We start from the raw sequence: 134,088 nt of genomic DNA on the forward strand, positions 1-134,088 counted from the left end.
CAATTTCAGTTCGATCAATGTTTAAGTTAAAATACGTGAGCACTGGACCACAAGATATCGCACGGATCTATTGGCACTGCGGTGGAATCGACGTTTGTTGCGGCATCAATGCTGAGGACATTGCAGTGCGTTCCACAGTTCAATGAAGAACAAACTCATTGAGGAACTGGCTGCTCCGCAGAAAGTTTGACAATGACGTACTTCGTGCGGCCTTCTCGTTATAACTCGTCTCACGATCTAAAACAGAGTTAGCTGACGTGTAGAGTGACCAGACCTGGTGCTGGTTAAAGGGAATGTTTCACGTGTAAAGACATTGAAGCAAGCGTTCAGTATGATGAAGCAAGCTCACTTATAACTCTTGGTACACTTTTTAAGTGGAAACGACCGCTCTAGATAACACAGTTGGTCTACAAAATACGCTCTTCAATGAATTATGGTTTGACTATGTCATTGCACATTGCGTAATATTTATTGAGAGCCAGTTGACAGTTATGTCTGACAATAATGGTTCCGAACTTCAGATATGAACGGCTCGACATTTATATTTGTATTGGCCTTAATCACCGCATGGCTTATGGAATGGCATAATTTGAATGACGTTATCATGACATCATGAATGCCAAGATGACTTTGAAATACTCTCCCTGATATACCTTTCCCCATTTTTGCGGGTGTGAGGCTCCGAAATTATAGGGGATTAGATCTTAAGAACAGCATTGTGAACAGCACCGAAAGGTCTTTAAGATGGCTGTTCCACTTAAAAATCCCATATAAATGTAGAACACTGTACTTTAAAGTGAGTGTGTCTTGTCAAGTTGGGATTTTTAACTGTGCGCGTAGGCTGGCAGGAAATTTAGATTAAAAATCTTTGGTGCCATTGATTTCCACCAATTTGCCTCCACTGACGAGATATTTCCAGAGCCCCATATTTTCGCTGGTTTACATGGAAGAACAAAGTCATCGGGTAGCCCGCAAGCAATGCTCACTGTTAAGCACGTCAACATCATTGAGAAGATATCGTTAGCTCTAGCCAATGGCTTTTCGAGGATGTCGCTTGTCAGCGCTGACAGTAGCTTGCGAACGCAGCAATAGCGCTGACAGCGACTTGCGAGCGCAGCGGTCATCATGCTGATATTTTCTTACATTCAGTTGAGGGCTGCGAATGTACGGGTTTGGACGTATGGTAAGGCTGGCCAGTTGACACGCACCCCATCAATTCATGTTGGCCTACTTTATACTAAGATGAGGCCCAAGTATTGTGTCGTGTCAATGGGCTGGACTAGGCTCTAGGAAAATGTGATGGTTCTACGTTGTTTTGGTAGCGGCTATAGGCGGATAAGATTACTATACCCTGAAATTAATGACCTAATTCTGAATGCACGTGCACCGAACTCAGCGTTCGAAATAACAAGGCACATGCGCTAGAACTGTTGCTGCGATGTCGCTGGTACATCAGGTGTGTTCAGGGTATTATATTTTTCCGTCTCAAATTACGCAAGGGATCTTCAAGCGCGTGCTGCTCTATACCTCCCGCGCTCTCCCCATACGCACGAGACCGTGGCAACCAAGATGATGACCATGCCACCAGCGCGCAGTTACTCGCCACATATAAGCCAGTGCATTCGTCCTTTCCTGCCCGCTGATTGGTCCATTTTTAACACTGCATCCTTCACGCACGGCCATCGACGCGATTGATAGAAATAAATAACTAAAAACTGTTCAAGACCCAAACGCACATTCATGCACCAAAAGTAACCATAGATGATTGCAAAACTCCTCTTAGGCGTGTATTTGGAGACTCGAAAACACTAGGCACACTCGCTTGAACCCACGACATTACCTTTTTTAACTCATGTAAGCTCACACAAAAAACGTGTGGCAAAGTTCATAGAAAGAGACATCCTTGGTCTAGGGGCAATCAAAGCTATTTATAGCGAAGGTGTACCCCTCTAGCCTAACAGACGCGCAGCATGCTATGTGAACCACATCATTTCTTTTACTATCGTTCTTGTCTCATTGTAAGTCGTTGCATGCTCGGGGACAGTAAATGAACTTTGCATGTGTTGCTTCAAGCATTAATTTCACACAACAGTGATACAGCTTAGCCAGACGCACCACTGGGGATAAAAGAGACAACAAATTTCCTGATCCCTGGCTGCAGTGATTTAATGGCGCTGTAACCCCTGGTGAACTGGATGGTGAAGAGTGTTCCTCCCCGCTGAGCAGCCTTTTTGAGACCTGGAACAAACGATAGGAGGAGATGCCATACAATTTGACATGGGTAATGCCAGATACAATACGCATGGTTTGCAAAAATATTGGTTTGTGTAATGTAAGGTGATAAGATCCGTCCCAGGTAGACAGGTGCCTGGTTTCCAGCTTTGCTTCCTGGTTCCCGCGGATCTCTTCCTCAAAACGAAACCCTGGATCCCTGTTTCTACCGGTTCTTTTGATAAAACAGGATCCCGGATCTTAGTTCACACTGTTTTTTTTCGACAAAAACCTGGATCCTGGCTTGCGCCGCTTCATTTTACAGAAGAAAACCCTGGATCCTAGTTCCTGCCGGATCTTCCGACAAATTAAGATCCTGGATATTGGCTCTCACTGGTTCTTTCGACAAAATCTACAACATGATCCTGGTTCCCGCGGTTCCTTCAAAAAATACAACTCCTGAACCCTGGTTCCCTCTGATTCTTTGCGAGACCATGGGCCCGGTCTCTACTTCTCACTGGTTTTTCGAAACACTGGACCATGAACACTGGTTGTCACTGAATTTTCATCCGTGCAGTACTCTGACTCATGGCTCTCAGCCACAAAGTCACGCAAGTTGCACTGGACAATCCACATGGCTTTTATTTCGCATTCATTAAAAGTCTTACACCAAAGGCAAGTCAAACAATCAGCATGCCCTAATGCCACTAATTCAACTAGCAAGGCTTAAAGAGAATGCTCAACATTTGAAGATATGAAGCAAGCGTCAGATATGATGAAACAGGCTCACTCGTGACTATCCGTATAGTTTTCAAGTGAAAACGACTGCTCTAGACAGCGCAATTCTCTGTTTAGTAAACATGCTCCTCGATTCGACATGGTTTGATTGTGTCAGCATGCCTAGTACAACATTGACTGGGAGCCAATGGACGGCAGTTAAATCTGGGAATCATGCTTACGAACACCAGATATGAACGCTTCGAGACTTATATTTTGCTTGGCCTTGATCGCTGCATGGCTTATGGAATGGTAAGATTTGATTGACGCTATTATGACGTCATGAATGCCAAGACGACTTTGAAATACTCCCCCCGAAATATGCTTCCAATTTTCGTGGGCGTGTAGATCAGAAACTAGAGGGGCTTAGGTCTTAAGAATGACGGGGTTGTGAACAACACCGACAGGTCTTCATGATAGTTATTTCTGTTCATAACCCCACATAATATACAGGTTTATTCATATATATATATATATATATATATATATATATATATATATATACATATATATATATATATTTATTTATTCTGGCTGGATATATTTCAGCCAGAGCTGAAATATATCCAGCATCAGAATCTCTTAGCACTGTTTGACGTGTCTTGCAGCTGAAAAGTGTGTGTTGAGGTCAAGCACGGCAAACCATGAAGAGGCAACAGACCACCTGCATGGATTTCAAGTAAAGGCCGGGTTTGAAAATGCCTTGAAGTTGAGCATTACAAGGCAAGGCGTTCAGGCTGGTCTGATCTATGCGGAAATGGCAATCAAGAAAATACATCAAGACACGTGTCACTATTTGACCCGATGACAGATGGTCAGCTGAAGGCCAACAGGGTGTTGGGCTCGAATACTTCCCCAATAGTTATATCATTAGAACCTCACGGAGGGGACCAGTGGCAAGAACGGCTGAAATCCAAATGCACTCGGTTCAACTGGGTGACGACATTTTCAAAAGCGGATGATTTTGCCCACGATCTTAGCTATCACTTAATGTGAAACAGGACAATGAAACTGGCATTGCCGTGCCATCTAAGTTGGGCAGATGGCCCAACTTGCCATTACCATTGCCATTGTAATCGCCAACAATCCATTGCAAAAAGATACCGACAGATTCCGAAACAATATGCAGATCTGAACTCGCCGAATTCCAAGTTTTCGGACGGTGTCGTCGCGTGAGATGTACATCCGACCGTTCCCTGCGAGCTGTGTGCGTTCGAAACAGGCCTCGAAACAAATCTGAAGCGAATGCTGGGGTGCCGCAGCTGAAATCGAATGCGGCACGCTGCCAATGGGTTCCCGCTGATGATGATAAATGCATAATTCAAGATATTCTCCCAGCAAGTATTCCGTCATACCCGTGGTTATTTGATTGTAATGCTATTTCCCAACTGTCATTCACCGAGTGAAATTCCATTTGGGCTTAAGCTCAGACCTATTTGCGTATGAATGCTGAACTGAGCAGCGTGGTTAATGCGAGGAAAGGAAAGGAAAGGCCGGATCTGTGCTTTGACAGGGAATGCAAAACAGAAATTTGTCATACATTCAGACGCAGGAGCAGTGGGCTGAATGTGACGAATTTAAAGCAACAGCCATTCAAAGATTCAGTGCTGATTTCTTTGCTTTACTTATACCTTCCCTTTAGGCTGTGACGCTGGAAAATGCAGATTTGTACTCGAGGAATATATTGAACATAACTCTCCTTCATTCCGTTTTTGTTGCTTGCGTGGTACATTTCTTATCGAGCTTTAAATTACAATGACATAGATATAGGACATCCTACGTGTTGGGGAAACCAAAGATTTAGACGATCGGTCGTGGCTCTCATGACGGCGTCTTCATCAGAACGCTTTTCGCCAATACAAAATAATTCTGAAAAGTGCCTCCGCCATGGGTTCAAAAAGCTCGCTTAAAACCTTTTTCGTAGCCCCTTGCGCGTTCCATACATATTTTAGTTTGGTCTTATACACAATTATATTTTTCTAAGGAGCAGCTAACATCCTCAACCATTCAATGAACGAAAACGTGGTGGATGATAGTGAGCCTTAGTTTCCTACGCGAAGCACACAAACCCCTGACACCGGATGCCAGCTATTGACCGCCGTCTGACTGCCGTAGGGCACGTAACTGTAAGACGGCCCGTTAGCTGTAGCCGTTCGATCGCAGCTGTCTGCCGCCACGCCGGCTAGGCCGATTTTAGCCCAGCTCGGAGACGGGGCTGCAGGCCAGAGGCGGGGGTCCGGAGCCCACCGGCCGGAGTGTGCTATCTGACCGAGGCCGCTGGCTGCACAGGCCCCGCCTCCAGCAGTCTGGCTCCATCAGATTATCACCATCCGGATTGTGCAGCTAATGGGGGCCGTTTTGCCGGCGTTGCGCACTTAATGTGACCGTGCCGCTGCGGTGTAATGGCTGGGATCGGTCATCGCAGGGACTGGACCGGGCACGCCGCCCCGTCCGCAGCTCCTGCTGCGAGAGGCCGCCCATACCGTGCGCAGCTCCGGCTAAGAGAAGCGGCCCCTCCCGTGCGCAGCTTCTGCTGAGAGACGCCGCTCCCTCCCGTGCGCAGCTCCTGCTGAGAGACGCCGCTCTCTCCCGTGCGCAGCTCCCGCTGAGAGACGCCGCTCTCTCCCGTCCGCAGCTCCTGCTGAGGGGGCTGTCCGCCTGTACGCCGGCCGCGCCCAGCTTACCTCTGGCCGCCGACGGTCTGTACTGGGGGCAGACCAGGCCATCGGTGGCGTGGCGAGCCTGAATTGAGAAAGCGCACACGCGGGGATCTCTCGCACGCCAGCCTGTGTCACCTGCAGCCGCTCTTGACCTGCCCTGGCAGCAGCGCAGGCCATTAATGCCGCGACGTGACTGGCGGGAGCATGCACCTGCCGGCGGGCTGGCTGTGACGTCCAGTTGGCGCATGGGTTGGTGTTCCAAGTACACAAGGCCAAGTACACAAGGTTCCAAGGCCACGACCGCAATGCCCTTTAGCAGCGATAAGAGCTGGATATAATATGAAGCTTGCGGTGGTTCATAACTCCATGCTGATGAGTTTCATACTCACCTACGTTGCATGTTGTGGGTATTTTACGACATAAAAAACTTCAGCCTGAAGTCGCCATGGGCGTCTTTAAAAAGCCTGCAAGTCACACGAATCCCTTGCAGAATTCATTGGATGGAATCTAAATTACGAACTTAATGAGCTAGCAATTTAAGCCATGCCAGTGTAATTTGATAAGTGTAACCAGGGCGCGACCAATCCCGGCTCTTTCGATGGCCTCTGCGAACCGTTCTGCTGATCGCAATAAATTTTGGGCTAGCTTAGTTTGGACCCTCTTACACTGGACATGGGTGCTCTATTTCTCATCTTGAGAACCGGTCGGTTTTTTACGTAGATTTCTACATCATTTTCTTGATTATTTTTCACAGAATGCTTGTTTCTGTTTTTCTCCGAACGCTTACGCACAACAGCAGAAGCGCGGAACACTTTTTTGAATACGGTTGATATCTTGCTTATATATGCATACAGAGATAACTTTTTTTTGTAAATTATTGGGTGGGCCAAACTGATGGCCCGACAACCTATCGCCCCACCCATTTTTTCTCACTGGATTTAGCCCCTTTATTTTGATTAAAGCACCCACCTAACGGCGCCGATGGCGCTTTTCTATGGCGATCATGGGAGGCGGCACGCATTTTGGTTGTGGAGGACTGGGACGGGGAGGACTGACCATGAAGGACTTAGGTCACCCCCATTCTCCAGAGTTTCCCACATTAACCTCACAAATCCTTGCGTGTCTTATGGTGTTAGGTATGTGGAGTTTACTGCAACGTTTATCCGCTCATCTGTCACCATTTGTATATTGTGATGAGAGCAAGCATGACGTTTTGTTATGAGAGTGGCGCGAGACACCAGTACGCAGAAAGACCAAAGAAGATAGTCTTTGCGTTACAATCATCTTTTTCTCGCGTTCTTTTGTAGTATTCCAGCCAAAAACATTGAGGGGGTCCAAGCGAACATGGAGGGTCAAACTCAACATTGGTGGGGCCAGGGTCTTCAAAAAAAGAATACAAATAAACACCCATATATATATATGTGTATATATATATATATATATATATATATATATATATATATATATATATATATATATATATTATACGCATATATATATATATATATGCGTATAATATATTTTTATATTATATTTTTATATTATGCGTATAATATATTTTTTCTCGCGTTCTTTTGTAGTATTCCAGCCAAAAACATTGAGGGGGTCCAAGCGAACATGGAGGGTCAAACTCAACATTGGTGGGGCCAGGGTCTTCAAAAAAAGGATACAAATAAACACCCATATATATATATATATGTATATATATATATATATATATATTATACGCATATATATATATATATATATATATATATATATATATATATATATATATATATATATGCATATGATGTAAAATAAAATAGCCCATATCAGATAATCATGTCAGCATTGTTAGCTTTTGTCATTGTCTACGCCAGCATTGACAGCTTTGTCGCCATGTCAGCAATGTCATCCTTGTCGCATGTTAGCATTGTCAGTTTTGTCGTCATTTCAGCATTGTCAGATTTGTCGCCATGTCAGCGTTGTCAGCTTTGTCGCCAAATCAGCACTGTCGTCCTTGTCACTATGTCAACATTGTCAGCTTCGTCGCCATGTCAGCATTGTCAGCATTGTCAGCTTTGTCCCCATGTCAGCATTGTCCGCTTTGTCCACATGCCAGCATTGTCAGTTTTGTCGCCATCTTAGCATTGGCACCTTTGTTGCCGTGTCAGCACTGTCAGTATTGTCAGCTTTGTTTCCTTGTTAACACTGTCAGTTTTGTCGCCATGTCAGGCACTTCGTGGTGCGTTAACATCATTTGGTTGCAGAAGCTGGTTGAAATGAGTGGCCAAATGAAATGATCTGGTAAAGTGGTAGAGCATGTGGCTTTGAACAAGCTGGGCGTGGCGAGGACACAGATTCCAGAAGCAATGCCCCAAACGTCCGGGCAAATTAAAAGAACCGCGTCGAGGCAGTGAAATGGCAAATACCTCGCGGACAACGTTGTTATGACGCTGTTATTTTGTTAGGTTCGTTTCTCCGTCCTTTACTTCGATTCTGTATTCATTTGCCGCACCAATATTTTGGAGATTGCATTGGTATGCTCACCATTGTAGGATTCTCTCTGTGCCTGGTATATTCTGACTCGGCTGGATTTTGACGCCGGTCACAACAGCCAGTGGCACCACATCGTTTGCAGCCAAACTGACCCCACAGCGACGTGGCTGACCCGCCGATGGGACAGCCGGAACTGCTGTCGACCAGCCCGACTTGGCTTCCATGCTCGGCCGGCCGACACGGTGACGCGGTGAATAATAAGAGGGAAACATTAGCTGATACGGCCGGGCACCGCGCCGAGTTTCACCACGCCGCGGCAGCCGCTGTTCGCAGAAATCCCCGGTGGTGCCGGCGCTGTCGCCGGAGCCGGAGACCCTGCCGGCGCTGCAGCGGCACTTAAGCCGCCGGCTTCTAATGGCTTATAAGACGAAAACAACATCCGTCGGGGGTAAAGCTTGTTTTTAAAATGGGGTAATACCGTATTTCACTTGACTCTGTCGGATTAGCTGGAAGGCGCAGCCATTTCGGCAGTAAGCAGCCGGATGCAGAGAGGCAGAGGGCAGCAGGTCCCCATAAACTATAGACATTTGTCTACTTACTAGAGATAGTCGCAGCATTTGGGTGTATTTATATAAACACGCTTAAGGTAGTTTGGTCTATCCAAAGGCATGTTTCTCGCTTAATTCTTTTTCGAGTTCGGAATCTTGTGCCTTTTTTACCCCAACAAATCCAGAACGGCTAAAATAATACTTTTCCGCTTTGCCTTTGGTCGTGACGCTCTAGGCTAGGATGTCGACGCAATCAAGTGTCACTATGTGACAGCGCGCCGCAATGATTCGTGAGAAGACCAAGACTGTACAGAATTATTACAGCGTGAAGAGAAAATCCTTACCAAAAAGAATAACACCAACTTAAACCTTGAGAATATGCTTAAACATTTTCGTTCCAGGCACACAATAACCACCCCTACCCGTTGTCTTTCCCCACGTGCACTGCCCTCTTCGGCTTCATCCACGCTCCAACTTCTTTTCAAGACGTTGCATTAGACCAAAAGAGCATAATAAATAAAACTGACAGTTTTTATTTACCGACGCTTCATAAAATGTGTCGTGACCGTTGGTTCCGCGCATTACGGAGTTCACGTATTTCCTTTAAATCGATCATGCGACCCTGAGTGGGCATGCACCTTTCAGCTTGTTTTCAACAGTTCTGCAACGTACAAGATGATATTGCCTTGGCAACCCAGGTTTCAAAGAATTTTGTTGCACTAGATGTTTTGAATGTTCAGCAGCACGTGCGACGGTTTTCCAGACGTTTTGACGGTTGACGGAGGACGTTTTGAAAACCACGCATAAAATCATCCGAACTGGTAGGTCGCGTAAACGATGCTGCTTGCATGTCAGACAACACAGCATTGGTTTTCCAGTTGAAGATGATAATAGAAATATGAATGTTTAAGTATTGTTTTACGATTTTACAGATTCGACCGTTGCGATTATCTGGCTTCATCACCGGCAAGCAATGAATGAGCAAGACTAAAGCTAGATGCGAATAAAAGTACTCGCTACATTTTTAGTTCTGCTTCAGACCCATTCTGCGAGTTGTTCGTGCGGGGACTGCTCCACCCAGACGGTGTTGTTGGCGGTGTTGACGGCTCTGCCTGGATTGATTAGTTGGCGGTCTTGACGGCTCTACCCGGATTGATTAGTTGGCGGTCTTGACGGCTCTACCCGGATTGATTAGTTTGCGGTGTTGACGGCTCTGCCCGGATCGATTAGTTGGCGGTATTAACGCAATGTGGCGTTTTCTCCCGGGGCGGCCGTTCGAACTTCGTTTTTAGGCGACGTCTGATTGAATATTGAGTACGTGCTGGGCAAGCAAACGTTCCGTTATTGGCAACGGTCTCAATAAGTGAACTGATATTGGGAAGAACTAGCCTGGTCAGTTGGGTTAAGAAAAGTTTTACAGATTAACGAAGTGTGTATTCGGATATCGCCGGTTAAGGTACTTTCATTCTGCCGTTGAGCAGTTTGTTTATTGCAGCAGCATCACGACGCTTTAAACGGCGTGAAATAAACGATCTGAAAACAGACGCGAGAATTCTGAATGATCAGCACGCAGTATGTTTTGGTTATACGCCTGCTTTAGTGATCTAGACCTCCTCGGTTTACGTCGCATCGTGCTGCCTTTGACTGGCAGCGCACCGCTTCCCGATCGGCTTCTGCAGCATCTTAGCGTTGGAAAGTGTCGGATCGCATAGTGACTTCCAGGTAATATATTCAATACTGTGCGGCCGGTTTCACGACGATTGCCCGCTTTCTCCTCCGTCCCAATGAGCGGTTCATGTGCCGCCTCTATTGGCGGTCGCGGCATCACGACCCGGTCTCAACCCGTGTGGTGCAGCTTTTTGGTATTACGGGATTTTACGTGCCTAATACTAATCGAACCGGGTATGCTAAACTAGTCTGACACCGCGATGTTGAGGGAAATCGCACCTGTTCGAACAATTTGCACGCCGATGTTAAACATTTTCATAAAGCCAACTGTTGAAAATAACTACGTTCCTCGTCGCTGAAAATTGTACGGAGCTGCAATCAGCGACTGCGAAGATATTGCCTTGTGGGAAGCATCACGGAAGGACGGGTCGGCTCAAGCTGGTTGCTCTTGTTCACTGTTCAAGTGGGACTCGCGTGATCGTGCGGCGTCATCCGCTATGAATGGAACTCGCTAAAACGACCAATGCTTCAGTTTTTTTTTTTAGATCAGTTCGGTCTGTGTTCTGGCTTTTGGAATACGATTGCTGCGCTTGTACCTCATTGTGAACCAAAACAAAAAAGCAGACCTTGTCTTGTCTAGCTTGGTTACAAAATTGTTTCTTTTGGAAATATGTCTCCATTGCCGGTGGGATCACTGGTAGCAAATCAATCTTAACGCTTTGCGTTCGATAGAACCACAAGAAGCTAAAATCATGTCACGGTGGACGCGCCTATCGTTATTGCGCAATGCCATCACGTGCACCCCATGTGAGCAAAAATAATAACTAATAACATGAGAAACGTACGGAAAAATGAAAACACCAACAAATCACCGGAATAAGCCGACGCTTCCCAATGATTGAACACAGCCTGTTGTTTTGATAAACTCAGGGTTTTTTTGCCAATGCGGCGTTCTCTTAGATCATCCAAAAGGCTGCCATGAGTTCTTAAAATTCAAGGGTGTGTATAACCTTTGGAACACATTTCAAAAATATGCTTTAGTGAACTTTCAGGACCTGTTCTTATTATTAACAGTGCTGGGGAGTGGTACTGTAACACCAAAAATATCTTATGACCAAGTTCTGCTCGTTTATGAGCCCCAATCATGCGTCAACATTGCAGTACAGCGATGGACTTTTTTCTTCTTTTGGTATGCCCATATGCGATGCTGTGCAAGACGGCGGCTACTACTGTAAAGTTCATGGTAATTTTGGATCATTAGAAATTGTGATTGCCTATTCATATATACAATTGGTGTCATCCAAGCAGTAAATGAATAAGATGTCTTGTTTTATGTGTCTTATATCTCACTGGTGCTGATAAGGTGTTCACTGCATATTTCTATTGTCTTTTTGTTTTTGCAGGTAAAATGAAGACATGTAAATGAAAGGTTGGAGGGCTTCAGCGCAAATAATTGAGAACATCAAGCGTTCTGCGACATGAGCGTTGTAATTCAAACCATTGTTATGTTGTGCTCTTGTCATTGTCGCACGCCTAAACATGGTTTAATGGATTGAGTAAATGTGCTCATTTCGTTGTACTGTTCATTTTGCTTTGCCGGTACGTCACGTCGCATGACTAATGATATTCAAAATTGTACTGGATTATAATCAATGCGTTTGAGCCACAGGTGGGGAGAACGAAAATCGCGTAGGATGTTTATCAAGATGTCCACAATATTACACGCGACATGCGATGCCTGGTTTTGCCAAAACATTGCATGATAATAGCAGAACAGCACTTGAACCCCACGTTAAAACAGCTGATCAAAGACAGTTGTAAGGGGTTTCATTTTGGAAACAAGAATCAACCAGTTACGGGGTTCAAGCAATAAATAAATACAGTGTTTGTAGGATGTGCCTATTGCTTTACTACTGTCATTCAAATGTTTGCTATCGTTTTTGTGCAACTCCGCCGGTGAAAACCGGAGAGGTTCCTTTGAAATAATTCAGCGATCGTTGTGCAACATGAATGTGGGAATGGCAAACATCATTATGCTCTGCTTTTGCCAGCATGACACCTTAGGTGATTTGTTCAACCGTTTTACTGCTTGGATGTCATGGATGGTTGATATTGACGTCAAATGACAACCTCGGATATAAATGTTGTCAAAATGACAACATTTGCGGGCTTTTACCAGTTGTTTCAACGTATGCAGAAGTTGTTATATAATTATTGTGCTTTAAAAAAGCGGCCATGGCATAGGTATTGGAACATTGAACATCTCGGTAAACATGTTATTCCATTGCCAGTCTCCGCATCTGTGACTCAAAACGAATAAAGTAGCAAACTAGGCACATTTACGCATTTGACCAGCTATTTCAAGGTGACATGCGGTTTTGATGTCAAGTTGTGCATATGCTGTTTTGTAACTCTTATGTAATATTTACGGAAAATCAGCCATTGCATCCTGAGTAAAAAGCATTTACATGTTGGCAAACATCTTAAACAATTTCCAGTCTCCACACATGTGGTTCAAATGCACTGATAATCGTCTAGCACAATTTGGAATGACACTGGCGTCGACTGTGGGCTTTTTGGCTCTTAACTGCACTGTTTGGCGCTGTATGAGGAAAAATGCCGCCGGGCGGAAGTCCGCCCTGATTGGCGCTGGTTTTGGCGCCGTACGGGGACCGAATCGTAAGGATATGTATAGCGTCCCAACGAACCACTGTTTCGAATGATAGCAACCGTCGTTAAAGTGCCATACTCAACAGCACCACTTGAACACGTACCTGTTGCTTTTGTCACATTCGTTTGGCTCAAGAGATAAAAAAGACATTTGTTGGCGCTTGTCTTGGACTTTTGCACCGTAAGCTTCCAGAATGCCTTTGTGCTAGCATTAAAAACAAAGCTGATTTTTCGCATTGGGTGAAGACATTAATGGGCATAAATTGGCATAAAGTATATTAAATATCCTGTCCTTATTATGAATTCTCTAGACTATTTCGACGCATTGATATGCTCTGATATTCTTGTAGCACAACTTTTCCATTTCAATTTCCAAGTTTTGCGTGAAGATCCATGGGGATAATACAACTCTGATTTCCTCTCGCAAAGCATCTTAAGTTTTTGGTTTCGGTACCAAATAGCGCGCGGACAACCACGAATCTTTCGATTAGTGAAAGAGGAGCTTGACAGCATATCAGTACAGGACAGTTAAGTTTACTTTGTGGTGAGAATACGCCAGAAATTGGTTGTCCATTTCATCAAAGACGTACCTCCGGTCCGGGCGCCATTACGGCACGTTATTTTTGTCCTCGTACGGCGCCATTGAGGTGGGCCATGGTACCAGCACGCCATGTCGGACTGATTGCCCACTAACAGCGCCTTCAAAGAGCTACGTTTGGCGCGGTATGTGGAAAACATCAGAATGTATGTTAGAGCAGATAAGTGCACCTAAGACAGCCCACGGACACCCATGAAACTTCTGGATGAAAAGGAGGAGGCTGACAGCGTGTTAATACAGCGCAGATTAGTCTTTCCATTGTCAGAATGCGTCAGAAACGGGTATTTTCTATTTCAAGAAATGTGCTAAGTCCAGTATAAACGCCAGTGCGGTGATTTACTTCATGTGTGCTACGGCGCCATTATGTAGGCCTGGGTGCATCCTGTTGCCTGCACACTTTCAGCAGGTTCAGAACCTAAATTTGGCATTGCACGGGAAACAGCTGCGAATGCTGCTCCCATATATCATATTTGGACATTCTAATTGCTGCAATAGTCTGTTGATCCTAGATTATTGCAATGAGAGCTTTCTTTCTATAAAAAGTCTAGGTGTAGCATCGCTTTAACGGCCCTTGTATTACGTTTCATGCTGAGATTTTAACTTATTTATATTTGTATATTATGTCTAAGCAGAGGCGTAGTTTCCTTTTCAGCTGGGAGAGACTTCAGCCCCTCAAGCTTTAGAAGAGAGTGTATGTGTGTGTGGGGGGGGGGGGGCAAAGCTGGGGCTCTCTTGAAGGTCCTGTCTAAAAAGAACCCTCGCTTACGTCCAAAGGGGCCCGGTTGGCGAAATTTTGGACCTAAAAACAGGGTCCTCGCAGGGTCTTGACCTTCAATGAGGATCCTCTTTAGCCCAAGGTCAATCCACGCCTCTTCAGAGGCGTGGCCAGGATCTGACCCAGGAGGGGGCCAAGTCGAGTCATAATGGGTCCTTCCAGTCAAGGGGCGCCTCCTCGTCGCTCTGTTCTTTGGCAAACAACGTTCTCCAAGAGCCTCGACATCCAAGCAATTCTCTCCTAAGGTCCAGGCGTTTTAAGACTACATCCAGGACAATAAATATCTAATAGAATTAGGGTTCTGATTTCTCTATTCGCGAGAGCTTTTTGGCGAAGAATTTCATTTTAATGACTCGAGGCTGTTTATGTTTAGAAGCCCTGTGCGCGTCTTTAACCGCCAAAATTTAGCGAAGGGCCCCGCGACCCCCAGGACGGGGGAGGAAAGCCTCTAGCAGCCCCCCCCCACCACACCCCCCCCCCCCGATTGGCTACCCCACTGTGCCTCTTCAAGTTTAGAGCGTAAAAATCCCCTGTAGACCCCGCCGAGATCAACACGAGCATGGGAGGCGGTGGAATGGGGGTGGTCGCAGGAACCCTTTCAGAAAAAGGGATGGCAAAATAGGGATGATTGCATGGAGCGCAGTCGTATGAGTTGGGGCTGTCGTGGACATTGGGCCCTCTCTGGAAGACTTTCGGGCTGTTCGCCCGCTCAGATCACAGAGAGCTCGATTTATTATCATTGCTAATTTTCCTATCTGTCAAGCATCTGAGAAACAATGCCAAAGGGTCGTTAGACCATCTAAGAAAAATTGGATTGGAGCAGATCCCATTACGAGAAGAAAGGCCTGCCCTTTGACATATAAACTCTCCAGAGCACGTTGAACTATGTTGTTACACACAGCGCCAAAGCCAGGTGCCAAAGCTTTCAATACCCCTTAACTGAATTTGAAAGCGCCATTGCACCGAATGAAGAATTTTCAGTTTCGGGGGATATCCACCTACGGCGCCAAAAGCATCCACCAGGTTTCTGGCGACGGGTTTTTCTTCGAAGCAACTTGCAGATTAAAGTGGTACCTAGATTTCAAGTAAATGGATACGGCAGTAATTCAGTATACGTGTCTCACCAAATTCATGCATATCGCTTGCACAAATCTCCAGATGCCTTGCCTATCTTATTAATTGATTGCCTTCATACAAAAAAACGCGAATTGCTGGTGCCAATACTACCGTCTCGGATGCCAAAGTCCAGTTCGTTATTTACGTCCAGTAGGTTCGTTATTTACGTCCAGTAGGTCCGTTATTTAAGTCCAGTTACGGGTGCCAAAGTTCAGTCCGTTACGTTCTTGTCATTCCGTTGATCTCTTTTGACGCCCGATGGTACAGTCAGTGCAATGAGATATCTTGCAACGAGTCTTTTGGCCCCGTTACTGGCGGTTAGTGCAATGAGACATTCTGATATTGTGCACTCACAAATAAAAATGGACGTAATAGCAAATCAGCACATCTACTCAATTCAATACACAGTTTTAAACTTAAGTTGTTCAGTGCATTTGCGAGGAACATTATCCACATAGATAAGGCAGTAGTAATAGCCTCTCATTAACCTCACTAACCATCATTAACCTCACTACACTTCTGCTGTTGTTTCGATAAAAGCACGTTGCCGAAATATCAACCAATCCATTCCCCTATTCTCCCGGTTTTTCTCCGAGGAATAAGACTATTACTGCTGTCTTATGTAAGTTTTTAATCTTACCGTAACGGAAAGAGTGGGTTAATGATATGAGTGATGATAATTAACTCTAGAGTTGAGAGGAAGTTGGTAAATGTGAGGTGAATCTGATATGCTTTATAGTGTCCCACACTGCGAACTCGCGACGGCCGGGCCGGCGCACGGGAGTTCTCGCTCTCATCGGATGAGATGTGTTTTTTTAAAGATATTCTGTTTATGAAAGCCAACTACTCAATGCACGAAAGGTAGGAGTAGGGCAAGATAGCCCCAGTTTTTACCGCTGGAAAAATGTGATAAAGTCTCCTTACTTTAAAAACAGCATCCACCCATTTTTGATAATCAAACTCTTGTAGCGACCAAAATGTACTGCAGGCGTACATTTAAGCCCCTCCCCCCATGATTGTCACATGTTTTTTAGCGCCTTCCATTAAAGAGCAGGCAGATACTTTCAAAAAATAATGCCTGGTTCATTCCATGACAAATCGACCGCGGATAGGAGCATTTCAACACTACATCCCTTCAAATTGGACGAGGACAGGTCTATAGAGTAATGTTTTAGCCAAAACAGGACTATGCAAGTTTCTGAACTGTGCGACGTGCCGGTAAGGAACTAGGAGCAAATGAAAATATTTGATGACACCGCTAACCCTTTTTGACTTGCTCTGGCGAAAACAGCTCGTGGAGTATGTTTTTTATAGAAACGTCGGAAATGTACATACCAAATTATTTCAAACATAGTTCAATATAATAGTCAAGTTAAACTAGGTCATAAAGTAACTTTGTTTGTGCTTTGACCTCAGATGCTGAGAGCTTGATTGTTTCGATTTGATTTACATTGTTATGCAATTGAGGATCAATTTATTGCCGTCCAGACTTAAAAATGGCACCGCTGGCTGCGGCCATCCATCATGTTACCAAAGCGTCGTTTACAGTGGTTCGAAGCAAGTTATGTTCTTGATAATTTGTTCATGCCAGTTGAACGCAGCTTTGATGTGTTTTCGCGTGGTTAATGATGACTGCAGTTGTGTGCAATTTTCAGCGTGCTTACGGTGTTTAACGTTTATCATAGCATTCTTGGCGTTGCTCCGTTTTGCGGATTTCCTCAGCTGCCACATACATGAGAAATACGCACTCGAGTGAAAATGAAGCGGAAGCTACATAAATTAGGAATAAATTGCGTGACTGTTCGTAGAAAGGTACTTTGTGAGCATATGCCTGACAGAAAAGCATTGATTGAAACGCATAAAGCTGCACCTCTCCGTGTTGTACCTCGTAGAGTATTTCACGAACTACGTCTTTAATGTACCTGTTCACTATCCAGTGATGCGGCCGGAGAAGCCGCGAAACATCATGTGACGCCAAGGTTTGATCGTATCGGGTGTTTATGGTGACGCATAGTCAGGAGCTGCCCTTGTTTTGTACTGGGTTAGACAACAATAGGTAAAGCAGTGAGTTTGTTTTGTCTTTAACGGAAACTTTGCAGCATGCGTAGTACCTTGCTGAACAGAAATGCCACCCTATCAAAGCTGCACCCTGTTAACACACAGTCATGTGGTAGAGCTCATCCACCTGTTGAGCATTTGCATGGACAAAGAAATAGAACTGTTCTCGCATGAAAAGCTACCGACTGCCCGAAAATCTTAACTAATCGACTGCTCGAAAATCTTAACTAATCGACTGCTCGAAAATTTTAGCTAATCAACTGCTAGTAAATTTTTCTAGCCTTAGACATTATTGTGCGCAATTACTCCAAGGCGTGCATTACCCCCCGGAATCCTGATCGCGAGAACCATGATCATGAATCAATCATGAATCTCGAGATCATGGTCTCGTGATCAGGGCTCACACTTTCGTGCCTGAGCTCGACCCTGCCGTTGATTCGGAGCATAGGTTATGATCGTATATTGATCGTCCATAGGTTATGGCTCATAGACTGCGGCTCCGACACATCCACTCGCTGACGGGATTGCATCAATGTTCGAAACGGCAGATGACTTTCCTCAGAAAGCCGTGCGCACCTTGAACCCAAAGGCAATCATGCAAACCACCCGGAGTAAATTGCTAAAATACGCATACAAGTGGGCAAGGATAAGCGAGCAGGCCATTTGCCATTTATAGGGCTAGTGAGAAAACACAGAGATTGTCTCACCTTTGAAGCGAGCAACAAAAGCATGGTATGTTGAACTACCAGGACTTCCCATCAATTTAGATAACATTCGGGCGTGAAACTACATCAATAACAGGATATAATGCGCAAATCAGTGGTGTTTATTTTCGAGTTCAAATTACGTGGTCAACGCTTTAGACTCGCACTCGGCTGCATGTTAATGGCCTTGCACAGTTCTGGCGCACCCTAGACGACGTTCATAATGACCTGCTGGGTGTTGCACGCCGTTTGTAAGTTGCGTATGAACGGTGTTAACATGTTAAAACAGCCCTAGTCAACATGTGATGACTTGTTTTTCCTAAGATATTGTCTAAGCACCATGGCAGAACGGCATTACAGCTCACGTCGGATCATCTGATCAAAGACAACGACCAGGAGCCGTGATTGTTTGTTAACATATGTCATTTGTGGCATGGCAACAGTGCAAAGACATCAAATACATTATCTTGACCCGTTATGTGTTATGTTACCAATAAAATGCTACATGCGTACTTCTACGCTGTGTTTTGTTGCACCTGAATGAGTGAACAGTGATGTGATGATGATGATGAGATGATGTGATGTGATGATGGAAATGTGATGACGTGATATGATGTGAACATATTTTCATCTGTGAATCATGACGATTTTTCAAAAATCCTCTTGTTGGCCATATTTACGCTTAGAGGCCACGGCGCAATGGGGATTGGAACCCAAGCCCCCCACCTGGAAGTCCCAAACGCTGTCCACTGGATTATTACGACCCATGGTTGTAGCGCAAGACTAGAATACGATGAATGTTAAAACAAAATTATGTTGCATGCCAAGATTGTTTTAGCAGACCATTTGGATCAGAATCACTTCCCACAATTACATGATGGCAACTAACCGTACATCAGCCATTGCAGCATTAACGCCCGAGGTGAGCCGGTTTGTTTTCCCGCCCTGATGGGTGAATGGAAAACGGTAAGGCGTGACATGGTATCTGAGTATGCTGCTCAAGTATGGTACACATTGTTTGGGTTGGCTTAATTGGATTCCGGTCGCCTGAACGTCGCCTCTTTCATTATCAGCATGTTTGGCCATCGGTGTGGTTTCATGTCACAGGACCGCATTCATGCATGAAATGCATGTGACAAGCAGGCACGACATGTTACAGGATCGCATAGCACCGGACCTAGATTCTGAACTAATGATAATGAGTCGCATCGCATTGCATTACATAGTCTTAGGAACTCCTGGTCGCGCTGCATAATTATAATGATTCGCGTTGATAATACAGAGTTACTTGAAGCGAAACAAAATTCGTCAATAACCTATGCATTGCTTCCAAAGGGTTGGTAAGCGGAAGGTTGTCACCATATAGCGATAGGACGGGACACATGGGCGGGCACGACTGACATGCAGTGGGTATAGGATGGACACAGGTATGACGTAAGACATGGATTTAAATGATAACTCTCCCGTGAATGACTCTACCAAGGCTTCTCACAGACCTTCTTACTTCAGCGAACCGAAAGGGCTCACTTCATGCTCACTTGAAGCGTTATTGTTCTCGGCTGGTCATCTTCCAACGCCCACTGGCGTCGGATCACGTGACGCTGTTTTTGGAGTCGAGCTTGTATTCTTTTGACGCTGTTTTTGGAGTTCTTGAAGTCGAGCCCGCACGCCCGCCACACGGCGGCTGGATGGTCGGTGCTCCACACTGACCCAGCTGCCGGGACCGTGCGGTCTCCCGTGCTGTTGGACGTGGCGTGGAACTGTCGGATGACCCGAATTATAACACAGTTACGCTCTTTGTACACTGTGAATAAGCTTGCGTACGTCGTACATAAGCACGACGTAACACTAGGATGTGGCATTAGGTGAAGGTGGGTGATGATATCCGGACACATGAATTACTCACCGGCAAACCTGCTTATCGAACTGTGCGCTTAATTTGCTGTGCATATCAGACGACATCAGCTCCATTTCGCTTGAGCTGATCATCCCGCTGCCATGCCCCATATTATTCACAGCAATCTGCCGTCCGAAGGTCAAATCCCATATGTTAATTTCTGGCCATCTTGCGTATTATATGCCATCTGATTCGCCTTCTTATATTGAATTCAGATATTTAAGCCAAAAGTTGAAATTTGCACAAGCTTTTAGTTACAAGAATGGGCTAAAAGCTGGTGAAGATATAAACTGATGGTTTTAATCACCAAATTCAGCATGAGTAGACGAATAAGACGACATAAAAAACGCAAAACGGCCAAAAATCAACATATGGGGTTTGATCTTTGGACGGCAGCAATATGCCCAGCACCAGCGTACGATCGCGTTGCATCCGTCTCAGAGGACTTGACTGTCTTTACTTGGCTTTGGGTTTGGGGACAATGAGGACTTGGCTTTTTAGTCTTTACTATTCGTGACGCGATGTTACGCGGCTTCAGACTCGCTGGATACCGTCGCAGTGCGAGGCAACACGGATATGACAGGCGAAAGAGTTAATAACAGCGCCAAGACTTTCAGATGATTTGAGCCGGATATTCCGTTAGCAGCTCCAGATGTCGCGGACAGTGAACATTTGAAACGTCCGAGTTCCTCCGAAATCAAGCGCGTTATCTCTGTCCAGCCATTTCCTCCAAGCAAAAATAACGCCGCGTTGTGCGGCCGAAAGCCTGGCGTGAAGAATGGCTTTCGATTTCCGCATCAGCCCCCATGTAAACAACGTAAACAAAGCAGAAAGTATTAAACTTTGGGCGTGCGGTGGTGGCGCGTGTCTGGCCGAGCGCACGACCAGGGTGATAAACAATCTGGACCGGGCGCAATATTGGGCGATCAAAGCCGGCTAGCCCACCGTGAAATATTCATCAGAGAAAGCCGCCGGCACGAGCGTGCAGTGGAATGGCATCATATCGCGTTGGACAGGGGCCGTGGGCCGTATGACGTCACGTATCTGGGACCGAAGTCACGAGCCGGATGGCTGGGTGACCTCCACCGATTCGGATTGGGACGGAAGCCACGGGTCGGCTGACGCCCCCGATGTCTGATAAGAGCACAGCGCACGGCCCCGCAGTTACCAATCTCGGATTGAGAGGTTGGGACCGAGGTCGGGCGCGTGATGTCACCAGTCTCGGATTGGGACTGACATAGTGGCATGGCATTGTTGTCGGCAGCTGACGCTCAGCTGAATTCATTACAGGCTTGTCTATAGGAGAGTTCGCTTTTGATCAATCGGATCGATTGTTTCTGCCACTTTTGTTTCCTTGTATCTTTCAGATAATTAGGATTGGAGCCCCCGTTCCGATAGAGCAAATTACTGAAATAGTTCAGAAATGAACATATATGTGCTACCTTTGCCATATCATATCACGCTTCATATTACAAGGTCATGATTAATAGCTCTGAATTCAACGGTAGCACGACTCGATAAATCGGATGTCGCCATTCTTTGTACAATTTTAGCAACAACAAAGTTCCCTTGCGCTCCAGAACGCCTTATTTCTCGAAGGTCAATACTGTAGCGCAGCATGCGGCTGCTGCTGTGCGGGACAGTCCTGATCCAGGCGCGTGCCCTCGGCAGCAGACAGGTCAGACTGGTGGAATGATTGAGAGCCGGCCCATTCGTTCGACGGTGTGGTAGTGAAGCCTGGCCAGAATCGAAACGATTTGAAGAGGCTGCTGTGTGGGCGGATCTCTTCGAATATCTGGCGAGTGGTTGATGCATCGCCACTTGGTCATCGGCATGCATCTCCATTTAGTCGTCGATATGCATCGCCATTTGGTCATCGGCATGCATCCCCATTTGGTCATCCGCATGCATCGCCATTTGGTGATCCGCATGCATCGCCATTTGGTCATCGGTATGTATCACCATTTGGTCATCGGCATGCATCGCCATTTGGTCATGAACGGAATGTTATACATTTGAAGATACTAAAGCACCAGATATGATAAAATAAACTAACTTATATCCACTGGTGCACTTTAAGTGGAAAAGACTGCTCTAGACAACACAATTCTTATATTTCGTAAATATGGCTATTCAATGCGTCCTTGTTTAATTGAGTCTTGGAACGTTTGTACGATGTTGAGATACAGCAAAACTAGCCGTGCGAGATTGCTGCTTATTTGCAGTACTTTTTAGCTCGAAAGCTCAGAAACTAGGGGACTTAAGTCATAAGAAGGGCATGAATGTCAAGTGCACCGAATTATCTTAGAAATGTATATTTAAGCTCCAAACCCCCATACAACTATCGAGCACTCCCTTAGAGTAGGATCAAACAGGCGGCTGTTTTGCATGGGTGCCTTTTGCAAGACTTCGGCGGATGAAAGGCGACAAATTTGGAAGCAACACTGCTTTTTTCTGCGATAAGTGACCCTTGAACTCGTTGGATGTTTACGAGCCTACGCAAATAGACAAAACTGGACAGTTGATTCAGCAGGGCAGGAAGGACTGGGTGCACCTTAGCGTGCACGTGGAGTTGGATCGCTTTCGTCCATGCTTGCTTCTTAAACATTGATCTAAAGCACTCTAGGATATTTCTTTAATTATGTGAGAATGTAACTATTATGAAGGATTTTAAATTTACCGCCGTTGAAAGGGATGAAATGGCCTCGTGAATAACTCGCCACTAAATTATTTAAACTCACTGGAGTTTTTTGCTCGCACGCAACTTTTTGAAACTTCAGTTAAGATATTGTTCGTCATTTGATCTTTACGACGCACGCAGCTGCTAAGGCGGTATGGCGTCACCTGTCTCTCACTATGGCAGGAAATGCGGGCACTGCGGAGAATCTAACCCGGTACCTGCGGTTTTCACAGAAGCGCTGTGGTGCACGCGGACGCGTTAAACGCTACGTGATAACTAATTAACGTAGCATGTCTTCTGAAAACACCACACGCATTTATGAAGGAATCTTGCAGAAAACTGACGCCAGAAGTTTGACGGGATATTTAGTTTTCATTATAAGCCGTGATTTCGTTGGCATGTCTTGTCATTCAATCCATAGGTGAGCTGCACAGACATAGCTTAAATCGGATGATAGAGGCGAGGATGGGTACGTCCCGTACTATTTGTCCGCCGTGCATTCTGATGATAATTGGTCAGCGCCAGCTGAAGTTTGCCCAGCCGGCCCAGAGCAGTCCGGTTCGGCGCCTTTACCTCCACTAACGCGCCCTTGTTGCGCTCCTATATATATATATATATATATATATATATATATATATATATATATATATATATATATATAGGAGGTTCATACATATATATATATATATATATATATATATATATATATATATATACATATGTATGAACGATATGACTATCAATTGCGTAGCATGCTCAACGCCGCTCTCCGCATTGTGGGATGACTTAGCATAACACCGTAAGAATTCGTTACGTTTTTTACTTACATGCGCTGTTTGCGCGAAGTGGGGCATCTGCCTACGAATGTTGAAGCTGCGCAGTTCACGCTAAAACAGTACTTAAATCCTCAAATTCTCCATTAAAACATCAAAATGTCCGCCCTAGTACAGTCTCATAAAAGGCTGAATGGGATCATATAATTGCAGCGATCTGCATGAAAGCAGCAAACTGAATGAGGGCAACGAATGCGAAGAGTGTCTGTGGCTTGATGATGTCAAGTCGTTGGCCGCAAGACCATTTTCGAACCAAGCAGGACGATCTTCATTCGCTTTACACGTGACATGGACACGCAAACATTTAACCATTTAACTATAACACCATTTAAATAACCGATTAAATTGCTGCTCATATCACAGAAATTTTCTTGATTCTACGATTAGTTAATCAGTATGAAAAAGTCATCCGTCGAATGCTGCGAAAATTTCATGTCACTTCATTTGGACCGAATGGGACAACTCCAATCGATTACATGTTTCCTCCTGGTTGTCATAGAGCAGAAAGTTCGAATAGCCTGGGTTTGATATGAGGGAGTACAGATGTGCACTAAAAGTGCCAGGCAAACATCTGCCAGGTTCCCAGTTTTGGCGTCTGGTTCCCACTTATTCTGTCAACAAAACAAAACCCTGAAACTTAGTTTCTCCTGGTTCTTTCGACAAGCCAGACCTGCTTATGCAATCGCTTTGAACCTAGGTACTTGCTCTAAGAAAAGGCCACTGATATTTATTTAAGTCAGTGGCCTTGTTTGATCTTTAGAACATCAAGGCGACCAAAACCTACTAGCTTACTCCTACTTTGCAATTGAAATAAGCGTTACGGGCTATGCTAGGTGGCAAGTTCTAATCAACTAAGTGTTAACCTGAGCCATTTAGGGTCAGTAACCTACCCTGACGTTTGAGAAGTCCATAAATCAAGTCTGCTGCGATCCCCGTCCTCAGGCACCAGAAGCCATCCGGAGAGCAAGCTCTCCAGTGAAAAAGCAGGTTAGTTTTGACCTCGGTCTGACCTCCTACCTGTCCTTAGGTCACAATTACGTAATCAAAGTTTGGCGCGGCTGCGCCGCGCAGTCTGGAAGCAATTTTTTTAGAAGCATTCGGGGTCAAAGTGACCCCCAACCGAGCGCAAGTTCATTACGCGTTTTAAACTTGCTATGTGCACTCCAGGGCGCGGAGTGTTTCTGTGACAACATATGTCAATGTCGTTAACGCTTCTATTGCAACACTACAATATCAGTTCGTCTAACTCCTAGGCAAGGCTGAACATCCTGCAGATATGTTTGCGCCGGTAAAGATGCATCATCTGCTTGGGCATGTAGAGATGGAGATGGAGAGCATTTGATGCAGCTGGAGTCACGTCTGAGAGAAGAGAAATGGGTGGTCTTGAATGACATTATTTACAGACAAAACTCCACGATGAAATATACGGTACCCAAAGCTAGCTGCATTCAAAATAACCTGGCCAGTGACCGGGGCCAGGTCCTCTTCTCCCGCCGCTTCCCATGCAGTGTATTCGTTCGTGCACGTACACAATGTGCGCGTACATTTATGACAACTTTAATCCAGCACAAGAGAAATGTTGATGCATGCAGGACACTTCAGTGATACCAGCGTTGTTATAGGGCCTTGATACCAGCCACTTGCTCCACATGTCATGCGTCTGCCTTTTCACTCATCACACGCTGTTCTGCGCGAGCTATATTGCTTCTTGGGACCGTCCTCGACCGAAAGTGTGGTTACGAATGGATGATTCGGACCAACTTGCGCCACTATTCGGCGAAGAGTCCACGGGACAGGCTACAGCAATTGGGCTATTGGTATGGTGCAAACTGAAAGACCCAGCATGAAGTTCTGCAGCTACTGGAAGCGTTCAACATCCGCACAGGCCTTATGCAAAATATTTTTCCTCGGGTGTAAGCCCGGTGGCCTCCCGGTGACCGTGAAGGAGGGGGGGGGGGGGGGGAGGCTTTGTGCGCTCTTAATACACATAGCATACTTTGGAGAGAAGTGAAAGTCTTAGTTACTCTCCTATGTACGCACCTAAAGCTGTTTCCTCCTGACGCACAGTCTAGCCTATTTGACCTATCTATACCATTTGCCAAACAAGACTGCCCAGATTTTCTAAAATCAAACATCCACCTGAACATTGTTTCCACTGGAGCGGTGAAGTTCCACTACGGTGAGGCATTTTGTGTCATTTGGAAGGCATGTACCTGGGTCATTTGGAGGCATCTAACTCCATAACCTACATGTCAAAATACCGTCTGGGCCCAGCCTGGCTAGAATTTTGTGTTATAGTAAAATTCCAATATGCCCCAACGTGGGTTTTTTCGCTTTCAGGCAGACACATGTTTTGTTTTTGCGCGGTTTGCTTTGCACATTTTTCCATGTGGCTCAAGTTCGGCCGCTGGCTATTTTTCCAGAGATGAGTCTTGTCGCAGTATTTTAGGCAGAAATAGATTTGAATCCTTAAAATATGAGGCGTGAAAAACAAGGTAACAAAAGCCATAAAACCGCGCTTTGTTCCCTAAAAAATAACCGGCATGACAAATCCATCTTGAACTTCACGAACCTGCTGAGGAGACTGTTGACAGGAAACCAAAGGAACCAAGGCGATAGTAAAGAAAAGCAGACTGTTGGCACTGAAGTGGCCTGGATTTAGCTCCCAAATATGTCTGTTCACCATCGTAATATGGTAGCATACGGTGCTGCCATCTACAACATGATACCATTTTCATCAGTACGGTTGTAGGAAGATGACCGGTGAACTAGGTAACTTGGGATGCGTGAAAGCAAGCCAAACGCAAATTAAACCGGAGAAAGTGGAGAGATTAGCATTGTTGCTCCATGCTGTCAAACGAAAAGTGGCGGGCAAGCCCTTTTCCCTCCCCTTATTCCTACGCCCATGATCATACGTGTTTAAACGTTAACGGCACGCATTGTTACGGAAGCCGCCATCAGCGAAGGTCAACCTGAGACCAAGATAGCCTAGACACTCACACGTGTCATCCCACGTGGGAAAAATTGATGAAAAGTACTTAGGTGACATGATGTGGCGGAAAGTCTACACAATGCATAGCAGACCTAACCTGACTAACTGAACAACGGTTTTACAGGACCCAGTTTCTGCAAAGAGCGCGTGGATTGGCCTGTTGGCGAGTGGAGAGGGCTTCTCTATAACAAGTCTTCATTTGAGCCGTCCCACCCACTAACCGTCCCATAAACTACCACAACGACTGGGCCTGTACCAAACATATTTCTGAGGTGTCAAAAGCCACACCACCGAACTTTCCTTACAAGTGGTGGTTGGGAGTAAGATATCCCACCAGGCCTTCGGCGGAGTGAACGTGATCCCAGAAAACACGCCAGGTAACGCTCCTTACAGGAAGCCGTCCCGGTGAAAGTCTGCCTTCTGGCTGTCAGCAGATCGTTCAGGGATAACTTTAGCTAACTGGAGCCGCGTTTGGTGGAAACGAGGTCGATGAACATCTTCAGGAAAGCTGGCGTCCACGCTCATTGCCCTGTCAAGTCGTGCAAATAGCGACAAAGGAAGCACTCATATTTCCAGCCAATGGAAGCATGGCTGGCGTTTGCCTGGAGCTACCCGATCGGGGAACTGTCGAATATTGTCCGGTAGGCTCCGGATGAGAATAAGCAGCCTACAAGTTCCCCGCGCCTCGAGAAGGTGCTCAAGAACGCGTCGTACAATGCCAAGGTACCTGTCATACATAATATTATCGTTAGCAAATCAAACCTTGTCCATACAGGATGGCGATTTGAGGAAAATATGCTGTCTTTGAAATTGATGTAACTGTAGCACTTTGCAGGAAAGAAAAGGAACTACCAAAGGCTTCAAAGCTTAGGCCGAACCCTTCACGAGGATGGCGTCTCTACCTGATGATTTGGGGATGGAAACCGCTTCAGCTTAATGCTTTTAATGCAAGCTACGAGGGTAATGTCAAATTTCGTCGACAGACGACTCCTCTCAAGAATTTCGCCCAGGGTTGCTTCCACATAGGTGTAAGCCCGCAACTCATCGACGTTTTTTGTCCAGATCGTGGTGCCCCCCCCCCCCCCCACCTTCCTTCATGGAGCCGCCATTCCAAGCAAACACGGTTGAGTAAACTTTAAAGCTCGACTTACTTGGGGGTCCCGCTCTTGGGTTTGTGCAGCCGTTTGCCTGGAAGCGATAGCAAGGCGCCCAGCTACAAGGTCACGACCTAGTTATGGGGTGGAGTGAGTCACGGTCAAACAGACAATGTTCAGCTTGGACGGTTCACACAGACTCGGCTCGGCTGTCACATCCTATGAAAGGGCATGCTTCACAGCCGCCAATTACGGCTTCATGCGGAAGCAGGGAGAACATTGTGCAGCTTGATGCTTCAGAATTACGAGTTGCAGCTCTTTGGAATTTAGCTTGCATAGTTTTCAAAACACTCGTGTACAAGCCGTTTAACCGGGCGTGCAATATTGCAACGTCCTTAAAGGATTGCCCCACCTTTACAATGGATAGAGGGAACAGAGTGTAGAATCATGAAAACGTCGCCCAATATGGGACGAAACCAGACTCGATCTTGATGACCCGGCAGCTTGCCGATACCAGACCAATGCCGTTTCATGCATAATAAAAAAAGAATCGCACCGGGAAAAATTGTGGTTGGATGAGTGCTGCCAGCCAGGCGTTCTCCAACGCGCGCCCGCTATCTGCCCGATTCGAGGCTCCTTAGGAGTTGATGCCAGATCTTTCGCAAACGGGGTAAATAAAGATTTCAAACTAAATGCATGGTGTGAGGGAATGTGCTACCTTCAAACATGACTCATACAAAATTACGTAGACACTGCTAGAGCCACGGCGACGCCGGTAATAGACAACGCAGGGTTTAATGCCACCCTTCTTAAAATCATTTTGGAAAGTCATTCGCTACGGTAATGACTAGGATATATTGGAGCGTGAAAACTTCACAAGTATTATCCCAGTTCACTAAGCCAAGATCAGTCCAAGCACTTGCTGTTTTCCTAAATGTTTAGTTGTTGCGTCACTCTAGCCCTTGTATCCCTTCAACCAAGTGCCGGAAAATGTAGCATTCACATTTCATAGCTTCGTTGAGTCTATGGAAGAGTTGCTCGCTCGTCGTGCGAACAGTACGTGGTGAGCCTTCATCGTCATTGGGGCTTAACATCACACTCGGCTGCTGAGGCTGGCGTCGCATGTCTCTCAACCTGGCAGGAAGGGCAGGTATCACGGAGAATTGAGCTCCGTACCTCTGGTACCAGACGCGTAGCATAACCTTATTGGTGACCGTTTTTACTTGCATTTTTCCGTAACATGTCTTATAGGCCCTCGTGCAATACAAACGTTCCAATGTACTGAAATGGCACGCTTTTCAGTGGGTTTTTAGAGGCTTCTGGTTTCTTTGGCTTGGATTTGGCATCCTATACGTGATAGTAACACTCACACGCTTCATCGCTGCCAGTCACCCAATGTCGCACAGCGCGTGTTTAAAGTAAGCAACCATCGGTAGGCAAATGCAGTAGCAGGCTCGACGCCTGTCATGGAAAGAAGAAGTATGAAGCGTTATCTGACACCTCACCTTGCCGGACACATTTCTCCGGTGAGCGTTTTTTGGCGTTATTAGTTATACATAGACGCGCAAAATGCCGCGCTCCTCCCCTTCCCCCACCCCACAACTCAGGCATCAAATCATCTGACAGCGACTTATCCCAACGTCACGCCCTCATTACGCGATGACCTCGTGGTTCGCGATGTGGAGGCTTCGATCCGCGTGCTCAACACGGGCCCGGTGACCGGCTAGTGCTCCCATTACGACTGAGGCGGGCAGACTGCAGCCGCCAAGCCCGGCATCGAGCCCGCTCGGCGCGCGGGAGACGGCGCGGCGTAGTGGCGCCGTTCTCGATTTGTTGAGGCGGGAGGTCGGGGCAGGTCTGCGGGACAGCCTCCGGGGCCGCCGGCACGTCTATCAGGGCGCAGTAAGCCGGCTGTGCTGGGTGGACGGCGCTGGTACCGGCGACTTGTCCCTGCACCGGCCGATAACGTCAGAACCAGCGGTCTCTTGCGACCGACCCTGTCCAGGCCTGAGCCAAGCAGCCCCCCGACGTACGTTGGTAGCACAATCGCTCCACGGCGTACCTTTCTTACTAGCTCATAGGGCTCACGTGTTAAAGGTCTGCTTTTCACAGAGCCGTGAACCGAATTGGATCGGGACAATGACGACGCAGTCAGCACCAAGCGAAAGATTGTTTCATTGTCTAGTGTCGATCCATCGACTTTTTTGGTCTAGGGAAGCCGAACTCTCACGGCGCACCGTGTCAAAGTTTTCGTGCACGGTACGTCGTGAGTTTTTTTACTTTCGCCATATGGCCAGCGGCTTCAGTTTCTCGATCGGTAACATACCGGATCTTTAATTAAAAGGTCGTGTGTTGGAAGTCGTCATGCATTTTTCTTCCAGTTCCCTTCGGAATATGCTGCATTTTTGCTATCAGCCAATGCATGCTGCTAGTGTAAGCTGGCGTGCAGCTCCTCGGGAGCCCACTATCCAGTGGCACGGCATCGTGTTAGCTTTTTAGGACAGAGGCCACCTAGCCGGAGTCAGCAATGGAATGATATGTACATCCTCCACCTGCGGCATGTCATGATGCAAATGTCCTAAGCCATGCTTGTCCAGCGTTATAAAACTTGGGGTTGTATGTCCTTGCAAGCTTAGAATGTGGGATGCTTGACTTTGACCAATCAGAGCACAGACGGATCCAATTACTCGATCAGAGCTACCCCTGTCCCTACGCGGCCCCCATCTGAGCGCTCCTCCACACATGTGGTCGTTTTACACTGCGGAGCGGTGCGCGGATTTGAATGATGAGTGGCTTTTTGAACGCCGAGGGAGAAGCTTTCCAATTGATTGCGGGTAATGACTCCCGTGGGGCAGGGGGCGGGACGTGGCAGGCGCCCGCTGTCGCTGGTTTATCGACGAAATGACCCGCTAGTCAGCCCGTGTTTGTGTCGTAGACGGCACACGAACCGCCAAACAGGACGATCCCAACCGGGCTCGACGCTCGCTGGGGTCATAAACTGACACACTAAAGGAGCCATAAAACAGATTGTTGAAAACTTTCCATGGAAAGGTCTCTGCTTTGGCCGTGGTGTGCTCATTGACAACGGGGACAGCGTTCAGTGACTGACTGCGGCAGGGACAGGCACTGTTTGTGACAGTGTTCAGTGACTGACTGCAGCGCGGACAGTGACTGTAACAGTGACTGCGTCATGATCAGCCCGTGATGTCGCTCTATCCACGCTATTGTTTTCATTTGGGTAAGTATGCTGTCTGCTCACACCACTCCAGATTTCGTTCATTGCAGACTTTTGCTATGTTCTCAGCTAGAATTCAATCAAGAATCACTTAAATTTGTTGTGAATTAAGCTTGATTCAAACCTCTGGCTTTTAATGTGAAGCGGGCTCAAATTTAATCAAATCATCAAATGTGTATTTTAAATCAGATTCAAATCCTGCATGTTTAAAGCAGTTGGACGAAATCGACTTAACTAGAGTCAGTATGAATTCAAGAGTGTCACCAAAGATTCTCAAAACAACGCCGTCAGTTCCGGATGACAATGAATCATAACATAAATCACAGTGCTGCAGCTATTAGAATATTCTTGTTCAATCTAAACAAGGGGAAAATAGCAAACAACTTAGTCAGAATTATGAAGATAAGATTGCGCGCACGCAAGTCATTGGGTGCGAGGCGTAAATAGCCAATGCGGTCGCCGCGTCCTTAAAACTCAGTAACTAACGAGAAGCAGATCCCAAACTGTTTCAGCTATTTACGTTACACCGCAGGTAATCTATTCTCTAAACTTCCGAGAACATAACGATTTCCTTAACGACCAGGGTATCAATAATGATGGATACAGCGGCTGGGGTGGGGTGGGGGAGGGCACGCTACCTCCTCGATCGCGACGACACAGCGTCCAGAAACGAGCGGTGTCCCTGTGGTCGTGGACGGGGATGGTAAAGAATACAGACGACTTCTAGCCATCAAGAGCGGTCCTACAAAATAAGCGGGTCAAAGGGACATCACAAGGATGCGGTGTGCCCCTTCATGGAGGCAATGGTGGATAGTGGAGTCCGTTTTATCATGTCCAAGTGGCATCGGGACGCGATTTGTCATAAACCAAGCGATGCATGACAGTCTTGAGTCAATGTTATACGGTACACTCTTGTCTGCAGTCTCAAAATCGAATGAAAGGCGATATATAAGCCGCAAGAATTCGCTAAATTCGGGAGACATACCATTTTTAGGTGGTGTTTCAAATTTGGTCATGGTGCATCGGAATTATGTGGTGAAGATGCATCTTAGAGAGGAACTGCTCTCAAAAAATGAAAAGCTTGAGCTCCTCAGCTGAAGCACAGCAGCACTCTCTGTCCCTCAGTGTGCCTCCGCTGCAAACATGCACATGTCTTGACTGAGCGGTTCGTCAATTTGGTATGCATTGCCAGACTAATCTGAATGTCACACTGAGAGCCGTGGAAGTTGCTGTGCCTCAAAGCGGGAAAACGTCTCGCATTCTGCATCTAAGCATTTTGGAGTAACACGAACTCTCAAGATGTCGGTCGGTGCATGTTAAGTCAGCTATGCATGGTGCATGTTAAGTCAGCTGTGCATGGTGCATGTAAAATCAGCTGGGCATGGCGCATGTTAAGTCAGCTGTGCATGGCGCATGCTAAGTCAGCTGTGCATGGTGCATGTTGAGTCAGCTGTGTATTGTGCATGTTGAGTCAGCTGTGCATGGTGCATCTTAAGTCAGATGTACATGGCGCATGTTAAGTCAGCTGTGCATGGTGTATGTTAAGTCAGCTGTGCATGGGGCATGTTATATCGGTTGCGCAACGAAACGACGATGATGCTGGGGACCGAGTTATAGTCAATGATTGGAAAACTTGATTGCCATGAATTTTTGTCTTCTAAAAATGATTCGACATTTACAATACACATTTACATACACCGTCCCGGAGTAAAACAAGCCAGGGTGACAACGGTCCTAACATAATGCTATTTGATTTACCAAATTAGTAATGTCGCAATGACGCCGAGTTTGAACAAAGAGACAGGGAGCATAATTTTGATGCTGCTACGGATTCAACTTACTTGTCATGCGATGCATACTCCATGCAAAAAAATGTATCTGCCCCAGCATGCCACACTATTTACCTCCGCGTGTGGCACGTTGTATGATTTAAAACGGGTCCATTACAAAGTCAGTTACAAAAAAGAAAGCGTACTGTCCAAAACTTTGCCACTTAAGACACGCCTGAGCGTTTTGGCTTTCGGCAGGTATTAGAATCTTGGTTTTATGTTTAGAAGTTATGGTATAAAAGAGTTTAGAATAAGAACGGATGCAACCACCCCCAGCTTTTTCTATCCCTGTGATACTGAGAGCAATTCGCGGGAAGAACATTTCATGTCTTTCATAAAAGGCACGTCCGCGATTACATGGATAATACTGATGAGATACACATGTCCTCTTTAATAAATGCAGGCCTCCGTACACTGATGAATAATGTGTGGTTATAAAACTCGGTGCTCCTTGATGCAAAGCGCGCCCTCGTGATATAGGCCAGACTCGTGATGGAAGCTTGGACTCGTTCCAGGAACGAAAGCCCTTCTACCGTCCCCTTTCATATGTATTTTGAATTGAATTGAATTGAATATATATATGTATATAATTTATCTAACTTTAAATGCGACACGATGGGTATGTGGGGTGTCTTCTTCACACAATCGGCATTCCCATGAAATGGGGCGTTTCTTGCTCGGGTACCTCGATGCTTACTTCTCAGAGAGGCGGCCCCACCCCCCGTCGTGTTCTTGAGCAGAAATCTCATTGGAAAACGACGTTCTTTGTCAATGGGTGACAGGCATCCCAGTAAACATGAAGAGAAGCATTGGTGAGAAACGAGCACTCTTTCCATATAAGGTGGTTCTCCTGGAGTGGAAACAATGGAATAAGATCAGTACCTCTTTCAAAAAAGACGCCCCTGCAACGGGCACTGGAACTAATCATTCAAAACCCAGGCGACCTTTTTAAGCGGGTGTCTCGTGTTGTTCAGCGTAGTTCTTCTCCGAAACTAGGCACCTCACACCATCCTTATAAATGGGCGTCGCTCTGACATGGAGCGGCCAGCGCGCACAACAAGGACGCTCCTTCATGTAATCGGCGTATAACTGTGACGTGACGCATGATTTGGGGCACAACATGGGATTCACTGAACGTGGCACTAATCTGATTGTTAGCAGACCGTGCGACGGAAATTCGGCGTCCTTCATAAATAGGCGCTTTCCGACGTAAAGTGGACAGCACGACACGAGAGCGTCATCTTTACCAACGCCGCGCCGCTGCGGTGTCAAGAGTAATTCCCTTCGAAAAATGGACGCACCTTCATGAATGTATGATTCGTGACCTGGTGCCGAGCCCATGATGGAAAATGAACTCTTTTTAGCTTCCAGAGTGCGCCCGTCTGTGAACCTGAGTGGTTAGCTGGACTGAACGTAGCAATATTTAACAAATGACGGCTGTCAAAACCTGGCCAAGGAAAATGAAGGTTTGTAAATGGCTGTCCCGTGATAAAGTGAGACGCTTTTAGTATCATTGTCACCTATAGACATTTTTTATCCAAATTTTTCGCCCGATTAATGCAGGTTTCTCTTCGGTTGTCCGCTTGTTAACATAAACCGCAACGTCATGCCACCATTGAGCCTGACTCCTTACATCATGTTTCGACGTGGCATTCTGGCAATCTACTGCATAGCGTGGCATGCGTCACCACGCCGTCACTGGGACTTAGCGACACACTCAGCTGCTGAGGCTATGTGGCGTCACCTTCCTCTCACCCTGGCAGAAAGGGCGGATACCGCGGGGAATCGATCTCCGTACCTGTGGTTTGCCAGACGCAGTGGCTAACGCAGACGCGTTAACCATAACACTATCGAAGCCCTGCGTGCGTGACCGTCCAATGCGACTGTCGAGAACAGGAGCAGCCGGCTCACTGCAGATGCTTCCCAAATAGGTGCACGGCTGCTCGCCTCCAGGTAGTTTCAAAGCACTTAATACAGCTGTGTGACCCTTCATGTAATGAATCGGACCGCAGTCGCCAACATGTCTGTTGGGACGGCCACGCGAAACTCCGGTCCGCCCGCTGAATTGCCCAGTCAGCGCCGGTACAGGCGCCATCTCGCATTTTTGTAAAGCTCTCAGTGACTCAGTTGCAGGTCGCCATACGGCGTCGCACTTGGCCGCGATCCCGCTACTACGCTGACGTACTATACACTTTTGTGCGGTGACTAACACGTCGAACGTGCGCCGAGTGTTTTGGGTTCACTTAGCGTTAGCTACCTGCACAACCAAATGCATTTTGTATAGTATTGTTCATACGAATAGTAGATGCCGCTTATTGGATAAGCAGCATGGTGATGTATTCAAGGAAAATAGAAATAAACTTGTACGCATCACAGAATAAATATGTCTAGAACAACGTTTGATGGTGCAACAACAACTGATTGTGCATCTGTGTTGCAAACACACAATTTAGAATAACTTTTATTTTGAAAGTCTGCCATTGGCCGCAACTTTGTCAGCGACCCGCGCCAAAAGCCCGCCGGCTTTTTAGGCCCGTATGTTGCGCGCCTGTCGCCGGCAGCTCTAATTCGTAACTTGACAACACGAGTCTGGCAACGGTAATGGACAGAAAGCGATATAACCCAACTTCAGCACATCAAAGTAGACGTTACAGCCTTGAACATCAGCTAACCGCATGGACCGTTTGGAGGAGAAGGTGTTGACCCGCCTTTGGCTTGAACACACAAATTTCGTTTAGTTATGTATAGTTGCAACAGTCTCATCGCTCTGTCAGACATGTGGTCGTCCTCTTACAGTCGAACATGTTATTCTTGAATGTGGTGAATACCAAGAGCTAGATATTCTGCGGACCTATTGCCACCGACATGACTTGGAATCTTCTTTGAAAAACCTTTTAGGTAATAATCATCCGCATCTGCTTGATATTTTGTTTTCGTTTCTTTTGAACGTACAAACATGCTTCCAGTGATATGAATAATCGTATGCAATGCCTATTTTAGTTTTCCTCGGCGTGAAATGGTCTGAATGGGCCGAAGCGCCTTAAACCGAAAACAAAGACAAAAGGCAACGTCGTGTCAATATACCCTACCCTGTCATGCTCTTTCCTGCCTTATCCTGAGCCCTGGCGACGCCCCGCTTGTCCGCGGTAGGCTGCGTTCTCTAGCCACGAGAGGGTCGAGGGCTTCCTGGAGGACAACCCTGGCCGGGCGCCCGGCGCACACTCCGCAGCGGGGTCCCTGCGCGTGCGAAGGCTCTTTGGTTGCCCCCTCCGGCAGTCGCATGTGGTCCTGCTTCACCGTTATCTAATCTTCTTCATTCCATAGCTCCGAAATTGTTATTACTGGTTGGAAGGGCTCTCTAACCCAAATAATTCATCATGTTAAAATCTTGCACAGCTTCCACAACGTTGCCTGGGAACCAATTGATGACCGTTTTATCTGGAAATCGGGTTCACGAGCGCCAGATATGAACGACTGGACAATTATGCTTTAATTGACCTTGAACGTCGCATGGCCAATAGAATGGAAGGATTTGAATGACGCTATTATGATGGGTGCATGGGTAACCTTGAAATAGTCAGTACGAAAAAGGCTGCACGTCTCCGCGGGCGTGCAGCTCAGAAACTGCAGGGCTTTAGGTCTTAAGCAGGTCAGGGCTGTGAACTGTACCGAATGATCTTTAAGGTAGCTATGCCAGTTCAACATCCAAAACAAATGTGTGACACTTCCTTTAAGTAAGGTGTAATTTGAATGCATTTTCGGTCACAGGCCTAGCTAAAAGATTTGAAAAGTACAAAGATAAAACGGACGCTCGGATATCAGCCACTGTTGAACACGTTTTTCCTCTAAGCGCACGTTATAAAATGTCACACATTGCCCACACTTAGAAAAAAACAAATTACAAGAAATCACAAGCGATAAAATACGCTAGTTTTGCAGAGATGAGTGCTGCAAGAGATGTGCTGCAAGAGTTTGCAGAGATGAGTGGCGCAAGAGTGTGCTGCAAGAGTTTGCAGAGATGAGTGCTTCATATTAAACAAGGGACTTCAGTTCGCGTATGTCAATTGGTTCCCATATTTTGCCGTAGGGATGGTCTGTTCTAAGTCATAACAGCCCAAAGGATCTATCACGCCACATATACATAATATTGAATATGACATTTCTCAAGGAAAGCCAGCCACCTGTCTTTAAAAAAACAGGGCCTGCGTGCCAGCTGACGTGATTACACATTTCATTATCACAATCATGCCGCAATGCGCATTGTCTAACATTCGGAGATAATCCGCTGTTCCATCCAACTATCTTACGTTAGAACAAAATATACCACCGACCTATCATTTCCTGACATGCCAGACAGCCAGGCAGCTGCTGTTAATAATATTAACCAGCTCTTACTAGGGATGGACAAAGCTTTATTCGCGCGTAATGGCGTCCCGTTACCTACAAGAGTCCCGGGATGTCTAAAGCGACCTTGGGAATCATTTGCTCTTCGGGTCGATGCTCCAGCATCTGTCTCTGAAGAGCAAAATTTTTTGCCGAATGGACTGTGTCGAACATCATTTACAAATGTTCCCTAGCTTTTAATAGCTGGCATATGGTTCGAGCAATTTTTGAAATTGCAGCACCTTCGTTGTGCTCCTGTACAGCAGATTTTCGATTGGGCTTCAATAATGGCTGATAACATTTCTCTCTATTCAAAATTAGGGTAAATCGTCTTGGTTTACTTGATGCAACGCGTGATTTGGACTGTTTTAGGAATGTGACTTAAATTAGATTTATGATTCGGCCTGCAGCAATTATTTACAATCAGAAGCTATATAATTCACATGGAGTTTAACCGAGCGAAAGTGTGCTTGGAAACGTCCGTCCAGTTCGGAGCCATTTTGACCGGACTTGGGCGCAAGGAAGCATCAGCAAATTTAACGTCACGCAGTGGTAATATAGTGCGCAGGAGTTCTCAGAGTAGCGGATCCACAATGTGACGTTCACAATATTTTTTGTCTTTCCCCGTTCTTTTTAAAAGTGCTCAGCCCCTCTTGGAGGCTCGAATTCGCCACTCAAAGTAACGCCTTTAGATCCGTCAGCATGAGAGTGCGTTTACTTTGATGCATGTCTGCGAACTATGAACACTGCGGTCTTGTTGTTATTGCATTACGAAAGAACAAATATGATTATGAACAATCTTAAAGGGTAACCCGTCTGCAGTGTGGTAGTCTCACCTGGGCTACGTTTTTGGTTACTGGGTGAGTTGTAGCAGTACCGTCTATCCCGGGTCGGTTTCGGCAGCAGCCAGCACAGATCAAATCCAATGCAAATCCGGCGGGGGGACGAGCATTAAGAGCCGACTGCTAACCCTTGCGGTTTGCGTGTAACACGGCCGAAGTCCTATCCGTGCGCGCCACAGCCGGCGCTCCATGCCAGTGGCTCCATCCCGCCAGTAGATCATTGACACGGCCGCCTCAGAAAAGCAAAACCAGTCGACAAACGTGACCGGCCGACCCGCTGCGGCGGCAGCTGAGCGGACGTCTCCCCCGAACGACTCCCCGGAGGGCTGCCGGACACGTCATCAGGACCGCCCGGGGGACGGGTGGCGGGGCGACCACGCACGCCGCGCTCGCTGCAGAGGGCCGGTTAATCAGGGGCCGATTTCGTGCGGCTCCCGCCGCGCCCGTCCCGCGGCGGCCATCGATTCGGCGACGCCGCCGCCGCCGCGCTGCCGGCGACCAGTCTCGCCGCCGCCGCCGCCGGGTGTCGCCGCCGCCGTCGACGCAGCGGCCGCCGTCATCGGCGGACGGGTCCTTTGCGCCGCGAACGGGCGCCGAGGCGGCGGTGCTCGGCGCGCGGGTGCGACTCGCCGCCTGACCCGCGCGCTTCCCGGGAAGTCGGCCGGCGCCTGCGACCGCCGCTCGCTCGGCCGCCAGCTGCGGTGTCGTGACTGTGACCGAGGACGTGACGGTGACCGCGACCGTGACCGTGACCCGAGCGCGTCTCCAGGGTTCCGGCTGTATGCGTGTGCGCGCGTGTGGAGGTGGTGAGGCCGATGGCCAGGACTAGCACGTCCCAGCCACAAATGGGGCTCTTGCGAGGCCTGTACCGCCTGCTGGTGACTCTGATGCTGGTTCACGACGGTGAGTAATGACCTCGCGCGGGGCCGGCCACCGGCAGCCAGCGACAACCATGTTCGGATGACCCGAGGCTTCTCTAGAAAGCTAGAATTGTCACCAGGTTTGCACGACGCTGTCAACAAGTCGCTAATGCATTCGGAATGTACTGCATCGGCAACAGTCAGTTGTCATAACAATGGATAAACTGAACGCTAGTTTTGGATGTGCCGAAACAAACCTAACGTTGTTGAAATCTGCATCAAAGATAAGTGCTACAACACACGATCCGTTTTTAATATGATTTCTGAACTTGAGCAAGCAGAAGGTTGAGGATATGCGTGGTGTCCACAACTTTCTCAATCATCAGCAATGCGTGCTCATTTTTACCAGGTGTGAATTGTATGTTTGCTGTCGTGGTCCTGGTTATTCACTAACTTTTTTGACTACTTTTAGCAGTATTACGGCAGTGTGTTTCAGGCTTTCTTTCATTTGAGTAGTTCAAGAAATGATTTCGTGACGTTTAATAAGTTTAAGATTATACTGCAAATTATAAGTGTGTAAAATACTATCACGAGTACGCAAATGATTGCCAGTGCGGCAGCCACGCATCAGACCACCGAGAGTTTTGATGCTGAGATGCCGATGTCGCCCGGACTCTCCGCACAAGCCGATAGCTGCTGGCAGTGGAAACAGCAGAACTTTGGCAGTCGCAAAATCGCCGCAGCTGGTAGCAGAATACCGGCGATAGGTGCCGGAAATCTCGCTCGGAGAACACTATGTCAAAGATCGACTTGCCGCCGGGGACAGGAGTTGGATCTGACCCGGCAACTTCAGTCTCTACATGTTCTCCGCACATCACGCTTGTTTGATAAATCCAAACTAAAACATCCCGCGCCTTTTTTAAAAGCTTTTCCATTAACGTCGCTCTTGAATCTTCGTATTTTATGTACATGTGTATCTCATCTCAGCACGTTAGAGTAGCTGGAAGGAGGGTGACGTAGCTTACGTCTGTCAAGAATATCGTTTCTCTGTTAATCACGGTTTTCCTGACTTTCCGCGGACGCCAGCATTGTCCAACGACCGGAGTTCTTTTCAATTTTCCCAGTCAAAACGTTATTAAATCGCATTCGGTGTTATGCACACAACCACGTAAAATGGGCTATTAACTCTAAGACACGTCTTCATGTCTACAGTTAAGTTTATTTTATGTTTGCATATCTGAAATCGTCCCAAACATGAACAATACAGAATGCATCGTGCCATAGATGTATCTGACCTCAATGTTCTCCTATTTTGAATGTCGAAAAAGGACCTAGAATATCCTAAGAGAAATGCCGATGGCTGCGAGACTGGAGCGATGCTGATGAGGAGTGATATGACATTTCTCGCAATGAGAGAGGGGGGGGGGGGGGTTGATGAGACCCTCTAAGGTTTTTTATGGTACCTCTTTGGAATATTGAGCGATGGCGTCCACATTTTAAGTAGGCAATGGGGCACTCATTTCGCGTGTTTTGTTTCCAATAACGTGTTCCTAGCTTTCTGGTTTCGGAGCAGCGGCGGTTTTTAGGAACCTTGCATGGCGATCTACGGCCGGCGCGGGCGGCGGGCGGCAGCCGATGATGCCGCAGAGCGTGCGCGACGGGCCGACATTGTTACATTAACGGAGCCCTACATCACAAATGATCAAACACAAAAATATGCATCATTATACTCAGAATTTTATAACGAACATGCCCTTCTCAGATTCAGTGTCACCACGAGGCACAGTCTCGTACTATGATGCTGTGAAGCTGAAAAAGTGCGATTTTCATAATGTTGATATTCATCTTGGAATAATGGGGTCAATTATCGACCTTACTCCTTAAAAGCTAGTACTAATCGCGAGGCCTCATTGAGACCAATCCATTGGTGCTTTTTCTCAGCTCTATCTGTACTAGTTAAGAAACGCCAGGGGAGGTCGCATCGACCCCCAACCATCAGTCCGCGTTACGAAATACGGCGAATCGGGTCGAGGTTAAAAAAATGCCTATAAATAATCCCGCCGTTGAGGGCTCAACATTACTCGGTAGCCAACAAATGAAATATCACTCCCTTTGGCACGTACATTTAGCTGGAGCAGCGCGATGTGACAGAAAAGCTATGCGTACCTAGCTATTTAGCGATGTTCTGCTTTCGTTCTAAAATGCATCGTTGATTTGAGCAAGTCAAATGGGTAAATAATAAAGGCATTTCAGATTCGCGCTTCTGGCTTATATTAGATGGGGACATAACTTGGGCACCGGTAGCTGATCAGAGCTATTTTATCGACCAGGGAGATAACTGTAATGACGTCAACAGCACCGCTTTGCTTAGAAAACTCACGAAAATATACTTTACTCAATCAGACGCACTTTCTTAAAATGTCCGGGGTCGCATGAGCTGGAGACCGAAAATATTTACTGCCTTTGAAGAGATTCGCCTTCCAAAAGGCTTCCGACTATATTTTGCTAGAACTAGCAGAACATTGGGATTTCAAGAGGCAGCATTTGCTCCAACGAATCATGATTATTAGAAAGTTGTCACGTTTGCGCTTTGTAAGGGGTCGCAACACCATGGACTAAAACCCCATGATAATGAAAGTGCTGCTGCCACGTATTTGCATTTCATAGTGCTCAGGCAGAGATGAAGTCTTTAGGATTATCGAAGGAGGATAAACGATTTTCCCGTAATAGAAAAGATCCCAACTGAATGGTCAAGAATACGAGATAGATTGAGAGGATAGGTATGCCTAGCCTTTTGCAGCCATTTAAGTCATGTAAGTCATGTAAGTCATGTGAGTCGTCTCAGTAAGTGACTTTTAGCACTTTTAAGTGACTTCCTGTCGGTGGAAGTGTTTGACGCCACTTCCCTGCCTGTATTTTGTCCTCTCAGTTATAAAAACTTTCTTCATGCATGACACTGTTTCTGTAAGATTTTCTGTCATCTGCCTGCGTTAGGTCATGCATCTCATGCAATGCCTGCCCAGTACCTGAATGTGTCTGTGTGAAGGCTATTTCTGGCAGCGTATGTTCTGCAAGGTACGACGTTTCCCCTGAGATCGCTTTCTCGCTGAAGGCCTGGTCTGCCATGGTTAGCTTACCTGCGACAAGCGGCACCATCTGCGCTGGCAAAGGGCATCGGCATCAGGCTCTCTTCCGCCGGACATGACCTTTGACAGGTCGTTTCTCCCTGGTGCCGACTCGCCAAGGTCAGGTGATCCGCAGCAGGTGCGCGTGCCAACGATCTGTCGTGCAAATACAGAGTAGCGCCACTACCCGCCATTACGCTGCCTCGTTAATCACACCCGCCCGGGGGAGGCGTGGTGCCGCTGGGGGGGGGGGGGGGGGAGAGGGGTAAAGGAGCGCGCTGTCGGCGGTCGTTCGGACGGACCGTTCAGGTGCCAGGCGCCGCGCGCCCCGCCGCCACCCTTCGGCGACCAGAGCCGACCAATGACGCCAATTACAGCCGGCAGTGGTCATTTCCGATTGTACCGAATGTTGGGCCAGCTGGTCGGGTGGCTCCAGGTCCGCTACCCTGTTCGCCTAATACACGCAATGAGGAAGGGTTCTTTGCGGGGCGATAACGGGGCAGCAGGTTTAATGTAGTCGCGAGCAAAGCCGGTGGTAAAACGATAGCATTTATGCAGATGGATGGCTTTATGGCCTGGGTTGTACACAGGGGAGACGGCGAAGCAGGAAAATATAGACACTGGTGCTGGGGAAAACCTGAAAAACAATATCGTAAAACAACGTAGTTGTGGCCTCGAAAGGCGGCTAATTAGCTGACAACTGGAAGACATATTGGACTGTGGCACGTGAAGCTCGTAAATGCTAACTAAGTCCAGGCCTGATCGACCTGAAAAGAAGTCGTCGTTTCTGCAAACACGGCCATGCTCGCGCCGTAGAATACGAGCGTAGTGCGTCGTTGGCACTGATAACAGAGGGCCCGAATGCGCAGGTCTTTCTTCGGCTCGACTGCAGGGCGAGCTGACGCGTCGGGTCAGACGCCGGAGCAGCGCGGCCCAGCCGAGATAGGCTGACCTTTCGCGGCGACGGCGAGTCACAGGCCTCGCACGGCTCGTGTCGCCGCCAATTGGCCTTTTGTAATGGTGAGAGGCGTGACGGAGAATGGCGCGGTCGAAGCGTTTCATATGCGGAACAATTCGCGCGATAAGGTAGCGCCGAGAGGCCATCAAGAGCCGAGCATGTTCGGTCGTTAGTGACTTCCGGTATTTGTACAATGTGTGACCATTTATGCAGCCGTTAGAACAATGAGTTCATCATGTTTTAAATTATAAGTATATTCACGGCAGCTTGGCATAATATTTTCAGCGCTACGCATGTACGCGCGATTCGTAAATGTTGCGTAGTAAAATGAGATAATCCAATAATTAAACACTGACTGTTTGCTTTTGTCATAAAGGTGTACAACAGCTAAGAAATTGTAACTGCACATATACATATAATCAATATGTATATATATATATATATATATTGGAATATTTTGGCAGAATTCTTTCTTTGATACACGTTTGATTAAAAATAACACATCCGACACATGCGACAGGAATACGTAATATATATAAATGCGACACATGGACCACATGCGACAGGAACACGACATGACATTGACACGACAGCAACTGACAGACAGCACTGACATTTTACGGACGTGCAGTGACAGACAAATTGCCTGTGTCATTCATGCCTTCAAATTTGGGAAAGCATATTCATTAACGAACTCTCTCCGGCCTTAAACAGACAGACAAATTCTTGCAGAACTCTTGAGCTACTAGGTGGTGGGCGGTGAGCACTTATGATGTGATTGTGACAATAGTGTTCCCATTGTGTCTTTGTGAAGTTCCCATTATAAGTGTTTCTTACATGTATGAAGATGAAAATAGCAATCCGTCTTACTTCAATTAGTTATGCTTCATTTATGTTCTCCGTACCAAAAGATGTTTTCCAACAGAAGTGCACAATTTTTCATCCTTTAAAACTCAAAACTTATTTCTTGTGCAATATAGTCTTCTCCGAAGATGAGATAAGATCTCGAAACGTTAGAATGGAAGGAGTGATGAATATTTGAGTAATTTTGTGCGAACCATCTTTAATCCAAGCGATGACGCAAAGTCAAAGGCCCGGAAACTAGAACGATGCATCAAAAAGCTCGTCAATGCTGAGTCAGCAGTTATTTTTAATCAAACACACACACACACACACATGCACATATACTATATATATATATATATATATATATATATATATATATATATACATATAGCTGCCTAATCAAAAGTCATGTTTACGGCTCATCTTTTGGCACGTGACACTTGAGACTGCGAACTTGTGCTTTAACCGTAGCGAACCTGAGCGTATTTCTGATCCATGCTGTATAAATGCATCTAATTTTGACAAAAATGAATTAGAATCCATTAACATTGGTTGGGCTCTCAGGCGTTCAAATAAAGTCGACGATATGTTTGCTTAAATGAACAATGAAATATTTGGAATACACTCCCGTCTTGTTACAATAAGAATGTTCTCCTTTTGGTCACGACGGTGAAGGTACGCGCTGAAATGAAAAAGGGTAAAAAATTACCTCAAAAATGGTGAAATGTGTTCGCTGTCCGTAATAGTCTGCGACTATCGACGTGTCATTCAGCGCGTTGAGACGACCTATCACTGAAGGTATCATTTAACGTTTCGTGTTCTTAGGCCATAAATTACCGACATTAAAGGTCGTTTTTCAGCAAAAGACATCGTTAAGCCGAAAACCACGACCTTTGAGTCCTCCCAATCTATTTATCCAGTTGAACGCCACATTTTTCCAACAAGTATACGTTCTCGCCAAGCCAAGCTGACTAAAAGCCGACTTGATCTTACTTTAGTGTTCATGAAACATTGTCCGAATCAAATCCAGTCTTTTAGGCTGAATCATTGTATATATTCCACACACATTGCTTGACGGTGATCACTCCCTAACATTATGTTGTCATGGATAGCCAGTCTCCTTTCTTAGCAGTCCCTTATCTGCGGTTGTTCTTGCTAGTTGCAACCCGCACGTGCACCGCATACAACTCCGAGAACCGGTTGCGTTTCATTCGGAAACGTATCAGCTGGGTCTATCGTGCTTTAATTGCGGCAGGCCTACATATGGCAGCAGTCATTTTTCGAAGGCGCATAAAGAATAAAGCATGCCAGGATTTTTCGTTTTAGTGATCAGTGTTTTTTAAAGTTTTCGTAATCAGCTCCGTTTAAGTGAGCATCTACTTGTGATTAGATTATTGCAAAGTGTCCGCTCAGCACATTACAGAGTTTTTGCGATGTGCCTCAAATGTGGCAGCGTCACTTTAGGAAACGTGAATAAGGCGAACTTGGTGGTTAACACGCGCCCGGGTGGCCGGCTCGATACCCTTCGCTCGGGTGGGGCGGCCAGTTTGGCTCCCCCTCCTGAGATGTCAGGAACTAAGAGCGCCAGAAACACAAAATTCACAGGGTGTGTTTACCTGTACATGAACTCGCTTAGGCCAAAGTTTGAGTTCTTTAGATCGTGCCTTTTGGGTCACTTAGGATCAAAAAGGTCAAATTTCAGGTTGGTCTTCATAGTGCCCCTAGAACCTAGATAAATGTTCTAAGGTAAAGGTCACATGCTCATCTAAGGCCAGTGGCCTAGGTCATGGTGACCAAAATTATAGGACTGCTTTGAGTTTTGCATTTGGGTAAGCGACAAAGATTACGCTAGACAGTACGTTCCTAAAAATGAAATCTTGACCTGGGTCATTCTAAGTCAGTAACTTATTCTGACCTTTAAAAAGCCAATGGAAGGTGCACAATGCGGTTCCTGTCGCCAACAAATTCAAAATGAGCACCAGATGCTACCTCATACAGCAAGTCTCAGAGTAATAAAACAGGTTGGTTTTGACCTTGGTCTGACCTTATACCTTACCCTAGGTCAATGTAATTTATTCATTCAATTGTTGTGTTGCCTAGGAAAGCATCTCAGAGATGTACGGTTTCGTCTAACACTCCGTTGTTGGGACAGATTGAACGATTCCCTAGAAATTGCCTTTGCTGAAACCATGACCTGACTTTCACCTGCCATAGGTCAGTGATCTTTTGAAGTACATCTAAACTTCTGATTCCAGACGACGCTTGATCTAATTGTCTACAGCTATGCAAAATTGGGCGCGGCTCTGCCTCGTCGTTTAGAAATCATTCCGGGAACACCTTCGGAGGGGGGTGTCAATTTGATCATCCCCCACCAGAGGACATGTTAAAGAGTTTTGAATCATTGGTTCATAACCATGCCTTAACTGCATCATAAACAATACGCTAGAAAGGAACAGGTCTGCAACGAGTGCAAATATTTGCATTAGCAGCGGTGGGCAGCTTAGCGATGCTGTACCGCAAACGGTCCGGCTGTTGTTTTACACATGCATGTTAATTTGGATGGCGCTTTTGCCAGGTAAGTTGTTTCCTGGATTGCTGATGTGATTGCTACAGTTGCATGTCTTTTAAGAGGAGTGGAGGTGGCGGGGGGGGGGGGGGGGCGGTCGTCGTCTTGCAATCCCCCAGTCCACGCTCAGTCGCCGAGGACCCCCTCAGTAAGAGGACCGAGGTCGGAAAGAGCGCTCTTGCGTTACGATGAGGATGGGCTTCCATAGGCACGACCTACTTTCCCGCAATCAAATGAATGCAAGAATGGCATGGAGTGGGAACACATGTCTGTAAGGCTGTTGCACTGTGTAGAGAGTGATGTGACATCGGCCAGCAGAGCGGTTGCATGCCTTCGATGGAGACCAGTACCATCCCATAGGCGCGATTCGCGTATGTCGTTGGAAAGTGCAGCGGCAGTGGCTTACGAACCTGCGTCGAACAGCCGTCCACATTCGCGTATGTCGTGGGAAAGTGCAGCAGTTTTATCCGGATTCGCCGCGGCACTGGCTTCCGAACCTAAGTCGAACAGCCGTCCACGAGAGCATTACAGATGACACGAGCCAGAAAGCCTCAGACAGGGGCATTTCGAGTGCATCAAGCGCCGTTACGTCGCTTGTCCTCAGCGACTTGGCTCACAGGTGCCTTCGTTAATAGATAAATTCTGCCTAAGGTATCAGGAAACAATACCGTTAGAATGGAGTGTTGATAGCGGAGGCGTTATAAGAAAATCGGGCATATACGACAAGACTGCACTAACGTGGTTCTTATAAGCTACTAGCCGAGTCGTGCGCCATCATCGCGGCACTAAACAAATTGATTTAGTGAACCACTCAGAGTCGCATCCTCCGACCAACGAAATCGACCAGTTGGCACGACCCACAAATCAGCGTGGCGCGCGGCGGTCCAACAGGGCCGTAAAATTTCAGCCGCGAAGTCGGCCTGCCGTCCGCATAGGCTGCTCGGATCCACACGCTCAGGCGGCAGCGACTGTTGCTCATGTCTGCTGGTCACTGCTCAGACCCGCGGATCTCCGACGACCATTCCAATAATGTCACCAGACCTACTTCGTTACAACCCTCCGCTTCGCCGCCCGAAAGGCTGTGTTTAGATACGCTACTCTGCAAATCGGCACCCACGAACCGTGGATTATCAAGGTTTAGCTTCTCTCACCTCGTGTGGAGAATGGTACGAACGGAGTGCAACACAGACTCGAATCTCATAAATCCCGATAGACACGGATGCAGCTTTGTTCATCGTCCATGCATTGAATGTGGGGCTGCACGCCACCAGAGGCAGGGTGGCGGAGTCCGCGTGCTTCTATTCCCCGGTCTGAGGCGGAGCTGCCGTCGAGCAGGCGCCACTCGACTATGCAGCTCGTCGATGATGATGCTCGATTGAACGCGGCGGCAAAGCCGCTCCCCGTCGAGGGCCGACGATCGGAGGCGAATGCCGGGCTTCAGGCTCGACCTCCGTGTTTAATCAGCGGCGGACTGGCGGACTGTGCACCTTCCGCTCGTGTTTAGTCAGCGGCGGACTGTGCACGTTCCGGTCGTGTTAAATCAGCGGCGGACTGTGCACCTTCCGCTCGTGTTTAGTCAGCGGCGGACTGTACACGTTCCGCTCGTGTTAAGTCAGAGACGGACTGTACACCTTCCGCTCGTGTTTAGTCAGCGTCGGACTGTGCACCTTCCGCTCGTGTTTAGTCAGCAGCGGACTGTGCACCTTCCGCTCGTGTTTAGTCAGCAGCGGACTGTGCACCTTCCGCTCGTGTTTAGTCAGCGTCGGACTGTGCACCTTCCGCTCGTGTTTAGTCAGCGTCGGACTGTGCACCTTCCGCTCGTGTTTAGTCAGCAGCGGACTGTGCACCTTCCGCTCACGTTCAGTCAGCAGCGGACTGTGCACCTTCCGCTCGTGTTTAGTCAGCGTCGGACTGTGCACCTTCCGCTCGTGTTTAGTCATCGGCGGACTGTGCACCTTCCGCTCGTGTTTAGTCAGCGTCGGACTGTGCACCTTCCACTCGTGCTTAGCCAGCGCCGGACTGTGCACCTTCCGCTCGTGTTTAGTCAGCGGCGAACTGTGCACCTTCCGCTCGGTTAGCCCCGCTGCGGCCGAGCGCAGCTGTGGCTTTGGCAGAAACCATTGTCAAATGGACCCATTTTACGGATTGAGATGACTTTCCGACGCCGTGGGACACTGTGAGATTAAGTGTCGGCAGGCGAGATTGCAGAGCCAGGCCTAGTTTGGTTGCCATCCCAAACAATAAACTAATGCTCGGTGTGCTTCCGAGCACCAGGCTAGCTGTGTTCCCGAACGTGCCTGAGAATCTGCGTCAGTATGAAGAGTGTGCTTGTCTGACGCATTTTAGTGCTCCGAGCGCGGTTGGTCTCATCCTCGAGTTTGTTTATTTTGTAAATGAACACTCGAGACATGATTTGCATTCTACGGAAACGCACGAAGCTGAAGTTTTTTGAATCAACAACGAGGTAGTTTGTGGTTTGTGGAAAGCTGGTCTAGCAAAGCTCAATGCTTTATTCAAAACGTATGTATACACGTTGTTATTCATTGGGGTTTAATGGTGCGTAGACTGCCCAGACCATTTTGGGTCCATATGTGCAATAAGTTCGTAAGGAAACGTTAAACACTCGTTTATATTATCCTTTCGCATGATTGGATTGGCATTTCGCCCGGAATGCCATAATTCAAAACAGTTTGTTTGTGAGGAATGTTTTGTGCACGCTCATTTTCTCGTTTCCTTCTGTTTTGTTTTGCTCCGACGTCTGTCTTTCCAAACGTTGGATGAGTGAACAAAAGTCAGCACCCGTATCACTGTGACCACAGCAAAGTGAATTGCTCCAAAATGTTTGCACACGCGCTGACTGGACTTGCCACTTGTTTAAAGTTATTCCGTTTGAGTAAGAACTTTAAGTCTTAGTTAAGTATAATTACACGGCACATTACAGACACACACACACACACACACACACACACACACACACACACACACACACACACACACACACACACACACACACACACACACACACACACACACACACACACACACACACACACACACACACACACACACACACACACACACACACACACACACACACACACACACACACACACACACACACACACACACACACACACACACACACACACACACACACACACACACACACACACACACACGCACACACACACACACACACACACACACACACACACACACACACACACACACACACACACACAGTCTGCGTTAACCACTGCACGTCTAAGAAACCAGAGGTACAGGGTTCGATTCTCCCGGTGCCCGCCCTTCCCGCCAGGGAGAGAGCAGGCGACGGTACATAGTTTCAGCAGCTGAGTGCATCTTAAAGCCCCAATGACGACATATACTCGGATACGCCTTTCTCCCATGCTATAGGAATGAAAACAGCAGGAGAGCGCGTTGGTCATTTCTTCCCAAAACTGTCAAGTCGTGAAACTTAGACCCCTACAGACCAAGCCCCAAGGTCTTCAATTTTAGGATATTATGTTTTCTTGCGACTGCTGCCGCCACGCCGTCACTGCTGCTCAGTTAGCGGAGAGCTGAACACCTGAACCCTAGGGCTACAGACAACATGGGCTGACATCACAGAGGCCGCGTTCGGAGATGTGGCCCGGCAGGGACGGCCACTGGCAACTGGCTACGTCCGGTGGTGGATCCAGAGGGGGGGGGGGGGAGGGGAGGGGGAGCATGGGGCCATGATCCCTCTGGGGCCAAAGTGTTACAATCTCGTGGTTTAGGGGCACCAAAATGCTGATTTCGGGTCCAACTAGCCATATTTTTACGACGCACCAAAGCTCAGGGGCACCTCAAACGCCCCCAGCTATTCAAGTTCAGTTAAATTGAATAAATTGACTTCTAGTAGTAAGGTGTACAAAATCCAGATTCATCCCGGCGGAGCATATTCTGCCGCTTGAAAACACGAATCTGAAAGCAAATTGACTGAAATCCGGGATGTTTTTGTGAGAAGGGGGCACCAAGTTCTAGGGTGCACAACAATAAAGCGTGACCAATCTCTTGGCGAAATCCTCAATCTACTGGCATGGAGTGGGCCTGCTATGCCATTTCGCGACACGTTAACAGCTTTTGGCCAAATTTACAGTGCACTGGAATGCTTCTACTGAAGTGAAGAGACCAAAATATTTCCAATGAGCTATGCTAAGCAGGACTCTGATCCCAAGGCCACCTTTACAAGAGGTTCCGTCCCAACCCGACCAAGTCATCCCTTCAAAAGTGGTCTGTCGATTTTGTCTTAAATGCAACTGAGTATATTATTAATATTAATTGCATCATTTATTATCATTAGTAGTAGTAGTATTACAGTACTACAACTGAGTATATTTATGAATGAACTGGAGGCCTCGAGCCACACAGCCAAATGCACATGTTGTCACTGACCTATTTTAGCATGTTGTTACTGTTCTAATTTAGCAGAGGTTGGGGTGCAACCTTACAACCACTTTCGCCAGTCGCGCACGGTATTCTGCCAAATGTGAACGCCATGATTATGTAATCGGAAAAACTCCGCTCCAAACTGTGAGCCACAAGGAAATTACAGTTTGAACTGTGTAACGACGCCGGAATCGCTCGGTCAACTACGCCTTGGTTGCTGACCTTGATATTGATTGTTACTTTAAGTAGATGATAGAAGTCATGTCACATTCACCGGTAGTATCTGTGATGCATCTCGGTGGGGTTTGCCTGTTTCGCATCTGTCTGCTGTGCCTGGTGAGGAAAATTATAGTTTCAACAAATATATACCTCGCCACTCAGCCACCCGGGCCTCCAACCTTGTAACCTTTGTAACAGCAGGGCCATTTATTTTTATTACAAACGTTTTCTTCGAACCGAACAATTTCATGAGCCCGGGAAGATCCCAGTCATATACTGTCATGCCCAGACCCACTCACCAGCCAAGAGAAGTCTGTCGAACTATTCCGGAATGTGTCTGTAGACGGAAGAAACGCGAACCAAGCTTGGTGGCACTGAAGACCGTGGCTGCATGTCAGCACCTGCTTCTTACAACCGAAACTCAACTGAGTATACTTATGAATAAACTTGGTGCTCACCATGAAACTGAAATGGTGGCTGATTTTACCGGTTTAGCCAGAGGGAAGTATTAAAAGATTACATGTTTATCCTGTTAAGTGTAATTTTACATCTGTGCTGTTCCTATTGTGACAGCCTTCAGCTTAAAAGATTCCTCTTGCGCTGAGAAGTGTGGCAAAGCGATGCAATTTACATAGTGCTTTCACCCCGGAAACTCCCGTAAAGCTATCGTTTAGACAGACAACACAGCAGATAACCCGAGCATGTCACTGTTTAGGTCGGTGCGTTAGTGACCATCAGTGCACTAGCTAGATTAGTGAATGGCTAGGTCAGCGGTTCAGGTCAGATTGTGTCAGGTCACCGCAGCTATCCGGCCTGTTATAGCCACGGTCGCATCTAGCACGGTTACATTTCACCCAGGCCGACAGCGTAAGGTCTGATGTCGAGTGCCTTAAGTCTTCGTGTCGAGGTCTGTCCGGGTCAGGTCGCTGCAGTGGCCGGATCGGGTCACAGCGGTGACCTGAGTTTAGCTCTGTGGCCGCAGTGATCGCCTCACAATAGGGCAGCCCCGTCCAGTGGCAAGGTCAGGTCGGTACTTTGTCACCATCGCGGCCGCCTCGCAGCCGCACTGACATCTGGAGTACACTCCAGCCGTCTGACTGGTACTTTGTCACCATCACGGCCGCCTCACAGCCGCGCTGACATCTGGAGTACAGTCACGCGCTCGATGCGTTGGCGATCCATTTGTTGGATATGCACAGTAATTGATAGGCGCTGATTTCATATGCTGCGCGCTGATTAAGCCTGATTGATTAGCGGCAGGGCGAGCAGGCCGCGCTGGAAATGTTGGCCGGTGTGGCCGAGGGACCATTGGCACCAGAGTGCTCATGCCGTCATGTCACGCCCACCGCTCATGGTGCCGCACGCAATGTGAAGTGGTCGCCTCTGTGGCGAGCGCATTTGCGCCCTTTATACAGGTTCACGTCACCTGGTAGTTGTTTTGTTGTGACGACGAAACCGTTCGCGTAGAAACAGAAACCCTAAATCGGCATGAGTTTTATGTCCTCGTGTTTGACGTTTTAAAATGTTCGTGGCACATTGAACAAGGGCTCGGATGCTCACTGCCTTTGCTGTATAGGCTAATGTTTTGGGATGTTTCCACGTGGCGTTATTTAAGTAGGCCTGCTCTAGCACCGGCGTCCGTCTTTACACGGTCCTCGCGAGGAAGTCACGCGTTATTTTATCGTCCGCCTCGGATGCATTAAACGACGCCTGCAGATAATAGCGCCAGAGGCCTGGGGGGGGGGGAGGGGCGTCTGGGCGCGGGACCCGGCGACACTTCTACGATGATGAGTGGCGCATTGCAGCGTGGCTGACGTCGCTGGGCGGCCCGGGTGTCGTGCTAAATATCCGGCCAAGCCGGAGGCCAGGTGCTCGGCGCCGGCCGCCGGGCGCCGTACATCTGCATATGGGCGGCGCGTCTGTTGTGAGCGCCAGCGTTGATTACCTGCTCAGCCGGCGGTTGTTTGACGTGCCTCTCCGTCTGCCATACGCCGCTGTCGAGGCGCGTGTCACGCATAATAAAGCTGATGGCCGAGACAAGTTGACGGCGTGTTTTGAAACAATCCAAGATCGCAGCACGTTGGATCAGCTCCGGGGACGAACGCGCGTGGAAATCAAAACCGGACACCGTTTCTCGGGGATTCTGAGGGGTAGCCGACTGAGGGGTAGCCGACTGCCGCGGTGTTTGCTCAGACGTCTGTGCGTGCCGAACGCTGTGGCAGTGGCAGTATGGCAGCACCAACTGTCGGAGTGTCTGTGCATGAGCGCCAACTGTCGGAGTGGGGAGGTGTGTGAGCACCAACTGTCGAAGTTGCGGTGCGTGAGCGCCAACTGTCGGAGCGGGGTGGTGCGTGAGCACCAACTGCCGAAGTCGCGGTGCGTGAGCACCATCTGCTGAGCCGGCGGTCTGTGTAACCCGGTCCGGAGCGGTGCCCTAGGCGACCTGATACGATAGTTCCGGTGCGTTGCTCTGGGTGACCTGATCTGGTGTGGCGCTCCGTGTTGCCTGGTCCAGCGCGGCGTTCTGTCTGACCCGGTCTGGTGCGGCGCTCTGGGTGACTTGGTCCGGTGCGGTGCCATGTGTTACCTGGTCCGGTGCGGCTTTCTGTGTGACCCGGTCCGGTGTGGTGCTCCGTGTGACCTGGTCCGGTGCGGTGCTCTGTGCGTGCCAGGCGCCAGGGTCCGCATGTCCGTGCCGCGTGTCCGGCAGGGGCCGGTTGGCTGCCGCGGCCGGCTGTCGGCCGCATCTGTCCCTGTGATGAATGAGGGCCCACCGCGGCAGTTCCGGCCCGCCGTATTAGCGCCGACACCGGCGCACTGCCACCAAGCATGTGTCCGCAAACCGGTGGGGAGTCGCTGGGGCAGCGGCCACACCACACATGCCACCCCGACACCGGCCCTAGTGCATTCGCCCGACACAGAGCCATCCATCGGAATCGACATTCCCAGAAGGCCTGAATTATTTGCAGCGCTTGCGCCCGTGCGCTCGATCGCGGATTGTTTAATGATTTTGGTCCCCATCAAACAGAGAGCACCGCCGCGCTGTCACTCACCCCGCCGGCGAACGAGCTTCGGCGCCTGGCAAAATGCGAAAAGCGTGTCGGCCGAATCGCATCGAACGACTGGCGTGCCCGCCGGCGGCGGCGTGCCGACGGCAGCGCCCGTTTTGCCGCCACTTCGTACCCTGCGGTGACCGGCCTGATTGACGGCCGAGTTTTACAGTTCCACGGATTATCGACCCGGGCCACAATTACATGGAGTGCAAGCAGCGGCCGGGCCGACCGCCGACAAGCGGCGGCAGAGTGGTGCGCCGCTTTGGACGCGAGGGCTGCCCTCGTTTTGGCAGCCTCTGAGGTGCCGTTCGGGCATGGACTGGCTCATTCCGGCCGGTGCGAGACGGCTGCATTGACTCGTTGATTCCTGATGGAACCCTGGTGTCGGCCTCCGACCGGAAGGCTGGTTCGGGGCGGTCATTTGACGCACTAATTGCGCTCCTGGGCGTCCGCAAGCGGAAATGGAGAGCATGTACACGTTTGTTGCTCTGCTTCTTCTGAAGAACTGAGTCGGTATAAGGTCAACTATTTATGGTGAATGCTGCGTGGAGGAAAGTATAGCGTTGCAGCGAGGAACGGACACTAGGGCCGTGGTACCCGTCGTTGTTGAATATCCCCAGGTACGGTTCGGGATTTCATAAGATGACTGTCTAACATGAGTCGCGTGCCATCTTGCTGGAGTCCACTCTCTGCATTCGGCATGTGCGACTGCCGTCAAACCAGTGATCGGGTCCAAACGAGCGAAGGCTTCGCGCGGTCCAAACTACCTGCTCAAGTTGGGACAAACTGATGGGTTTCAGTTTGCGGCGAATTTATCATATCAGTCGCGGGTGACATGGAACCTTGCCTTTCGACAGGATATTGGTGCCGGGTTACTATAGAGTCTGCTCACTGGTTTGGCTATTTGGCTGTATGAAACTGGAAGTTTTTTGCTCATTCCCGATCTTTCATTTAAAAAAGATGTGACACCGAGAGATGTTTGTTTAGTTATCCTGCGAATCGGTGCAGCCTATAAGCACGTTTAGAGGTGCTCCACCTTTCGGATATTCTGCAAAAATATACCCTAGTGAGACCTCCGGACTAGTTGCGTTTAATAATTGCACTTGTTAGTGTCACTGCAGCTAAGTCAATACATAATAAGGACGACAATTTTAATTATTTTCTAGTCCAAAAGACGTTGCCAACGCTTTGTAATAGACCCACGCTTCCTCCCTGCAGTCGCAACCACCGACAACGATTGCGCGCGCCCTAAATGACATTCCGTCCATAGGGTCAACTTTTTAAATAGCAGTCCTGAGTTATTCCGGAGGATTTTTAGAAAACTGGTATCATTGATTAAAAACTGCACGCGTCTGATGTCACAATAAGTGAAAGTACAAAAAAGTGGATACTCCGTTTAAAGTAACATACCGTCATCCTGTTCAAGTACGTACCTTTCTCATCGAGTACCTCTATCACATGCATGTAGCATATATTTGTCATATGCATGTCACATACATTCATCACACGCACATAACACATCTTTACCGCATACATATCACATACCTTCAGGATTTACCTATTGCATACCTCCGTCACATTCATTTCACATGCCTTTATCACACACACACACACACACATCGCAAACCTTTATATCATGCATTTAATTCACCTTCGTTAAGGATTTTTGTTTCCGTCATCGAATGTAATTCTGCAGAAAACCCGGCGGCAGGGGGATCGCAGGCACACCAACGCTCCATTCTCCTTCTGCACTGTCATCTTTACGATATCCTAAGTTTTCTGTAATATTTCGTAATTGTTTAAGCTTGTTTATTTCTCTCACCTAGTGCATTGTGGTATGCGCGCCGATTGCCTAGCGGGGTTTCACGTAACCACGCTGGGAGTTCCGGGGAATAGCTTGCAGGCTATAATGGGTACATTCAATAACTTAAGAACATCCGGCAAGTGACCGTTTCGACCAAAATTTCGGTCATTTCGATGACATAATTTATAAATGAGGCCAGGTAAGTGAAGTGTGACGCAACCAACCAAGGCTTGCATTGCCATCATGTGACGTCTTCCAAAAAGATTTCCATTGTGATTTTGGTCTCCGCTTCCATGAATTCGCGGTTCCCTTCCCTGATTTTCATCGCTTCGATGTAAGTGACCCACTGGTTTGGCTGTCTGCCAGTGAGGACCAGTCTCACTACACCAGATCACAACCGATCATCATCAGGAGCACATAGGCTCATCATCAGGGGCACGTGGGGTCATCATCCGGACCCACATAATCTCTGTCATCCGTTCGCGATAAATAAGTTGGCATGACTGGCTCATTTGTACACCATTGCCGTCCATACATAACAAGTGGAAAGGCAACAAATTGTATCTGATGAGGTGACCTTTTTGTGACCTCACATAATCTTTCTTTGACTTGACTTGGAATTTGGCCGCTTGCCATGACGGCATTATTGAAAGCGCAAGCACCGCGTGTGTGTCATCGCGTCAGAGCATCAAAAGTCGGTTAGTGTCATCGCGTCAGAGCATCACAAATCGGCTTGTGTCACCGCGTCAGAGCATCAAAAGTTGGTTTGTGTCACCGCGTCGGAGCATCAAAAGTCGGCCTGCGTCACCGCGTCAGAGCATCAAATGCCACGACGAGGTGCAGGCCAGCATGTTTTCCCGGTCAACGTTCGACGGCTTCGGCTGGCGGAACGAGGGCGTGGTGCTTTAACCCTGTCGTGTTTCGGGCGAGTGCGGTGACGAATTAAGAGTCTGGAATGTCTTTAATTATCAACGATGATTCGTACCAATGGCTGAACACAGGAGCGATGTTTCCAGTGCGACAGTCGGTGTAGGCGACAGGGAAACCACCAGCCATCGCCGGCAGGCGCCTCTACGCTGATAAGGGTAGTTCGTTACCGCGGCATTCAGCGCAGGCAGACGGCTGGGCGGCGGCCGAGATCAGGCTGCTGTGGCCTGGCCCGGCCCGAATCGATGGTGGAACGTGGGTCAGATGTCTTTCCCGAGCTGATCCTCAGGCACGTACGCGCGGGACGGAGCCGCGGCGGGTCAAGTCGTCTGATGGGGATGTGCTATGGCGCTCGGCTCGAAGGCATGGCGGAACTAGTCATCTGGCTGATATACAGCCTGCTGCACCTGCTGTTAGAGGCAGGGTCGGATCCTGCTGCCAGAGGTAGGGTTGGGGCCTGCTGCCAGATTGAGGGCCGGAGCCTGCTGCCAGAGTCAGGGCCAGAGCCTACTGCCAGGAGTAGCGCAGAAGTAGGACCGAAACCTGTCGCTAGGAAAGGTCCCGTGCTGACTCGCCAAGCCAAGCCTCCATTTCCCTTAAATGCTTAAGTAACGTACATGAAATAACGTATTAAAAAGCACCTTCCTGAGCAATAATTGCCCACCTTTTGGTTCGAAATTGCGATTCGAGATCGCAGATCATGGACCACGGATCATATTCATACGGTAGCCGTGTGTCACCACAAAGTCTGCACAAGCATCTCCGGCATGAACTCGTGTGGAGTTAGTGGGGAGTTAGTGGGGAAATGGCCAGGCCCGTAGTTCGTATCTATCACCAGAAAATGGCTGGCCGTTCCTCCGTGGAGGTCAGGACCGTATCTTCGTCACTGAGAAATGACTAGCCGCTTTGGGTCACTAAGGCACATTTTTTATTCAGAATTGCTCAGTCTGAAACAGCGCCTAGGAAGGACGGTAACATTATGGCGCTCGGCGGTCGGCTGAGCCCAGCCGGTCTCCGTTAAAGTCCATTAGCGTCACCTGCAGACACGACACCACCTACAAACATGCTCAATATGAAAGAGCGCGTCAGTGAGATGAGAATCGCCCGAACTATGAATATTTTCCGTTTGGGATAACAAATATTAACAGAGGGGAAAAGAAACAATCGTGCTAGCAAAATTATGATACAAAATATGGGGACATTCACGACCTGTCGTGCGCAAACCATGCATCCATTCTTTAAAAATTTGCATCAGATTTCCCCAGCCAGAACGGACGAAGACGGTGAACCATATGCAAGGTATGGGCGCATGTGTCTGCTCAAACTATTAACAGAGCTCTGCTAGTGAGCTGGAACAAAAGTGTGCACGTCGTAAGGACGCCAGTAGCCGATAGAAATGCGGCGAAAGCCGACTTTCTCGGAACTGATGTCTGATTTAAGATGCCGTGACCAAACCGAAGGAGATCGGGCTCTGAAAGCTCTACCAGCGTATAGACACGTCCATTAAGATCTATATCGATCAAAGCCTTTCCGTTTCTAAGGCTTCGGCCGCAGTTGCATAACCGGAAATAATGACAAATTCATCGATGTTATCGACTAGATTGCTCAACTGTACCAATCCAGAACCGTACCAATCCAATTTGAATGACATGTTATGTGTGAAGAAGCGCATAAGTGATGCGCTTGCGTGCGCTTGCTTGCTTGCGCTGGTGTGTTATCAGTTAACTCCGCTCGCCAGCTTATTGCGAAGGTTGTTTGCCAATGTTTGATCAGACATATCGATACAGTTTGCCACAAGTGTTTGGCCGCATTTTCTTCGCATTATCTGCATGAGTACATCTGATAGGGCTCATATATATTATTGTCTGGCTTGTCACGCGCCCAACAAGGGGCCTCACTGGATTCTGGTATTCGCAGGTCAAGGGTCGGAACGGATGTGACATTAATGATAACAATTTCCAGACTAGAGACGCAATGTTTCAAACCGCCAACCTGCAAGAGTTCGCGGGCTTTTGGTCGGGTTCACCTAGACTCCGCGTCTTGATGTGGGTCAAAATTCGAAAAGGTTAAATAATGCATTTTTGCTATTCCATAACTTTTAAAGCCATCCATTAACCAGTGTGTTGTCAAGCACTGCACACTTATGTAAAATATAATTGTGGCTTTTACAGCAACAGCACCAGTGACAGGAGGCCCGTAGCAGACATGACACATTAGTATACCAGGCTGCAGAAATGGATCAACTTTAGGCAAGCATGCCATTAAAAACCTTAACAATGACATCCAATATTTACAAGACTTGGCTTGATTTCATTAAGCAGCAGTTGGGCGTGTCATTAATATAAACGCAGCTACACACTGCTTTGACTATTATTGTGGAAGCAGGGTGCACCCAAACTTCATTTTGTCATACACGGACCATACCTCACAAGCTATAATTAATATCAATGATCAATGAAATGAACGTGAAACGATGTGCATCTCATTGTCCTGGCCCCACCCAATCGTTAAAAAGACCGCAGCGACTGGTTATTACATGTGCAACAGTTTACAAAACTGAAAAGTGGTATAGAGTTAGCATAGATCAAGTTAGCAAAAGTTAGCACAGATCTTGTTCATTCTGCCCTAAGAGCATACAATTCACGACCATGGTAAAATGAGTTGGCTCCTATGTTTGGTATGTTTCAACCACGCTATTATAGTCATTAGCTTAACATAAATGCTATCAAGAATTTTGCTCTGTTTGCTTTGTTGTGAGGTCTGTATGAAAATTATAGCTCAATATTTGGTGTCAATGAAACATTCGATACAGTTCAAAAATTCCAGTCACCAGGCTGTGTGCTGTGTGCTGTGTGCTGTGTGCTGTGTGCTGTGTGCTGTGTTGAAAGAGGCCCTGGACGTCATTTTCTTTCTTAAAATGCTGTCGCAGAAGTTATGCTGCAGCGTTTGACAATGTCTCATGTTTTTGTGGCATCGGTTCCTGTCAATGTCGTTTGAGTGATAGATGTTCGTTGACAACATGCTATTGCTATCTTTACTTACACGCAGTATTCCGCAAACGATGCGAGAATGGTTGTGGAATGGAGCATGGATGGTGGTGAGAGAAAGAAAGAAATGTGGATCATTTTAAGGCTGATATGTCGCATTAATTTTGTGTCGCTGCATGATGTGTTGACTTGAGAACAGGAAACATGATATAAGAGGTTGCGTCTGGTGTTTGAGGACGGGTTGGTTGGTAGTGCAGTGCGGCGATTTTGAGGCATTCGATGGTGTCTGTGCTTATGTGCAGTTTAATGAACCGAGAAGGCCTATTGCGATAAGGTACAAAGATGAAATTGCTGGTAAGTTTTGGTGATCCTAGGTCACTTTAAATGCCACCGTCTTTTTTCTCATTTCTTAACGGGAAACTGGCACCACAACGATTGAGATGTACTTGGTCACATAATAAATTTCACCGTCTACGTATGTTCTTTAATCACCGCCCTCTAAAAAAACATCAATGTTGTTAGCCCGGCAATGCTATGCATTAAAGCTACCGACATAACATTATTCCTTGTGTCGGTCCAAAAAGAATGAGTGAGGATCAAACGCGTGTTGTAATTAGCTTTGTGCGTATGGGTAAGTGCCGGATCTGCACTGCACCACAGCGGGATTTTGTGGGCTGTATCCCGAGCCGGCCTGTGCGGGTCAGCACTGCACCACGGCGGGATTTTGCGGGCTGTATCCCGAGCCGGCCGGTGCGGGTCAGCATTGCACCACAGCGGGATTTTGTGGGCTGTATCCCGAGCCGACCTGTGCGGGTCAGCACTGCACCACAGCGGGATTTTGCGGGCTGTATCCCGAGCCGGCCTGTGCGGGTCAGCATTGCACCACAGCGGGATTTTGCGGGCTGTATCCCGAGCCGGCCTGTGCGGGTCAGCACTGCACCACAGCGGGATTTTGCGGGCTGTATCCCGAGCCGACCTGTGCGGGTCAGCATTGCACCACAGCGGGATTTTGCGGGCTGTATCCCGAGCTGGCCGGTGCGGGTCAGCACTGCACCACAGCGGGATTTTGTGGGCTATATCGCGAGCTGGCCTGTGCGGGTCAGCACTGCACCACAGCGGGATTTTGCGGGCTGTATCCCGAGCCGGCCGGTGCGGGTCAGCATTGCACCACAGCGGGATTTTGTGGGCTGTATCCCGAGCTGGCCGGTGCGGGTCGGTTACGGGCTGACATTTTGGAACACGATGCGTCTATTCAGGCGGTTGCTATATGGCCGTCAAGTTTGTTTACAGTAAAATAAAAACACACAGGATTTGTGCTGCGAAGTTCGCGAATAAAGCTGGAGCAAACTGTATCGCTCACTACCACTAATGGCTTGCCATAGACGGATGCCTTGTGCCGTTTGTTACAAGAGAGGCGATAGCCGAATGGGAAGTTAGGACTTCTTATACAGCTAATGCCAAGCTAAGTTAGTGAAACCATGCATCTTCAGCAACATAGCTCCACAAGGTTTTTCATTGCCTTGGGAAGTCTACCTCTCATGAAAGCTAACGGACGTATGATAAAAAATAATAACTGTGGAGTCGGTCGTGGTGGACAATTGTAATCGACGTCAATAGATACGCAGTCATGGTTTTTGCAATGATCAATGAAGCATGGTGCATAGAACTAAGAATTTTGAGTGAATAGTGGTTGCAATAACCAGGACTTCACTCACGCGTGACAACTGTTTTCCAATCTTTTGTGGCTTGGTCACAACGTCTTCTATTCAAAATTCGAGATCGGATTAGGAAAAGGAGGCGCTGGCCGCTTCCTGGTCGGTTGTTAGCACACTATCAACCATACCTGCGAGCCGGACAGTTTCGAGATTCGGTGGTGCGTCGGACCGTGCTGAAACGGTGCTGCTGGCGCCAGTCTTCATGTGCTCCGGCTGCTGCGATTTTATGCAAGTCTTTGAAACGCCCCAAAACGGGCGGATCTTCCCGCTCGGTTCCCCTCCCCCCCCCCCCCCTCCCACAGCGGGCGATCCGTGGTTTACACACAAGAGCGCGGGCCGTCTGCCCGCACGGATTCTCACGTCTGCACACACCGACTCACACGTCTGCACACACCGACCCACATGTCTGTAAACACCGACTCATACGTCTGCAACATACCGACGCACACGTCTGCACACACCGATTCACACGTCTGCACACACCGATTCACACGTCTGCACACACCGACCCACACGTCTGCACACACCGACTCACACGTCTGCACACACCGACTCATACGTCTGCAACATACCGACGCACACGTCTGCACACACCGATTCACACGTCTGCACACACCGATTCACACGTCTGCACACACCGATTCACACGTCTGCACACACCGACCCACACGTCTGCACACACCGACTCACACGTCTGCACACACCGACTCATACGTCTGCAACATACCGACGCACACGTCTGCACACACCGATTCACACGTCTGCACACACCGATTTACACGTCTGCACACACCGATTCACACGTCTGCACACACCGAATCACACGTCTGTACACACCGACCCACACGTCTGTACACACCGACCCACACGTCTGTACACACCGACCCACACGTCTGTAAACACCGACTCATACGTCTGTACACACCGACCCACATGTCTGTAAACACCGACTCATGCGTCTGCACACACCGATTCACACGTCTGTACACACCGACCCCCATGTCTGTAAACACCGACTCATACGTCTGCACACACCGATTCACACGTCTGCACACACCGATTCACACGTCTGTACACACCGACCCACACGTCTGTAAACACCGACTCATACGTCTGCACACACCGACCCACACGTCTGTAAACACCGACTCATACGTCTGCAACATACCGACTCACACGTCTGCGCACACCGACTCGCACGTTTGTCTATGCCATTGTCCTTGTCCTCCTCCATACAGGTATGCTGGTGAGGCGTCCCTGGTCTTGTCATCGAAATGTGGACTCGGCTTTGACCAGCATTTTTTAAAAGAACCTGTTGTTTTTTGTGTTTTTTTTTACTTTTACGTGTTAATAACGTGTTACTTTAATGTGGGAAGGTAAAGCCGTGGTGATTTTCTTCCGATCAGACAGCCTGCATGTAAATGCTCAACAATTCTTCTACTTTTAAAGTGCTGAGCTTTTTAGTGATAAAACTCGCATGAACCTGCAAGCTGTAATCGCAAAAAAAATTAGTTTTTAGAAGCCGTGGCGTCTGGCTTGGCTGGGCCAGACTGCGAAAGTGAAAATTTTTATAGTTTAATGGTGACAGACCTGCGGCTTCGCCAATTACAAACCAATTGCAGTAGGTCAATAGAAAGCGACAGGTGCTAATGGCATTGCATGTGGTTCTGATCAACAATTTTCATGATTTATCGTGTCTATGTCATCCTAGATTCTATGGCCTTCCATGGATTGGACTAAACATTGTTGATCATGCATATAACATCCATACATCCAGGTACCATGCCGTATAAATTTCAAGTGTCTGTTGAGCCCAGCAGGTAAGACAGCAGTGGATCTGATCAGCTCCCTCGAGTGCGGAATTTTCTGAGGTTCTCTCCCGCTCGTGCTAATCAGCGGTGAATCAGCGACGCCAAATTGGACGAAGTTTCGGCGAGCGATCGGGAGTGGAAAATTACCTTTTCGCCGCTTGCGTCGACTGAATTCTGCGTGGAGCACTTCCCTGATTGGCCGACAGCCGTGCCCAACGGCTGCACGTGCGAGCGACTCGTGTCGCGTCTCCCGGTGTTGGTGTGAGAGGCGGTGCGATGCTCTCTGAGTCTCAGACGGCGTGGCAGCGGCCATACAAATGTAACCCCATCATGTAAATGTATCCGGCGGTGGTGACCGTGCAAATGTAATCTTATCTGGCAGCTAAAGAAAAGTGGAGTCCTTCATGCCAGACGTGTCTCAACAATGCCGCCTTGTCGGCTTAAAGGCCACATGTTGCAGACCGGCATTAAAAATGAGCAGGTAAGCGCGTTGTCGGGTGCTGAGCACCATGACGATTTGCCACTATTCAAGCACGACAATGTTGGACGTAATTCGTCGTGCGCTGCTGGTTTTAATTATGTTTTATATCACACCGGCTGGTCAACAACGAAAGCTGAAAGTAAGCAATGAGGTTTTTAAGTGGACGATTTTGCTGGCCCAGCTTGATTTGACCCTCGCCCAACCGGGATGGTCTAAGTCGACCTCACTCCAATTTTTCTGATGCAGCAAGTAAATGGACGTGAACGTGCTGCCACCTTATTGCGTTCCTCACATATTGAAACCAATTAGGACCTTGCGTCATGTCAGGTCACGGAGCTAAGGGCCATATTTGAAGCCTTGCATGAGGCTCCTGCCGTTTCCCAGCTGTTCTAGGTGTGTACTGCAGACCCAGAAATTGATCATGGACTTGAGCAAACGTCAGTCAACCGGCCGCACCAGGCACAATTAAGTGGCCTGTTGGTTCCTGACCTCTCAAATGTTAGGCTAGGTCAGCTGGCTCGTATCACGTCATCTGACGCAATGCAGCTACAGTTTGTATTTAACAATGCAGCCATGCTGAGAATCATAAAACGCATGCTATTTGGCCTTTTCGCCACTTTGACACAACATTGTCCTGGGTCATGTCAGGTTACGTGGGTGTAGCGAAAAACAGAGATAAGTGAGATCGGTATGATGACGACCTGCAGATGGGACATCATTTCCAGCATGCACATGTGGTCAGGTCAGCAAGTAAGTCAAATCCCGAGTTCTCGGTGTCAATTCAAGTTAGATGCGTCTGACGGCCTTTTCACCTTACAGTGGTTTTCCAATCATCTTTTTTCAAAAACATCATGTTTGCTCCAGTTTTTTTTCTGAAATGAGCTGAAATGAATTTTCTGAAAATTATTTCGAGTCAAACTTTTCATTGAAACAAATATTTGATTTTCGCCATGAAAACATTGACCTCACCCTGGAAGATCACGGGTTGACCTGACATGGTTTGCTGGCATATCAGTGTGTGTCCAAGACGTAGAGGAAGGCTGTGGTGCAGTTTTTGTGGTGTTGCGTTCCGTAGTTCCGGTGAGATTGCTAAAAAAAGTCCCGATTTGTCATGGTTTGGCCGGTCTTTAGGTCGTTTTCGCGGTCTGTAACATAATCCACTGAGCAAAACTAAAACTGATTACGGTGTACAGTTTTCAGGAAGAATATTACAGGAGTATCTGCTGCACCGTTTTATTTTGCGGGGTTATTATACGGACTGGGGGCAATTTAAGGGATGGTAGGGTAGTCAGGAAGCATCGGTAGAGCGCTGTTCGAAAAGGAAGCTTAATCGCATGCCTCGCCTTATACCTTGAGATTAGACTTTTGCCAAGTACCGGTTGATGTGAAGCCTCTGTGCAACCAAGTACAGAAATCCTAGGTCAGGGGACGGGTTTTGGTGACAGATTTGACTTCGTCACATAACGTCACGACGCTGCTGCCCGCACCAGCCTGATGGTTTGGAGTACTTGTCATCCAAGCACCACTAGGGAGTCTCATCAGTGCAACTCTGGGAACACACCGCTCAAACATATGTCACATATAGCACAAGGCAGGTGTCAGGCCGGATGTCAGGTGAGCCACAAGGACGAAGGACTGCAGCTGCACCAAGCTGCCATGAAGCTGCATGAAGGCTGCAGTAGAGAGCTGCAGCCCATCCACGGGACCGTTGCTCCGGTGTCTCCCCGGCTCCTGGTCCCGTCTCCGGCTCACTGGTCGCCCCCGCCCTCGGCTCTGATGGTCTTTGTCTCTCCCACGCCACATCCCTGAGGCGGTGACTCCAGGCCCGGCTGGGCGAAACTGACGGCGCTGCTGCTCCTCCCCCTGGCCCGTTTGTTTGCCTCTGGTCGTTTGTGGCCTGACGGGTCATTTGTACAGCGGTGAGCGCCGACCGCTGCGCGGTGGCACTGCCACTCGCTCAGCGCACCCGCTCCGAAATGCCCGACACGTGGCCGGCACAGCCCAAAAAAGCTTTTGTTAAGTGAGTACAACAATATTGCCGTGCGTGGCACCCTAGCTGAGGTCTGACAGCGTGGTATGAGGCATGTCGGTACTAAGAACATGCTGGCAGCCGCGAAGGTTCGACCTAAGACGTCCCGAGAGCTTCTCGGAAGAGGATGTGGTTCAATATCCTGTGACAGTGTCACCAGCATCTGGCCTGATTTCTCGTTACCTTCCCAGCTATGTTTGATCTGACTTCTGATCTCCCCGGTTGTTCGAAATGTCGCCGGAGTTTGCCAACGACGAATCTTGGAAAGACTGAGCCAAGCTCCCCTCCTCTTTTCCCTACGGTGAAAAGGCAGAATTTCATATCTATGATCTCTCAAGAGCCTGATTGGAGGGCCCAAGAGGCTGGCTTAAGTTGCATAAAGAGGCCCTGGATGGCAATGCTGGGTCCCAAGGGTCGAACAGAGGGCCTCGTGCGCAATTGGGGCCCCTGGGACAATGTGGGTCTATGCGCCGGTCAGGGACCCCCAACACCGAACAGTCAGCTCTGTGTCGTTCAGGACCCTGGATCCTATCTCCCAAGCAGCGACAAGACCTGGCCCGCGACAAACATTGGTTGGGGGCCTTTGACACAGTCAAGGGCGCTGTATTTGTCAGCGCACCCCGATGACTTACAGTGAGGCCCGCGTAGACCACTAACACCGAACAGTCGCTTCCGCGTCGGGCTGGGCCCTAGGGACCCATTTTCCAAGCAAGGATAAGGCCGGGGCCTGCGTTTCACCCACGAATGAAAGAGACGCAGGAAAGATGTGAGGTGGCCGAAATGCTGAAAAGAATGCGGAGTAGAAACGCAAATGTGCAACCCGCCTAACCCTCGACAACTAACCCGCAAGAGCCCGCGGGCTTTTGGGCAAACTGTGGGACACACCTGACGAACTGTTGCGGGTCGAAAATAATAACAAGAAAAATATAAGATAAGCAATATTCACGGCCACGATAAAAGAGCTCATGCATATGATGCGTCTTATCCTTACTGCAAAGGTCACCAGATTTCAACATATGCCTCATGAAGGCTTTTGTTCTGTTTGCTTTTTCCATCTCCTCCAATACTGGTATCTGTATACAGGCCCGCGTCAAAAACTTCATTTCAACACATGACGTCAATAAAACATTTGATACAAACCAAAAGCTGCAGTCAGGAGGCTATGTGGAACGTAGAAGAGATCATGTGCATCTCTCATGTACAGGATATATAATAAAAATATATTCATGTTTTTATTGTAGAAATCTTGCCCCAGCATTTAACATCACCTTGGATTTTTGTGGCATGGCTAGATTTCAGTTGTGACTTGAGCGGCAGATATTGGTGGAAGTATTTTCTTTTTGTCCTTGTTTGTACGCAGTATCACACAAACGGTGCAGCGATGATTGCGGGATTGAAAATGGATGGATATAAGAGGGAAATATTGATAATTTCATAGCTGCCGTGTAATTTTATTCCGTGTTGTTGCATGATGTATCCACGTTAAGACATCATACAACGTATCAGAACCTGGGTCCGGTTCCTGAATGCCGGCTGTAAGGTTGTGGCGATTGCAGTGCATTCGAATGGTGGCTGTGCCTATACACCATGTAATGAACTGAGGAGAATTCCCTTTGCTTGAAACATCCAGTATTTTCTACTTCATCAGTGCAAAGCCCTCAGTTGATGCACGCAATCTTGGAAGACATGGTCTGTACTCTACTGAGATGAGATAGAAGGGTCTGCGGGGGTCTGCACGATGGGGACTGCGATTCGGTTTCTTTCTTCTGCTGCGACTGCTCCTTCCGGGAGCAGTCGCTCTGCCGCGGCGGCCGAGCTGGACTCGGCGCTGGGCTGGCCGGCTGCCGCCCTTAAGCAGGACAAACGGCCGCCGGCCGGCTGCCGGCTTATTTCTCCGGTTGACGCCGCGCGTCTGCTCCATCAGCGCTCGGGAGCGGCCCCCGCCCGTGACGGGGCCACGCTTTATTGCGGGACGGCTCCTGAATGGGGGAGGGGCACCGAGGCTGGGCCACCTCCTCCGGACAGCTGGGCACGTCGGGTCTGACTACCGCCGGATGGGCCTCTGGTTATGACCGGCGGTGCCTCTGTAGCACTGTAAAAGGGTGCTTCTGGTCGCTGTGGGGCCGTGTTCCTTATCACTGTAAGCTGAGCCCTCTCTCCGTTGCAGGACGGTAATTACGGACACTGTAGGGCGATGACTCTAGCCGCTATGGCGTAGTTATTCTGATCGTGCTGTAGATTGGTATCGCTAGCACTTCCGAACGGTCCAGGATGGGTCTTGGTATTATATGTTTTTGTACGCAACACCTTGCATCGCCTTTTTCGCATAACATTTTTGCATGGAGGTCTCGTTAAGTGTATTTTTTGTGAACGCAGAAAATGCACGCACATATCTTTCCAATTAGAAACTTATGTTATGGTATCGTGCAATTTGCACAATTTGCACAAAATGCACAATTTCTTAGATAGCGTTTCCTTGCATAGCTATTGTTTGGTCTCACATTTCCACGTAACGCATATCTTCATTAAGTAAATTGCATGCATGCGTACTTTTTCTGAACGTATGTCTTCGTATGGACGTACACGCCGTATTTCGTATACATGTCGCATTTCTTTGTATGCGCGTACACAATGAAGGCACGCATAAACCGACGCTGACTAAATGTACAGGACCGGGAGCTACTGCGCTTGGCTAGATTGGAATCATGAACAGCTAAAAATATCTAGACTAATGAATATCTGCTGGATACTACTTTCTGCACCAACAAAAATCAAATCAAAATGAATGCAGAGACGTGGCTCATCGCTACCACGGTCGGGCTTTTTGAGGTCAGGTGGTTAAGATGGCCCCATATCACAGTCTTAACCCGCGGACAGCCCACCAGGAGACGCTGATGTTGCATCTTCGAATTGGTGAAGTTGACACTCAGGTCAGCCACCGGGCGCCTCTGAGGACGATGAACGGGGCCCGAGGTTATCTGCCGCTCACCGTCAGGCCTGACAGGCGTCCAGGGCGGCTCTGGCTCGCTGCCCGCGTGGGGCGCTGGAACCGTTTTGATACGCGTCACACTGATTCTGTCCCGAACTGTCACTGCAGCGCCATCGGGACGGGTCGGTCGTGGGTGACACCCATGCGGAGGCTACTCACTTTTCAAGGTTGCAAACAGTTTTAAGCAGTTAACACCAACCGGGCTATGTGTGTTGATCAATCAATCGGCACATCGGTACGTACCAATGCGGTCGATGTTGTGCCTCAGCTGCAGCTAACGGACAGCTGCAGTCTGTGTCTCAAAGCTGCCGTGTATTATCCCTCGATGTTGCGCCTCAGCTGCAGCTAAGGGACAGCTGCAGTCTGTGTCTCAAAGCTGCCGTGCATTATCACTCGATGTTGTGCCTCAGCTGCAGCTAAGGGACAGCTGCAGCCTGTGTCTCAAAGCTGTCGTGCATTATCACTCGATGTTGTGAGTATTGATGTATTTATGAAGGCTGATTATGTTGTCATGTTTTATTCCCTTTTATGTTTTGTTCCATCACTTTTTCGGTGCCATCCTTGATTCATTCAACTCTTAATCGTGAATTAGTTGTTACTTGATGATACGTATGATCACGAATAAATCATACAATTTTGGAGAACTTCCAATCACAGCATGAGCCCTGTGGAAGTACTTATAGCTTGGTAATACCTACCTTCCAGTTTTCAGGTGGTTAAACTCAGGCCGCACGATGTTTGGGTCGGACTTCAGGTGTTTTAGGACCATGAACGTCTTCGGCAGATTTCTCGTGTCAGCCTTGTAGAAGCAATGCAGAAGAACGTATTCCCTTCCTGTCGTCGTGCGACGCTTGCATCAAGAAACTTTCGAACAGGAATCCGGACACCGGCCGTTCAAACAATACTCTGGGTCGCCGCAGCTGGCTGCAGTCACTTCGTCACAGACCGCAATGACGTCATGTTTTGCAGAATGCCTCAGGTGACGTTTTGGTGCGTAATTTACATAGCCGTCCAAAGTGAGGTACAGTGCCAAAGCAAAAAGAAGTTCGTGATAGTATTTCTTGATAACGATGCAACGGTTAATTACGGTGTGACTGCAGCTGGAACCGCCGATCAGGTTTTGTTTTTTGTATTGGAGTCTTTTTCCAGAAATGATCATTTCAGGGCTATGAATTGAAGGAATATGGTTAACGGTGGGGCAGAATTGCGTGCGCTTGGAGGGCCAACCACCGAGCTCATGTGCGCTGGGTACCTGGTCGGGGTCCCCCTTCCCACTGGGCTTTCGGCCCACTCCTGGCTGACGCATGCAGCCCGAACCGGACAAGCGGGGTGTCGCGAGGATGCAGGATGAAGCAAGACGGAGAAGAAGAGGATCGGATCACCGATCAGGCTCATCCTCCACATTACATTTATTCGATTCTACGTTTTTAGTACTGCAATTCTTTACACACATTATTTTCTGTACTGTCTTGGTATCTGTGTTAATTGTTCGTATTTATGTTTGGTATGTTCAATTATTTGTATCGCATTTGCTCGGCGCGCCAAAATCCTAGCATCTATGAATTCGAATTAACACTTCTGGTGCACTTCAGGAAGAAAGTCCGGAAAGGTGCATAAGTCAGGTGGCGCATTACTTAGCGCGAATTATTGTATGATTTTAGAATTCACAGAGGCGATCGCATGATGTGCTGGGCGACACGCACGCATCTCGATCAATTCGAAAACTACACGAGACCTGCACGCGAACTTGTTCCCTGTATGACTTACCCACACTATTCACCTTTTTGCGCGCGCCGTTCGTGCTATTGCATTTGAAGATGTGCAAGCATTGGGCAAAGTTTCATGGTTTGCATTCCAATGAAGCCATCACATGGCAAGGAAAATTTATATCTGCTGGCTTGTCCGCTGATAAGATTGACTTCAAATCGAGATCACTGCATAGGTGACAGATGTCTTGTGGCAAAACCACAGCGTCTTAGGTGCGTCCAGCTTCATACTATACGTTTAAACACGATACAAATACGTCATCGTCATTACTTGGTCATTGCTTTTGACTCGAACGTTTCCAAAATTGTACTTCTTTTCACCCTTACATTATTAGACAAGAAACTAGTGTACTACCAAGCATAAAACGCGCGAAAAACAGAGTAAACAGGACCGAAAATCTCCGAATGTCGTCGGGTAGAGGCCGGACAAAAAGCCAAATAGAAAAACTCGAACGAATGCCGTACAGAAATCCCGTGAGGTCGATCCAAAAAACCGGTAAATTTTACTTCGGAAGCTTGCCTGTGCCGTCATCGGGAGCTTATTTGTATATGGGAACAAATTCGCCAATTACAAATGTCAAAAGGTGTAAAAGTGACGAAACAAAAATGGTTCTGCTGCGAATAGAACAGGCTTATTTGATAGACATGACGAAGAACGATATTTTGTGCCGGTATATTCGATTATGTTTTACTTGTTACCATATAAGGCCACGTCTAACGATCCCATGCATTGTGAAAAGAAGTTGTAGGTGCTGCATTGTGCCAAAATTTCATAGTTGCGCGTGTAATTACTGAACTGACACAACACTCAACTTTGCGGAGTGTTATTTTTTCCATTTTGGGACTCAAGGAGCTAGGGCAGATCGAGTGGAGCGGAGCAGGGGGCATGTCCCCCCCCCCCCCCCCTCCAGCCCAGGAAAGACCCTTCTGTGGGGAGCGTGGAGACCGGTCATGGTTTGTGTAAATCGGTACATGTCTTCCCTGGATATCCCAGGGAAGACGACAGCGTTCATGAATGAAAACCACTAATACTTTAAAGTCAGGAGATTCGGATGCATGCACCAACAGAGGCCATTATCACAAAGGTACGGATTCACACTGACTCTGAGTGTTCTGAATCCGAGGGTGAGGAAGAGGGATTGATGGATGGATGTGGAGATAAGAACCCTGAAGTACTATTGTCTCCAGACACCTGCATTGACCCCGAAAGAACTGAATGAGTCTGCTCTATGATTAGGACCTCTGGATCTTCTTGGATAAGATCTCCTAGGATTTTGACCCTCGGCTCCAGATAATTACAGATATGATAGCCAGGCGTGTCAAGCGTATGATTTCTAGGCCTCCAACTCAAAGAACTGCGATCCGTCGTTTTGAGTATCCGACACGTAACCAGCCGGCTGCATGATCGGATGAAACATATTAGCGATCAGTCGCGTGGCTTTGTTCGGGCCATCCACCGGTTCCAGAGGGTCCTGTGTTGAGAATGATAATCATGTAAGTAAATGGTAAAATAATAAAAGTAAATGTAAGTCAGAAAGTAAATGTAAGTCAGAAAGCAAATGTAAGTCAGAAAGTAAATGTACGTTTTGCGGGCCTTCTTCCTATGTCAGATAGCACGTTAGCTGTAATCTGGAATGGATTTACACAGGGTTGACTTTTGCTCATATGCGCTATGATATTGCACGCAAGTGACAGACCTTGGTAAATGAGGTGTGTGTTTTTCCATTACTACACCCCTAATGTTGATTATGACCATATGAAAAGATGTCTACGTGATCATTTTCTGAGCCGGCTGATGCCGAAATGTTCTGGCACTTGACTTCGCCACGAAGTTCTTCCACCGTAGAAACACATGAAACCGCGATAACAAACGGTGCATGGCAGTCATGTAGAGTTGTCATGCACAGGCCCATATTGTCCATACGGTAGTATTACGGCGCTATTATTGATTAGCATGTGAGTTTGAACTCCTCATACTCTAAGCAATGATAAATCCAGACGGTCCAGCAAGTCCCAACTTATTCATATTCATCTCGGAGTAGATTTGAGTCCTACATATTAGCTGCTTTGATGGTTGGTGAAGGTGCTGAAAAGTTGTCAAAAGTTTCTAAAATGTGCTCATACCATTTTAGTATAAACTAAAGATTTTGGCAAAGAAAGAACTATTTTGAGACAATTTCATTGGCATTGGCTTTGGTCTTTGGCATGCAACAGCTAAACCATTTTGTCAAGCTCCAAATAAGTTTATCATAGGAAATAAGGTTCTTCATAGACATTTGTTTCTTTTGGTTCATGCTTTTAAGTCGACCCATTTCTAGGGTGATACCAGGCCTGTTAATGACGTGGATCGGTCGAGGTCGTTGTTTGCTGTCCGTGCCATTACTTTAATTTTTACATCCGGTGTCATGTGCAGTGGAGCGGGCTTTGAGGATCATTTAATTCCAGGCTCATTGATCGTGTTCAATGTTTAGCTACACTGGGTCCGTAAGAAGTGCATATTTTTGAACGGAGCCGCGACCCGGATATAGGGGTATGTTTTGCTGCGCTTGCGCCAGATGTGCCGCCGAATCTTACAATAGTTTCCAAAACTTTTGGCATGCAAATATTTGGCATTCTAACTGCCCGTACAAACATAATCTTGCGCATGATAATCAAAAAGTACAATTTTATCAATAAAGACGGCTTTACGAACATCCTTAAAAGCCTGTTTAGAGCATTTCCAGCCGAATATCGCGCATAGCAGCTTTGTTGTAAGAAGATAACCAATGGCAGCTTTTAGCAACGTTGTTAAGAGCTTCAGAACGTACTCGACGGTAAATGGCTATAAGCAATAGCCGCGGAGGCCACGCCGGTCGGTCTCATCTGCCTGGCTGATGGCGCGCGGTAGACGGGATCCGGTTCTAATCTCACGGGCTCCTTGCAAAGCAATCCGTGTGGCTCGCACGTAAAGGGTTATCGTGTGTCGTTATCGTGTTCCCGCGTTATCATGTGTCGGGGTAGATGAATTGACTGCTTACAGTTCAGAGTGGCCGTTCGACGAGTGCGTGCATTGCCACAACAACTAGGATAGTCGGTAGAATGTGTTGAGCGACATAACAAGATAAGCTGTCCGGCTGGCCTGGAGGGATGTTTGAGGGACGAGATAAGAGAGCAGAAGGCTGAGCTAGGCTGGCTGAGCTGAAGGCTAAACTGGTGAAAGGCTAGTGCGGCTGATGGCTGGGCGCCACAAATGTTCCAATAAGCCGTCACTTTTTAGAAGTACGGATACTGTTGATATTTAGGTATATACCTGTTCACGATTTTGTCATACAGCATTTCAGTTTTGGGCCAAGCATGCTACATTACAGTGTTTTGACAGATCATCTGGAATATGTTGGAATGTGTTCTCAAGGCCGTTGTTGACATACAAATAATACGTATGCTTTGTGGCGCTGGTGAATGGCAGGCAAGCAAGAGCTGTCATCTCCTTATGTCAACAGATAAATACTTTATTATATTTGCTTTACTTATAGATTAATACAACCAGCGAGCCACCGAATTATCCTAGCAGCATGTCTGTTCTGTTCAAATGTGCTATTTTATTTGTATCTCAAGTTTTCAGTAGGAGTTTTTTAAATCAAAGGACGCATCGCATCGCTGTCGCCATGCATAATGCTGTTTCGCCTTTCCTTTGAAGCAGAACTTGCAAATTGCTAATAACAGCTGCTAGCAAAAGTACAAAGGCATTATAACTACTAATTCAATGCAACTTTGTGCAAATTTATGATTTAATTGGAACGGCGTCACATTAACTTTCGCATAAATGTACATAAAGACTAGATTTGTTTTCGAAATTATCTTTTTTAAGACATATGACCTGAAAACTTACACCAAAAAATCGGGATGTCGAGGAACGCAAGAGTTTATCGGCCGAACGACGAAGATCGTGAGACTGGTATTCACGAGGAGACCAAAGTTATTTTAGTGCAGGCATTACAACAATGTTCGCCAATACACCAGCCAGTATTTCCAGCCGCCAGTAGCCGTTCAGTAATTACCAGCCGTTCAGTAATTAACATGGAGCAGTCCAATAAGAAGTCACTCGCAAACTTTACTTAGCAAGCTGGAACTTATCCCATTTATAATTGTGGATGGTGGAGAGTAATCAGTTTGATTTGGAATCGTAATTTAGCTAGAACGCTTGGCGAAGGAATGGCTCATAGTAATTCCAACAGCATCATTGGTAGGGACCTGCTGGGTACGAGGTGCGGCTCGTGACATGCCACGGCCAGCGTGAGGGAGGGGGGGCATGCCGTTATCCGAATAAGCATGCGCCAGTCGTCATCATCATCATGGGTTGCCGTGAGCTTAGTGTAGGTTCGTATGTTTGCAGCGTACTGAGCGCTTCGTAAACTGAGGAGGACTCATCGAGCGGAAGATCGCGCATGCAGGAAAGCTTTAGATCGGAACAGTCATCATTAATCACGTGGTTTCTTGAGTATTCACAACCTGCTCTTTGCGGGGTATGTTTGAAGCCTTTTCTCGTGCCAATAAAGCGGCTGTGTCTATTCAAACGGATACAGCAGCGTACTGAATTACACTACCCGCGGCGAAAGCCCTTTGTTGACCTGCAGGTCACGGATGACGTGATTAAACAAGACCGCGTGAAAAGTTCCCGTTCAATGCTTCCTCCGAATAACGCATCCTTTCAGGTTTAATGCGATTAGGCAACTCAACTCAAGCGGAATGTGTGAACCAGGACGTCAGCAAACGAGGATATGAGTCATGCAGACGGATACTGACCAGTGCGGGGCATGTCAGGTCTGGCCACGTGAAGAGATACCTGCATATTTTCTACATATATATATATATATATAGAAAATATGCAGAAAACATGTGTGTGTGTGTGTGTGTGTGTGTGTGTGTGTGTGTGTGTGTGTGTGTGTGTGTGTGTGTGTGTGTGTGTGTGTGTGTGTGTGTGTGTGTGTATGTGTGTGTGTGTGTGTGTGTGTGTGTGTGTGTGTGTGTGTGTGTGTGTGTGTGTGTGTGTGTGTGTGTGCGCGCGCGTGTGTGTGTAGTCATATAGTCATATTCAAAATAAAGGGGCGTGCAAGAAGTAACAAGTGAACTGGCATACTTATAACCCATTTGTTTTCCTATTCAAAATAGGGTACGTAACGCGTGGGTGCACTTCAATGAGTATTCACGGCCATTTTGTCAGTCATAACATATCAGTACGATGACATGTTTGAAAAGACAGCCACTAAATTGTTGTGTTTTTAGTTGGCTTGACTTCGAATGACCCGAACCTCGAGATGACCTATGTTGATTCGATAACACGAATGGTTTTCATGGAAATGATGCAGTTACAAACGCTAATGCATGACCATTGAACAGACAACAATTTGAACTAAAAAGCAATATTATCGTTTTATCATGATATGCAATTTTGACGTGATCTATCGTGAGCAAAAGCCTGAACCGATCCACCATAACTTTGTGACACAACTAGTCACCCACTAGCACGCTGCAGTCATAAGACAGCATGCCCGAACATAAACAAGCTCTGGAACCGCAATTTGCAACCAGAAGTCATGATTACGGCATTGTTAACAGGAATCATGGGCTCATAATGCATGGAAGGACTGATAAATAAGTTGCAGCTCCGCAGACCCCCGCATGGCCATGAATAAACTCAGGGACCTAACCTCCTTACCTTCGGCCACTTCTGTGAAACAGACATGTGCCCGGTTTTCAAGATTTCTTCCCGAGAACCAGTTTCCGGTTCTTGGTTCTCGAACCAGGAGGAACCCAGGAACCAGTCTGGAGCTAGTCCTAGGGAACCAACAGGAACCAGGGTCAGCCGCGTATTAACCCAAAAAAAATCCCGCAAGAATCAGGATCCAGCCACCTAGAGTCAAAAGATCCATCAAGAACCAAAATCCAGTCTGATACCAAACCAAGAGAGCCAGCACAAACAAAAATCCAGCCTGGCATTATGTCGAAAGGTTCAGCAAGAAACAAAATATCGCCTGGGGCATGTAGAGATCCAGCAGGAGCCAAGATACAACTCTGGATTTCGCTGAGAACCAGCAAGAGCCCAAATATTGTCTGGAGTAAGACCAAGTCAGCAGCGAAAACCGGAATCTCACCAGAGATTCTTGTCAGCTTTGATTTGCTAGGCCCAGTGAGGTGTTCCTCACAGGCAGTCCTTCGGAAAGATCGGAAAGTGTGTACTATAGCACTCAAGATAGCGCTGGTATTGGCCCAGCTTCTTATTAACTGATCTACTTCGCCATGCATCCGTTTAACCCAAGGCGAAGCAAAATGCCTGGCGCCGAACCGAACCAACAACACAGAACTCTTGATCACCTTCGTCAGCTGGCGTTTTAGAATAGCTATTTTAAAGCACCCAGTTTATCAATGATTAAATTGATGAAAGAAAGCTCCAGTTGCCAGAAACCATCAATATCAAACAAAACATGATGACCTGCAGAGGTTGTCAGCTCACAGTTGTTTTACATTTTCTGGGAGGCTGTATCTTCGTGGACAGTGGATGGAGACCAATGACCAGCAGACCAGTTCTCACTTTCGACAATTATTTCGTTGTGTCAGTGTCTTATTCCGAGCCTATATCTCATTCATCTCAGCTGCTATATGGCCTTTATTTCTGACGCAGTTCGGCGCCTATGAATGGTGGTATAAGTCCCTGTATGACTACCGGGAGCCCATTAATTTGGGCTGCTCTCCTTAGGGAAACTTCACTCGAGACCAGTTTCCCGGACTTTCTGGATGAGGTGCATGCCCAGCACTGTCCTCGTCCATACCTATAAATGTTTCCTATTATCTATGCTTATTATCGTTGCTAATGTGGGTGATGTGAGCGGTCAGAGAAGCGAAACTTTAGCCAGGCTGCTGGATGTTCGAAGTAAAAATGCATGCCCGCTGCAGCCCCTGGTGTTATGGCCTGGTATTGCCCCTGCACATGCAAAGCTCCTATTGATGTACGTGATGTGCGCTATCTGCGCGCATGTTATTATCAGAAGTTCTCAACAGCCCCTCCCAGTAAAGTGACTTCGTTTCCACAAGCCGTTTAGCGCAGCTAGTGTGGACAACTCGGTACCTAAACCTCCTACCCTTTGGCGTTGCTAATGTGAGCAACTCGTCACCCAAACCTTCGTTTCTTTGGCCCAACTGGTTTGGACGGATCGGCAGCCAACCCTTCTCGGCTTTAGATACGCTAAAACGGAGAAGATTGTGGCCAGCTCGGTACCCAAACCTCCTCTTCTTTGGCGCAGTTAGTGTGGGCAGCTCGGTACCTTAACCTCTTTCCATTTAGCGTGGGTAGTGTGGACAGCTAGATGTCTAAACCTCCTCCCCTTTAGCGCTGATAGTGTAGGCAGCTCGGTACCCAAACCTCTCTTCTTAAGCGCAGTTAGTGTGGACGGCTTGGTACCTTAACCTCTTCCCATTTAGCGTGGGTAGTGTGGACAGCTCGGTATCTACGCCTCCGCCCCTATAGCGCTGAGACAGCGTAGGCAGCTCGGTTCCCAAACGTCCTTTTCTTTACCGCAGCTCAAGCTTAGAACAGCTCGGTACCTAAGCATCCTCCCATTCAGCGTAGCTAGCGCGGACAGCTCGGCACGCGAGCCGCTTCTTCTTTGCGAAACTGGTGTAGACGACTCGGTACCCGAACTTTCTTCCATTTAGCGTAGCTAGTGTGAACGCCCCGATACCTAAATCTCTTCCCCTTTTGCGCAGCTAGTGTGGGCTGCTCGGTACCCAAACATCCTCCCCTTATTACTCCCCTGGCACTCAGCATGTACCACAGAAAACCTTAATATGATTAGTTTTGATGTCATGGGCTACGCTTTAACTCACTTCAGTCTGCTTTGTCGGGGATAGCAAAATAACCATGAACTGCAAAATCTGTCTTGATGGCCAGCGATTCTTCATGACATGCCGTTCTAAAAACAGTCTTGAAATCGTCTCTGGGTGAAATAAAGAACTCAAATTTTGACAGCTCACGCGCGGTGGACGTTGAGAAAAATTCAGTCGGTTTCAGGACACTGGCTGGAACAGATTCAAAACGCAAGCTCAAAAAACAGCCTAGCGAATTTGCCCTGCACAAAGATAGGGTCTAGCATCTGCCCTGCAGGCCATGCTATTTTCATTGCGAGGCTTAGATAATAGCGACGTATTGGGGCGTAGCGATCAACGACCTCAAAACGTTATTCAACACGACGTGGTTTTCAGCGGCTGTTCGTGACAAACAGTCAGTTCCAGTTAACTTATGAACTTACCAGCTGACACGAAACGCCGAGGAAGCAATTTTCATCGAGTTTGCCGTGACAGATATCATTATTTACCGGTGCATGCCTTCTTCAGCGCACAACCAACGATGCATTGGAAATTTATGATCGAATAACTAGACATTATCCATTGCTTATGCTCTGTGTCATGCGCTAATACACCGTGCACACGCTAGCACATGAAGTAAGGACAGGCCAGAATCCCTTCTGACCTGGCTTCAGCATTACCACGGATGAAGCTTCGCTATTAAATAAAGATGTGGTTGCGTTCGTGATATTCGATAAGACCATTGCTAGGCCCAGGGCGTTGCGTGACAACCAATCATACTCGCATGCCAAGCTTTTGCTGATGTACAAATCCACTGATGGAAAATAGTTGCTGGTTTAGGCGGCACCAAACAATCACGTCTTTGCCCACAGCTCCGAAAGGCCAACTAACGCACATACATGTTCACATGCGTGGAAAGGCAGTGGTAGGTATTTTTGATGTCTGATCTTCTAAAGGCCATCAGACAACTTTGACGCGGGGTTCCCCGACATTGATTATCCGTAAAGTCTTCACAATCATTGCCGGTCTACCTTTTGCTTTGAGAACGGTTCGCATATCCCAGCCAGGGTGTTTTCATGAGCAGCCCACCGGCTGTCGCTCCAGCCGCCCGAGTGGCGGAGGCGCTCAGAACAGTGCACCTCTCTGACCTGCTGGGGTCGGTGCAGCCCACCGGCTGTCGTCCTAGCCGTCCGAGTGGCGACGGAGCTCGGAACAGTGCACCTCTCTGAGCTGCTGGAGTCGGTGCAGCCCACCGGAGCAGTGCACCTCTCTGAGCTGGTGGGGTCGGTGCAGCCCACCGGAGCAGTGCACCTCTGTGAGCTGCTGGGGTCGGTGCAGCCCACCGGAGCGGTGCACCTCTGTGAGCTGCTGGGGTCGGTGCAGCCCACCGGAGCAGTGCACCTCTGTGAGCTGCTGGGGTCGGTGCAGCCCACCGGAGCGGTGCACCTCTCTGAGCTGCAGGAGCCGGTGCAGCTCACTCGACTGTGCACGTCGGGCTAGAAAGGCCGGGCCCCGGCGCCAGTCCCCAGTCGAAATGAGCTTGTTCGGAGCGGGCAAGGGAGGCCGGACCGTCGCGTCAGAGCCAAGCCGAAATGAGCTTGTTCAGCGTCGGCATGGACAGCCCAGCGACGGCGCTGACACGGCGACATGAGAGTGTTGGATGTACGGCGCCATGGTCCGGGCTGACGCTGCGGGCTGCGGCGGGTGCAGCGGCGGGCTGGCCGTGCCACTGACGCGCGTCAACCTCCCAGTGTATCAGGTCCCAATGCATTTGTGTCCCTGAACCTGTGGCTTGTTGAGCACAGTAATCACAAGGGGTAAAATTCAGGAACTTGGGGACAACTTGTCTAGACTATGAAAGCAAAACAGTCGCGCCTGTCCAAAAATTTATCTATGGTATAAAGAAGAGTAGTTACAGAAAAGGCTAATGAAAAAATGATTTGGGTAGACGTTGGCAGGTACGGGGGTTTGGGTCTTTGATGGTTTTCTAGCGTGATGGTGCAGGTCTGTCGCCAGACGCATTTCTACAGGCGTGGCGGTGAAGGGTCATCGGTAGGTGTGGTGGTATTGTTTTTAAGGCATTTTCTGTGCTCACCCCGGGGAACACATACAAGCACACACCGAATACTGCACATGGCATAGGCTCATTTTTCGGTGTCCTCACGGGGCGGTTTTGACCTCGCGCTTGTTGTCAGGATGTCCGCCGTAGCACGTACGCATGCAGCGGGCCCATCCCCCTTCTCAGGCTCGATGGCCACACTGCTCCGGTCGCAGAGGGTGAGATCGTGCTTTCGAGACGGGTCACCGGACTGAAGGATCTTTTTAAAGGCAGACCATACCAATGAGCCCAGAGCCACCAGCGCTGGTCGAAGCAGCGCTAATCTGGCGGCAGGGGGATCACTCCCCAGTCGCTGTCATCTCCTAGGTAGGAGCCGATGAGGAGCAGCCTACCGGTGTCAGACTTTAACCTGGAACCTCCCACCTGTATTAACACCATTTACGCCACTGAGGGGGTTAGAGGCGATGTGCTAGGAAGTCTGTCTGCAGAGTGACAGTGTGGGTCTGCGTGCAGATGCGACAATGTGGGTCCGGCTGCAGATGCGACAATATAGGTCTGTTGGTACGTGTGACAATATAGGTTTGTTGGTACGTGTGACAATAAGTCTGTCGGCAGTTGTAACGGTATGGGACTCTCGCCAGTTGTGGCAGTATGGAACTGTGGCCAGTTGTGGCGGCATGGGACTGTCGCCAGTTGTGACGGCATAGTACCGTTGCCAATTGTAACGGTAGAGGACTGTCGTTAGTTATGACGGTATGGGACTGTCTGTGGCTGCGGCAGCATGGTACTGTCGGTGGCTTTGTCAGTATGAGACTGTCGGTGGGTTGGCAGTATGGGATTGTCGCCAGTTATGACAGTATGGGACCTTCGGTGGCTGTGGCAGTATGGGATTGTCGCCAGTTATGACGGCATGGGACTGTCGGTGGCTGCGGCAGTATGGGACTGTCGGCGGCTGTGGCAGTATGGGATTGTCGCCAATTGTGACGGCATGGGACTGTCGGTGGCTGCGGCGGTATGGGACTGTCGGTGGCTGTGGCAGTATGGGATTGTCGCCAGTTATGACGGCATGGGACTGTTGGTGGCTGCGGCAGTATGGGACTGTCGGCGGCTGTGGCGGTATGGGATTGTCGCCAATTGTGACGGCATGGGACTGTCGGTGGCTGCGGTAGTATGGGACCGTCGGTGGCTGTGGCAGTATGGGATTGTCGCCTGTTATGACGGCATGGGACTGTCGGTGGCTACGGCAGTATGGGACTGTCGGTGGCTGCTGCAGTATGGGACTGTCGGTGGCTTTGTCAGCATGACACTGTCGGTGGCTGTGGCCGTATGGGATTGTCACCAATCGTAACGGTATGGGACCGTCGGTGGCTGTGGCCGTATGGGATTGTCGCCAATTGTGACGGCATGGGACTGTCGGTGGCTGCGGCAGTATGACCCTGTCGACAGTTGTGACAGTAAGAGACTGTCGGTGGCTATGTCAGTATGAGACTGTCGGTGGCTGTGGCAGTATGACCCTGTCGACAGTTGTGACAGTAAGGGACTGTCGGTGGCTGTGGCAGTATGACCCTGTCGACAGTTGTGACAGTAAGGGACTGTCGGTGGCTGTGGCTGTATGAGACTGTCGACAGTTGTAACAGTAAGGGACTGTCGGCGGCTGTGGCAGCATGACCCTGTCGACAGTTGTGACAATATGACCCTGTCGACAGTTGTGACAGTATGGCCCTGTCGACAGTTGTGACAGGCCTGGTCCGCCGGCAGGAGTGACGGTGCTGCAGTCGGCCGACGAGCCGCCGTCCCGGCCGCCATGGCAGCGGCCCTCCATGCTGCAGCCTGTCTTCCTCAACACCAGCACGCTGCACGTGGTGTCGCCCGCCGGCCGGCCTGCTCACCTACACTGCAAAATACAGCACCTAGGCGACAAGACGGTCAGTTCGCAGCATTTGGCAGCAGTCTGCGGGCACCCATGCACGGCTGCGAAATATCAAGGGAAATGTTGCAGGAGAAAACGGAAAACGACGTTATGACAGCAAACTAAATCAGTTTGGATGCAAAACGCTATATGAGGAAGTGACTCTTCTATAAATCGAGTAGCCGCGCTAGAAATGAATTTCATGTGGCCCCACATATTTATATCTTCTCTCGCCAGCTTACCAAATGAAGATTTCCATTCGCCTCGTGTAAGACGATCTTTCAGCCGCGAAATTATGGGCAACATTTATATTCTACGCTGCAAGCCCATCTTTGACGAACCCTGTAACCTTGCAACGCTTCAACGCTATTAAAGATGACATTGACCTCGTCTCAGAGGAAGAAAGTTTCACATGTGGTGATTACGCTAACTACCTTCCCGTTTTACCTCTATTCTTTGGAATAGAATTCTTTATGAGACCGCGGCTATTTTCGAAATTAACTCTGAGAATTAATCGACGCCGGCGCCACAGTTAGCTCTGGTGGGTTTCCCCATCTCCGAAATGCTAACGAAGTGTGCCGGCGCCTTGGGCACGTGTCTGACTGATGGCCGGCCGGTGCTCGCAGCGTAAATCTTGCGCGGCTCTGTCGTGACAGACGGTGTGCTTGCCGAGCGGCCGACATGATTCGCCTGGCATTCGCCTACCGATGTGTATGCATCCGCAGGTGCGCAGGTTTTTCATGCTTTTAGACATTCATCTAAAATAAGCTCTATCACTGCACGACGGGATGAACCTCAATGAAACGCCTTGGGCGACGCAGGAGGAAGTAGATGGCAGTAGACATGTGAGTAATGAATTATATAATCATGCAGATGATACTAAAGCCAAAGTTAATAGAAACAGACACCTCTGGGAACCGTGCAGATGGGTCAGGCCAATGCACTGGAAAGCCTGCTTTTGATGAGAGCGTAATAGACAGAGATGCACTCGTTCCCATCCGAGGCATTCTCGTGCTTTTTAATAACCAACCACGTGGCTTGGAGATTACCTGTTGTGGAGCTGGGCTATAGTTAGTTACGTTTTGCTCGTTTGGACCACGGCATGGTGAAAAATATAAAAAATGATGGATATGGGTGGCAGTGTACTGGACTATACGTCGTTGTATTTCATGGTCAAATCTGTTAGTTCAATACGCAGAACGATAGATTCGTGATCACTTCTGAAATGGTGGCATTACCTGGTGCATCTTTGGGTGGTCAAGTATGAGGTCGTTTGCTGATCTGTGCCGCCGAGTTGCTTTCGCGTTTATGTTTGGTCTTGCTGCGCCCACTCGACACCCGCCATACACATCGACTCACAGTGAAAGGACTCTGGAACAGAGTAGCGGTTTTAGATAAGGCCTCCTTGCGACAAAATCTGAAAATTTCCGGAAATAAAAGTCATTCTGGGTGGCCTTACACTTTGCACGCGTCCCATTTTCTATGTTCGTTAAGTGTCACTTTCATCTCCCTTCCTCTCCCCACCCTCCATAGGGTGCATGTAAAAGCTGCCAAACTTCTCTGATTTGTTGCAGCGTGAAGATAAAACAGCGCTAAAGAAAAAATACCGCATGGATAAATTAGTCTTGCTCCTTGTTTTATCCACTGAAATCGAAAATGACCTTAATTCGGCCTAATCTCTTCAGCTGCAGCTGCGCGTTGCACTGCAGCACTTGAAGGCTGTTATAGACGTGCTTTCCATGTGGCACCTCAGCACTGCCATAGTTAAAATCCTCTGACTGCTTGCGTTATTGGCTTTTATTAAAACAGAATTGCGCTAAGCTTGATACAAATTTAGCCAAGCACTGGAGGGCGGAATTAATAAGCCTATGCATATTTGGCCGGTGGTGAGGAGATGAAAGTGTGCCGCCAGAGCCCCAACCACACCCGCTGCTCAGCTTACCGGTGCCACCAGAGCCCCAACCATACCCGCCGCTCAGCTTACCGGTGCCACCAGAGCCCCAACCACACCCGCTGCTCAGTTTACCGGTACCGCTGGAGCGCCAACCACACCCGCCGATCAGCTTACCGGTGCCGCCGGAGCGCCAACCACACCCGCCGCTCAGCTTACCGGTGCCGCCAGAGCCCCAACTACACCCGCTTCTCAGCTTACCGGTGCCGCTAGGGCCCCAACCACACCCGCCGCTCGGCTTACCGGTGCCGCCGGAGCCCCAACCACACCCGCCGCTCAGCTTACCGGTGCCGCCAGAGCCCCAACTACACCCGCTGCTCAGCTTACCGATGCCGCTAGAGCCCCAACCACACCAGCTGCTCAGCTTACCGATGCCGCCGGAGCGCCAACCACACCCGCCGCTCAGCTTACCGGTGCCGCCGGAGCGCCAACCACACCCGCCGCTCAGCTTACCGGTGCCGCCGGAGCCCCAACCACACCCGCTGCTCAGCTTACCGGTGCCGCCGGAGCCCCAACCACACCCGCCGCTCAGCTTACCGGTGCCGCCGGAGCCCCAACCACACCCGCTGCTCAGCTTACCGGTGCCGCCGGAGCCCCAACCACACCCGACGCTCAGCTTACCGGTGCCGCCAGAGCCCCAACCACACCCGCCGCTCAGCTTACCGGTGACCAGAGTTGAGTCGGGCTTCGGTCTGTTTGATGGCGCTAATGCAATCAGCTCATCTTTCCGATATACCGACCGCCTCATCGGTTATTGGTCGCGAGTCGCGCGGACGCCGTGCTGGGAATTCGGCTTCGGATGTCGCAGACCCTCCTGTGTGGGCTCGCGGGCAGACAGCTCGCGCCGCGTTTTGGAATAGCCAACCCAAGGCATGGACATTGCATTACGGTTTGGGATGCAGGGCTGTCTGGCCGCTTTAGTAGAAACGTGATGGCTACGTGGTGGCTAAGCATTGGAGATGAAGGCAGCTACGCTTGTGCCAAGCTTCCTTCCTATTTTAATTATTTGATAATAAAACGTCACATACTTATGATTCCAACAGGTCAAACGATGTCAGAACAGAATTGCGTGTCGGCTATCCCTCCATTCCTCGCCAGCTTTGCATTGACCCGCTACCGCACCGTCGGCCCAGGTCTGCCGGGTCGCGCTGCTTGGGATGGGGGGGGGGGGGGGGGCTGAGACCGGAAGACCGCTGCCGTACCGTCGGCCCATGTCTGCCGGGTCGCGCTGCTTGGGATGGGGGGGGGGGGGGCTGAGACCGGAAGACCGCTGCCGTACCGTCGGCCCATGTCTGCCGGGTCGCGCTGCTTGGGATGGGGGGGGGGGGGGCTGAGACCGGAAGACCGCTGCCGTACCGTCGGCCCATGCCTGCTGGGTCGCGCTCTTCAGTGTGGGGGAGGGGGGCTGAGATCGGAAGACCGCTGCCGTACCGTCGGCCCGTGTCTGCCGGGTCGCGCTCCTCGGCGTGGGGGTGGGCTGAGATCGGAGCGGAATTACAGGATCACTTCCGTCTGCCGGCCGTAATGAGGCCCAGCTCGCCGAGACCGCACTGCCGGTGCTGAATCATGCGAATGACCGTTTGAGAATTGTCCATGCACAATTAAACAGATTTATTCGGGCTGCCGCCGCGTTATTGCGTAATCTGTCACTTTTATCAGGTCACGGCAGGCTTAATCGGACCTTTGCTGCGTCCTCTTGTTCTTCGCAGAGCCCATACCAGCGGCTTTATCTGCAAGTTGCAAGTACCTTCATCGGCTCGTATTTTGTGCTCTACTGCCGCACAACGTTCTTCAGTCGGGCTCTGTTCTCCCCTCTTTCCCGCCATATTCTAAATCCGACCACAACCGCTTTCGCCGCCTTCTGTCGATAAATTCCGGCTTCTTCCGCTGGATTGTTTATAGCGCGTCTGAGCCTTCCTATTATGTCGAATCCCCTTTCTCTTCCGTCGGATTCCGTTTCTCTTCCGTCGGATCCCCTTTCTCTTCCATCGGATTCCCCTTCTCTTCCGTCGGATCCCCTTTCTCTTCCGTCGGATTCCCTTTCCCCTCTGCCGAATCTACTCCTTTTTATCGGATGCCGTACTCTACCGCTTGGTGTCATTTTTCTGACCGGATTTCGCAATCAACGTTAGATTTTGCTCATTGCCATGAAATATCGCTAAATTCTGCGTTTTGTATACCGCTGAGCTTTTCCATCCTGGTTAGACGAGAGGGCGTGTTACTGTCGATTCCAGCACATGGTAATTATTTACTTGAAAGACCTGGAGAAAGGAAATGTTTTATTGATGTGCTGAGTTTGTATGCGGCCGCGTGCTGGTACTAGACCTGGGTATTTGTTTTCTTTCCGGTATCCTGGTATCGAGTGTTCGGGGCTCAGTTCTTTTCTATCGTGGTTGGAGGAGAGGCGTGTGGCTGTCGATTTAAGTGTATAGAGGACGTAGAGGCACGCACGTTTTACTGATATGCTCAGCTCAGATGTGGCCGCGTGCTGTTAATAGACCTGGGTATTCGTTTTGTTTCTGGTATTCGGGTATTGGAACAGGCGGGATATTCGGATATACGAAATGTTGTAATTGCCGAATGCATGTTCAGTAGAATTATTGGCGGCCGTATTATGCCTTGCAACACGGTATCAGTAGGCTACTCCCGCAAATTATCTCACTAAGTGTCCCTGCGCGCCAGCGTTATTCTCACAGATATCATTGAGAAACATGCCGCCTGGGTCATACTATCATGATAAGCATATCTGCCGTATCAAGGAGTGATGTCAGTTATGCATCATAAATGGGCAAATTGGCACCTCTGACTTACCGGAGAGGAGACCAAATGGCAAGTAGTATGTTGCTCTTTCCATGAGATTTTGCCTCAAGTACCTTGCACCTTGTGTGCCTTAGGTATATTGTGTTTTACAGGGCTGCTGCACTGTAGAGCAGAGAAGCCCGCGGCTCTTTCGCCTCAGAAAGGGCAACTAGCAAATGTGCTTTTTTAAAGAACAACCAGCAACAACAAATGTGCTCAAGCTCTGCTTTAACAAAATATGCGTTAACTCTTTGCCAATGATGTCTTAATGCTCAAAGTGTACGCACTTTTACCATAAGAGTTAAGTTATCTGAGCATTGAGCTTTTTTGGAGAATTGGGCTTGAAAGGTATATGAGGGTGAAGTCATATTATGCCCTCTTTTGAAAATCCGCCCACCAACACTTCGCCCGTACCGGGTGGCCATCAATTTTGTTTTGTAATTTTGCACAGAGTGTAGCGAGCTGTAGAGCAACGGCTGATCCAACGGGTCTGCCTATCCATACCCCTCCCTCACGCTCAGATAGACAAATTGGACACAAACTAATACATTTCTTGACTTTGACAAAATTGAGCAGCTTTCACTTAAAAAAGCTTGTCTCAGAACGTTTCTTCAAGTAATAGGTAGCGAATTCTGCGGAAAAAATCCGTCGTTGTCCTTATCCTTAGCGATTTTCTAGATCTAGCCCTGATCTAGAGCTTCTATTTTTCTCGCCTGATGCATGTGCAGCGTGCTTGACACTTGCTCGTTGCATTCTTGTGGAATTGTGGGGCTCCTTACGAGTGACAAAGCTTTCCTTCTAGTCACTCGGCACACAGGCGTTACGCTCTACAAAAGGGTAACCACATCTCTACGCGATTTATATTACTGTCCCATATACGTGTGAACATATGTGTGGCCACAAGTCACCTAAGCAAAGAATTAACATGTGCTCAAAAGTTGAAGCCGCAAACTCATTTGTCTTCCGGCAGTAGTAAATGACAGAATTCGACGACTGAACACGAAATCTGATGATATTCAGCCCGATGAAATGATCAACCCGATCCGATCCGACCAATCCGATGAAAGGAAAGGGATCTCATGAAAGGGAAAGTCAATTGAACTCAACAGAAATACCAATAGACCTTCATGCATTCGGGGCATTCATGGATTTCTGTTGCCCTCTTACCAAATCGACAGCTTGTGACTTTTCCATGGGCACCATATGCAACGTTTCTAGGCTTCTATATTTGCGCAAATGAGCCCACACTACAAAATGCTCCCATTGGTGTATTCATACTCATAAACATATGCACAGGGAATGTGTTATTCCGTGCCTTTAGTACCAACCATCGAAGCAGTCTAAGCCTTTTCTGTTGTACCAGAAATGGCAGTTTTTAATTAGACATCCGATAAAGCTCTCACGGACCTACAGACATTCAGTCTGGTTTCACTTCTTGAACGTATACTGGATTGGTATATTCTCTCTGATGTCCGAAGATTGAAAATTCGAATGAATGTTTGCGTTATGCCATCCTACTACTGTTTGTCCTACATCCTACTACTGGAGGTGTGGCCATGTACAAAGTGCTCAATGTTCCCTGGTAATAAGACATCAACCACATCTTCCCGCACGTTCAGTGCAGATAATTTCACATTACCACCCCATGTCCTGTGTTGACCGAAGACAGGACGTTGACCTGTGCCGTCAGGCGCAGACGAAGACAGCTTTTGACAGAGCGTGCACTAAGGCTGACAACGAACTGTACCGTTCCGGGGCACGCCAGCTGTTTGGGCTGGCGTGCGGATGGCTCGATCCAATACCTTCAGCATAATGCCGCAGACTACTGGAGCACACCCGTCACGTCACTTTGCCTCAGTACCTACGTGAACCGGTGACGTCACGTGAGCCGGTGACGTCACGCCCGTCTGGGTGCCGCGCCGGCTACGTGTCGACCGCCCCAAAGGGATCAATCACGCGGCATGTCATCGAGTCGCCGTCACGACTGGCCGTTGAGGGAAAACTCGGGAGCAGTTCAGCACTATAAAACAACGAAATCAATCATGCGGCAGCCCGGCGACTCGTGACAGCCAGACGCTGAGCAGGGCTTTAGCGTTCGCAAATGTCGCGAAGCTGTCGGCCGTAAGACAAGAAATTACACGCTGCCCGCGCCGGTCAACCAGCGTTCCACGAAACAGGACGCATTTGCACTGTATCGGCCGTCGTCACGTGCGCGGTGTTTCACTGCTGTATTTCGTTCGACGTGGGCGCGTTATTTTTCGCAAGTTAAGTACGCTTGGGCTATGCTCAATAGGTCGACGTGGTTCTTTTGAGCTGTCTCTCGACACAGGAAAGAATTCTCAGAGATTTTGGCCGCAGATGTGGCAACATGCTGACTCGAGTTCCTTATGATTCGCATTTCTATTCGCGAGATTTCACTGTCATTTGCATACGAGTTGCTTCGAAATTTGCCCTGTCTATCCACTGCGTCTAGGGTCACGGTATCACAATGACGCACCCTGCCCAGACCTCGACTATTCAGACCCTGACGCAAACGCCCCGAGTCAGACATCATTCCACGGAGAACAGTTTCTCAGCGCTGTTCGCGGGCAGCATCCCACGGAGCGCAGCGCTGTTCGTGGGCCACGTCCCATGAAAGGCCGCATCCCACGGAGCGCAGCGCTGTTCGCGGGCCGCCGTTAATCGGGCTCCTCCGCTGCGCAGGTGTCGTGGGTGCGCAAGAGTGACCTACACATCCTGACCGTGGGCCTGTTTACCTACACCACCGACAAGCGCTTCCTGGCGCTTCACTCGGACGGCACGCAGGAGTGGACGCTTAAGGTGCTGGCGCCGACGCTCGACGACAGCGGCGTGTACGAGTGCCAAGTCAGCACCGAGCCCAAGATTAGCCTGCCCTTCCAGCTGCATGTGGTCGGTGAGTGCGCCACCGAGGATAGCGGGTTGACTCGTCGGGGGTGGCGACGTGGATCGTGAATATCGCGGTGATCCCCTGTGATGTCGCTTTCTAGGAGAGACTGTATGTGATGTTAGGATACTTTGCATTAAGTTGCATCTTTTTTGCATCTTTTTTTTGCATTAAGTTGCATCTTGCATCATCTTTGCATCTTTGAGTTGTGCATATGTTGAATTTGCAGCATTTGATCGCACCCGTTCCATCTTTTTACATCAACCCGGTAAATCTCACCTGAGGAATAGCAATGTATGTGGAGATGGAACACGAGACCTAAAGCGTCCAAATCGCCTGTTTTTTTTTGGGGGGGGGGCTGGCCAGCTCTAAGACTCGGACTAATTCTGACCTATGGCTATTGAAAATATCCGGAATTATTTCTGTTCATTCGTTGAAGTGAATGTAGTTTTTAAAAAGTTATCTTGTTTAGTTTTGCTTGGGATGAAAACAAATGTGTCCCCCACAATGCATTTTTGCAACATCGACAAATCCGCAGGGCCTAAAATATGGACACTTCAGTGCTTTTTATACGGTAACGCCATGAAAAACTTCCTGCAACTAGAGGTCCATTAGTTAGTACTCGTCTCCCGTTCGGTCATGTTACGGGCCAAACTGTGCAAAGGTATTAAGGCGCAAAGAGAGCACTCCTGGCGATACCAAGAAACATAGCATGTGAGTACAGAGAACATGTCCCAACTTCCTGCACATTTAACTCGAACAAGTTGTTGGTGGGCCCAATGCTCTCCAGCCGAAGTCCGCGAACGGGTCCAGCTTAAGCACAGTGAGATTTATAGTAAGCACAGTGAGCTGTACTGTTGCTTAACGTCAAGCTCTGTATATTGCATATGGAAGCACTCCTACTGAAAGGTATGATTCACAATCTCAGTAGATATGCAGGATCTTCAAAAAATGCGGTCGGTCGCGGGAAATGACGATGGCAAATGGCACACTTATGCGTGATTAATAATCAACTCATGTCTATGTCTATACATGTGCCTTATATAACGACAATAAACAGGAAGGTGGATATTGTTCACGGCTCAACGCGCTCCTGTGGCTCACCAGTTTCCTTTTATTTTGTCCGGCTTTCTCCCCTTTTACCTGCATCTGGTTTCTCCGCCCACGTCCTGCCGCTGAGTTTGCCGTCGTCTGTTTCATCATAACTGTCCATATCTGAAGTATCTGTGTCTAATGCCTATCGCGTCTAATCCTATCTCGCCACTTTCGTCGTCGGACGTCCCACATCTCAACGCCCGCTCCCTGGCACCAGCACCTGATTGTCCAGACGTCCATCTGCCTTCGTCGCTCCATTGCCCATCTCCCCAGTTCCTCTCATGCGTCCTCTGCACCTGACCTCCATGCTAATGGCCTCCATCACTTGTGACCGTGGTCGACCGTGGCATCATACGGTCTTACGTAGCAAGGTGCAGCTTCCAACGCTGGTGTTGATTTGTGTGGGGTACCAATTTCATCGCGAAGCGTACTGCGCACACTGATGTTTTTAATTTGGGCTCAGATCGGCTGAGTATTGGGTGGAAAAGAGGCTATGAAGACCGTTGAAGCAAGTTACTCCCCCCTATGCCAGTGTAACTCGCCGCGTTGCATTGCACGAGTCCCGGCCTGAAATGATATCCGTGGTGGACGAAATGCGGTGATCATTAGAAAAACGACAAACATTGTTTCTTTGAGCTTAGTCCTGCGAGATTTTATCTGTAACCACTCTCGCGATTTTGCGTTCGCACTTTGACGCCCACATGACTTGGTGTGAATGTGCTCGGGCGACAAATTGTGTGATCGGGCAGGGCAGTGCCGTAATGCCGCAGAAACACGAATGCCTTTGGACCAGGGGCTCTTCTGAGGCAGCCTTGTTTTTTTATTATTTCTCTCTAGCCAGTACCCGAAAGGCCAATGTCAAGTTTTGGGAAGGCTGGGGGCCAGCGCCCCCCCCCCCCCCCCTCCACGCCGTCTGCTCCGGTTCTGCGCCCCCTCTCTGACATATGCTGAAGCAACGTTTCTATTGCGATAGCGTTTGATGAGGACTCGCTTATCGGCTGGACAGTCCTACATATAGCCTGTGCGCGGGTCTAACTTCGAATGCTGGGTATGTTCCCGACGATGACCCGAGCGGCATTGTCATAGGTAGGATAGTTGGCCAGCGTAAGCTTAATGTTGACGCTTGTCTGACTGATGAATGCATCGAGTGCGTCGTTCGGCGCTGTGTCCACGGCCGCTGAATCTCCGTCCGTGGAAAGTGCTAACTGAACCTATTCAGAGATCTGTGAGTGTTCTGCATGGTTGGAATGCTTCCATTGCTGTTCCCTGTGATCGTGTCGCCAAACTTATTACCTGCTAAGAAGAAAAGCTCGAGTGGGAGCAAACGATATCGCGCAGATGAGTGCGGAGCGAACGATGTTACGCAAAGGAATGCGGAGCAAACGATGTCGCGCCGAAGGGTGCGGAACAAACGATGTCGCGCCGAAGGGTGCGGAACAAACGATGTCGCGCCGAAGGGTGCGGAACAAACGATGTCGCGCCGAAGGGTGCGGAACAAACGATGTCGCGCCGAAGGGTGCGGAACAAACGATGTCGCGCCGAAGGGTGCGGAACAAACGATGTCGCGCCGAAGGGTGCGGAACAAACGATGTCGCGCCGAAGGGTGCGGAACAAACGATGTCGCGCCGAAGGGTGCGGAACAAACGATGTCGCGCCGAAGGGTGCGGAACAAATGATGTCGCGCCGAAGGGTGCGGAACAAACGATGTCGCGCGGAGGAGTGTGACCGCCGCAATTCTCAACGCTCGAAATCCCCGCGTGATGTGCGATGTTTCTGGACTAGCTTCGCATCGATATGTCGAATTCCGTTCCATGTGGAATACCATCAGAGCGCCCTCAATAACTGCACTGACCATTTGACTTGTATATGGCGGTTGTTAACTGACTGAAATGCAGCCGTGAGGCCGCTTAGATGTGTGTGCAGTTAGATCCTGGCAACTACGCCGCTTGGCGACAGCTCTGTTGTCTGTTGTCGACAGCGCCGCAGCCATCCTCATAGGAGCGCTGCAGTCTTTGACGCACGAGCCCCGCCCTGAACGTGATCGGTCTCTCAGCTTCCGCCGTCCCGACAGGAGCCAGATGAGACTAACAGCCGCCCGACCGGCCGTTAGCGCAAGCCGCTCGGCAAACTGCAGCGCCGGTGCCATAATTCTAATTAGCGAAGTTGGTCATCCGACGGGACGGGCGGCGCCGCCCTGGCCGCGTCGTCAAGCCCCTCCCCCTGTCGTAAACTGGGTCCCTCAAGTCGTCCCCTTCCGAGTCTGCCGACCGTGCCGGGGGCCAATCGCGAGGCGAGGCGAGTTCGTGGCAGCTGAGCTGATCAGCTCGTTCGCAGTCAGGTCCGTCTTCGCTATTTCTGCGCCGGCTGATTGTTACGGAGTGGCTCGCTGGCATGGGGGGCGCGTCAAACGACCCGGAGCCAGGAGAACGAACGCCTCCCGCAGCTATATTGCAGCCGCCTCAACGTCGACCTTCGCTGTCAAAGGTCACCAGCCAAGGTTCCCGGTCAAGGTCACCGGCCACACTCACCGACGAAGCTCACCGTCAGAGCTCACCGACGATCTCACCACCGACTGCTGACAGACGGCCCATTCCGTCAGAGTCTACCATGGCGCGAAGACGTCGGCGCCGTGAGGCGGTCAGATGCCATTAGCATTCAGTAGGCCATGTTCCGCCGCCATACGCGATGATGTATGGTGACAGCCGTCCGACCAGAGCGATCCACGCCGCGTTACTTCTTTTATACTGCTATACGGCACGATATCCTCGGCGCGATGGCCCGGCGCCCAGTTTGGACGAGAGAAGGCCTCTGGGCTCTGCTGCTGGAGAGGAGGAGGCGCTGCGCCGCAGTAGGCCTCTGGGCTCTGCTGGCTGCTGCTGGAGAGGAGGAGGCGCTGCGGCGCAATGCTGGTCAATATGCCAGATTGGGCGGACGAGAAAGTGCCGGGCCCGGCACATCTACCATTCGGACAAAAGCTTTAAGTCATGACAGACTGACTATGCATGCCACTGGCGCTATGATACGCTAGGACTACCAGGTTCGAGCACCCAAAGTTCGTTAGCTTTCCCGACTATTATGCCGACATGCCCTGACAAATGTTTGACACCTCGCGTTGTCCATGGGCGGCTCCAGGCTGATATGGTGCAGGGAATGTCGGCACGAGCCGCTGTTTTTTGAAGGTACAGCTACTATGGGGAAGTGGATGGTTGAACTTACTGAACTAAGACTTCATCTCAATAAACATGTCATGAACAACGATTTGCAACGTCTCGTGAAGACGCGGCCAGCACAGGAGAATGCAGAGAATATGTGTGGAGAGTACCGAATGTGAGCATGATTCGTTGGCAGGTGAAATAAGTTAGGTTTTGTTCAAACAAATAATTGGCCTTTTACTTCCATGAATGCAATATTGCCTCACACCTTTCTGGAGAGGCAAGTAAAAGAGGTCTAGGGGCCAATCTCAGGGCAAATGATGGGCTGGGGCTGGGAATGGCTTACATCCCGATGTGGGTTTTCCTTATGTTTCCTTTTATAACAACAAACTGGCAACGGCATCCCAGCAAAGCTAGGCGTTGCAGAAGCGGAGATGATTAGTACGTGACGGTGACAGCTCCGGCAACGTAACTTGGACAGCAGCAGCTAAAATCTGAACGCGCTTTAGGGCTCCATCAACATGTGTTTTGCCCACTGTCCTTGAGCACCTCACACCCACTGCCGATAGCATTGGAGAAGAGAAGGATACATGTATCACAATATGGGTTGGATATGGGGAATTCCTGGAGACAAATGCAACTATTACAGCATGGGATGGGTGTGAAGCGTTGCTGGAAAGGGGGATATAGGCATTATAATATGGGTGGAGGGGCCAACGTTACTATGCGTTGCAACGTTTTACGTGATGTCAAATGTACTTTTTCGCCTCCATTTTTAAGTTCTGTATTCCCCATTGACAGCAAAATAGGACAGTCATTATAGCCATCTTTCTCGTAGAATAAAAGCGAATCACAGTTTTTAAAGGCCACCAGCATTCAGGGGATTAAATAAAGCGCAATTGCCAGATATTTCTACGATGCAGTGTATATCCCAGTAAGAATTAAAATAGCGAAAAATACGTTTGCATGCAAACAAATTCATGTGAACGAACATCACGCATCACGCATCATTTACACGTGCAAATGATTTCAGTTAACCTGCCATCGCGCATAACGCCTTGGGCACCACTCATACATGAATGGTTTTCAGCAAGCACGCATGACACATCAAGGTACTGATCCCTTAACCACAATCGGCCATGATTGGCCCGGTACGGTAAGGCCTTATCTGGATACTTCAATTTATTGGTGGCTCATATTCTGCCTGTTTGCTTGAAGTTGTTCTCATGTGTACGTATTTTTCGCGTATTCAGTTCTTTGTTGGATATACACCGCATCGTAGTAATGGCTCGCACTTGCTCCTTGTCCAATCCCATGAGTGTTGGTGACCTGTAAAAACTGTGTCTCCCTGTTTGCAAATAAAAAGAACTGAAAAAATCCAGTAGTATCGGCAGGCGATTTTGAATTCACAATACTGATACTCGTTTCGATAAATGTATGCAGCCAAAATATCGATACATATAAATATATCAAATATATATACATATATATATATATATATATATATATATATATATCAAATATCAGTCCATATCAGCTTCATTATTTTACGAGGAATAAGGCTATTGGAGCCTTTTCCTGTACGCTTAATGCCCCTTGCAAAGGCACTTAACAACTTACGTGACGACAAAAGCTTAAATTCATGCATTGACATGCATCTTATGTATTTTATGTAACGTGCAATCCATTTTGCGTAGCAACAGCTTGCCAGTAATATATAATATTCAGCAGTCATGCTCTACATACAACGCCGGCAAACATCGAAGTGATTGAGAATGTTTTTAGCTCCAGGATTTAGTTCGCACCTCTGGATCAAATGGATTTCTGGAATCTTGGCGTGCACTGAGCAGTGCTTCTTGCGTGAGCCCTGACCTCGCCATGCAGGCTTACAGTAGAAGTGTGCGACGAAATTATAACGTGTCGCAATGTTTTGCACGGTCTTTCCTGTCCTCTGAAGCCACTTGAATTTGAGCGCGGCCCCGTGCCACTAGCCGCGGGCTAGCACCGTCTGGGATAAATCAAGAGGCCGTAAAGCGACTCGAACCTTTCCCGCCACTGAAGGTTCAGCCGGAAGACAGGTGCTCTGACCAGCTGAGCTACCGGGAACGCCGACTGAAGGGTGAGCAGCAAGTTCAGGTAAACCTCACCTCCTCCCACACCAAGCACGCCGCTGATGTTATTCGAAACGATTTATCCAAAGTTAGAAGTTGCTTCGGCCCACCAGTTCGCGATTAAGGCTTGGCCCGTCCAAATCAGTCCAGTGGGTTCGCTGATCTCACCAGACCGAATCGGCACCCGGCGTGGATTGCCAGTAAAATACAACGCTTAATTATAAAAGTGAGCTTCTAAAAGCCACCAAAAAAGGCCTATCCAAATGCCATTATGTGTCACGTTTTCGTTAGAGGGTTTTGTGCTAGACCAGAACAAAGACAGCTGTTACATAAGATGTTAAAGGAAGTGTGTTTAGTCGAATTGGGAGTTTTCATTGTGCACATAGGATTGTAGAGAATTTCGATCCACACCTAACAGTGTTCTGTGTGTACAAATAAGTTTCCATTGGCGAGATATTTTAAGTATCCCAAATGTTTGCAGGCAGCACAAAGCTATCGAGTGACCCCAAAACGGCTTTCACCTCCAATTTTTCGCTCATGTCGCGGACGGATCGTCAGCGTCTGCAAATGAGCTTCCGACAGGGGAGTGCGTCAGCGCTGGCAGCAAATTTTCACGACTGCAGCCATTGTGCAAACAAAGTATTTGTGCATAGCTTTACGGAAGGATTGAGAAGGGGCTTATCCCAAGTCTTCAATACGGGCCACACAATTTAATGTCAGCCAATGCACCATACCTTTGTGTATTTATATTACCTTGTTTTATCGTCTGGACACTATTACAGTAATATGTAAAAAATGTCCACGCTCGGGACATCCCCAGTTAACGTCAAGCGACATCCGTGATGTGTTTCGGCAGCCTTTGCAATGGAAATGAGGGTCATTTTGTTGATAAGCTAATTTGGTGTGCCCTTAATTGTTGCCCTTAATCTTATGCGTGCGTTTGTACTCTGCAAGGGTGTCAGGAATCTTACATGTAGGAGAGCAGGTATGGTGCACAGAAATCACGCTTCTCAGCTCGGCCTGATGCGTACAGACCACATACCTTTTGATCACCTAATGCACTACGTATTTGTTCTCAATTATTTTTGCGTCCCAGCTTATTACTATGGGCATGGGCATAGCAATATTTGTTGCTCATGTTTGGGGCACTCCGAGTTCACATTTAGAGCTAGTCTGTTTTGTGTATGCCAGTTGTATATATTATGCTAACTGAGTTCATTTTAATTCACTATTTGCATGTGGTGTGCCTCGAAAAGTTGTTCCTTTCAGTCATGTGTGACTTTCTCTTCTGAAAATGCGAAAGCAATGCCCTCAAGTAGAGTTGAACAGATAACACATTTTAGCATCACACTTCTTAGATTGGATTGTATTTGTGTTACCGATTGCTCATTTAGGCCAATGTTTATATTTCATCCGGCAATGTACTGGATACAGTTGAATGGTTCTAGTACCATAGATTATCAGTCGGCACTATAATGGCAGTAACGCTTTTCCTGCTGCTTGGGACCTCTCCAGTTAGCATTAGATGATGTCTGTGGCCGGCAGTGAACTGATGATGTAATGCTAATTAAGTTCATTTTCGTCAGAGTGAGTGGGCAAAACTTGAAAGCCTAATGGTAATCTTTTAATTCACCGGAATTACACTCATTTCAGCTCTCTCCATATTCTTTCCGGGTTTTCAGACAAGAGGAATCTCGCAAGAATGCCACGCTGAATGCCTACATACTCAGACAGTTAATACAATCTAGCCTTATTGCCAGCGATCGCATGGGCTATTGCTATTGCTGGTGATACTGGTGGTTTCCTGCGCATCACCTAAGGTTTTGGTACAAATTACATTGGCTTCATTGCCAAAATGTTTCTGTATTAGTGTTCACGCAGTGTTGTCAGGTGCAGGATATTGCACTATTTTGCACCATTTATAATTGTCAATGTCAAATGTCAATAAGCCTCATGATCACTCAAAAATTGTATGAGATGTGAGCTATGGTGAAATGTTTGTGCGCAAGTCTCGGTGTGGCGACGGTAGCGCCCCATCGGTGTGCTTTCCTGTATCATGACCGATGTTTCCACCTGGTCTTGAAAGGCAATGGTCATGGGCTGTTGTTCTAAACTCTAGCATCACTCATGCCGCATTTAATTATGAGCCGTGCATTCTTAGCTTTTCCCCTGCAACGGTAAGGAAACAAGGCAGAAATGGAACGCAAAATATGCTTCTAGTTTCAGTGGGTGATACAAATATTGTATCACTCCCGCTGACCTCTACGCCGTGATTACAATATTACTGATAATTGATATGCCAGTCGTAGCCAATGTCTGGACAAGTTTCAAGGTGTGTGTTTTGGAAGGCCCACATCCATAAATGGTTGTCAGAATAACGATATGTGCTGTTTATGTCAGACCGTTGCGTTGTTTTCTGTTGCAAGTTTTGTATAGCGAGGCTCCAATTTAGTCGCATTTTAAATTTGTCAGTCGTGTAAAAAATTTGCATTTTTTCATATGTTTCCAGGAGCACACTTCACCTCCTTAACCTAAAGTTGCAAAATACAATACAATTTACAGAAGTCAGCCATACGCCCAGCATGCCAGCATGCCCGTGTAAAGTTTGCCAGCCAGCGTGCTCTTGTAAAGCTTGCAAGGTTAACGTACAGTTCACTTCACTGGTATCATTCACAGCTAGTCGTAGCTATTATTGTATAATGTGGAAGGTTCACAAGCTGTCTAGAGTTGAGTGCAAAGAAACATGATTGTATAAGTTTATGCAGGAGTTTTAGGGCGCGCCGACGGCGGATGGTCATGCAGCCGTAAGTATATGTGCATTCAAGCTGAAGAACAGGCACATTGTGATGTGAATGTGCAGCTTTCACCTCAATAACGTTCCACATCAATACAGATAATCATTTTTTTTTTTTAAACTATTTACGGGAGACGTGTGACAGCAATTTGCAACAATCATAGGATGATAGAAAGGTTGCCCAAAAATATAAAATCAAGGATATATGCAAATGAAATATGTACATAATGCATATGACAAGAATAGAACAATTTGTAGGAGACGCGCTGTTAACTGCAAGCATGCGGTAAGCTCTTTGATTACCATGTGATGCCAGCGGTAGCCGACACTTGATATTTGATTCTGTAAAGGCTCACAAAGCGACCTAATTAAAAATAGGTGGCTTTCATCCGGAGCAGAGCTATATGTTGTCAGTTAAAAGCAGTGACACATTCATGCATATAATGTGGTGGCAGCAACTTGAACTTGGGATGTTTTGAAACATGACACGTGGAGCGCATTTTTTTCAGTATTTAGTTGCCTCAGTTGGACGTTCTTAGTTCTTGCCCTGTAGCTATAAACGCGAAACAAAACAAGTAAGTATTGGTATTTTATTAGTTCAGACATTTCCAGTCATTAAACAGACATCGCCTTCTCATGTCGTCAGCCTCTAACTGGTACATATGTTGTTCTGAATGAGGCTCATCTTCTAACGCCCCAATTGCAGCTGCAGTTTAAACTACTGGCACTGAATATGGTCTGAGAATTCTAAGTAAAAGGGTTCCAAGACAATCGTCCAAGTAAAAATAACTGACATAATGCACCCTAGCACTTGCCAGACCACAGTGATGTCGGAACGTATTTTTAAGATTTCTGTACTGATTGCCTCTCAGCGTGCTTCGAGTTTTCGACCACGGAGCCCAAGGCCTTCCTTGCTCATAGCGAGGTTAAAATCACGCAGTCGCGTCTTTTCTATGGTAGGAGAAATGCGCGTTGTTATTCATCCAGTCACTGAAGTTATTTGACGTTATTTGTCGCCTGTTAAGTGAAGAAACTTGCCCCCAAAGCAATGGCCTATCGTTAGCAGGCCATGAAAGCATGGTGTTCTGTGTAGTTTTAGTTTGTGTTGGATGCGCCATTCATTATCACACGTCCTGTCGCTCCGTCCCGCTGATTGGTGCAATTTTTTCCTAACAGTGTGTTTGCACCTCTGCCACGCATGCAGCAATAGTTGACAAGGTTTTTTTGATAATCGTTTTTAAAAGTCCCACGTAGATTTGTCATTGCTGCCAATATAAAGCTTGGTCAAAATACCCCCAGGAGTGTCTTTTTGGAAACTGAAGCGTTAAACACACCCAATTTAACCAATAAACAATCATACAAGCTAAACGAATGGAGTTTTTCGTGAATGACATGCACTTCCCCACTTTTTTAAGTTCCCATGAATCAGCACCATGTGTCGCAAGACTCTAGGCATCCAAATGAAAAACGATGTTGTCCACGGCACCGTTAAAACCATTTAAACCTGCTGCTGTCCGATTTCTGAGCTACGTTCATACACTTCAGCCGTTTCGGCAAACGAGAACGTGACACATGTCACAAACCCCTTTTATGGAACACCCGAGACCGCGGTGGTTACATTAGCACCCAGAAGCCATCGCTCTAACGGGATTCGAATCCGTGCCTACCATGTGGATGTTCCCTCCACGCAAGGTCCTCACCAGGCCATCATGTATTTAGTACTTTTAGGCTTCTTCCGCTCAAGGCTCGTTGCCTAATGCATGGACGTAAAATACTGATTTGTTACTCAGGCTACCCTGCTGCTATTTTGTAGTAGTAAATCTCAGCAGCGCTGATTTGGCCGTCTTCCAGAAACCGCATGTGTGCCAGCCTGCGTGAGTCGGCCGTCATACGGGCGTGACCAGAACTGGCCACTCCTGGCGGCCTCCGACCCGGACCGGCGGTCGGCCAGCCGCTCCCAGTGGGAGGCGCACCATTGCCTCCCTGATTTCCCGCTGGGATGCCAGGACGGGAAAGGCTGCTGTTGGCGGGCCGCTCGTCGGCATTGCCAGTGACCCGGCGCCTTCTTCCCTCCCGCGCGATCTGACGGAAGCTGCACCCGACAGAACGGCCGCCAGACGATGACCCGCTGTTAGGGTCGAGCCTGACGCCAAGACCAGGGCGCGGCCAGTGGGGTCAGTGGTGGCGTTTGGGGTGACGGTGTTACGGTCGCTTCACCATCCAGAAGACGTGTGTTGCCGCTTTACTTCAGAAGTCGTGTTCTTCTTGATCTCACCCCCCAAAAAACAGCACTTCATTTTTATTTGTGTGCCACTGCCGGGCATGGCGTCGTGCATACAAGTATGTAAAGCTAAAAGAGATCGGTTTTTGGAAAGCCTCTAACCTTTGACCTGTTATAATGGGGTCAGTTATTGATCAAGCCACATAAAGGTCATTTCCAATTACGAGCTCAAACTGAGCCCAATCCATTGATGTTCTCTGTGAAGTCCTTTCTTTTTTGGGGGTCACATCCCCCACCCCCGTCGCTCCGCGTTATGAAAAATATCAAGTCAGGGCGAAGGTTAAATGATTTTTGCGTCTTAACGACAAAGCCATCTCAATGATAAAGCCTGCAAATACGAGATATTTGCGTGCAATATATGACAGTATATGCATAAAAATGTGCAAAATGTATCACAGTGTATCTTTCAACAAGGTATGCAGTGCATCAGCACTGTATGACAGATATGATAGGTTTGAGAGGGAGCTCACGTTACCTCTAAACCTACAAATAATTTCGATGCTTTACCCCACGATCAACTTGCAAAACCAAAACAGCTGGCTTCGTCCTGAGGATAATCTCACGCTAAAGATCACTGGACGCAGCCTGACCCGCCTTCAGGGCCAGTGTACTCAAAATTCAAATAAGATGTTAGGTGGCCGGTTCTAAGTATAATTGTACCCATACTTCGTGCTCCCGACCAAGACCACTTCAGTGAACCAGCATATTGTCTATTTAATTGGAACTGACTCGGTCTGCCATCGCATACGCTGTGGACGCTGTGGATACTGAGTCCGTCGATGATTTGTCAGCGGATGACGATGAGTCTGTCGACAATTTATCAGCGGATGACGCTGAGTCTGTCGATGATTTATCAGCGGAAGCCGCTGAATCTGTCGACGATTTATCAGCGGATGACGCTGAGTCTGTCGACGATTTATTACCGGATGACGCTGAGTCTGTCGACGATTTACCAGCGAACTAATGTGGGGAAAACATTTCATAACTGGCAGTGCCGACTTTTTTTAAATGCAAGATCCGCATCGGATTCGTGTCGCCGTGTTTCGCGTGAATATGACATCTTTGCGCCGTCAGGGCGGCCTGCCGTGTGCGACGGTTCTCTTTCACCTGCAGTGTCGCCCGTTGAGGGAGTTGCCCGTCTGCCGGGCCCCGCTTATGGTGACAGACGCATTGGCAGCGGACGTCCGCGTTCATCAACGACCAAACTCTAGAAATGTCATCGCTGTGAAGAATGGCTCCTCATTTGCGAGCACCGAACGTTCGGCTCTCCAACTGTTCAATAGCAGGACAGTCCGCGTGCGAGTGAATTGGCAAAATGTCGCCATCACTCAGCCAGCTTCCTGGTTGGCTGAAGACTTGTCATACCAATTAATTGCACACCTGGGTGCTGAGGGAAGTTCCTACTCCAGGAAAGCCGTATCCGACTCCGGATCAGGTCTGCCTCATGTCAGACTCGGAACGGATGCATAGGATCTCGTGCCCGAGCCTAATCAGTTTCCGACTCCTAATTAACTCAACCGGTGGCGGCGGCAAGGCGGGGTCGGGAGCGGGGGAAGGGGAGGGGGGGGGGGGCACCTGCTCACGCCTTGCCGCTGATCGGTATGGGTTTTCTGGTTGGCTGGTTCCAGGCCGTGGGCCCGGTTTGGGCCCGGACGGCGCCCCGCCGCGCACAGACGACCACCGACTCACCGTCGGCTGCAGGCATGGCAGAACGGGGCAGCAACGGCAGTGGAGGAGCGGGTGCCTTATCATCACGGAGTGTTTATTTTGTCGTGGTGTCAACAGCGTACTGTTATGGCGTCCCGAAAGCACTTCGCCGTCGGAGTTGGCGACGTGGGAGCGCTGTGGGTCGTGCACGGAACAGGGCCTCAGGCAATCCATACGTACCCTGTGGCAGGCTTTAGCACAGGATAGCCGCCAGCTGACGCGCACGCGTTTGACGTCAGTTCCCAGGGCGCGGATCCTGGGCAACCGGGAGCAGCACGTCAACTCTGGCAGTGACGTTAACCTGACCTGCCATGTCAGCCACGACACCAGCTCCATCTATTGGTACCACAACGGCCGCGTCATCAACTATCGGGGTCAGGAGCGACTGCACCTTGAGTCGAGCCACACCTTCAGCAGGTCAGTGAGCACCCTCAAGTCAAGCCATATCTTCAGCAGGTCAGTGAGCACCCGCGAGTCGAGCCACACTTTCAGCAGGTCGAGGCATACCTTCAGCAGGTCAGTGAGCCCCCGGGGCCGCTCGCATCGGCTGGCGCCAGTCTTTCGGGCCTCTCTGCCGTCGCCGCGATGCAGTCGGGGGCGAGTTTTCGAGCAACAGACCAAGCGACGGCCGTTCGGTTCTGGCTGGAAGACTGACAGCCGATAAGGCGTTAGGCGGCCTGTTTTCGGTGCCAGCCGCTATTTTGTCAGCGCCGCCGGTGTTGATCGCCGCTGCTAGGCCAGATGGTCGAGCCCCGGCCGACTGTGCGGCGGCCTGGTAAGTTTTTGCCGCAGGCCGGTCGGTCGCAGTGCGACGACAGTCTCATTGGAAGGCCGGGCGGCGGCCGGCCGCTCTCAGAGAGCCCGGCCTCCTGCCGCCGTCGAGGTGCCGCGCACCGCGTCGCATTCGGTGGCGTGCGCGGGCCGGAGTGGCAATCAAGTCGACTGGCCTTGGGGCCCGGCCGTGGGTAATTAACCCACCATTACAGGCTGCGGGCGCCTCCCGTCCCCTTGCCCAGCACCGGCCCACACACGGGCCGCCGAGGGCCAGCTGGCGGGCGCACCGCACTGAGCCTCACAGAACCGGGCGGCGGTCGTCCCCCGCAGTGGCCGGCAGTGATTTGTGGAACTCCCGGGAAACTCCCGACGAACTCGGCGATCGGCCTGCAAAGAGGCTCGAGCGGGGCCATAGGCAGTCTGCAGCTCCACCGTCGTCTTCGATGCGGCCGGGGAAAACGGCCACGTCTTGCGACGTCGCCCGCGGCGGAGCCGCTTGGCATGCCGCGTCACCTCGTCGCGTCGGCGGTTCAGTCGTATCGACGCCGACCGCGGAAGCCGGGTCGGGGAGGGGGCGGTTGTTGCGGGCGGGGTGGGGAGTGGGAGGGAAGCAGACCACTGATCTCTGCCCCACGGAAGTACACCCGCCCTCCGATGAAGGATGCTATTCCCCTTTTTTTTTCCAGCCGAAGCTCGAAACTTCTCTCTCTCTCTCTCTCCTCTCTCTATCTCTCTCTCTCTCTCTCTCTCTCTCTCTCTATCTCTCTCTCTCTCTCTCTCTCTCTCCCTCTCTCTCTCTCTCTCTCTCTCTCTCTCTCTCCTCTCTCTCTCTCTCTCTCTCTCTCTCTCTCTCTCTCTCTCTCTCTCTCTCTCTCTCTCTCTCTCTCTCTCTCCCTCTCTCTCTCTCGACGTGTAGTTGACCGTATCTGCACAGAGGTGGGTGTTCCCGCCCTGCCGTCTTTTTCGGATTTAGAGCGTTGACGGGTTTGCCTGTTTCAGGAGGCTACGGTCTGGTCTGCGGCTTTCACAGCGGCCTTTGAGCCGTTCGCTGTGCGTAGCGACACATTTCAAAGCTGATTTATTGCTTCCCCAGACGTAGCTGGCGTACGCTAGCAGTTGCGGAAGGTAAACCATACAGGTGCGGCTTAACGCTCGCCAGAGGCTGAACATTAGCATTGTTGCGGCGCTGTCGCCCAAATGGAAGCATTCTTCGTTAGGAGGGCGGGACGGCGGGCTGCCCAGGGTCGGCAAGGAGCAAGGCTGTTTGACTGTCTTCAACTTTGACCTATTTAAAACCCAGTGGTGCGTGCACAAGCGTGCGCCAACAAATGTATGCGATTTGTTTCTCTGATCATCGCGCCACAGGCAAGTTCCATGCCCCAATAAGTCAAGAGACCACGCTATGAAAAGTCCGCGATTTTACTATGATGTTCCAGTCAGATGCTCCGTACCCGGCCGTTGCAAACAGTGGTAAGTCTCAGGTAACACAGTTTCCGAGGACCTGGTGATGTGCTGTGTACAGCCTGTTGGAAGTCTTGAGCGTATTCCCGATATGTTTGTGAACTGTAATCCCTGTTCTATCGTGCGTTACCCGTGGTGCACTCCTGCGTTGTCTGCATTGTCTGCGTTGTCTACATTGTCTGTATCTGCATTGTCTGATAAGGTGTTGTCAACGTCGTCTGGTAGTGCTTGTTTTCGCCGTCGGCACACAACACTGTGTCCACGTCGTCGGACACAGCGTTGTTCCGCTGCTTGATAATGCGTCGTGTATGTCGCTTGCTTCGGCGGTTGGGGAGCTCGAATACCGGACTTCATTATCGCGGTGGCACTCCCGCCGCAGGCCAGCAGGTGCTATTGCAGTGGTGTTCCCGCACCAGACCAGCAGGTGTTATTGCGGTGGTGTTCCCGCACCAGACCAGCAGGTGTTATTGCGATGGTGTTCCCGCAGCAGACCAGTAGGTGCAATTGCCGTGGTGTTCCCGCAGCAGACCACCAGGTGTTCAACTAACTCAGCATGTGCAAAACTTCGTATCTCCACGAGGGTGCCATGCAACCCCCACCCCCACCCCCACCCCTATTAGTGACTCGATAACACGTCGACCCCGTTGCATTTTGCTGAAGACATTAGAAAAGGGACACAGCTGGGAGAGACATTTTAACTGGACCCTCTTTATTTCTTGCGGACTCGATCTGCCATCTTAAAAAAAATTGGGTAAAACCCCCTTCTCAATACTTTTTACGGAGCTTCACTTCCGCAACCCGGGTTATACTGGAACCTCCTCTCGTTCGGTGGCTCCCGTTCCACGCTTCCGTTGCTCGCCTGGTACTAACCCCAATGGACACAACCTTTTTGGTTTCAAAGCAGGAACAGAAAAAGCAAGCGAAAGAGAGCACCCTGTATTTTCTGGTGCGCTGTCAAGTGGCTGTTCACGGAGCGACGGCGTCGGTGGGGCCCGGCGGAGCCGTCGGGCGGCGGCTGGGCCCTGGCGCGGCGGAGCCGTCGGGCGGCGGCTGGGCCCTGGCGCGGCGGAGCCGTCGGGCGGCGGTTGGGCCCCGGCGCGGCGGAGCCGTCGGGTGGCGGCTGGGCCCCGGCGCGGCGGAGCAGTCGGGTCAATGCCTGCGGCGGTCGGCGTGTGCGTGTTCCAGGCAAACCTGGCTGGCCGGGGACGGCGCGGCTGGCGACAGCAGAACTGCATTAAGACGGCGGCCGGGCCGAGATGAGGGGCGACGGGTGGAGACAGATGGACGCCGGCGCAGGCCGATCGGGACCGATAACGGGGTGCGCCGCGTGCGTGATGCCCGACGCTGAGCGAGTGATGGGCTCCACGGGCGGGCAGTCTTGGGCATATCAACTTGGTTTTAAATACGCGACAAATGCATCGCACTGACAGTGTGTGTGGGCAGTGGAGTGTGTTTTGCCGCTATTCATCGGCGCAGTGATGCCACTTTGCCATATGCCAAGTTATAACAGTCAGGGTGGGATTTTCAAGGACGGCGTGCCGTTAAGCTCTTCTTGCGAATCATTTCGCTTCATAAACCACAACATTCGGCGATAATTATGACGGCTGTAGCCCATGTTGTCTTCCTGTAGTTGTTAGCCGTCGATGGCGATTCTGATCGCTTTCACATTAAACTAGTGTTTGGGAGTATTTATTGGGATGTTCTAGACCATTGCCTTCCGATATTTTTCAGAATGTGTCTTCTCTCAGACCAGAATACGTACGGCATGCTTGGATTTTAGGGTCCGTATTTGGTCGTATGAGTGAAAAAGGATAGCAATGGACCCATTGACTCAATCAGATTAAATGGCCGCATTATCCAGTTACTTAAGATGTAGTGCGAATCGTCTTCTCCTTGTTCTTTTGGAGCTTGTCCCCATATCACTGGCCAGACGTCAAAACCCATATTTACATACGTGTCCATCACATGTAGTACTTCAGTGTTGCCGGCCGTGTATGGATGTGTGAGGAGGGTATGTCACGGGAAAGCGAACTGCGTGGCCACAGGGCTCAGCGTGTTGGGTGACGGCGGGATCAGCCTCGTGGTGTTACCAATGGATATCCCAGGTCACCGCGATGGAAATAGCACAGCCGACATTCCAGTTTGACACCACGAACGACGACTCTCATGACACGCCAGATGGGCGCTGCTCATGGCTGGGCGCGTGTGACACGGCTGGACACGGCTGGACACGTGTGACACGGCTAGGCACGGCTGGACACGTGTGACACGGTTGGACACGGCTGGACACGTGTTACAAGGCTAGACACAGCTGGATACGTGTGACACGGCTAGACACGGCAGGACACACGTGACACGACTGGGCACGGGTGGACGCCAGCTCCAAGATGGCCGTCATCACGCGTCGTCTCTATACAGCAGCTTTTGCACGGTCCCGGGCCCCGTCCCAAACTTGGAACACTCCCCCCGCATCACGCCGCCGACACCTCATCCAGGACGGACGAGTGGGTTTAAACAGCGTCAATGCCTTCTGTCGGGGCGGTGTAGTGACGGCGCGCCTCGCGGTGAAGCCGATGGCGGAAAACAACCGTGGCGAGCTTATGGCCGGCAGGGCTGACACGGCCTCCTCCGCTGCAGGCTCCACATCACCGGCGTGGCGTCGTCGGACTCGGGGAACTACACGTGCGACCCGGCCGGCACCGTCCCCGTCTGGGCGGTCCTGCACGTCATCAATGGTACGTCATCAGCGGTGCGGCGGCCACGGGCGCAACGCCAGCGTAACGCAGCGCATGTCGGCCCATTTCCAAACACTGCAGGCAGGGAAACCGTATGAGCTCGCTGCCGGAAGGTCAGAAATGATCGCGGTCAGTCTCGCTGGTCGGTAGCATTCGTTTGCAGCTGCCATATGTTTGCATCGAGCTATCCACTTGGCCTGTAACCGTGACAGTACGCTCACTAGTATAACTAAATTTAGCTCAGTATGCTAGGTTGAAACCTTGGACTAAGCAAAGGCAAGCCATATCACGCACTGGCACCGACTGGAACAGTACGGTAGATAAGGGCATATTTGTTTTTGTATCTGGAGGTGGCCTCTAATTTCATTTCGGCTCCTCCCCTGAGAGCAACGGTAAACTCATTTTATATTTCCGTCTAACCGCTTCTGGCCGCTTTTGCGGAACCCCTAACGCATTGCAGTCCTTGAAAGTCTAGATTACTCGGAGGAAGCTTATGAACGTTTTGAGGTGTTAAGACCTGATTTCGTTGAACTGTTAAGTTGCTCCTGAGAAGACATCGTGCTTGATATGAAGGAACGGAAATGGGCGCGGAAGTCGCTCAAGAAACGAAATAATTTTCACATTCAGCCCCAACTGCGTAATGTCCGCTACATTTAAACACAAGACTAGCTGACTTGACAGCTTCATAACCTAGAAACATTTAATTGTCGATAAGTCAAAGCTTATGACGAAAACGTGCGTGTGTTTATCCCCTGTCTACCTATTTAATCAATGCAGTATCTAGCATGTCAGTGAGTTATCAAAATTGATTGCTTGGTTTGCCCTCGCGTCTTAACCAATTGTTTTAGCTGCCTACCGTACATGCTCTTTCGATTATCTGCTTGTCTTGTTACTAATTTACGGCTGTTGGGTTGTACATGTTGCTTCCCATGGTAGTATCTAAGAGATTTAAAACAAAAAAGCTTGCCTGACGTATAGATGCTAGAATTATGTTCAGTAGCGTTTCGTGGTTACAAACTCCGCTCGAACTAGACGTCGGGGGGAGGGGTGGATAAAGCTCGATGATTCCACCCATCCCGACTGCGCCATTGCTTACCATCCTCTCGAAGAAAACCCGTACTAGCGATTTCGCCACACAAATTATGTGACAATCAATGTCGCACTGTCACAAAAGCCGATCGTTTCGTGAAAACAGCTCTCGCTTTAATAAAGACAAAAATGAATTGCACACACTGGCAGTATCTCCCAGCAAGGCAGTATGACTATTGAACCTTCCTACGCTCCAAGCTTTCTCCTTTTGGTGATTGGGCTGTTCTGGGGCCGCGAGAGACGTGCAGTCAGTGCCAGCGGGCTCAGAGCCTGCAGTCATCGTCATAGTTATCACGCAGTAGTTGAGTCAGTTTGTGTGGAGGACACAACAAGCTCGTCTTATACGCGTTACAAGCCCCGAGCTGGTTTTAAAATGTCCTGATCCAAAAGCACCGTGCTCCACGATTCGATGATAGATTTCAGGGATATTGTTCAAACAATCCTTGTCATTGTAGTGACAAAATGGTGGCGTCGCCGAGAACACCTGCCCGCTTATCGAAAGGTTCGCGTGATTCTGGCGTAATGTTGCACAGACCGCAAGGTGAAATCATAGACTGCGTCCATGAATCAGATTCACTGAACCTATGCATTTGTACCCAAGTTGGTTCAAGTTTACGCTTTGTCTCGCCGGTCGCTTACGATCGGTTTTTTACGGCTGGTTTCAGGCGATCACATCGTCATGTGCTTTTTCATCGAAACATCAGATCCTATACCGATGTGTACATGATTTCCTGGATTCAGGGTTTAAACACGCCGTGACATGCTTAATCAAACTCTGCTGGCATAGGCTTGGATTTTAATTAACCTCTGTGCATCAGTCGTGGGGCTAATTACGAGAACGCTAAAATACATGTTAAAGGATTCCCATAAATCCATATGCCCACTCGCCTTCACTCTGCCTTGCCTTCCGATCCTCTATTGGCTCAGATATTTTTTACGGCACGCTTAACCATCGACATATCAAAATATTTCCCGCCGGGTGCTTTGCCACCTATCCACGTTTCGTTGAGCGGCGCGTTAGTTGACTCTCGGCTGCTTTACTGAGCCGGGTGTTGGCTGATGTGGCCACGCTCCTGTCACGTCGATGGACGCGTGCTGGTCGCTCGTATTTGCCCACCGCGGCTTCCGTGTAACGCATCATCACCCATCGACGCGCTAATCCGAATAAGATGCATCGCAGGGAGATGGCAGAGGGGTTTACGGATCGTTGCCTCGGGCGATGTCGGTCAGTGGGACGGTCAGGGGGACAGTGTTGGTGCGGGCCGTTACGGAGCAATCGCCAATATTCTACCGGGCATCTTCACAATGTCTGAGCTCATGGCCGCATCGCCCAAAGCCATGCAAACCTGTGCCATCGTTTCAGGTACTGCATTGAGTCACCTTGTGGTTTAGTTTGAATTACGTTCACTTCTCCAAGTAAACTACCATTGGCCTGTGTCGGGAGACTTCTTGCTGCACCTCGAATTGCATATCAAATAGGTGTATATTTTGGTCGGGTGCCCGGCCCATGGCATAAAGGCTTAGCAATACGCATACATGGCTAATAAACATTGGCTTGAGACTGTCGGGTGTGGACTTCTCAAGCTATCTTTGAGCTGTTTTGATGTTCCACTCGCGGAAGCAAAGACCTAAACTCTGCTTATGTCTTCCCAAACAATACTCTCGCCATCTCAAGTCAAGGACGCCCTTGTCCAGATGTGGGCGTTAAGGCTGCGTCATTATGTAAAGATCTCCGAGAAGGAAAAACGAGGTAACGCCTACTACATCTCACTTAATTTGGGCATTTCCTCCTTGAATGATCAAAAAATCATTTGGAGGTCCATCTAGCTTATGAGGCTTTAGGTCTGAAAATGTCAAATGCTTCAGAGTTTTAAGGAAGGATTGAGCTGAGATACAAAAATCACAAATGGATTAGCTGTTCGGGCTATCGGTCCCGTCTGGTGTGTTAGTGTGCGTACAACGCTTCGACCAGTTATCTCTCCGACCGTTGTCAGATGTTATGGAGTCATCAGAAGGACTTGGGGATGTTTGGCTTTTAACCATATACGCGACGCAACCCGAACTCTGCGTGATGTTCGCTGGGATTCGGGACAGTATTCTGATTTCAGCCAGTATTCGCGAATTTGGCGTCCCACCACTGAGCTAACTGGGAAGGACAGCAGCGTTAATGAAAGACATCAGAGCTTACCAGTCTTTCTCGATAACATCAGTTGATAGACCATTGGATTCGCAATCAGAAGACCCTAGTTCGAATCTCAATGATTTCGCTAAAGTGATTCGAGTTGGGATGCATGCATTTCATAGTGCCAATTTGCAAAAGTCAGAAATGGAGGACAAAATATGTTACGAGCTTATGAGCTCTGTTTATAAGAAAAGGGCTGTGGGCATCCTTCCTGCTAACCTCAGTATCATGCATTCAACTTGGCTGATAATTTTTTGATGCCCTAATTCACAGCATAGGTTACAACTAAAAGAAGCCATACATATGGAAACATGCCCTTGAAAAGTTTGTCAGGTAATATACAGCTTCAATTCACTGGCAGTCGTTCACTTCCGGTCTTAGCCACAACTGCATAATGTGAGAGGTTCACAAACACAAAAAGCTCAGTGCAAAGAGAGATTGTGATTTAAATGTACGTACATTCAAGCTGAAATCAACGCACATTTTGTTGCATATGTGCAACTTACATTAAAACAATGACATTTAAAATTAATGCAAATCATAGCATTATTCTGCAGACCAGTGACAGTAATCTGCGACATCCATAAGATGATCGAAGCTTGCTCACTGAAATAACAATCAGATTTATTGATTTTAATGTAATAGATCTGCTTCATGTGACAAGAAGTAAGCAAGTTCTAGTAAACACTTCGCATGCTGGATGTATGTAGTGTATTATTTTTGTATTATTCACTGCCAGCGACGGCCAGTATTTTACTTTGTTAAGATTCAAAAGCTGGGCCAAAAGCCAAAAATGGACGGTTTAATCTTAAAGCAGCATTATGTACAGACGCCTCAGAACAGTGACACATTTGTGCATACAATGTGTTGGCAACAATGTGATTTTTTACGATATCTTTAAAGCTCGCCATCAAGAGTATAATCTTTACAGCACTAAATTTTTCAGCTGCGTGTGCTAATTTATTCTTCTGCAGAGATAGCTAAAAAAGCACGCACGAGTGAACATTGTCATATCATTTGCTACATGTCCAATTATGAGACAAGCTTTGCATTCCTTCATTATTTCCACGTCATCAGCCTCTCACTGGTGCATATCTTGCTCTCACAAAAGTTCGTCTCATAATGACCCAACTGCAGTTGCAGTTTACACCTACTAAATATGGCCTCACAACTGGCATATTCCTGCCCAGGTCAAAACAAATAATATCACACACGCTAGCACTTCCTCAAAACGCTGATGTCGAGCCGTGCGCTTTCAAGATTTCTTTACTGATTGATTTCCAGCGTGCTTGGAGTCTCTGAACACGGAGATCAAGGCCTTTCTTGCTGATAATAAGGGCAAATTTTACGCAGTTGCATCATATAACAAGGAGAACCCGTGTCGTTATTTTTCCCGTCACTGTGATGTTACGTAATGTTATTTGCCGTCGGCGACGTGAAGAAACTTGACACCGGAGCAATGGCCGATGGTTAGCTGGCTATTGAAGCATTACGTTTCTTGTGGTTTGGTTTGTCTCGGATGCCCCAATCCCTGCCGCCCGTCCTGGCCGTTTTCGTCTCGTTAATTGGTGCAATTCTTTCCCAGGAGGCATGTGTTCTCATCCGCACGGCGCATACTGCTATCAATACCATGGATGAGAAAAAAATAATTTTATTGAAAAATCATTGTTAGAAGCCTCGAATGGACTTTCCATTTCTGCCAGTATCAATAGCTTGGTTGAAATACTTGCAGGGCAGTCTTCCGGAAAAACCGAAAGATTAGACGAATTCTCTTTAATTACCCGGCTAGCCGCGTAGTGAGCAAAACCTTGGCACTGAATACTGGAGAAAGTTACAGCTCAAGAAAAGTGCCTGATTTCACCATGGCCTCAAAGTCGTGGTCGGCGGTGCTCCATTGCACCACTATGCTGCAGGAACGTCGGCTGCCCCAAAAGAATCGCCCGGTGCGATCCCAAACGAGTATGTTTGTCTGCCCGCTCCGTCTGAGTGCCAATCCATTAGTACGAAATGAACCAATCGCCGAGTGGGACTGTGTTGGCGGCGCCAGTCGTCGGGGCGGCCGCGACACTGCTCCAATAAGGCCTCGGCGTCCGGCCATTTCTCTCGCCGCTGCCAGATTCGGGCAAAACGGCAGCTCATAAATGCTTCCGGACAAATGAATGACCGCTGATTGCCGCTATCGTTTTGTCCTCGCTGTCGGCTTAAACGATCGCACATATTTCTGACACCCGCCGCTGATTGCATTAGAAAGAAGGAAGATTCGGCCGGGAGATTCTACGCCAGTGCACATAAATCGCCTATAATGCCGGCCCGGCGTGCGCGCGGACCGAGTTTGCCAATGCCGGTGGTTCAACCCTCTCCCACTCCAAGTTTGGTCGTTGCCGTGAGCACGTGCCTGCATTTCTCAGGCGAACATCCGGCGGCCATGCAGCACAACGCGGCGAACGGCACGAGGTTCGACTGGCCCCTGGCGGTGATGGTGGTGCTGCTGCTGCTGACGGGGCGGCCCCTGCTGCGGTGAGCCGCCGCTCAGCGCCCACACTCCCGACGGCCGCTCGCAGGGGCCGCTCCGCCGGCCGATATCAGGGACCGGCGCCGGGCCGGCGAGGACGAGCCCTTGGCCGCGGCGGCAGTCCGGCAGCACGGCGACGCGGTCGCGGGGTGACAGGTGACGCAGGCCGCCCTCCGCTCCGCGTGACGGTAGCCTGCTCTCCGAGCTCCGCCGTGCCGTAACGGCCGGTGCGGCGCGGCGGGAAGGACTCGACCCAGACAGAGCGTGCGGCGCTCTCTCGACAGAGCGTGAGGTGCCCTGTGCGCAGAGCCGGCGAGTCGGCACGCCGTCTCGGCGCGCAGCGAACACTGCGCCTTGCGCGGGAGCACTGCGTAATGCCGTGTTACAGAACCCGGTGCAGATGCATAGCAGTGAACTGTGAACAGTGCACTGTGGCTGAGGATGTGTGAAGGCAGATGTGAGGAGATCGACGTTACTCGTACATCGTTGTGTGGGCAGTCCTCACCGCATGCTGCTGTGGACAGCAACAGTGTTGTAAGATGCACGTGTTGTAGCTGGTTCTGTCCTGGAAATACCTGAAGCTCAAACTATGCCTATTGTGAACTCAGATCCGTGAGTACAGTGGCGCACGCGGGACTTCACAATATGGGGGGACAGGTCAAAAAGGTTTTTTTTTAAACGGACTATACCGCGCAGCAGTCGCGCTTATTTCATGCGTGTCCCAAAACTGCATCGCGCGGTCCTGATCCTCCAGTTTGTACGCTTCACCTGGAACTTTGAGATGTCAACATTTGGTTACGTACAGGATAGTACACGTCACAAATTGGGTGAGGGGGCTCGTGGCTGCAGGAGCCCTTATGTGCGAGCACCCCTACGTGCATATCCGTTCTGGAAAAATGGCCAGCATAAATGTGTTTCGCAAGGTCTAGTAAGATCTAAATCGTTGTGTGTTCATGGGATCTGGCGCACAGTTGAATGGATGTCTTTTGACTATGCGGTTGCATACTGGCATTGGTTTGAATTGGCTTGAATGACATGGACATAATGCTAAACACGGTGTTAAAACTGGAATGAATGACATTGCGAAAATGGGGGCAGTAATTCTGGCAATTAGTTTTCAAGGCATTTCTCAATTGTCTAAAATAGCATTGCCATGGCTCTAATTTTCAGGCGACTATGTTGGATATCTATTCCAAATCTGAAGACATCGTCGCTGACTATGTGCATCAACCGTTACAAAATTGTGCTAAATCAACTATATACTGCTAAGTTCAAATGAATGTCTAAGCTCGCCCTACGTTAACCAATAAATATTACAGCTGAACGTTAGGGCTGGCGCATCAGTACATGCCGTGTCGCACGTTTGGGAAAGCATATTGCTGCAAGGTTCTCAAAGTGGGATGATTTTCAAAGCGCGTCTTTGTTTTCGAACCATGCTAGCGCGGCGTATTCAAGATTACCAACGCTTTGAACAGCACGAGACTGGTTGGCGTACGTGACGAGAAATAAAAGGAACGCCTCGTTTGATCTGGTTGTGGTTCAGCTCCATGGCAGGGATGGCATGCGTATTTGCACTTGACACCTAGCATAGCGGAGGTGACATACACCTTTGAGGAGATACGCACGATTCAATGACTTAATCCAGTGTGCGAATTGATACCAATCGTTAAGCTACCCATCCTTAAGCGCCCGGCTTTGCTTTTTATGTTTATTTATCTGCAACATGTAGTAAAGATGGAGCAGCATATAGACATGAGATTCTCGCCCTGCAGGTTAAATGGCGGTGAGAGGTTATGTGATACAAATCTTAAAAAGACTGTACGCGACCGCGAGAGTTTAGCCGGTTTTACAACCGTAAATACGCGCTCGGCTGAGGGGTCAAATTGATCCCCTCGGACATTGCCAAACTCTGCATGGCTGTAGAGAATTGAACAGCGGATCGTTTGATGTGAACAAATTAAATGTGCCTTGTAATGCTGGCAACCTATTTGACCTACCTAAGGCAGGTCGAAGTCAGGCCATGGCTGTCGGCGACGGCCATTTCAGCGAAATCGTTCAACAGAGTGCTACGATTTCGACAGCAGAGTGTCAGACGAAGCCATATGCATTTGAGATAGTTTCTTAGGCAATAAACCAATTGAATTTAGAATAACAGCCTATTTTATTGACCTAAGGTCACGTGTAAAGCTCATACGGAGGTCAAAACTAGTCTGCCTCTTTGCTCGAGAGCTTGGTTTGTGAGATTCTTCTTGTGTTCATTTCGTATTTATTAAGGGCAGAAACCGCAACAGACACGTTCCATGGACTTTTTAAAGGTCAGAGTAGGTCACTGAGCTAAAGCGACCTCGGTCAACATCTTGTTTGCACGAACATACCGCCTAGCATAATCCCTGACGCTTTTCTGCAGGGCAAAATAGGAGCAATCTCGTAGGTATTTGGTCACCTTGACTTTATAAAGGTGAAATAAGGTAATTGACCTTAGTTGGACACCACGGACCCTTTGGCTTAGAACAGGTACCTAGCCTCACGACGGTTGCACACGGGGGCTAAAGAGCACCTGAGACACCTATCTGGAGTTTGACCTTATTTGACCTTTTATGACATTAAGGTCATGAGTTAGGAATACCAAACTCTGGTGCAAGTGATTTGACGTACAGGTCAGCCTACCCTGAAAACTAGGTGTCTCCAGCTATCTTATCTTTTTTATCTCAGGGGTCAAATTGACCATCCCCCCCCCCCCCCCAACTGAACGAAGGGCCACCCGGGGCGCGAACGATCAACCGGTCATCTGGCCACCCGGGCGCGTTTTAATGTTTTCTCACGCCATCAAACTTGTCGCCGGCTGACGAAAAATGACTTTGAGACATTTGTACGTTTTCTTACAGACTTACTTTTTGTTGTTTTTTCTGAAACTAACACAACCTTGTCATTCAGTGAAGTAAGCATGCTGAGATACGGAGTCAGAGTGCAGCGCATCTAGAAGTGACAGCAAAGTTATCGTTATATATCACTGGTACTGAATTAGCACGTCGAATAATAAATTATCATAATGCATCGCGACGTAAGTAAGTACACATATAAGATAATACACTAAGTAAATACAGCTCTTTTACCAAAGTTGTTCCTACTATCACCGGTGAGAAAACAGGCGGCTTCCAGCGGCGCACGTCAAACCTCGCGCCACTCGCCACGTCATCTGACCCCGAAGCAAAAGGGTTTGCTTAACTACACTAACGGCCGCGCAGCGAGGCGACGCCACTTGTCGGTAGTCCTTGTCGCTGCACCATCCATCGTCCCCGCTCGGATGCCATCTACGTAGCACGCAGACGCAACCGTTGTGCACGCAACAAAACCGTTATAACGTAGTCACATGTTGTGCGTGCACTGGCTGTTTTCTTTCATCTCTACCATTTTTTCTTAATATTGTGCCAGCCGCAGTAGTTTGACAAGTGAATACAGATGAACTCACATGCGCTTAATCCTCGCCAAATGAAAATCAAGATCCCGGAGATCTTCACACATTCACGCACTAGACTTGGTAGAGGCCATGTTGAAAATTAGATAAATGTGCGTCATCCACACGCCGGCTGCAGCCCTGGACATGTTCCAATGCATGATTGCTATTACGTTCATTCAGTTATCTTGACCTAACACCGCAAGATGCCGGCCAAAGATGGGGCGGGAATCTACCGAGCACGCCGCATCCGACAGCGACAGTTCTTGACATAAATAAAGCCTTCGAAGCACTTCGGAAGGTTCATTGTCTATTCGACGGATCGACTGATGTATCAAAGTAGTTAGTTAAAGGAGTGAGACTGAATAACGTTGGGGTTGGGGGGGAGGCAACGAGCCTACGAGACATGGCTGCCACCGCATCCATCGGCATTCATGTTGTAGAGTCACTGGTTCTAAACCGAGGATTTTATCGAGTTAACTTGTTAGATATCTATATGCATTGACGAAAAGGTTTAATTTATTTCATTTTATCCTATTTATTGGATTTTAGGTTACGGCAAGCACGCTGCCCAAAAGTCTTCGAAAAGGAAAGTTCGAAATCAATCGTTGATGTAGATTAACGAGGTAATCGTTAAAATCAGAATCGCTGCTTTACACTAACCGAGATGGTCATATAACGAAATAGTGGCAGCGCCCCAAATTCGACCGATATCAAGTCAAGGTGATTTGCACCCAATCCTCTCAAAAGGGGCCGTAAGCTGAATGTGTCTTACTTAAGCTATGAGACTGATCAACTTGATCAGGCCAGGCCCGGCCTGGTTAGACCGGCCTTCACTTTATCAGGCCAGGCCCGACCCGGTCAGACCAGCCGTCACTTGATCAGGCCCGGTCCGACCCGGTCAGACAGGCCGTCACTTGACCAGGCCCGGCCCGGCCAGACCGGCTGTCACGAGTGCTGGAAGGTCATATCTTCGCGTTCACTGACTGCAGACTCACTTTGTTTGAGCAATAAGAGGCACAATTGGAACGTTCATCTTTAACATTTTGGGTAAGGCTTGTGCCTGATCAGGCAAGATTTCCCTGCCACATTCCATCATCAATACGCTTTCATTTCCTCGTTGAATTAGTCTGGAAAGGGTATATTTTCAAATCGCAAAAAGACTGGAGAACCCGGGGTGGAACCGGGTTCAGATCTCGAGGGCCGGGTGCCGCAGCGAGACTGACAACTAAGGAGGCTCATATTTTGACGGAGAAGAAAGGGAAAAGCGCGCAATGAAAAGGTGATCACGAGAACGGTAATCGACGTTTCGATCCGACATTTTTTTCGGATCGAAACAAAATTGTGGGGTCGATGAATACAAATGTTAACATCCTCTAGTGCGCAAACACTGGATCCACCAGCTTTAGGGCGTTTTTGAGGATAGATCTTAGATCCCAGCAGCCATAGCAATGAAGACGTGAAATCAAATGCACGCTGAAGGGGAAGAAAAGCTCTGACATAAACGGAGAGAGATGAGGTTAGGGCAAGTTGTAGGCAGCAGGTTTGCGCTTGCATCCAGCTAAAAAACGTCTTGATTCTGGTTCAAATCTGCAGAATTGATTTTCACTCTGACCCCAACCGACGTGCAGCAAGTGAGCCTGCTCCAGACCTATCTATGAGTGTTACAAAGCAAAGACATCAACTGGTTCTTAAAAACTGCTGAGCGACTGTCAAGCATTTATAAATCAGATGACTAATGAACTGCAAAAGCATTGGATGGCAAAGAAACACATAGATACGGCTAGTCACTGGTAGTGGGGTGTAACGATAGCTACACGATCCCTGCTGAAGTCAGCGATGACCAGTTTCATCTTTCGCAGCAAGCATGTGTCAAAACGTGTGCGCAGTGCTGCCCGCGTTTCCACGTTCGACGTAACGTGGCAAGCGAAGAACTCGATTGACCGACTCCTCACCGGCATGGATGGCGTCTCCAGAACTATCGCGGGAAAAAATGGAATTCGCGTGGGAATGTAGCGTAGAAAACGGCGTGTCACTTACGGATCAAATTCGCTGCGAATGGAACAAGTGGAATCAACCAGAGCACACCCAAGTTTTACGTTAGTACTTGAATTCTGGCACGGCCTTTGGTCTTATGTCTCGGGGTGGATAATCGTGCACGAACGATGGCTCGGTTTGATGTTACGTGTGAATTGTTTGGCAGGGTGGCCTATCTAGCATTTCGATTGCACAAAACAGCCCTTCAATCACTGCAAAATTCGATCAACCAAACGATTATGACTTCTTCGTTCCGTTTGTGGCCGCAGTGTAGTGGACAGAAAAGTAGCACATTTGACAGTACTGCTGCCACGCACTTGCTTCCAACCGAGCCTGTGTTAGTACCGAAAATACGCAGAATTATATGGTGTAAAGGGCAAGTATGCCAAGTATGCCCTTTGCAAAAAGATGACAAGGGTATCACGATATATTGTTTACTTTGGTGTGTTATGGGCTCCCCAGCAGCAGCGGTCATTTTGCTCAGGGGAACGTACCGCGACTTCCTACTTATTAAATGGAAGCGATTTTGGCAAGGCGTTTTCCTTTAAGCCAGCCGGCAGTTCTAGATTACAACATTGCAAATACATATACCCATCTGCAGAGAGGGAGGTCGCATCGCTCCCAGATAGAACAACGGAGCCGGATCAGCCGGCGAGGGATCGATGGAACCGTAGTACCACCACTCAGCCGGCCACCACGAGTATAGCCCATTCATTATGTATAAACGGACGCGAGCCAAATACGAACAACGTCCTTTGTCTTAATGAGCCCGGGCAAGATAAGCACCTAGATTAATGGGTGTATTCGCTCTCGGCGCTCCCACAATCCGAGATAGCCTGCTGATTACGGGCGACTGCGTCGCATGCCGAAAGTTGCATCCTCTAATCCTTCTGCGATATGCGTCGATCAACATAGCTCGCTAATGAGCCGGACATCAATTACGAACATCATTGCGCAAGAAGGAATGGTCCATGCCATGGCAGGGTGATAAATATTTGGACGTGATCTGATAAGAGACGAAAGCATCTTCAGTGGAGGGGCCTTGGATAGAAGCCTACAGCAATCGGTGTTCTCTTGAAAAGCCTGGAAAGTCACGACGTTGTCACATTTCGCTGTCATTTGCCGTCAAAATGAAACCCACGCCCTCAGTAGTATGTGACCGACATACTGACGCCTGCTTTCAGCAATGCGATGTTGCAGGCAATATTTCACCCTCATAAAGCCTTTCGACAGAGATCGCCCGATCATGGTGCGGAGAGAGGCATTCACGACTACAAGCACTTTTTTAGGTAAAATATATAGATCTTGGGTTTGGAAGCAGCAAGTTTAATGATTATGCGGTTCACATGTTTTTAATTATGGAATCACTAAGAAAAACAACGTGATAAGACGAGAAATGCGCCGACTGGCCAATGAACTCGGTGCGCTGTTCGGTGCTCGTCCGCGCGGGGCATGGTGAGGGTGGTCGTCCGCGCGGGGGATGGTGGGGGGGGGGGGGGCCGCGCAGGGGATGGTGGTGGTGTTCGTCCGCGCGGGGGATGTTGGGGGGTCCGCGCAGGGGATGGTGGCGGTGTTCGTCCGCGCGGGGGATGTTGGGGCGTCCGCGCAGGGGATGGCGTGGGTGTTCGTCCGCGCGGGGGATGGTGGGGGTGGTCGTCCGTGCGAAGGATGATGGGGTGGTCGCACGCGCGGTATTCGGTGCCGTCGTATTTGACCGGTGCACGAAATGACGAAGCTCATTAAGCGATTTCATAAAGGAGATCTACTGTTTCTACCAGCATGTAGGACATCCTTTACTTTTAAAATTTGCATCAAATTTGAACGTGAAATGCCTGCAAGCGGCTTTGATCCTTTTTAAGTTATACCCAGCCTTCAGTCCGATAGCAACAAATCTGCAGTAACATTATTTGAAATGAAAGAGACAATGAAGAGCCTTACGATGCAGGAGCAAGTTTCGATAACAAAATTTATATCTATATAAATATGCTTACAATTGCATTGGAGATTGATTGCTTCACTTTTCCAACACATGCATCACAAATGAAATTTGTCCTCTTGAATTGAAGATTGCAGCAATAACACCATGCATAAAATCAAAGAGACACAAGGCCGATAAGCGTTCTCCATTTTTCGTTGATTTTTTATCTACAACAGGTTACTTTTCCTTTTCGAAACGGGCCATCTCCTAAATCCCAAGCAGTTCGGGTTTCGGAAAAATAGAACAACCTATAAGCTTTTTCTTCTCATTCAATATGTAGCTGCAAAAGCTCTTGAAAACAATGAGTACGCTATTGGCATATACCTGAATCTGAAAAATCCTTTCATACAGTTTACCAAGTAATTCCATAAATTAACTAGAAAACTTTGGGATGTGAAATGAGCTTTTAAAGATAGAGAAATCTTATCGATCAAATCGTAAGCAGAGCATGAATATTAACGGCAACTTATCACCCTACCACAACATTTTGTTAGGAGTCCCCCAGAGATCCCTCTTGGGACCATTTCTGTCTTTCTTATGTACAAATGACTTTTCTTAAATTAGTAACAAAATGACCACCTTTATATAAACACACAACACAGCGATTTTCTGTACGTATCAACGACCTCATCAATTGCAAGTAACTATGAACGAAGTCATGCCTAGAATATCTACCTCGTTTAAATCAAATTACTGCCCAATAGACACGTCAAACACATTAGAACAGCTTTACACCACCGCCAAAGTGCTATAGGTCAAGCACTGCGATTCACGGTATATGACTTAGCTTTTGTTGACAGTACCCTTATTTCAGAATAGCTTATATACCCTCTCACAAAAATTCCACATACTAGCTGTACCCCGTGCTACCACGTCGGCCTGTAAGCCGTGTTACCATGTCGGACTTAACCCCGTGTTACAATGTTGGACTTAACCCCGTGTTACAACGTTCGACTTGACCCCGTGTTACCATGTCGGACTGAACCCCTGGTTACCATGTCGGGCTGAACCCCTGGTTACCATGCTGTACTGTACCCCGTGTTACTATGTCGGATTGTACCACGTGTTACCATGGCGGACTATACTCCGTGTTACCGTGCTGGACTGAACCCCTGGTCACTATGTCGGACTGCACTCCGTGTTCCTATGTCGGATTGCACCACGTGTTACCCTGGCGGACTATACTCCGTGTTACCATGCTGAACTGAACCCCTGGTCACCATGTCGGACTGCACTCCGTGTTACCATGTCGGACTGAACCCCTGTTTACCATGTCGAACTGAACCCCTGGTTACCATGTCGGACTGTACCCCGTGTTACCATGTTGGACTGTACCCTGTATTACCGTGGTGGACTTTATCCCGTGTTACCATTTCGGACCGAAACACGTGTTACCATGTCGACTATACCCCGTGTTATCATGTCGTACTATCCCCGTGTCACCATGTCGGACTGAAAACCTGGTTACCATGTCGGACTCTACCCCGTGTTACCATGTCGGACTGAACCCCTGGTTACCATGTCGGGCTGAGCCCCTGGTTACCATGCCGAACTGCCCCCAGGTTACCATGTCGGACTGAACCCCTGGTTACCATGTCGGACTGAGCCCCTGCTTACCATGTCGGACTGCTGCAGGCCCAGGCACGACGGAATGCATCGCAATGCACTGCTCCCGTCATTAAGCAGGAGCAGGTTGAGAATTATTTATGATCTCGCCCGAATTGCTTGGCAAACATGATCGCTGTATGGAAAACACACCTATTCTGGGGCTTTCGAGTGGAGACTGAACTGGGAGCACCGGCACTGAAATTCCGGCCGCACTGTCTCGCGCTCATCCGCCTCCTGACAGAACAATAAGTTAGGGAGATAACCGGACAGGAAAGTGAGACGATGAGAAAGGATTGAATGAGCTTCAAAAACGGCAAAAATATAATCTTGGAAATGGTGAGAAAGGCGTAATTAGGAATGGAAACTATAAGATTTCAGAGGCAGGCCCGTACAAGAGGCCAGAAGGAGGAAGAGGGTTGTGTGTACCCCCACCCCACCCTGGGTTTGGAGGGCAAGGCGGATGGGGCCTGTGCATAACGAGATGCGTTTGTTTGTACGTGCATACGTGTACGTGCGTACATTTAGGTGTGCATGCGTTCGCATACAGACATGTACCCATCGCAGAACCCCAGCAGTTGGAAAGGACACCACCTCAAACGCTGCCACAGCCATTCCGATCTCCCTCGCGCACTACGGCCACCGACTGCTGGCCGGTCTTCGGCGGCTGAGGATGCTAGCGCAGCCCTGAGCGGAGCGGCCTCTGCTCCCTGCCCACCCGCCGCCGACTGTCGGCTCCGATCGACCAGCGCTGATCCGGCAGTGAAGAGGAAATGATTTGACGACCTTGTGGATTTGTCGGAGCGTGCGGGCCCGGCAGTGCGTTCGGAGGATGGACCGCCTGCTTATCAAAGGCGGAGTTAGACACGCTAACTCGTCGGAACTCGGCCGGAACGAGGGTGCGTTGGACGGTGAACTCGTGGATGCTGCAAACTCTGCGTGCGGGAGGCCAAGAGTTGTAGTTGTTTGGCGACAGCTCAGAAGTGTTTCGTGTTTGCACGGCGGGCTTTGCGGCACACATTGATCAATACCGGTTCTTCGCTGGCGCTTTACCCTAACCTTGCGCTTATACCATAACTTAATCATTCCGAAAAACCCTGGGGACAGTCCACTCTTATTATTCATGGAGACGAAATTGGTTTCTGCATTCATAAATTGATTCAGAGTGATTTTGTTGTGGCCTCAGGGCGGAAGCGAAATGGGGAGAGACGGGAAGTTTCTTGAGCTGTGGGAGCTTCAAGCATCGCCGGAACATCACCGAAGCTTAATCCCTGTCACGATGTCTTCCTAGCCCTTAAAATCGATCCTGTAATACTATAAGCATGGACCAGTGACGTCACTGCTCATCAAGCTGGGTGTAGACCGGGAAACCACAGCGTTGTGGGTAGTGTGTCATGACCTGTCGGCTTCACGCTAAGCGTAGACCGGGAAACCACGGCGTTGTCACGGTCTACGACCAGTGGGTCACGACCTGTCGGCTCCACGCTAAGCGTAGACCGGGAAATCACAGCGTTGTCGGTGGTGTGTCACGAATTGACGGTTTCGCAACCAAAGCTCGTCACTCGCACCTGGGTGACGGCACAAAGAACAAACATTTGTTGGACTAAAAACCGACGAGTGCCGATGTGGCTTTTGGTCAGTGAAAGATAAACTTTCGGGGCATTATTTGAAACATTATAAAGCGTGTATTAGTCATCTAAGAGCAAAACGAATCTCCGAGAACTTATGAATAGATCAGTCTTAATGTACTAAGTTTGCATTTCAGATACGCTGTTTCACAAGTCATAGAAGTGTAGTTTTACTGTGGATGTTATGGAATACAGCACATGTCCACCAATCACCGTCAAAACTCAACATGCACTCTGTGGCCAAACACGAATCAGTATGGCATACCAGCGCTGTAAACTGTCGCCGATAAGTACAGCACTGAATAATCAAGCTGCGTGCGCAAACTGAAAAACAAATGTTTGCTGCTATGTAATACAAGCAGCTGCAGCAATCGGAAGGCGTTGTCAATGCTACGTTAAAGGTGTCATGAGATGTACAATTACACGAGCAATTGTTGAAAAGTGTGGTGCAATGGGGCAGCATACTGGACTGCACATAACAAATGGTATACCCATATCACACCAGAGAGCCGACATTTTCTAACAATGTAGATGGCATGTGGCCAAACAGTAACGTAGAATATGATTACATTTCAGGTCACAGTATATTTTAGCAAGCTTTGATTACTGAGGGTATGCCACATTTATATGTATCGTTAGATTTAGGACATGCTGTTTACATGGAGTAGTGAAAAATGAGGGAGTGCGTGTTTCAGATATATATTATGGCTTGATTGCTTGGTTGTTTGATTGTTGCATCGATGGCTGCAAAACATCCCTGGAATACTTAACTATGCACACCAAATTTCCCTGCGCCACTTTTAGCAGACGAATATGCAGATGGACTGGCGTTGACAACACACGGCTGTCAATCGAGCCACGTCAGACAGAAATCCTGTGAAGGTGAAAGGCACCGGAAAAGATTTCGTCTACTTGTACCACATGTATCGATAAGAAGCCAAGCGCCAGATTAACACGGCGTTTTGAGCTCAGACTTCTTATGCTGTCACTTATGGACCTTCAAGATGCCAGGAGGTTACACGACATTGTCATCATGTCATCGGCGACGTCATCGCCATCACACCATCATCACATCGTCATCACATCATATTGACAAGATGGGCATCACATGACGATACGGCCTTATGAGGTTTCTGGCCACAACCAGCGTGACCAGGTTATGGATTCAAATGCGCATCTTTTGAGGTATGATGGAGAGACGAGGTAGCAAAACCCTGCTAACTGTAGTCATGAAATTATACGCATCCCCTAAATTGCCAGCGACACGCTTTGTGCCGCGTGAGAAGAGCGCAACGATAGCATTGCAAAATGACTAGACGTGATTGTAGTTGGGTTTGACAGTTTATTTTTCAAACCTACATCGGGTATATTGTCAATGCTCGACGGTTTAAGCCGTGCGTATCGAGTGAACAGTGTAAGGAAAATAATGCATTTTAAAACAGTCATGTAAATCCAGAAAATGCTCCGAATCTGTGCAGACGCTCCACAACTAGCACGCTGTAAAAAGTTACTGGGGCAACTACATCGTAACACCCGATAAGAGGTCCTGCGCTTAGGACCGCACGAAACAGACGGCTCCGTCAGACGGTTACCATGACCATTACCAAGTGTTAGGCTAGAAAATGACTTGGCCGGAACATTGCACGAGCCTCACAAACACCCCAGGCGTCCAGGCTCTCACGCCCGGTTGCCAACACGCGGAGCTGCTGAGAGCTTCCTGGATCACAGGCGCTAAGCCGAAAAATCCCCCTGACCCGTACGTTAAAGATAATGGTGATTTGGGGAATCTGACCATTGGACTTGAACAGCAGGCGTCGGCGCGGCCATGATCCGTATTGGGCGCTCAGTTTTCATGATGCAGAAAGCTTCAACCTGCTTGAATGGGTGATGATTTGGCGTATCTTGACAGCACACATATTCAATATTTTAAGAACAAATGTTGCCTCTGTTGCCGAGATGCGGTCTCCCGACTCACACAGAGGACTGTGCTGCCGAGGCATAGACTCCCGACCCAAGGAGAAGGCTCTGCTGCCGGGGTGCGGACTCTCAGCCCACAGAGGACTTTGCTGCCAAGATGCGGACTCCCGACCCACAGAGGGCTCTGCTGCCGAAGTGCGGACTCCCGGCCCGCAGAGAGGCCTCTGCTGCCGTGGTGCGGACTCACGACTCACAGAGGGCTCTGCTGCCGAGGTGTGGACTCCGGCCAACACAGAGAGGCCTCTGCTGCCGAGGTGCAGACTCCCGACGCACAGAGGGCTCTGCTGCCGAGGTGCGGACTCCCGGCCCACAGAGGACTTTGCTGCCAAGACGCGGACTCCCGACCCACAGAGGGCTCTGCCGCCGAAGTGCGGACTCCCGGCCCACAGAGGGGCCTCTGCTGTCGAGGTGCGGACTCCCGACTCACAGAGGGCTCTGCTGCCGGGGTGCGGACTCCCGGCCCGCAGAGGGCTCTGCTGCTGTGGTGCGGACTCCCGGCCCACAGAGGGCTCTGCTGCCGAGGTGCGGACTCTCGGCCCACAGAGGGCTCTGCTGCCGTGGTGCGGACTCACGGCCCACAGAGGGCTCCTCTGCGAGATGCTATCACCTCATGAAACTGGCTTCCCACGGCTGCCTCTGCACGTCTCACAATAACCGAGCTTCTCTTCGCTGAGGACATCGAGGCTCGGGTGTTTTTTGCAAACTTGGTTGTCGGCACAGCGACAATGTAGCATGACGACGACGGCTTTACCTCTCGCATGCGTTGCTTTGCGCATGTCAGCGGTAATTAGCAGTTTTACGTTGGCATTCCTTGTAGCATGACTGTCTGATGTTAATCCTAAAATCCACATTACAACGCGTTTGAAAAAGCTATATATTTATACATGCATACATGAATGCACAGAAATGTGTATGCATGTGTACGGGTATGTATATATAAACACATGCATATTTATATATATACAGACGCATGCAAATGCCCAAATTGTTCTGGTGTGACGGGCATGTGTCAGATCATTTATCTGTTTGTGCCCAAAGACGCATATAAACCGGAGCTCATAGCACTTGAGGGCGGTGGGCGCATTAGTGTGCCTGTGACTGGTGACAACCGGGTGGGCTACACCCAGTCCACTGAAAAAGTCTTGCTGCAGTGGCGGCGTGAGCATAAATGTAAATCCATGAAAAGCCTGCATTGCATGACCACAAATTTGTATTTCATGGAACGGAGGCGATGGGTTGGCGAACGATTAAACATACCATTGTACCATTTCGTAGGAACTTGTACCATTTCATAGGAACTTTGGCGACTGGGTCTAATAAAATATATAAGGTATATTAAAAAATTATATCAACGTCGTCGTAAAGGAGAATTAATTACACCTAACGGAGCTACAACCCAGGCGAGAAGACTAAGCAACAAAACGAAACGGTCCAACACCAACGCAAAACAGCGCAAGCGAGGCACCACACATCCGCCAGCGCGAGCGAGGTACCACACATTCGCCGGCGCGAGCGAGGCACCACACATCCGCCAGCGCGAGCGAGGCACCACACATCCGCCAGCGCGAGCGAGGCACCACACATTCGCCAGCGCGAGCGAAGCACCACACATCCGCCAGCGCGAGCGAGGCACCACACATCTGCCAGCGCGAGCGAGGCAGCACACGTTCGAATGATACATGACAGCGCACATTCTGCATTTATGACGTATATTTCAAACATTTAATGTGAGCTAGCTGCGACAACCGAAGATGCCGCCTCGTCGAGCCGCTGCTCACTGGTCGCTCAGCGTCAGGTGGCCTTCACACGTGAGCACACCGATGATGACGATGATGATGACCGATGTGCACGCGTTGTGGCCCGCGCCCACGGCCGACCAGGCCCCTCATGCAGTCAGTTTGTGCGCCGACACCGGCGACGACGCACTTGATGCCCACCAACACACCACACGACCACACAGCACCCGTCTTTCATCGGCATTTGTTCAGCCGCCAATGAGCGGCGCGCCGGACGACTTCCGTGCCCGGTGTCGCGTGCCGCCTCCAGTTTACCCCCGCCGAAAGCCTGCCAGTATTGACGAGTCGACCGTGGCAATACTTGTGCCCCGGTGGTCGGCCCTGGCACGCGATCGGTGGCGTGGGGAGGGGGAGGGGGCGTGACCACCGCCGCTCGGCTTAGGCAGCGCCACGGCGCACAGTTGGGCGTGCTGATTCCGTCATTTTGCTGTAACTGATGCAGAGTTGGTATGCTGAGTCCAGTGCGAGCACATTGTATATATGCCATATACATTACCTATACGTTAGATATATATATATATATATATATATATATATATGCAATACATATGTGCATACATATACGCATATTTATATATATATATATATATATATATATATATACCTTATATATAATTGATTAAAAATAACTGCTGACTCATCATTGACGAGCTTTTTGACGCACTGTTCTAGTTTCCGGGCATTTGACCTGGCATCATCGCTTAGATAAAGACGGTTCGCACAAAATTGCTCGTATATTCGTCGCTCTTTACACTCTAACGTTTCATGATCCTATCTCATTGTCAGAGAAAACTGAATGACACAAGAAATAAGCTTTGAGTTTCAAAGGATAAAAATTGTGCACTACTATTGAAAGACATCTTTTGGTACAAAGAACAAAAATGAAACATGACTTATTGAAGTAAGACAGAATCCTACTGTTACCTTGATACATATAAGATGCACTCATCATGAGAACACTACAAAGACATAATCAGAACACTATCGCCACAATCACATCAATAGTGCTCACCGCCCATCACCTAATGGTTCAAGAGTTGTGCAAGAATTTGTTTGTCTGTTTAGGGCCGGAGAGAGTTTGTCAACGAATGTACTTTCCCAAATTTGAGAACGTCTTCTGCCATTGTACGTCCATGAAATCTCAGTGTTGTCCGTCAGTTGTCATGTCAACGTCATGTGTTCGTGTCGCACATGGTCCAGAAGTGCCCCGTCATGTGAGTGCATTGTCAAGCGTGGTGACAGTGTCGTTGTGGTCACACTAATGTGGTGTATGGAACGAAGTTTGCAGCATTCAATGCTACATTTGAATTGACATACTACATTGGTGCATTTTATTTTGTCGGGCTTGTCTGGGCTGTTTCTTATAGAAAAGTTAAAGATTTTCTGACTGCGATAATACATGACGATGTCTAGTTTGTGGTCGCTTTTGCCTCTAGCATGTCGAGAAATAATTTCCCGTAAAGCTTTTTCGTCTTGTTTGTGGGCAGATGTCTTTTGATTTAAATACAGCAGTTTGACGATTGCTTGGATGCCTTGTCTTGGTTTGCTGTCAAAGTGTCTTGTCACATATCGTGTATTTCGTTTTCGACGTTAGAAAAAGAAAAACCGTTGTTCACCAAGATGGGCCTGATTCTTATCAATTCAGAATGTAGTCCTGTCCAATCAGAGCAGTACTTAAATGCACGTCTAATGAAAGACCTTATGACGCTAATTTTGTAGCGTTGAGGACACTCACTGTCAACATTTAAGCACCGTCCGTTGTTAGTCTGGTTTCGGTATACAGTCGTTTTGAATCACTGTCCTTGTCCATTAGCAGTCGCGTCAAGAAAGTTTAATATGTTTTGCACACTTAGTTCTTTTGTGAATTTTAAACCAGAGTGCTCTTAAAAAGTGTTTTTGAGACGTCCTGGCTGGTCAATGTCCCTAACCTCCACAAAGATATAGTCTACGTAGCGACAGAAAATGCCCGGTCTTACGTCGTCATTTTGCAGTGAGTCGGCTTTTACATGTCACATAAAGAAATTAGCGAATAAAGGTCCTAGAGGCGAGCCCATCGCAACACCCTCACTTTCGTAACACATTCGTCCATCATGCCCGCAGAAAAGAAGTTCCAACGCACAGGCTTTTAGTAATTGTTCAAGAAGGCTTTTTGATATTTTGAGAGGAGGCATTTCAGGATGATTGCAAACACAGTCAAGAATGATGGATATGGTTCTTTCAATGGGCACTTTTGTAAATCGATTTTCAACATTTAGAGAGGCTAGTAGACCCTTAGGTTGACGAGATCGCACTATAACAATAAACTCATCCGTTGACGACAAGCTGTAGCACATGGCAACATATGGGAACAGAAGACCATTAAGAGGTTCTGCAAATCCATAGACTGGGGAAGGGATACGTGAAATTATTGAACGAAGCGGTTGTCGTTTTTGTGAGTTTTTGTAGACCCATAGGCATAACCACGCGCAAATTCACCTGTTATCTTGGAAAAGTGTATGGCCTCAACAGCGGCATTGGCAGCAGTGGTTAGCTTGCTAAGCTTAGACTTGAGTTTGTCTGTTGGATCTTTTGTGATGCGCCGGAACTTCTTGTCATCGTTCAAGATGCAGTTAAGTTTCTCATTATATTTATTCTTGTCAAGTATTACGTAGACTGACGATCTGTCCGCTCGCCAATGATGATATCCTCTTTTTCTCGAAGTTCCTTTGTTGCCGCCCTGAGCTCTTATGTGAATTTATTACTCCTATCATTTCCACGCTTTTTGTGCCTTCTTTCAATAAGCTGTTCCTTAGATCCTGGTCTATGGTAATATTGTCCTCCTTTCCCAAATTCAAGATTGCCGTCTACTTCAATTGGTCGTGTTTCATTCGTGTTCCCTGTACCAAAAGATGTTTTCCAATAGAAGTGCACAATTTGTATCCTTTAAAACTCAAAACTTATGTCTTGTGCCATTCAGTCTTCTCCGACGGTGAGATACGGTCTCGAAACGTTGTGTAAAGCGTGACGAATATATGGGCAATTTTGTGAGAACCGTCTTTAATCTAAGTGATGATGCCAAGTCAAAAGCGCGAAAACTAGTACGATGCATCAGAAAGCTCGTCAATGCAAGTTTGCGGTTATTTTTAATAAAAACGTGCATAAAAGAAAGGATTCTGCCGAAGTATTCCAACATAAAGTTATATGACCAGACAGTTAAAAGGAAGACGGTTTACCAAAAGGCATCGAAAACGACTCGTGAATCACCACCTGGAGCAAAAGAAGACGGCCAGTGAAATCCTGAACAGAAAAGTTTTAGAGGAAGTTTTAGACGGTGAGCTACAGGTATGTTGCCCGGAACATGTGCTAAAACGAAAAGTACTTGACAAACTCGACGTGACTGAATATGAAACTAGACGTCTTACTAGAAATTATAATCTTAAAAAGGCCCTCAAGGCTCCATGGTGGACATATAGCGTTACCGGAAGCCGCTGATGCCTACATCAATTTACCTCACCATGATCTTACTGAGGAACAAAAAGAGGTGCTTAATCTTCAACTTAGTTGCCATATCTCGTTGAAATATGGTAAACTTAAGAAGAAAGTAGAACAAGAAATTCTTGATCAGGATATCTTGAATTTGAAAAGAGGACCAGGTTACCGTAGGCGAGGATCTAAAGAACAGCTTACTGGGAGAGAGCACGAAAGGGCGTGGAAGTGCTAGGAGCAAGATATTCACACAACAACTCAGGACGGCAGCAAAGGAACTTCGAGAAAAAGAGGACATCATCATTCGGCGAATGGACAGATCATCACCCTACGTAATATTTGACAAAAAGAAACATGGTGAGAAACTAAACTGCATCTTGAACGACGGCAAGAAGTTCCGGCGCATCACAAATGATCCAACAAACTTAATTATAAGCTTAACAAACTAGTCACTGCTGCCAATGCCGCTGCTGATGGCATACACTTTTCCAAGATAATGGATGAATTTGCGCGTGGTTATGCTTATGGGTCTGCAAAAACTCAAAAACGACAACCGCTTCGTTCAATAAATTCACGTATCCCTTCCCCAGTCTATGGATTTGCAGAACCTCTTAATGGTCTTCTGTCCCCATATGTTCCCATGTGCTACAGCTTGTCGTCAACGGATGAGTTTATTGTTATAGTGCGATCTCGTCAACCTAAGGGTCTACTAGCCTCTCTAAATGTTGAAAATCGATTTACAAAAGTGCCCATTGAAAGAACCATATCCATCATTCTTGACTGTGTTTGCAATCATCCTGAAATGCCTCCTCTCAAAATATCAAAAAGCCTTTTTGAACAATTACTAAAAGCCTGTGCGTTGGAACTTCTTTTCTGCGGGCATGATGGACGAATGTGTTACGAAAGTGAGGGTGTTGCGATGGGCTCGCCTCTAGGACCTTTATTCGCTAATTTCTTTATGTGACATGTAAAAGCCGACTCACTGCAAAATGACGACGTAAGACCGGGCATTTTCTGTCGCTACGTAGACTATATCTTTGTGGAGGTTAGGGACATTGACCAGCCAGGACGTCTCAAAAACACTTTTTAAGAGCACTCTGGTTTAAAATTCACAAAAGAACTAAGTGTGCAAAACATATTAACCTTTCTTGACGCGACTGCTAATGGACAAGGACAGTGATTCAAAACGACTGTATACCGAAACCAGACTAACAACGGACGGTGCTTAAATGCTGACAGTGAGTGTCCTCGACGCTACAAAATTAGCGTCATAAGGTATTTCATTAGACGTGCATTTAAGCATTGCTCTGATTGGACAGGACTACATTCTGAATTGATCAGAATCAGGCTGATCTTGGAGCACAACGGTTTTTCAAATTCTAACGTCGAAAACGAAATACAACGACATGTGACAAGACACTTTGACAGCAAACCAAGACAAGGCATCCAAGCAATCTTCAAACTGCTGTATTAAAATCAAAATGCATCTGCCCACAAACAAGACGAAAAAGCTTTACGGAAAATTATTTCTTGACATGTTAAAGGCAAAAACGATCGCAAATTAGGCATCGTCATTTGTCATTGCAATAAGAAAATCTCTAACTGTCTTACGAGAAACAGCCTGGACAAACGCGACAAGCTAAAAGGCACCAATGTACTGTATCATTCCTAATGTAGCATCGAATGCTGCAAACTTCGTTCTATGCACTACATTAGTGTGACCACAACGATACTTTCACGACACCTGACAATGCACTAACGTTACAGGGCATCTCTGGGCCATATGCGACACGAACGCGACATGACATTGGCATGACAACAACTGACAGATAACACTGGCATTTTACGGACGTGCAATGACAGGAGGCGCCTTGAAATTTGGGAAGTATATTTACTAGAAGTGTACTCTTGAATTATTAGGTGATGGGCGGTGAGCACCATTGATGTGAATGTGACGATAGTGTTACCATAGCGTGTTTGTAGTGTTCCCATTATGAGTGTATCTTATACGTATCAAAATGAAAGTAGGATTCTATCCTACTTCAATAAGTCAGTCTGCATTGGTGTTCTCCGTACCAACAGATGTTTTCCAATAACAGTGCACAATTTGTATCCTCCCAAAACTCAAAGCTTATTTCTTGTGCCATTCAGTTTTCTCTGACGATGAGGCAGGAT

The 134,088-nt window shown here is 48.5% G+C and overlaps 1 protein-coding gene across 1 annotated transcript; it reads left to right on the forward strand.

The window, feature by feature from the left end:
- The first annotated feature begins 38,714 nt into the window (after nucleotides 1-38,714).
- On the forward strand, nucleotides 38,715-114,002 carry LOC119101063 (zwei Ig domain protein zig-8). The gene is made up of 6 exons (XM_037224312.1): nucleotides 38,715-38,954; nucleotides 82,275-82,441; nucleotides 89,879-90,089; nucleotides 103,460-103,637; nucleotides 108,093-108,190; nucleotides 113,870-114,002. The coding sequence occupies exons 1-6, from the start codon at nucleotides 38,867-38,869 to the stop codon at nucleotides 113,980-113,982; spliced, it is 855 nt and encodes a 284-aa protein (XP_037080207.1). The 5' UTR covers nucleotides 38,715-38,866; the 3' UTR covers nucleotides 113,983-114,002.
- The last annotated feature ends 20,086 nt before the right edge of the window (nucleotides 114,003-134,088 follow it).

Source organism: Pollicipes pollicipes, unplaced genomic scaffold (genome assembly GCF_011947565.3).
Source record: "Pollicipes pollicipes isolate AB1234 unplaced genomic scaffold, Ppol_2.1 Scaffold_4881;HRSCAF=5763_pilon_pilon_pilon, whole genome shotgun sequence".
NCBI lineage: Eukaryota > Metazoa > Arthropoda > Thecostraca > Pollicipedomorpha > Pollicipedidae > Pollicipes > Pollicipes pollicipes.

Excerpts from the sequence above, each read along its gene's own strand:
- LOC119101063 (XM_037224312.1), top strand. The coding sequence starts at position 38,867 with ATGGCCAGGACTAGCACGTCCCAGCCACAAATGGGGCTCTTGCGAGGC. Across the intron at positions 38,955-82,274 it reads TCTGATGCTGGTTCACGACG|GAGTGACGGTGCTGCAGTCG; the intron begins GTGAGTAATGAC and ends GTCCGCCGGCAG. Across the intron at positions 108,191-113,869 it reads GGTCCTGCACGTCATCAATG|GCGAACATCCGGCGGCCATG; the intron begins GTACGTCATCAG and ends TGCATTTCTCAG.